Source organism: Peromyscus californicus, unplaced genomic scaffold (genome assembly GCF_007827085.1).
Source record: "Peromyscus californicus insignis strain IS unplaced genomic scaffold, ASM782708v3 Scaffold_6__1_contigs__length_162567912, whole genome shotgun sequence".
Lineage (NCBI taxonomy): Eukaryota > Metazoa > Chordata > Mammalia > Rodentia > Cricetidae > Peromyscus > Peromyscus californicus.
This window is the reverse complement of record NW_026294584.1, coordinates 60,136,259-60,276,936: the sequence shown is the minus strand read 5'-3', so window position 1 is coordinate 60,276,936 and position 140,678 is coordinate 60,136,259. Positions and strand designations below refer to the sequence as shown.

The following is a 140,678-nucleotide window of genomic DNA, read 5'->3' as shown; positions in this document are numbered from 1 at the left end:
GGTGCCCACCGGAGGGAGTGTGGGAGGAAACACATCACCCATAGTGGAGACAAAGAGATTCTGAAATGATGGAGAAATGCAGAGAAACGCTCAGACAGAACGTGGGAGCAAAGCTCTCTCCAGAGAAAAGCCAGAGAGGGCTGGAGAGGCCGAATCTGGTGTCTGTGCAGCCACAGGCGGAGGCCTGTTAGCTGGAATGAGATTGGCCCAGCAGACTGAGGGGACACTGTGCTTTTGTGCTTAGGGACTCCTGGGATCAGGCACATGGGACCAGAGAGCGCTTGGTTCTATCAAATAGCGTTGCAGTCAGAGCATCTTCGGTGGAAGGGAAGCTGCTTAAAGAGAAGGGCTCAGAAACGGGTAAGATAACTTTGTGGAGTTGGTCCTCTCCATCTACCTTTACAGGGGCAGGAGAGCAAGCTCAAGTTGCCAAGATAGCACTGAAGTCTTCTTTCTGGGCTCCCCAGAAGCTGTTCTTCAAAATCCAGATGCTATCTCTAAGAAGGAATAGCAGATTTTACTATAGTGGACAAAGGCACCCACCATGTCCCTAGACACCCACCAGTCTCCCAAAGCACACACCTGTATGTTCAATTCCTTGTAGACAGAAGCCTTACTTTGTCTCCCTGAAGTCCCCTGTTCCCTGGACTCTGCCTGGCGTTGTGATTGGGTGTTGCCTGTTTGCAGGAATGAGAACATGGATTTGGAAATCAGAACTGAGAGTCCTCTGAGACACGTGGGGGGAAGGAAGATGGCAAGAGACAAGGAAAGCGCCTATGGTAAGAGCCCTTCTCTCAAGGTGTCCTGGCTGGTGTGAGAGCCCAGGGTAAGAAGTGGGTGGAGCTTCCTCGGGTCTGGAAGCCCCTGGGATGAAACAGCAGGACCTGGGTCCTGCATTTGGCTGTGTCTCTGTCCCTGCCCTGCTGAGAGAAGCTCAGAGCTTTGACCAGCCTGTCACTGGTTCCTAAGCATGAAGGAGGATGCTAAACCTACTCTGGTCTCCACAAAGATGATGGGAAATCCAGCAGTAGAGTGAGCCTCACTCACCAGGTCTCCAGAACGGGGGACTAACTGGTATTTAGTATTTGGGGATCAGGGAGATGACTGGGTAAAGGCACACACAGCCAAACCTGATGAGCTGATTTCAACTCCTTAGCCCACATGATGGGAGGAGGGAACTGCCTCCTGAAACTTGACCTTTAGCCTCCAGAGGACACAGTAGTATGACCTCCTCATAAATAAAATGTAATAAAATATTATCTAAAAGGGGGGCATTCTCTTTAGGGAGCCAGCTTCAGACAAGAGAGGAGGAAGAGGGACGAGGGTGAACTCTCTTCTCTCACTCTCTAACAACCCAGTTGAAAGCCCCACATTATCTCTGCTTTTGCAGAAGAGTTATGTCCTAGACTGAGCACTCCCTGCCCTTACACAAGGAGCACCTGGTGGGCAGTGATTCAACCCGTGTCTGGGACTGAGGGGCTCCCATGTGCTCAATGGCCAGCATGTGAGGGGAACATTAGGGTCAGATCAGCATCAGGTCGGCCTGTGTGTGCAGGACCAGAGACCCTGGTGGACCCAGGAGTTATGATGAGCACCTTCTGAAATGCAGCGGGAGCACCTGCAGGTGCACAGAGAATCCAAATGCAGAGAGGAAAGATGGGGAGGAGCCTGAGCTCTGAGAGCCCAAAGCAGATGGGAGCACCAGGCTTCCAAGGGGAGCAGGCACTGTGGGTCCTTCCCTTTTGTGCTGAAGGCTAGAACACAGGTGAGTCCCAGGGGAAAGCCATGACTCTGACTCAATGCTGTCATATCTGGTCCTCAGGCTCAGAGGAGGATTCACGGGTCCCACGGATGCCCCTACTGAGGCTCATCCTGGTAGGCAGCACCGGGACCCAGGACTAGCAAGAGTGCCACAGGTAACAGCATCCTGGGCCAGAAGTGCTTCCTTTCCAAGCTGGGGGCTGTGCCTGTCACCAAAGCCTGCTCCTGGGCCAGCAGGAAGTGGGCCGGCTGGCAGGTAGAGGTGGTGGACACCCCAGATGTCTTCAGCTCTGAGGTCTCTCAGACCGACCCCACGTGCATGGAGACAGCCCACTGCTTCCTACTGTCCTTGCCTGGGCCGCAGGCGCTGCTGCTGGTCACCCAGCTGGGTCGCTTCACCACTCAGAACAGTCAGGCACTGGCCGGGGTGAAGAGGGTGTTCGGGGAGCAGGAGCAAGGAGGACCTGGCTGGAGAATTTGCAGGATTACGTGTGCTTCATGGACAACCACAGTGCAGGAGCTGGTGGTGGAATGCCGGAGGGAGTCGGGGGTCGGGTGGGGAAGCGCGTTGCCCTCAACAACCTTGCCAAGTGAGGCACAAGCTGAGCAGCTGTTGGGCCCGGTGAGGAATCACGAGGAAGCGCACAACTCCAATGAGATACATGAGCTGGTGCAGGCCCTGCAGGACGCTGACCCCCAGGACCAACTTGCCAAGGTGGTGGAGATGGGGCCAGCACGCAGGCAGAAGGTCCTGCACACTAGGCTGCTAGCTGGGCTGTGGGTGTGGCAGAAAACCCATAAACTCTCTAAAACTCTAAACCGCTAGGGGCCTCCCTGCTGATCTAAGCTGTACTGTAAGGAAGACTGTTGGGGTCCAGTCTCCAGTAGTCTTTCCCCAGTGTGGAACCAAAATAAGACCAAAATGCTTTCACCTTAAAACTAAGGCCTCAGATTTCTCCTTTTAGGTACAGGCCATGAGTTACTGACACCAGTCAGTCCAGATTCCGGAAACCAGGAAGTGTAAAAGTACAGAGTCACAAGGTAGTCAGTCACGAGGTAATGACTGCCGGACTATGGAATGTTCCAACCCTGGTTTCCAGGGTGACTGACCACAGAAATGTCCCCACCTGAGGGCAGCCAATGAGAAATGGTGGCAGGCAACCACCCCTTTAGAAGTAAGATTAAGCCATGTTTTCTAGAAAGTCCCTAGAAGCGAGCCAATCGGAATTGTACTCGTTCTAGCACCCCTAAATGATGCAACCTTGTGGGTTTTGCCTTTAAAAACTGAGCTTGCAGAGAGGCGGGCACTTCCTCCAGCCTCCACTGCATTGGATCTGTTGGATGAAGTCCCTGCCTAGGCTTGTATTGCTTTTGGATATCCCGAATTAAACCTTGCTTTTGCATTCCAGCACGCTCGTCTTCGGTGGTCTCTCCGGTGGTTGCGATCTGGGCACAACACCCAGGGTTCCAGAACATATGCTACCAACGGGAGAATTAATCTGAGGGAAACAAATCTAAGTACACCAAGCTCTTTAGTTCATACACTTTATTCTTCTAAGACAAAATCTATCTACACAGCTTCAATTCTGTTCTCATAGTCAGCTCCTCTCTGTCCTTTCTCCTTCTGTCCTCTCATTATCCTAAGTCCTTCCCATCTTTGTTCCCCCATCTTCGCTCTCCCACTCACTTCATTCTTCCCAGACAAAATCCCTCGTGAACTGGTGTGTAAACACTTACAGGCAGTAAGTCTTTGACAATGCAAATGGAGGTTTTCAGGGTCCTCGGAAGAGCAGCCATAGTCAGCTTCATTTGCAACCCAAAAGGGGAGTGAATCAAGGAGGTGGGGTCAGTTAAGGGCTGGAATCGGTTAATAAATCAGAAAGGGAATTTATGTGTTCAAACTATATTCTTAGAAGTGGTTAGGTGAAACGTTACTATTCTGCGAGTCACTAAAATAAAGCTGCCCTTTTTTCCTAAGTGACCGTTTTCTGGCAGGGCGGGGGAAGAGTACTCAGTAGGTAGGTAACCTGTGTCACAGCATGAAGTACCTGATGTGAAAAAGCCCTTTTGTTCTGAGTAAATTGAGTGCAAGTCTAGAGGTGCCACTTGGGCTGTGAAAGAAAAGGGGGTCTGAGCTTAATTTGCACAAGAAATAAAGCTATGTACCTAATGTCCACCTAGCCTAGGCAGTGTCTCCTTACAGATATTTACCTTAATTCAGGAGACTAGCAGGTGGTATGGAATGTTATTCTGTCTTCCATTTGTCTTTGGATGTATGAGAGGTATCTCAGATAAAATGCTTTTGTCCAGATCTGGCCCTGGCCTTGGATGCTAGCTAAAGGAGATAATTACAGAAGGCTGACATTTGATTCTAATGCTAGAAACAAAAAACAAAAACCTGAAAGAAGGAAGCTTTGCCTGTGTGACTGTTATCCAAATACCTTAATATACAGGAAAAAACTATGCCCAAAGAATGAGCAATCCACACTGTTTAGAAGTTCTTAGGAAAAAGAATCAATTGGGTAACTACACCAGCACACATGAAATTCATAGCAGGAAGCAGCTGATATATTCCAAAGCCAAATATCACCAGGACTCCTTGAGACTTGGCGTATCCTCTGAAAGTGCCCTTGGCTTCTTCCAGGTATTAGCTTTGTCATAGTCAGCTGAATTCCTACTTCCTGAGGACAGTATCACTGCCCCACTGGATGGGTCAGTCCTACCTGACAGATTATAAACTAACTTTGACCCGTCCACTGATGATCAATTAGTGTCTATTTTGCATCTCAGGACCTCGGACTCTCTTTTCCTCCCTCACCTCCCTAAAATCATACAACTGGAGCTCTCAGGCAGACCCACTTCCCTTCCAGGACTTCAGTTTACTGAAACATTCTGCCCTTTCCTCAGCTCTTCCCTCTTCTCTGCTGACCTCAGACTGCCCCTCCCTGTCAGGGAGTTGTCTTCCAGTCCCCCTAGTCCACACACACACTGCACCAAGAGCTAGAATGAGCACTGAATCTGTCATTCCCATAAATAAGTGCACTGGATTGTCTCATGATGTTTTTTTTTTTAAATGTTTATTTATCTTATGCTCACTGAACAAAGAGACACAGATGCTATCTGCAAAGACATGCAGAGAAGCACACATGCATGCATAGGCATTCCTGTGTCCACTATCAGAAGAGGACACACTGGAAGGGAAGGGTGCAGAGAGTGTTCTGATCAACAGTGCCCATCTTTCCAGGAGGGGGTTGTCTTCTCATCCTTGCCCATCACATCCTGGAGCACCTCTAGTGCTGACTGCTGGTGCAGGGCTAGTGTGGACAGTCTGAATTACTTGGAGAGCCTATCACAGCATGGAAGGCATGACAGGTGGCCTCAAACTCACAGCAATCCTCCTGCTTCAGCCTTCCCAGTACTGAGGTTAGATGTGTAGGCTAACACTTACAGCTTCTCCTTCATGTTTGAAGAAGAGTTTTGCCAGATAAAGAATTTGAGGTTGACATTTTTCCCCCAGTATTTTGTGCCAACTTACTGATTTCTGGTTGGTGATGAGGAAGTGGCAGCACTCTTGTTTAAGGTACCTTCTACATGACGGGCCGCTTCTTTCTTACTGTTTTCAAGATTCTCTTCGACGTCTTTTGAAAGCTTGATTATAATGTGCTCAGGTATGAGTTTCTCTAAGTTTATCCTATCTAAAGTTCATTAGTGTCTTTGATGTGCAGATGAACAGATTTTGTTTAATATGGTCACCATCTCTCCAGCTCCCTCTTCCTCCCCGTCTCCCCCTTCCGGGATTCCTATTGTATGTAAACTTCACAGGTCCCTGATGTGGCTGGTTTCTCTTAGTCCCTTTTTGCTGTCTGTTCCCAGAGTGTACCTCTCAATTGTCCACCTTCCAGTTCACTATTGCCTTTTCTGCTTGTTCAAATCTGCTATCAAGCCCTGCTGTGAACTTTTCATTTTATTATGCTTTTTGTCAACTCCGGAGCCACTGCTTGGTGTTTTAAACACAATGTGCATCTCTTTCCTGGTGCATTCTTTAAATGTTCTTTAACGGGGCATTACTTTAAACGTATCTTTACTTCTTTAGACATGTCCCTTTTGCTTATTCTGAAAGATTTTTAGCAGCTGACTTGAAAACCTTTTGTGGTAAGTCTTACATCTGAGCTTTCTCCGGACAGATTTATTGGAAGTTTTTTTTTTTTTTTTTCTGTATACAGGCTGTATTGGTTAACTTCTGTGACAACACCATGACCAAAGCACCTTGTAGAAGGAAGCATTTACCTGGACTTTTGGTTCCAGAGGGGTAAGAGTCTGTCATGGCCAGGAGGTATGGAAGCAGGGGTGCACAATGATGGAGCAGGAAGCTGGTGGCTAGCATATTGAATAGAAAGTTTTGCTTGCTTAATTTTTGTTGAAAATGGACTCTTTTAAATAATAGGGTGCGGTGATTCTGGAGGTCAGGTCCAGGCTGCCCATGCCAAGGTCTGTTTATGTTGCTGTTGTTTTTGTTTTTGTTGAGTTTTCAGATCTGATTCTGTAAAGTCTATGCCCTTTTGGCACATACACATGTCACTGAAGTCTGCTTGGGTAGTCCAGTGGTCAACTAATGATCAAACAAAATGGCTTAGATTCCTGGACTCAGTAACTCCCCCAGACTGGAGGAGTTCTTGGTGTGTGTTTTGGGACACACCTTCAACATTCACCAGGGGTGCCCAACTCTGCCTTGATTTTGTGTTCTGCCTGTGAAGAGCCTCAAGACCAAGCAGGAGTGAAATCTTGAAGCATGCCCTGGTCTGTCCTGAGCATTCCCCAGCCTCAGCCATGTACACACTGTCCATGTGTGCTCTCCTGGATTCCCAGGAATATGTCAAAGCTTTTCAAAGTCTCCACAGAGAACTCACGCCTCATTTTTCCTCTTAAATGTTCCCATATTTGTTATCCACTGCTCCATTCATCCGTGGTATTAAACAATCATTCTCAAGAATCATTCATAGGGAAAAGACTGTTGCCACCAAGCAAGCTGTTAGACCAAAGACAAGCCTTTCTGTCAGGGTCTTCCAGGAATCCAAAAATGTCAGTTCTCTAGGAATGGGGTTCTGAGGGAACGTCAACTTTATTTGGCCCCCCTTCAGAGGAAGCTAGGTGGTGGTTTTCATGGTGAGTATAGATTACATTATGGTGTTTATTTAAATTTTTTGTTTTAATTTGGTTTTTTTTGTTTTTTTTTTGTTTGTTTTGTTTTTTAAGGCTACAGAAGATTTTTGGATGTGGAAAGTGAGGCAAATTAACCACAAAACTTAATGTTGTTGCTGTGTTTCTTCAGTTGCCATTTTTACGCTCAGTCTATGGTTAGGACACAAAGTTCTCAGGTTTTGTTGTTTGTTTGTTTGTTTTTGAAGTAACGATTTTTGGAGTACTTTACTCTGCCGTTACCACAGACATCACTTCATGGCACACTGAAGTCTTATAGACAGAACCTGGCTTCAGTGAAGGTTGGGTAAAGCAAGTCTTGAAAGAGTTCAGTCTTAAGAACCAGCAGCCATGATCCAGACCAAAACATCATGATGACCATGACTTATGTAAAGACAAGAGGGAAGGATACAGTGAAGAGCTATAAAGTTGTTGTTGTTGTTGTTGTTAGTGGCTAAAAGAAAATGTCAAGTTTCACTGGAACTTAACAGATAATGACACCATTCCCAAATGGGGATCTATAGAAGAAGAGAACGTGTAGCCAGTGGAGTGACTAGGAGCGTCACAGGAAACTCATGGCCTGATGGGAACAGGCATTGTCAGAAGAAATAGTAAAGGTATATGGTGGATGCCCCAGTTCCTGGTAAACGGTTCCGTGTTAACTTCCTGGAGATAGAGTGACCAATACGAATGAGAGTGGTGACATTCTGAAGACATGGTGACCAACAGAGCTGAGAAGGTTGACATCCTGGAGACACAGTGACTGACAGGGTCGAGAGACAGGCTTGCTAATCAGCGCTGAGGAATGGGCAGTAGCTTCAAATGAGTCAGATAAATGCAAACAAGTCACGAACACCATACACCAGGTGACAGATTTCAGATGCCCATGCAGTCTACTCTCCAGGCAACCTCAGAAACCTGTCCAAGGGACAACAAGACCTTACTGGGGTCCTAGCCACAATATCAGGTGGGGTGAAGGCTGGGGAAAGTCATAGCTATTGTGAGCATAACCTCTTGCTAAATTTCAGGGTACTGTTGACTTAAGAAAGCACAAGCTAAATATGCTGCCGGAGACTGTTTGGGTGTGACACGTTTGCTCAGACTTGATTCTGTTCAGTCTAGCCCTTTCCTCTGCAGGAAACACAAGCTGTCAACACCATCTGTGAGGACGATGTAGGTGAAAAATAATAAACAGGAACTGTATGTGGCTGAGGGGAGAAATGTGTTGTGCTGATAATAGCTACATTTTTACATCCTGCCTTTGTTGAGCACATCCTTGACTACTGGCATACCGGTGAGGGAGTTTCTAAGATTGGGTTGATGTGAGAAGACCCACCCTAACTGTAGGTCACAACATTTCATGGGCTGGAGTTTCAGGTTGAATAAAAAGGGGAAAGTGATCTGAGCACCACTATGCATCATTCTTTGCTTACTAATCCTGGTCAAGATGTGACCAGTTTCCTCCTATTCCTGCCACAGTGCCTGCTCTGATAATAATGGACTGTTCTTTCAAACTATGAGCCAGAATAAATTCTCCTTTCCCTCCCTTCTCCCTTCTCTCCTTATGGTTATCACGTGTTTGATCACAGCGAAGGGTAGAGGAACTAATACAGTCCCATTGACAGATGAGCTATGGCTGCCACCTGGACACTGTGGCCTCCTTGTGTTCACAAATAAGCAGACACGAAGAAAAACCTCATCCTAGTGGCATCAACTGGCCCTGGACAGTGAGAGGAAGTCATGTAGCTGTGGTACAACAGGCACAGAGGAATATATGTGGCCCTCCATCCTGGGACCAACTGCCTCTGAGAATGGGCAAGGACAGCCACCTCAGCCTAGGAGGGCTATGGTCACCAGGGACCTTTCTAACCCCTCAGGAGTGGTGATTTTTGTCACACCAACAGGAAGTACCTGTTGAACAAAGGTGAAAGCAGGTGAGTGGCTTTGAGAAAAGGGAGCTGGGGCGGAGGGTGCCTGGAGCCAACTACAGTCTGAGACAGGTAGAATGCAGGGCCAAAGACTGCAGTTCAGCCTGGAAATCTTTTTTCAGTTTCCCTGGGAAAAGCCGAATCCTGAAAGAAGAGATTCCTAGACACATGTGGGCAGTGAATGTACATGGAGCATTCCAATAGCAATGGCCTCGAATGTTCTCCAAGAAGAAACCTGTTACTCAGCTCCAAGGCATACATCTAGCTGGCAGTCACCAAAGGCAATACTTTCAGGACCCACCTCAGCTTTTGCCATGAAGCCATGCTCTTCCCAGGAAGTTCCTGGTGTCAAGCTGAGCCCAGCAGAGACTCTAATGTGTCTCCAGAGCAGGACTCGTGACCGAGCGGTCTGCACTGTGGAGCTCCTTGTGAGCTGTCACAGACTCTGTCAGTTTCCTGCCCTTCTGTGTTCCCTTCAAGGGCACATGGATGGCACCATGGCCCAAAGCCTTCCCAGCCTATTCTACTCGCCATCATCTGTTCTATACAAGCATCCCCGTGTAAACCTCCAACTCTCCTGTCTCTTTCCACGTGCTTGTCAGAGCAACTGACAGCGCTATCATTGCTCCACTCAGAAATGGACCTAAAGAAATACTGCAGTGTATGTCAGAGCCTACAATTAGAATATGCCACATTGCTTATCCTGTGCATCCCTGACCATGTCCAGCTCCAAGTGTCACCTGCTCGACCTGAAGTAGCTAGCAGGGATGTGTGACTGCCCTTGAGCAGAAGGAAATCTCAGGGAAGAGGCACAACTATCATCCAGACCTCAATCCTCCTGTTCCTGGTTCTCGGCCATTCCCATTCATTTTTTCCTTGGTTTGGTAAAATGTCTAGGGCAGACAATCCCAGAGCTGGTAAAGGCCTGTCATACAAGTGACTGTCACTCATTTAAAAGACCCCCAGGCACCAGAGAAAACTCACCTTGGCCAAAGTACACAAACATTTCAGTGGCCTCTTTATGAAATTAGGCTCTTTACCTAAACAAGGAAATGCCATCAGGAGGAAAGCATAAAGTCATAATTCAATTCATCTTTATTATCTGATTCAACTCAATATATTTACACATACATTCTAGACGTTATCATGTTAAGACATATGTAGCATTCAATTATAGTGGAATCACTTCTCGGCCTTTTTGCTAAGATAAAATATAATATCAAAAAAACATATCAATTTCCAGACTTCATTATCCTACCAATAGGTTCATCTTGAAACTAACTAAACACACACACACACACACACACACACACACACACACACACACACACACACACACACACATATATATTCTCAAGGTACATATTAAAGTAGCCGATATTTAAAATGCCTGACCCTTAATACACCTTGCAGAAGGTTTCATATTGTTCATCTCACACGCTATCCACCTCAAGCAACTTCCAGTAGATCTTCACAGCCATGCACAGAACACCATGAATAAGTGGCACACACCAGTGAGGCTGGGCACAAAGACAGAATGAAGTTGGAATGCTGATGCTCACATCCACTTTCTGCCATGCCCAAGAATGCTGGGCTTGTCCCTGTGTGTGGATCCGTTCTCAGGGTTCTTGGGGCTCAGTGTTAACCTGAGCCTTGGTCATGGTGTCAGTCCTGACTCTGTTCAACCTACACTGCTGAAATGGTTTTGACCCTTCGTATCATCCTGATTTTCAAAACATTTCCCATATTCTCTACTGTATTCTCTTGGTCCTCTAATTCCCTACTGCCTGGCCTAACTTGACAATTTATTCATCTGAATACCTACATCCAACATGAGATGCGTTTATCCCTCAACCTTCAAAGTCATGAACTTTCTTTGAGGGGAACCACCCCTCCAGTCATGCCATCCCTCATCCCACCCACCTCTGTCTGATGGCATCCCTCATCCCACCCACCTCTGTCTGATGGCATCCCTCATCCCACCCACCTCTGTCTGATGGCATCCCTCATCCCACCCACCTCTGTCTGATGGCATCCCTGTGTCCCCAGACCTTTTAATTGCTCACTTGAGCTCATTATTTTAAAAAAGTCTAGAAATTTGTTGGCCTACTGTTTTAAACTGGTCCAAAACCACCCTTGAATATGAATGCTCACCATAGTTCTGTCTGAGATTATTGGCTATTGTTAACAGATCTTTCACCTGGGTCTCCCTGCCTTGACCAGTTTCTTTGTTATTAAAAGCACAAATTTGCCCCTTACACTTTTTAAGTATTCTTTTAAGGGCTTTGTTCTTTGTATTATTAGTATAGTCACGAATGTTCCCATCCCCTAGATCCTCCTTCCGTGTAAACAGCACAATCATAATTTTTTCCTTAAAAATGGCCTCCAGTTGCTCCACTGCTGCCTCATCTTCGTGGGTGAACCGACCCAGCTGGACTACCAGGACGAAAACCTTCATTCCTTCTTCACAGAGAGACAAACAGTATTTGACCTCCTCCTCTATCCTGGAAGGGTCCTTTTGAATCTCAGGCAACTGGCTAAATGATGGAGTGTCCACAACCACAATATCCTGCCAGTCCACTGTCCTCCTACCACTCTGGCTTCTACTGGTGACAGGCTGAGCTCCGAGTTGAGATAGGAAGGCAGGTCTCCCCAAGATCGTGTTCCCAGTTGCACTCTTTCCGGTCCCACTCCTTCCTACGAGGATGATGTTTAAGAGTTCTGTTGCAGAGGAAATGGGGAAGGACTCATGACAGTTGAATGATGCAGAACTCATCTTTCCAAGTTATTCACAGCACTAGTTTCATCGTTAAGCTCACCAGCCCTCACCCAGCAGGTCCACCCCACACATGAGAGGGACTTGGACAATGCTCTGCCCACTGCTCACCTATGAACACAGCATATCTCCTATCTCTGAGTCTACCCTGCTCCCTTCTCCAGGACCTCTTCTTAATCCCTGGTACCTATAAGAAACAGTGGCCTTATCTTTGCCTCTTATCTTTGCTGGGTCTAGTCCACATATTTCACTTCTATCTTCCGTTCCTACTGTGACTAAGTCTCCCTATTGCCAACTCCTAATAACCATAGCAAAATGTCTTTGCAGTATTTGAAAATCTAGTCTATACAATTGGATTTTCAGGAAAAACAATCACATATTCTATCAATGATTACCAGTTGTGTTGGTTATCTCATACTAAAATTCATTAAAAGCATGATGAAACTTACTATGTCTTTCAATGATGAGCCAAAGGAACTTCCTGGTTAAAATAAATGTCCAGCAACACTGTTCTTTAATGGTGTTGGTGATGGGAGAGAAGGTTCCTATAAATAGTATTTGCAGGTGCAGAGATCTCATTCTATTTACTCTTTCGGGTGCTCCTGGTACCTTTGCACTTTACCGTCTCTTCTCAGTGGTCCTCCATCATGAACTCCTTGTCAAGTCACCATGTCTACCTCAAACCAAAGAGGGAGGAAAGCCCACCTTGGTCTTCCTTCCAGGAACAACTGCTGAGCTACTCATGCTGAACCCAGTCTCATAGCTCTGTATCCAATCCCTGCTTCTGTACTTAGAAAAGACTCATTTGTCAAGCCTCTGAGATTTGATCCAACCTTCTTGCAGTTGGAAACCCTGTTGCCATCAAAACCACCCTCGTCTCCTCCTAAGAGGTATGCCTAGTCAGTCCTTTTTCTTTTCTTTTTAATTTTTTTGGTTTTTTTGAGACAAGGTTTCTCTAGTTTGGGTGCCTGTCCTGGATCTCACTCTGTAGACCAGGCTGGCCTCGAACTCACAGAGATCCTACTGGCTCTGCCTCCCGAGTGCTGGATTAAAGGCATGCACCACCGCCGCCCGGCCCCATTTCTTTTCTTGAGTTGGAATCACCCCATCTAGTGCCACATATTACCCATATGCCACAAGCATTCAGGCTCCCTGTCCTTGTCATGCCTTAGCTCCTACCCCTCTTGCTCTATTTGCTACTTTCACATTCCTAGTGCATGTATATAAGGGTGTTTGTGTGTGTTTAGATGCACATGTGTGTGCAGGTGTACATATGCATTATGGTATGCATGGAGAGGCCAGAGGACATCACAGCTGTCATTCCTCAGCCACAGTCTACCTTGGTTTTGGAGTCTCTCACTAGCCTGGAACTTGATTAGTAGGTAAGGACGGCTGGCCAGCAAATCTCAGAGATCCATCTGATGCAGTACCAGGAGTGCAGCATTCACCACCATGCCTGGCTTTTTTGACAAGGGTTCTGGGGATCAAACTCAGGTTTTCGTGCTTGTTAGGCGAGTGACTCATCTTCCAAGCCCTATTTACACTTTCTTAGTTTCCCATCTCCAAAGCAGTGAAGAATAAATAACCCAGAGAGAGTTCTGGGTTAAGAGAACAGAAAAGCAAGCCAGTGACCTGAAACTGTCATCACTGAGCTGAGTGTTGAGTCCCAGCAGCAGCAGACTGGGAGAGGTCTCTAGAGAGGTGGGATAGGGGTCGGGAAGGCATTAAAAACCAGCTATGAAAGTGGACATAAAAAACTCATAACTTGCCAGGCGGCGGTGGCACACACCTTTAATCCCAGCACTCGGGAGGCAGAGCCAGGTGGATCTCTGTGAGTTCTAGGCCAGCTTGATCTACAGTGCCAGATCCAGGACAGGCGCAAAGCTACATGGAGAAACCCTGTCTTGAAAAAAAAATCAACCCTCATAACTTTAGGATAATTTGAAGAAGAGACAAAAGTATGCACCTGCTAGTTGGTTTTGAGACAGGGTCTTATTTAAGCCAGACTGCCCTTGAACTCACCATTCAGCCCATGCGCTTGAACTTCTGGTCCTCCTGACTCTCCTTCCCAAGTGTTGGGACTACAGGCATAGACCATCATGGCTAGTTGATGACCTCCTAGGGATCAACCCTAGTGCATTCTGGGTAAGCACTGAGCTACACTCCCAGCCTGAACATTTTCTCATGCTCTCCACTGCCTTCAGAAGGCATTGGTTCTGGGTCATGCCTCACACCACAAGCTCCCGCTGCACAGCCATTTCCCCCACTCAGCCGTACCTTTCTCTCGGAAGATGCAGGGGCTGTTGCTGTTGTGCTGCACCATGCTCTCCACTTGGCCCAGGAGTTTGTCCACCTGCCTCTGCTCCTCCTCCCCGGTTGCCCGGTAGTTGAAAGCCGTGTATCTTTTTCCAAATTTCACGGTGAGATTGTGGAGATCACTATTTTTCTCTATAAATTCTTCTAGATCCTGACCCTCCAAATCTTCTTTTCTGGTAAAGAGAATAATTGTGAACTTGGTGAATTTTTCTCCAAAGATGCGTTTGACCTGGCTGAACATTTTGTCATCACTCTTTATCAAAGAGTTCAGTGGTGTCACCAGCAGGAGGGCATGGGGACCTGGAAAGGTGTGCTTCTTGATATCAGCTGCATCAGGACTCCATGATGAGATCTCTGGAGAATCAATGACCAGAACTTTCTTCCTGTTCCAGACCCTGCTGTGGCATGTAAAGTCCTTGGTGACCCCCTGATCGCTGAGTTGAGTCTTAAAGGGCCGCTTCCCCAGAATGCTGTTTCCTGCTGCACTTTTCCCAACACCACGCTTCCCCATGAGGAGGACTCTCAGTTCTGGCATCTCTACGTCCTGATCAGGTCCTGTAATATGAGGCTGTTTCTTCTCTGGACCTGTGAGACAAGAAAAATAAAAATAGATCCAGTGTCTCCTCCTGTAGTTGAATACAGACGTGACCTGTTCTAGAAAAGCCTCATTGAGCAGGACTCTAATCTCAGGCAGAACCAGCCACCCAGCTAGAAAGCACTGGAAGGAGGGATGGACAAGAAGGAATAGGGGAAACCCAAGATCACAGGAGAATTACTGTGCCAAACCGAGCTTCCACTGACCCTCATTCCTCTAAAGTAAGTATTATAGTATGAGGTCATGGACTAAGGCAAGGGCTGTGACAATCTGATTATAAAATGCCCCTTAGCCTTAAACTCACATAATAAAATACTCAGTTGTTGGTTCATTTTCTTTTAAATATCTATGAAATGCAGAGGCATGCTAAGTGGAAGAAGCCAGACACAAAACTGACGTTCCGTATGACTCCATTATCTGAAGTTCAGAACAGGACAAATTAATCTATGTTTATAGGAGTCCGGGGCGTGGCTATCTATGGGAGGAGGCTATGAGAACTGCTGTTATCCAGAGGAGAGTGTGGGGGCCCACAGAAACTGTCTAGTGAGGCCTTACTTAGGGTCAGAGAATCTGGGCTTGCCTTACCCAGCAGGGCTGCATAATGAGATGTTTTGACCACAGGCACATTGACCAGGTGTTTTGAAGGGTCTACACTTGGCTATACATTGTGCTTTGATTTTGCAAGAGGTCTTTGGCCTCTCCCCTTGGCATGGGGGGAAAAAGCCCCTTTGAATAAACCAAAGGGCGACTGAGTATTGACCTAGGGCCCTCCCAACGCTATCCCATATCTCTCTCTTTCTCCTTGTCATTATCTTTCTACCTAACATTTCCTCATTCCTCTCTCCTCCACCCAAGAACCCTTTGACAGGTCAGAACTGGACTCCAACAGACTCCCATAAGAGAGGATACTATTTTTGTACTAACTTTCTAATTAACACACAAAATAAATGCTTGACCATGTGTATTTATTGTTGCATTATTTACAATATAATAATTAGCCTAGAAACCATCAACAGTTAAATGAAGAAAACGTGATATGGGGTCTAGGGAGACAGCTCAGTTGCCAAACAACTTGCCTTGTAATAATGAGGATTCTAGTTCAAGGTCTAGAACCCATGAAAAAATTAAAAATCCCAGCATGGTGGTGCACACTTGGAATCCCAGCACTGTGGGACAGAGATAGGCAGATCCCTAGAGCACTTTGGCTGGGTAGTCTTGTCCATAGGGTGAGTGCCAGGCCAGGACTAGATCTTGTCTCAATAAAAAAGTGCATGGTGTCTAAAGTGATGCACAATGTTGTCCTCTGGCTTGCATATTTACACAATACACAAACATATTCACACACTTACCTACCTGCACATACCCATGTACACATATACAAACGAGAACACTCACAAATGTGACATATATGTATATATGTGTATATTTTATCAATTTAATATAATTTATCTATTTAATCTGTAAACTTCAGGTTTTTTTTGTAGCTGAATAATATTCCATTGTGTATATGTACCACATTTTCATTATCTTAATCTAATATATGTGTATGTGTGTGTGTGTGTGTGTGTGTGTGCATATGTGTGTGTGTATATATATGTATATATATAATATATTTGACTATAAAGAAGGATAAAATTATGTCTGGATAGGACTAGAAAACAAAATAATGAGTCCTTGCTATGTCCCTTTGGACGTTGTTCCCTTCTGACTCTCAGGGCACACAAGGGTAGAATGCCCCAGGCTGTTGAAAGGGTGAGAGAAGATTCCACCCAGGCAGTCTCTGCTAACTTGACAGGCATAAAGCAGCTACAGAGGGTTTATGGTGGAGGAAAACTTGAGTCAGACTTTGAATCTTACTCCCACGCACTTCCTCCTTGCCCTCACACTCTGCACATAGGAGCTCCTCACCTACTGTCCACACATGCTGCTTATTCGGGTTTCCATACAAACAGGACTGCTTCTCAAGAGCTCCCCCAGACTGCTCCCACAACCACACAAGCCAAGTGCCATGCGTTTGCCTTTACTTAAAGAGGATTGTAATCCTAGTCAGAACGGCTATCAAGAACACAAATGACATCAAACGCTGGTGTGGATAGGGGGGAAAGGGAATGAACCCTTATATATAGTTTGGGGGTAAAAAGTGGTATAGACACCTTGGAATTCAATCTGGAAATTCCTTAAAAAAAGAAAGAAAGAAATGAAACTCCCCTATGCTCCATCTAGTCCACTCCTGACATAAACCTGGTAGACTTTATACCATACTGCAGAGATCTCTGCTCATCTGTGATTATTGATGCTCCATTCACAATAGCTAAGCAATGGGCGAAGCTCAGCTACCGCTCAGCTATTGAACTGACGATGAAAATGTGGTACATATACACAATGGAATATTATTCAGCTACAAAGAAATCTGAAGTTTACAGAAGAATACGTAAAAATAATTATACTGAATGGTGTAACCCAGGGCCAGACAGACAGATGCCTCGTGTTCTCCTTTGTATGAGGATCCAACTTGAACTTCTTGTCCTGCTTGTTTGATGGGGAGTTCCTGTGGAAACAGGAACTGAGGAGGGGTATGAGGGCAGGTTTCCTTGTGGAGGCAGGGGTGGTAGAACATAGGTAGACGGAAGTAGATAAGAGTAGAGGAGTTTAAGAAGGAAGGGGTGTGCATACTGGGGGGGGGGGGTACAAGGAGGATCAGCCAACAACAAAGGGTCTATGAAAAAACCCTTACAGAAACCCATTGTCTTGTCAACTTTCTCCCCAAGAAAACAAAGCGAACAAAGTATACCATTCCATTTATTTCCTTTCCAATGAGGGCTCCTTCAATACAGAGAGCCCACATAGTGCAGTGGATAGAAGCGGGTGCTGGGAAAGCAGACAGCGGCCTGCTATCAGTCCCAGGGCAGTGCCAGCACGCCAAGACCATGACCACATGCAGCATGTCAACAGTTCCAAAATATCCCTCTATTGACTGCAAGGACAGCTGTGGCCTCTCTCTGACCTCACCATCCTGAGGATTAAAACAATCCTAAAGTTTCTCGCTGTACCCATTGCTCACTAATACCCGGTCCAAAGCATGCCTGACTTCCTCAGAACCATCGAGTGCAAGCCATGTGCCACTGAAAGTTCTCTCCCGCCCCCGGGATGTGGTGTCTTCACTGTGTTAGATCATCCACCGTCACATATATGTTCCTGAGGGTTTGTACTAATGGGCATTCACTGAATTTTTAATCCCAAGGCCTGTAAAATCAGTACGTTGATAAGACACCTTCATTCCATGGTTCTTATGAAAAAGAATGCCTTCCATGGCCACTAGTATGCCTGCCAAGATATTATAAACTGTACATATTCTCTACATATAATTTTATAGACTTTGAGGACTGAAGTACATGTATATTATTTCCTAGCCCACAATGTTAGCTTCAATTATTATTATTACTAAACTTCATAACTGACTTTTTTTTTGTAGTACTTCATGAGGAAAGGATGTTGTCTGTGAGATTCACTGTGAAATTTTTCAGTTCTTACACAGGGCTGACCCAGAAATAAGCCAAAAATGCATCTGTGACTTCATAAGCCTTGTGTGCCCTCACTATAGACATTCTATTTATTATTGTGTGCTGACCTGTGCTGCTGCATAGGACACACAAGTAACGGAAGTACGTACAAAGATGCTAGGAGCTAGCGTCATCCATGGGGAGTGTTTCCTGGTCTCCAATCAGGAATGCTACACCCATGATCAGGAAGAAGAAACAGAGTTGGGGGAAAGCCATGGAAAGCAAGGCTGGCTCCATCCATACAGAGGAGGCTGGGGACACCACAGTGTCTAGCACCTTGACTGCTACTGTGCTGAGTCACACACATCCTCTGGGAAACGGTATGGACACCCACATATACTGGGTCTCTATGTACCTTTTGTTTCTGATTTATTAGTTTTCCACTTTCCTTCGACTGGGCAGTGCATTCGAAGAATGTAGACATGAGTCTAAGTGTTGAAGTGATCTACTTACCACACAGATTGTCTCCTTCCTCATATGGAGCTCGACTCCCACAGCCCTAGAGAATAAAGGGGGAAATGACATACACATGGCCAAAGAAGATCATTCTCTGCACAATAGCAATCGGAGATACAACTGGAGACAGAATATCTGCTGATTAGGAAGTGGTCACAGTAAGGTCACGGTCCTGGATTTCCTCTGTGCACCTGTTCAGTTTTCAAACTCACTGATAGTGTTGAACAGGTTCCCAGGGATGGAGACATTTCCAGTACCCTTGCTGCTCCCCAGGATGGTGATGGAGCCTCTGACATGAAGTTAAATTGATAATATTTCACCAGGTGTGGAAAAATCAAACACATAATTAACATGAAAACAATCCGTTCAGTCTTGGGCTATTCTTAGAAACTTCCTGAGCTCCATTCTAACCTTATTTCTTAAAGCTCACGTCAACCAGAAGAGCCTGCCTCTGCTTCCTTACCTGTTCTCACCAACATCTTTAATGCATTTGATATTCTCTCTCTCTCTCTTCCCTCTCTCTCCCTCCCTCCTTCTTTCCCTCCCTATCTCTCATCTATCTCTTTCTCATTGCTTTATTGTAAATATGCTATGCATGATCTAAAAATTAGTGATCTTCCGACCCCTAGGAAAAGTGACAGCCGTCAGCGCTTACATAACCGTCTGTATTTCTCTGTCTTTATACAAACATGCACAAGTATCCACACACATAGGAGAGACTCACAGAGCTTCCTGTTCGGCACTCTGCTTGGTATCATAAACTTCACACCTGCACAAGTTAATAAAGAGGGAGCCACCTGACACCCTTTAGTTGGTCCAACCTACCCTATACTATGAACACACGTAAATGATGTAGCCATCTTCTCAGTGGTGGGCCTTTGGGTTATCTCTGGTTTTGCTATTTCAAAGGATGCTGAGGTAAGAATCTTTATATATCCTTCCCTTTGGATTGCTGAAATCCCTAATATTTTAAAAGATTTATTTACCATTTTGTTTTACATGTGTCAGTGTTTTGCCTACATGTATGTATGTATGCAAACCACATGTGTACCGTGACTGTGGAAGTCAGAAGAAGTGGTAGGTCTGGAACTGGAGATGGTTGTAAGCACCTGTGTGGATGTTAGGAACTGAACTCAGGTTCTCCGCAAGAGCAGCAAATGCTCTTTTTTTTTTTTACCCCTCCCCCCCAGCAATGCTCTTAACCACTGAGCCATCTCTCCAGCCCCCTGAAATCCTTAATATTCATAATTCCTCTAATCCTCATACATCTCAATAATAAGAGCTAATAAATACTGAACATGTATTTATTAACAACCTTTTAAGCATCTCATTTATCTCCACAGCAAATCCCAGGGGCATCTTATGACATCTGTTTTATGACAGATTAACAGGTGTTCTCTATCCTCATGGGCTCTGTAGGGATGTAGTTATTGTAAATATATCTACAGGAACCCCTTGAGCTGGTAGTGACTGATGCAAGGGGCATTATGAGGGCGGAGAAGTTGAGGATCCAAGCAGGGATGAGAGAGTCAGGAGGCCAAGGAGACAGAGGAAATGAGTTGACACTGAGTGGGTGCAGCCACGGAGCAGAGCTGGGGCAGGGTGGGGGGCAAAGGCAGTGCCAGTGCAGAGGGCAATACAGGTGCACAGTGCCAGAGTGGACATGAGCATAACTGGAGAGCAGAGGGAAGCAGTGAGACCAGCCATAGGAAGCAGGACATGGCAAGCCACCGAGGTGAGTCAGGAACTATGATTCATCTTAAGATCAGGGAGAAGGCCGGGCGGTGGTGGTGCACGCCTGTAATCCCAGCACTCGGGAGGCAGAGCCAGGCGGACCTCTGTGAGTTCAAGGCCAGCGTGGTCTATAGAGCTAGTCCAGGACAGGCTCCAAAGCTACAGAGAAACCCTGTCTCGAAAAACAACAACAACAACAACAAAAAAGATCAGTGGGAAGCTGCTGAGCATTTAAAGCAAGATTTTCTTGTGGGAAGCTCATTCTGAGCCCCTTCTCTGCTGGCATCCCTGTACCATGTTTCACTCAGGGAACAGACAGACCGTCCTAACACAAGGTACACGTCAGGGTAGGAGACAAGATGCCATGAGCCCCACTTCCTCATCTGTAGAACACCTTTACGTGGAGTTCACACAAATACTTGGTGATGTGTAAGTCTGGCATTTAGTAGGTGCTCAGTGAATGCTGACTTCTCTCTTGCTCCCATCCTGCTAAGGCTCATTAGTCATCAGTTGGGTGGCATCTCCATCAGTTGGGTGGCATCTCTCTGAGCAGATCGTTCCAGGGCTCACCTGCTGCTTGACCCTTGCCTGCAGAATCTTCTGTACTGATATTCACCTGCTCACCCCATTGGTGAGGACCTGGAGTCAATGCATACATTACTCAGTTGGGTAACAGCTCTTCACAGAAAGTCTTCATTTCTGTAACCACCTTGGTTGCAAATCCACTTTCCCCTCCGTGTTAAAGACTTAAATGTGATTAACAGTTGGTGATTGTATGTGACATGGAGTGGAAGATAAGGCCCCTCAGTGAATGAAGTGAAAATTGTTGCTAGGTTAAAATGGTACAGAGAAGAAAGACTGCAGCCCTGGACCAGACAATGGTGGCAGAGACAGAAGTTGGTGGATTCCAGAAGCGCTGATGTCACGAGACCTTTGGTAATTCCTTGGACATCAGAGAGCAATTGTTTCAGAGCTAAGACTCTGTGGGAAGCAACACAACCATTGGCTGAGGAAGGAGATTTAAGGGGTGGTGACAAGTTTAAACAGGTCAAAGATGAGTTAGTGTGAAAGTCCTACAGAGTTGGAACCAAGCTGTGCTAAGACTGCTGCTTTGGGAACCGAGGACCACAGATGGTCCTCCAGGTCGTAAAAGTGAGGGGTCTCCTTGGATGAATGTGAGGAAATGGAGAAGGGTCCAGTGAGATCTGAGAACACCGACCTCAGAAGCCAGAGACTGGAAGAAGACTCCGATGTCTTTGGAACAGCCAGAGAGAGAGGTGGGAAAAAACAAGACTAGGTGTTTTGTTGTTTGGTTTTTGAGAGGTCAGAAGAAAGACTATGCAGAGTCCAGTGTGTTCAATAACATGGGGGGAGGTGGGCACATGACACAAGGGTTTTGTTTCCCATTAACTTTCCAGTTAAGTCCAAAGTCCCTAGACTGACACTCAAGCAGTTTGATGTCTCCACCTATTACTCTTAGAGCAGTTCTCAACCTTCCTGGTGCTGCGACCCTTTAACACAGTTCCTCATGTTGTGGTGACCCCGACCATAAAATTATTTTCATCACTACTTCATAACTGTAATTTGGCTGCTGTTAAGGATTGTAATGTAATATCAATACGTGACCCCTGTGAAAGGGCCGTTCAACCCACAAACGTGGCCCACAGGTTGAGAAACGCTGGCCTAGAGCATATAAACACATCTCCCTAAACAAAGCATGTCTGTAAAACATAAGATAGTCCATTAACTTAGGGCTATGTTCCTCCTACCAGTCAGTCCTACCTGGACTCCATTGTCTTCCACTTTCAAGGGCACAAGATGGCCCGGGCTTTCCACCATCAACTGCTTAATCATATCGAGGAGCCGGAACACCTGCTGTTCCCGCTGCTCCTTGGCTGCCTTGTTGTTGAAAGCACAGTATCGCCCTCCAATGTTTTCAAGCAATGCCTTAAGAGAGCTCTTGCTTACGATGTAGTCCTTCAGCGAGTCTTCACCCAGCTCATCTTCCCGGGTGAAGACCACGATCATGTGACGGTAGGCGTTGGGGCCAAACACACCCTGAATGCCCTCAATGGTGTCCCTGTCCTCCTCTGTATAGTGGCCAATGGGAGTGACCAGGAGCAGCACTTGGAGTCCATCAGCCGCCAGCAGCTCCAAGCACTGCTTCAGGCTTCGCTGCCTGACCTCCTCACAGGCCAGGGAGGAGAAAAGATCCGGGGTGTCGATGACAATGACCCGCTGCTCCCCTTTCAGGGACACACTCTCACTCTGGCACTGGGTGGTGACCACGTGATCACTGAACTTGGACTCGAACACGGCCTTACCCAGAATGGTGTTTGCTGTGGCGCTTTTGCCTGCGCCGTGTTTCCCTAACATCAGGAGCCGCAGTGTGGATGTTCCCTGGCTCCGCGTGAAGTTATCCTCCTGGTCCCGGCTGGTGCTGTTGAGACAAGGGCAGCACATCAGTGCTCCTCCCAGCAAATGGAGAGGGACGGCAGGAAAACGGTCCTCCTGTTCCCTGCGAATTTAAACTACTAGGTTGGGAGGCAGCTCAGCTGTAAGGTCGCTTCGCTAGGGTGAGGCCTCGGAGCCCAATGGAAGCCCGTGCTTGTAGTCACGTGATTGGGAGACGCAGAGACCCTGAGCTCGCTCCCGGGCTAGCCTAGCCTAAGGTTGGGACTGAACCAAGGGCTTCATGCCTCCTAGGCAAGCACTCTGCACACTAAGCCTCATCTCTGGCCCTTGTGGTCCTCATTATAAAGTGTGATATTTATTCTAGAGGACTCAGTGAACTCTGAAAATGTTAAGGAGGAACATGAAATCCCCATGAGCTCTTCTCCGAAGTGGCCATTGCTCAACGTGTGCTTCCTTCATATAATTCCACCATGACTTGTCTCCACAGAGGAGTTCTTATTCACTAATAATAACATGTTTCTCAAACGCATCTCGAAAATGAAGAAAAACATGAACAAAAAAAGTTAAAGGCAATCAGTGAAGAATCACCTATGTTTGTGGTGTTTTTACTGTGTATGTATTGGCATCTGCAGTTTCGCCACACCCACAGATACATACGCGCTCCTCGGGAGTCAATTCCTCTCTGATGACCATGAGCCCCCTTCAGTCTGAGGCTAGGAGTTCCCTGAGAGTGGCTCCAGATACCAACGCTAAAGAAGCAGCGGTCAGAGAGCTGGGGAGATGGCTCAGTGGTTAAGAGCCCTGACTGCTCCTCCAGAGGACCCGGGTTCAATTCTCAGCACCCACATGGCAGCTCACACCCATCTGTGACTCCAGGTCCAGAGGATCTGACATCTTCACACCAAAAACTTTTCTTAGAAAAAGAAGTGATGGTCAAATATCTCACTTTAGAATACAGCTGTGGAGGCACAGTGTACATCTCTGCTGTGAGGCTGCAGGTGTCTGACTCCCCATGAGAGCTGCTGCCTAGGCTAATCTCAGAGAAGCTGTTTGATGGGGCTTCTGGAGTCTCTGAGGCCAAACCTGGAGCGTGGCCTGGAGGCAGCATATGAGTAAAGACTGTTCTAGAACCTTTAGGTTTAATGTTGTCTGTCCTGTTTGGTTTTAGACTACCTGAGTCTATTATCTACTCTGACCTATGTCTCCCTTTTGAGATAGGAAAACTCTCGCTGGGCCGCCTCACTGATGTACATTGGAAGCATTTGTTTCGAGTTCCCAGGCTCACAGCTGGAGGAGAATTTGCCTCAGGATAAGCCCTGTCTGGAGTTTCATCCTTATCTGCCTTCAGTAAGACTGGTGGACTTTGAATTTTTGAGTTAAAGCTGGGCCAGCATGTTAAGATTTGGGGAGTTATGGAAATGAAATGAGTACACTCTGTATGTGACTCAAACACAAACTGGAGGTCTGGGGATAGAGTTTTAGGATTTGAATGCATCCGCCAAAGTCGGACACTTCATCCAACATTCAGCAGTGTTGGGAGATGAACCTAGGAAGAGAAGATAGGACATGAGAGTTCTGTACTCACACGCAGCTCAATACCATTCTGGTGGGAGTGTCTTAGGATATGAGGAGAGTGCATCATTATAAAAGTGAGTTTGTAGGGTGAGAGGGATGGCTCAGTGATTAAGAGCACTTGCTGCTCTTGCAGAGGACCTGGGTTCAGTTCCCAGCACCCATATGGTGGCTCACAACCATCTGCAACTCAGTTCTCGAGGATCTGATTCCCCCTTTTGGCCTCTGCAGGCACTGCAATATGAGGTGCACACACATGCATTCAGGCAGAGCACCCCTACACATTTTTTCAAAAGTAAATAAACCATTTTAAGTGAATTTGCACCCCTCCTGCTGCCTCATATGCACTCCCCTGTAGCTGGATAATTTCTCTCCAGCTCCTGCCGACCCCCACCAGTCCCGGAGCCCACTTATAAAATAAACACACAGACTCTTACATTATTTAAACTGCTCGGCCATTAGCTCAGGCCTACCATTGTCTAGCTCTTACTCTTATACTAAGCCCATTTCTGTTAATCTATATGTTGCCACATGTTCCGTGGCTTTACCTGTTGCCTCTACATGATGCTCCCTGAACGGCAGCTGGTGTCTCCTCTCCTCTGCCTTCCTCTCCTCTTCTCTTTCCTCTCTGTTAGTCCTGCCTATACTTCCTGTCTGGCTACTGGCCAATCAGTGTTTTATTTATACAGAGTGATATCCACAGCACTCCCCCTACCCTTCTCTTTTTCATCATAGTATAACATAATATGAAGGCCTTTGCCAGGCATGGACCCCCTGATCTTGGATTTCCCAGCCTCAGATATCTGATGACACCAGTAAATAATGCACTATCAGCAGGCCATCAGGTAGATGGACAACGAGCACTCCATCCTTGTGGAGGTGTAACTTATGTGATCAGAAGGATGGTCTGCTTTCATGAAGCAGTAGCCCCAATGCCCCTAATACAACTACACCGCCTTCTCTCTCAAGGCCAGAATCTGTGACCTCATGTGGCATCCCCTGCAATCAGTGGACAGAGCAAAGGGAGACTTGGGCTTTGACAGACGATTCTGTACAACATGTCGGCACCAGCAGCAGAGGACAGCTCCAGCACTGTGTCCCAGGCTTGGCATCTCTTGAGGACAGTGTTGGAAGGCTATTCCCTCCATGGGCAGAGCTTTGAGCAGTGCACCTTATTCATTTCACTAGCAGAAGAAATGGTCAGATGTGCAACTATTACCAACATGTGGGCTCCAGCCACCAGTGTGGCTGGGTGCTGTGGATTTGGAAACAGCATGGCTGGGAAATCAGTGCTAAGCTGGTCTGGAAGAAGTGTCTGGAAGGCTCTGAAGGGAAGAAAACCAGGAGAACTTCTGACCTCAGCAAAGGAAGATCTTGGCCATCAAGTTGATAGGATGACCCACTCTGTTGTGCCCGTCAGCCTCTTCCCCCAGTCACCCAATCATCAGCCAATGGGCTAGGCACAAAGTGGCCACAGTTTTATACATGGGCCTGGTAATGTGGAAGCACTGTGGGGCGTTTACCCACCACCCCCACAGTTCCCCAGAGTTTTCTTGAGTGCGAGCAGCAGGAAATATTAGATAGAAGGATTTATAGAATCTTGCAGAGATAAACAGATAGAAAATAAAGGATAGCCTCGAGAGGGCCTGGAACCTATTCCAATGGGCCCCGACTGTCTCTGCCCCAGGGTTTTTATAGAGACACCAAGGGGTGGCGCAAAAGACCACCTCCCCCAGCACAGCCAAGTGCAGACCATCCCAGACACCTGCACTCAGATCCGTGGTCCTAATCATCCTCTATGCGGACCTGCTGGGTAAAGCCACGAGGAACCCAAGAACGGGCTCCCAAAAAGCACACAGTGCCATATATCTCCATAGCCACGATTCATGGTTCAGGACTCCACAGGTCAAGTGAGAACAGCACCACTCAGCATCAGCAAAACATTTGCTCCAGTCCCCAAAACCTTCCACTCTGGTGGCACAGAGGTCTTGGTTACAGAGAGCAGAATGTATCCACCAGGACACAACCATCACCCTGAACCAGCAGTTAAGAGTGAACATAAGTCCTCTCAGTCTTCCCAGGATGTAGCCGGAGGGAACCATGGGCTCAGCCATTGAGAGGAGCTTCTGTGATACAGGAAATCATCGCACATCAAAGGGCAAGTGGCCACGGAGACAGGAGGTCAGAGAGGCCCCCAGAGCCCAGTAGATTCTGCATCTGCTTCTCCAGGAGACCCACAGTCCCAGTAGCTCGTGCTGACCTCCTCCTGGGGGACCAACTCCTGGGACGCCCCCTACCAGTCTCTTGAACCCCCCAGTCTGCCCTCTTCTTCCCCCTTGGCAGGAAGACAGACCTCTGGCAGGAAGTTGCCCCACAAACTTTCTTAGGAAGTATACGCTACACCCCGTCTGGATTTGGTTGGGAAAAAATATCCCAGTGCTCTTGAAATCAAACGTGACACAGGGCAGGCTGGCTGCCTTCCATGGGCCAAACATTCCCCCAAAAGTTTAATCACACACACACACACACACACACACACACACACACGAAACATACCTTGGTCCTTCCCCCTGTCCTATCGATGTCTCACAGCTTGTGCGCTCCACCTGGCTTCCTCCAGCTGCTCCTCTGTGAGATGAAGTGGCCATCTGTAGCCTCAGGCCAGTGGACGTGAATCGTAAAGAAGGCAGGAGCCACACAAGGAGATTCGAGGATTCACCAGGTCACTAGGACCCCGGTCTCCCTGGTAGGAGGATTTCCTGATTTTCTGGGAAGAAAGAAGTTTCTAGAAGCATGTATTACATCAGGAGAGTCTAAGAGGGAGCCCAGAAACCCTTCGCAGGATAAACACGGAAGCTTAGGGAGGGGCCATATGAGCACACAGGCACAGCTTTTCTGGAGATGCCCTCGGGGGCCACCGTGTGGCAGAAGGCTGTGGGAGCTGCAGACAGAAGATGTAACAGAAAGGCCAGCTTGGGTCTTGTCATGGTGAACTTCTGATGAGAACGTGACCCAAATCTAGAGTCATCTGGGAGGAAGAAACCTCAACTAAATGATTGCTCCTACCAGACTGGCCTGTGGCCATGTGAGAGGCAGTTTCTTAATTGCTAATTGATACCAGAGGGCCAATTTCACAGTGGCCTGTGCCATTCCTAGGGAGGCTGGCCTGGGCTTTGTAAGAAAGGTACCTGAGCAAGCCAGAGGAAGCAGAAAGCAGCCTTCCCTCATGGTCTCTACGTTAGTTCCTGCTTCCAGGTTCCTGCCTTGAGCTCCTGCCCTGCCTTCTCTCTGATGAATTAGAGCGTGTAAACTGCAACCAACCTTTTCCGTCTCAAGTCGCTTTTGGTCATGGTGTTCATCACAGTGATGGCTAACTAGAGAGCTCTATTCTCTGCAAATACCAAACTCAGAAGTTTTGAGCAAAGCCGATTTGGGGGTAAATCCCAGCAGGTTTTCCTCCTGGCTCATCCTTACCACCACCTCACTCAGCATGGACTGCTCCAAAGATGGAGGTAAAACCATAAAGAAATCATTTACTTTCTCCCAGAATTCAGTGCTCCCTCGTAGATAAGTAGAAGCTTTTCCCCAGCTAGCAAAACACAGAAATGTTCGTGTTTTTAAGTGACTCACAGAGCTCACTGTGTCCCCGCAATCCCAGCAACCCAATCTGGTCTATACTGCCTAAGCAAGAGCCACACTGAGCAGGACACAGTGTCCTTGTTAGAAATCTAAAGTAAACTGCGCTTGTGCTATAATCCTCTTGGAGGACTGGGGGACGGGGAACGTACAGGATATACCTTGGTGAGGAAAACCACCCACCCACTCCCCTCACCTCCTTAATAAAGAAGGCACACCCTAAGAACAGTCCCCCACCTCCCCTGGGCACCAGGTCAATGCATAGGAAACCATCTCATCAAACGGATGAGGTGAAAACTTTAGACAGCGTGTGCAGGTGCCTGCGAGGGAGGGGCTAAAGGCTAGAGAGCTCAGGCTGCTCCAGAGCAGAGAAAGCCATAGACTGAGGGGGAGCGGGGATCGTGAGTGAACTAGCAAGCTTTGGGGGAGTGCTTAAAGTGAAAATAAAGCTTCACATAACTCCTTCGTGATCTAGCAGGGTGACGATTTGCCAAATTGGCCTTTGCGCGCGGAATGATCTTTCAGCAAGAGTTGATCCACATTGTTTCTGGTTTGGCGCTAAGGAAGGATGGGAGTCTCCTGCCCTCTAGTGGCCGTGTATAATGACACATGGAGCAAATGTGGACCTGCAAGATCCCTGGGGACTCTCCTAGCTCTCAGTAGGGACAAGATGAAGAGGGACTGTAAACTGACAGAAATTGAATAAGGAGAAAGACATGGTCATGCAAGGAGGATTCTACCATGACAAGGAACTGTGTGAGACCAGAGTCAAAGATTAGCAAGGAACCTGGGCACAGTGGCACACACTTTGAATCTCAGCACTTGGAAGGCAGAAGCAGGTGGATCTCTGTGAGGTCCAGGCAGGCAAGGCAAGAGCTACATAATGAGACCCTGTCTCCAAAACCAAACAAACAAACAAAACCACAAACAAACAAAAAAGAAGAAGAAGGATTTCCCAGGAGCCCACAGTCTCAGGACAGGGAAGCCACCAAGCCTGCCACAACGAAACTGCACATAGGATGTGGGGCACAGGGGTGCGTTTGGTGAGCCCTGAGAGCAAGGAAGAATATGTGTTATACATCCCGTGAGGTGTTAAGCAAATCCATGAGAGTTTGTTAAAGGGTATCAATGATTTATTAAGATATAAAATGGGGAGAAATACACTCACGGGTACAGAACAAATCCCACAACAGTGAGGTACAAAATAACCTCTACTCTGGTGCTCGTGGTGATTGTTGGAACAGCCAGGGGGTGATGGCAAATGTCTGGCTGGGGCAGCTCTCTGGTGAGATTCAAGGGCATCTGAGCTGTAATTCCAGGCCACCATTGCACATTAGGGTATGAGCTAAGAAGTTCCCATCTGCTCCTTGTGGAAAACCCCACTTCCCTTCTGCAGGTGACAGACACTAGCCAAGGCTATACTTGGTGGGACTGTAAGCAAGAGGGAGGAGGCTAGCCCACTGTAATCTGGAAAGGTAAGGCGCTACCTTTCCCTCTGTAAGGTCTCTTGCATTTCCGGCATACTGTGAAGATTCCCTTTTCCTTCCCCTCCTGGCCTGGACTCACTTCTTCTTTTCAGAAGGGGCAGGAGCAGAGCATGTGGTTCTGATGTCTGCCCTGGCAGTCTCCTTCCCACCAGGCTCTCATGTGCAAGGGGCCTGCCAGAAGTCAGGCTTCCCTTCTCCAGAATGGTGAGCCCTCCTTCCTCTCACACCGGATTTGCGGCCAGTTTGTGTTCATAAGTATCCCTTCCAGGTCAGTTTGGCCTGACCAACCGTAGGATGGGTTTAACTGCAGGCTGAGACCAGTTGCGTCTCCACAGGAAGGAGCGCTTTCTTTCCTTGGGGACACCCAGGGAAAAGAGGCACAACTTGAGTTAATGTGGTACAGCTGGCTCTTTTTTGCCTCCAAGGGCTAGCCTTCAGGGTAAACGCGGGCCTCTGGTAGAACCCACAACACAACCTGTGTTCTTTTATTGCCTGTGACTCATGCCTGGTCTATGTTTGACCTCCAGACCCTGACCTTAAAATCCCATCAAGCTTCTTCCCTATCATATAAGTCAGCCCCATTTCTAGATTTCTGCCTAGTTGTTTCTTACTAACCAGTGCACTTCTTCAACCTAAGTGTAAATAACCAGCTCTATTTTGAACTCTTTACCTTCACTCAACCGGTCTCAATACTTAGGTTAAGCTCTGTGTTGTCGAGGTACAAACTTTCTGTCTTGATTCTACTGAGCATGCACTCCTATTGAATGTAGTCTGTCGCGTCCGCCTCGACCAGCAAGGAAGACGCAATACCAGGCTCTTCTCCAAGCAGTTTATTCAGGAACCTTGAACAATCTTCTGACCCCGGGGAAAGCCATCTTCTTCTTCTCTACCTCCAATCTCTCTCTCTCTCTCTCTCTCTCTCTCTCTCTCTCTCTCTCTCTCTCTCTCTCTCTCTCTCTCTCACTCTCACTCTGATCTCCTATCTCCTCCGATCTTCTATCTCCCCCTTCTCTCCTCCGATCTTCCTCCTGGGGAAAGCCAGTCCACGCCCTTTATAGCCACTGGGCAATCAACCCCGTAGTGCCATGTGGACAATGCCAATCGGGTCAGACATACGCAAGCAAGCCAGATTAGGTCCAGGTGTGCGGAAGCAAGCCAGATCCTAGCTTTAGCCGAATAAGGAGTTGTTTATCCCAGAGAACACCTGCCATCGGGAAGGCAGAAGCCAGACGCCGCGCCATCTTTGAGGCACGGCCGTGCACGGCTCTCTACAGTAGTCAACTTGTGTGTCCTTTGAGTTTCTTCTTAGAATGTTCAACAATGTTCACCCCATGTACTTGCTGATGTGTCATTTTGTGTGCAGGTGCAGTGGCTAGCCTGTATCTATGACCTGGGTTTTAATTATCTATGTACTTAGTATGGGGGACACACACATGAATATGAAGGTCAGAAGGCAGCTTGCAGGATTTGGTTCTCTCCTGCCATGAGAGTCCTGGGACTTGAAGTCAAGTCACCAAGGTTGGCAACAAATGCCTTTACCCGATGAGCCATCTTATCAGCCATAATTGGATATGCTTGTTATCAGTGTGTATGTCCTGTATGTCACAGTAAAGTATGTGTTAAGTGGTACAATTACATGATAAAGTTTTTCCACCCTCAAAACGAATTTATTTAAAGAGGCCTGCAAATGCACAAGAGTACAGCGTGATTCTCAGACAAGCTGAGCTGCCTAGAAGAGGCCCCGATGAGCCAAGCCAACTGGAAGAGGCTCCAGACACCTGAAGACAGTTGTTTTGGTCTGAAAACATACTGAAAGACAATCCCCAACCTGTCAGGCTCCCTGCGGGCTGAGCAGTGAGCTCCAGGTCCCCAGCTTTCATGAGCTGTCACCCATGCTGGGGTGGGCTTTGGTGGTACAGCTGGCTTTGAGTCACTTCTGCCCCTGTAAGTACCCCTCATCCAGATGTCTATAAACAACCCAATAAAACTCACTGGTCCATGAAGCTGGATTTTAATGGTGTTCTTACCTTGGTCAGTTAGTCAGTTCCCTATATGGGATGAGTAGACTCCCAGGAATAGCGTCCCATAGCAGACAGTATTACACAATGCTTCCTATTAGAGTCTCTGTTCACTCTCTGAAAAGTGAAATAATATTTTAACCTATGGGATCCTGACTTCTCACAGGACTGGTCTCTTGTTTTTATTCTTGTCATAAATAATAATTGGTACATGGGTAAAGAATCTTCTGGAATGGAATTCAAAGAGATACTGTATTGTTTTCCAATTCTCCTATAATGTGATTGTTCATTTAATCCCCAATAGAATCTGGTGAAATACCAAAATAAAATGACAGATCAAGTTATTATCCTCAAACAAAGGGTATAATAATTTAGCTACAGAGGATTAACCTCTTCTAGAATTATAGCTAGCCACTCCATATGAGATCATAGCTATGGAATCAAACAGCCAGAGGAAAAACTAGAATTAAAGAATATATTATTTAATTTTCTGTTGGTGTGACAAAATACCCTGAGAAAAGGCAACACAGGAAAGAGGGGGTCATTTGGCTTAAAACTGCAGAGAGGATATATGGTAGCTTTGATGAGAATGACTGCTATTTGCTCGTGTTTGAATACTTGATTCAAACAGTTGGTGGAACTGTTTGGGAAGGGGTTGACGGTACGACCTATTTAGAGGAGATATGTGACTGAGGGTGGGCCCTGAGGTTTCAAAAGACACATGCCATTCCCACCGTGTTCTCTGACTCATGCTCACTCAAGATGTGAGCGCTCAGCTGTCCCTGCTGACATGCCTTCACTGGGCCATCGTGGACACTAATCCTCTGGAACCACAAGCTCAATTAAACACGTTCTTTTATAAGTTGCCTTGGTCATTGTGTTCTGTCACAGCAATAGAAAAGTAACTAATACAGGATATCATCATGGGACAAGGCCATAAAACCTCAAGTTCACTCCCACCTCTGAGGTGTACTTCCTTCATCAAGACTCCACCTACTAAAGGATCCATGATCTTCCCAAATAGCCCCAGCAACTGGAAACCAAGTGTTCAAATGCTGAGCATATGGCAGATGTTTCTCATTCAAACCACAACCTTCTGCCTCTGGCCCCCAGACTCATGGTCATCTCATGATGTAAAATGCATTTAGTCAACTTTGTCTCCATAGTCTTTAAGAGTACCAGTGCTGTTCAAAGGCCCAAAGTATCTTCTCAGACTAACCTCTTAAACTGTGACCCCCTCTATAAAATAAAAAAGCATAATTATATATTTCCAACATACAATATCACAGAGTACACATCCCAAAGAGGAGGAATGGGGAATGGTGAAGAAAGATTGGACCAAAGAAAGACTGAAACCCAGCAAGACAAGTGCCAAATCAGCTAGTATGTCTAGTATCTTGGGCTTGAGTTTCAAAGAGCTTAGGTGACCTCACCCATCCAGTGTTGCTGCCTGCCGCCGACAGCTATCTCTTATACTGGTTCCACCCTTATATATAGCGCTCCTTGGAAGATGCCCCCACATGTGGTGGTATTGTGTTCCCCAAAATATTGTGCCATCTAATAAACTTATCTGGGGTCAGAGAACAGAACAGCCACAATATTAAACATAGAGGTTAGGCAGTGATAGCACACGCCTTGAATTACAGCATTCCAGAGGCAGAGATCAGCCTGGATCTCTGTGAGTTCAAGGCCACACTGGAAACAGCCAAGCATGGTGACTCACGCCTTTAATCCCAGGAAGTAATGGCAGGAGGCAGAAAGGTATTTAAGGCGTGAAGATGAGGAACTATAGCCTGGTTAAGCTTTTAGGCTTTGAGCAACACAGTTCAGCTGAGACCCATTCGGATGAGGACTCAGAGGCTTCCAGTCTGAGGAAACAGGATCAGCTGAGGAACTGGCGAGGTGAGGTAGCTATGGCTTGTTCTGCTTCTCTGATCTTCTAGAATTCACCCCAATACCTGGCTCCAGGTTTGTTTCTATTAAAAAGACCATTTAAGATTCGTGCTACACCCACAGCTCTGGCATCTGCGACATCTTGGAGTCTTCAGGCTCCGCCTTCACAGCTTCACTCGCTGGCGCTCAGGGTTTTCTCTCAGGGACTGCAGTCCTGTCACGTGGTGCCTGGCCCAGTGACTCTCGAGAGCACAAAGGAAAAACCCACGACCCCTACGGTTTGGCATTTCTCATGATTCTAAAACTAGTGCCACACAGATGACACCACCATGCTTTCCTTACAGCTTAGGATGGAGTCTGCCCCCACCCCTACTCCCTGGACCTCAGCTGCAGCAGATTCTGTATGCTGAAGCTGGTGAACAATTTCCATGGGGGTTTGATCTGTAAGCTGGAGTCTTTTCTGAGCGGGGTCCTGCCCGGAGGCACATTTCTTACTCCTCCAGTGCAGGGCAGGAGGCCTCACTTAACGGCACCAGCCTCTCTTCAACTTACTCAATTCTTTTTCGGTACATGACCTACTCTAACTGTAACTTCTCCGAATTGCATTTTTTATTTTTATTTTTTTCTGTCCCACTTGTCCTTTTTCATTTAGACCTGTATAGAGTCATCAGTAGTAACTATGCCACGAATTCAGTGTTATGCTTTCCTGAAATTTCCTCCACCAGAGAAACTTGTCCACTACTTTCCAATTCAGCCTCATGCAAATTCTTGTGACATAAGTAAAGTGCAACCAGATCCTTTCCCAAAACAGCACCTGAATGGCCAATAGCCAATTCCTTAATAGAGTTGTTGTTGCCCTCTGAAGCCTCGTAGCCAGGTCTCCATTGTCCATGCTACTCTCAGTTCTTCTGTCTTATAATCACAAAGAGCAGTGGACCATTTGCCAACAGTATCCACTGTCTTTTATAGCCCAAAATTCCAAAACTTTCCACATCCCTCCAGAAAACATGGTCAAGTTCATTACAGTAACAACCCCACTCCTGGTAGCAATTTCTTCATGATTTACCTTTCTTCTGCCTGTGATAGAATATCCTGGCAAAAAGCTACTTGGAGGAGAAGGGATTATTTGGGTTTAAGGTTCCAGTGGGGCTACCACCTATCATTCTAGGGAAAACATGGCATCATGAGTGTGAAGCCAGCCTGGCAGTCAAGGAGCCAGCTGCTTGTATTTTGTTTTCAAAGAGGAAGACGAAAGAGAAAATGAAAAATGGGACCAGGCTATAAAACCTCAAAGCCTTCCCCAGTGATATAATCCCTCCAGTGACATTTACCTACTAAGGGTCTCATAATCCTTCCAAATAGCACCACCAATTGAGGACCAAGTATTCAAACATGTGAGCCTATGGGGGATATTTCTCACTCAAACCACAACAGAGAATAATAAATTATTTCAAGTCCTGGCAGCAAATAAAATGTTTCACAAAGAACAATGGCTGTAGAAGTCACAAGGGAAAAACAGTCTAGTCAAGGAGCATGATGGTGCATACAGAGGGTTGTTTGGGTCAGTAAGCATGCTCACTGCCCTGTCCACTACCTTCACTTCATTATGCAAGATTGTGTTCTAGATGGTTTTAACTTCAAGTATAATAATCCTATTTGATGTCACATGTAATAGTTATATTCAGAAGACAGAAAAAATCAGATCCAGATCATGATGGCTAATAGATTTTATAGGATCCAGAAGTTTCTTCTTTAATGGCTTTAGGAGCTATACCTCTCTCCTGAGGATTTCTGTCCTGCCTACTACTCAGCCTCCTGAATAGGAGATCCTAAGACTGCGTCTTCTTTGCAGTGGAGAACAATAAATAATATTTTATTAAATAACGTATGGGCCTCCCTTGCATAACATGTGATGCTTAGCTATCATAGTTAGCTTCAGCAGTCAACTTGGCACAAACCTCAAGTAGCCTGAGAAGAAAAAAAAAACAAACCTCAACTGAAGACTTATCTCCACCAGACTGGTCTGTAGGGATGTCTGTGGGACGTTTTCTTAACTTTCAATTGATGTAGAAAGGCCCAGACCACTGTGGGTGATACACCCCCAAAACTGTATAAAAAGCTAGCTGAGCAAGCCAAAGGAAGCAAGCCTCCACGTGCTCCTCCACGTCTCTGTTTTAGCTCCTGCCTCTAGGTTCCTGATTTAGTTCACTAGTCAAAAGTTGCTTCAGCTCTCTTCATGGCCTCTCCTATATGGTTGGAATGTCCAGGTGAAAGTGAACGTCTCCTTTCCACTTAGCTGTCAGAAACCCACTGAAATGGATGATGAATACAAGCTTTGTACTTTCTGTGAGAAGCAAATAGCCACAGAAGTAGCTGTTAACATTGTGGGCAAAGAATGGAAGGGTTATATGGTCCAAATAAGGGGTGGGAATAATAAGCAAGGCTTTCCATGAAGCAGGGCATCTTGACCCATGGCGGCAGAGTGTACCTACTGTTGAGTAAGGGGCCAAGGAGAGCAGGAAAGAGGAAGTGCAAGTCTGTTTGGCAATGCATTGTGGACACCAATCTAAATGCTCTCAACTTGGTTATTGCAAGCAATAATAATAATGAGAGAGGGGGGTATTCCTGAACTGACAGATACTTCTCATATTTTCCAGTAAACATAGAAACATGGACTTACCCTTCAATCAGGTCAGCCATGACAGTCATCTGGATCGATGATTTAGAAAGACTATTTTATAATCATCCACTTATAAATAAGAATGGGGCCAGGCGGTGGTGGCGCACGCCTTTAATCCCAGCACTCGGGAGGCAGAGCCAGGCGGATCTCTGTGAGTTCGAGGCCAGCCTGGGCTACCAAGTGAGTTCCAGGAAAGGCGCAAAGCTACACAGAGAAACCCTGTCTCGAAAAACCAAAAAAAAAAAAAAAAAAAAAAAAGAATGGGACCCTTTTCTCCTATCCCCTACCCCTAGTCATCTTGATCTTTTAGACCAAAGAAAATGTTCTAAAATCAGAACTTCAAATCAACCAACACTTCCTCTCTGTAGGTATTTCAGGACTATTAGAGGGAAGTTTTTTTCCCCCCAAAGGGAAAAGAGGGTCATACAAACATGTTAGTTTATAACGGAGATTTTCTAACATGGGACGGGATCAAAGAGAATCTAATGAGCCCCCAGTTACCTGTCACTTGCCTCCCAAACTATCAAAACATCATCAGTGCTGCCCCCAGCCTCACCCACACCCACGTGATTCCAAAGTATCTCCCGTTTCACCCAGCATGCATTCTGAATTACAGCATAAGAACAACAGAATTATAGCTGAGAAAAGTTAATAATCCCATAGCATAAAAAAGTCCAGAGTGTGTCCAAATTTCTCCAATAACTTCTCTACTTTCAATGCTTCCTACACATGAAAGTGGCCCACTACAATTTGCCTGCTTGTTATTGGGTCCCCCTGATTCTCCTGCAGGCTCTCACATTCCTGCAGGCAGCTGAGGCAGCCAGGGGAGTTGATGCATCACCCCATCTCAAAGTCACCTAAGTATTTAAAGTGTTCCTTTGGGCTTTGGTTGTTTCTGTAGTTGGAATGTTTGTTTGTTTGTTTGTTTGTTTGTTTGTTTTGAGATACTGAGACTTGAACCTGGTGCCTCATATACGCTGGGCAAGTGCTCTCCCTCTGAGCTATATCCTTTGCTCCTAAATATTTGGGGCTTTTATGATTAACATTAGTGACTGGTTTTTCTGTTGTTCAATTCCCAGAGTCATTATTTCCTTCTTTTTTCTTAAATCCTTTGAAAGTAGAAAAGAAACTAAGTTCTAACTGTAGCCGCTTGTCTCCACCATACTCACCATCAACTTCCACTTCCTCTCTTAGGGGACAATGCATTTAGGTTGACCTCGAGCTTCTGGTCCTTCTGTGTCCTTCTCTCAAGTGTTGAGATTACAGGGGTGGGGATAGAGCCTAGGGTTTTGCACACACTGGGCAAATTCGACCAACTGAGCTATGTATTTTGATGATTCCTGTGGGGCGTTTACCCACCAACCCCACAGTTTCCCAGAGTTTTCTTGAGTGCGAGCAGCAGGAAATATTAGATAGAAGGATTTATTGCGGAGAATATCACGGAGATAAACAGATAGAAAATAAAGGATAGCCTCGAGAGGGCCTGGAACCTATTCCAACAGGCCCCAACTGTCTCGGCCCCAGGGTTTTTATAGAGACGCCAAGGGGTGGAGCAAAAGACCTCCTCCCCCAGCACAGCCAAGTGCAGACCATCCCAGACACCTGCACTCAGATCCGTGGTCCTAATCATCCTCTATGCGGACCTGCTGGGTAAAGCCACGAGGACCCCGAGAACGGGCTCCCACAGGTCCCCCTTTCTTAATATATAAAAAACAACTATTAATGGCTTACAGTAATCTCCAAGCTGTTATACCTCCCAGTATGGGAGTAGAGGATGATAAAGATGGCATTTCTCTTTTGAATTAGGTCCAAGGTGACTACAGCAGTTTTAGCTGCCTCGAGCCCTTTCTAAGCCAAAAACTCTTAAGGTGACTACAAACTTAAAGAATCCCTTATCTTCATTATTACCATTAACAGGTTAACATAAATATTGCTATACATAGTCACAATTCTCTCAATCTTACACCACAAAGCAAACTCTTAACAGAACCATTTGAATTAGCATATATGGTGCTAAATATAGTTAACAATTTTCTCCGTCTTACAACTTTAACTCAGTCATTTGAATTTTCTTGCTAACAGAACATAGGAAAAACTTCAATGTATTCACATCAAACTTAAATATTTCCTTAACTCCACAAAACCAGGGTGCATTAATATCAATAGGGTAAATATAATTTCTGCAAACATAATTCAACCTCATAACTCCTCCTTTTCTTTATAATTTTTTTTTTTTTTTTTTGGTTTCTCGAGACAGGGTTTCTCTGTGTAGCTTTGTGCCTTTTCCTGGAACTCACTTGGTAGCCCAGGCTGGCCTCGAACTCACAGAGATCCGCCTGGCTCTGCCTCCCGAGTGCTGGGATTAAAGACGTGTGCCACCACCGCCCGGCTCTTTATAATTTTTTAAGCAAAATCTCAAACCTAGTTAGAAGAACCCAAACTCATACAATTCCTACAAACCCATATTGAAAAGCAATCTTCTCAATCTAACCATTAACACTTTGAAAACTTAGCAAAACATCCAAAAGCAGTTTCTTAATAAAACTCTTTCCACTTTAAAAGTAGTCTCTTAGTATACCCCATTTGCATTTCTTACTAACAAAAACATGACATTAATCCACTCAAACAACTTTTGAAATTAGACTAAGGAATATTAACTCTCCCCCTTTTCTTTATAATTTAAGCAAAATCTCAAGCCTAATTAGAAAACCCAAACTTTTCCATTTAAACAGTTCCATTTGTAACACAAAACCAGTTCTGTAAGTAATTTCATTTTTACATAAACAGTTCCACAAAACAATTCATGAATCACCAGTTAATAAAGCATATATGCATACACAAAACTGCATCTTGAATCTAGGTAGAAATAAATTTCTTCATTTAAACAGTTCCATTTTTAACCCAGTTACAGCAAACAGTTCCTAGGTCATGAAGCTTCCATAGGAAACTTTTTCTTCCCCAAAAGCTCAGAGAGCTCTTTTACTACCCGAAAAGCCCAAAGAAAGATTTTTTTCCCACTTTGCGTTTATAGCCCCCAAAGTTAGAAAATTGGAGAGTTTTTCTGTCTAGTTGCCTTACTTATTTTTTCCTACACAATCTTACACTTCTAAGTTTTTCCTATACTATATTACTACCCTATGCCTTATACTTATTTTTCACAGATAGAAATTGAGAAAGGGATAGAAGATAGAAAATTTTGACAGAAGAGAATTTCGCTGCAGCATCGGACATCCTTCCAGTCTGCTTTCCTTTTCTCTCGAGGATAAAACCCCTGCCTCTCAATATATATAAAAAATATATATTTTCCATAACACCGGCATGCCTTTCCACTGGCAGGGCTGACTCAGCACTTTCGCCAAAAACTCTGTAATAAAACTATTATTTTCCTTTATCTTTAGTCCCTATTACTTTGTCTTTAGTCCCTGTTCATTTGTCCTTAGTCCCCCCTTTTTTTAGTCCCCCTTTTTTTTCTCTAGTCCCTTTTTTTCTTTAGTCCCTGTTCATGGCGCCATTCTGTGGGGCGTTTACCCAACCACCCCCACAGTTCCCCAGAGTTTTCTTGAGTGTGAGCAGCAGGAAATATTAGATAGAAGGATTTATTGCGGAGAATATCATGGAGATAAACAGATAGAAAATAAAGGATAGCCTCGAGAGGGCCTGGAACCTATTCCAACAGGCCCCAACTGTCTCTGCCCCAGGGTTTTTATAGAGACGCCAAGGGGTGGAGCAAAAGACCTCCCCCACCAGCACAGCCAAGTGCAGACCATCTCAGACACCTGCACTCAGGCCCGTGGTCTAATCATCCTCTATGCGGACCTGCTGGGTAAAGCCACGAGGAACCCGAGAACGGGCTCCCACAGATTCCCTTCTCTAGGGCACACAAAGAACCTTATGATTCTACATATTAACTCATTCAGCAAATAGGCACCCTCTAACTTATTGACTCCTTCTTACCAATATAAGCTGGTCCCTCAGGACTCCAAGGCAACCTTTTTTCTCCAAGGTCTATTCTCAAAATATGCACTAGAGGGAACTATGCTCTTTAAATACCGGCTTCCATGTACTATTCAACCAGTGAGATTTCTGTATCCTTCTTAGCCCACTCAATGAAGAATCCCAGACAACCTGACCTTTAAATGGGAAACAAAGGGTTGGGGTGTAGCTCGGTGGTTGAAAGACTTCTTGTCTAGCATGTGTGAGGCACTGGGTCAATCCACAGCACTGAAAAACAAAAGTTAAATAAATTTCATCATGTGGATGCAAGGCATCGCTCCCAAATAGGTCTGTTTTCCAAAATCCACGATAGAGACAGCCTACAGATTTGGGGGTCCTATAAAATTATGAAAGCTAAAGACTGTTTCCACTCCAAAATATTGAAAGAAAACAGCAAGAATAAAATTAATGTCTTTAATTACATGTTTATAGTACAACCAATTTAACCAATTGTTAAAATAGTGTCTCAAAAAAATTCAATATGCTTGAAAACTTAATAGTTCTGATTTTCTCATTCTGTCAAGCTCCTCAGCCAGCCTAAATAAAAATGGCCAAGAAAGCAGAGTCAAACAACATATATCTCCTTGGCACCTAAAGTGTGCTGGATGCCGCTGTGGGCAGTGGAGGTCTGGTCCCAGACTTTTGGAGCCCACACTTCAGAGGAGTTGATGGACAGGCACACAGCAAGCAAATAGGCAAGTGCTATAGTCTGGTCCAAAGGGCATGTGTAGGAGGCTTGGTCCCCAGCTCCCCAGCTGACGGCGTTAGTGGTAGGTGGCAAGTACGAGAAAGAAGGCTTCCAGTCTCTGAGGGGACAGTGAGACCTCAGTCCCTTCTTCATCCTCTCTATTTTGCCCCTGTTCATGAGGTGAGCAATTTTCAGTTGCCAGCATCGCTCCCAACCATCTGTAATGAGATCTGGCGCCCTCTTCTGGCATGTAGGCAGAACACTGTATACATAATAAATCTTTGAAAAAAAAAATATTCTCCTCACCACAGGCCCAAAGCAAAATAGCCAAACGGCCATGAACCAGAACCTCCCAACTGTGGCCAAATATCCCTCTTCTCTTTGCAAGCTGATTTCCTCAAGCACTTTGTTGTAATAACAGGAAGCTGACCCACATGGAGGACGTTAGTGGAGAATGCTAAAGGGGAAATCATAGTGGGCAATACAAAGAGAATAGATGTGTGATGATTTTGATAGTGTCTTAAGTCAAAGCCTTCTGAGACGGTGGCAGCTGCCCTGGAACACAAGTGACAAGAAAGAATTCTGGGATGTGAGAACAAAATATTTCAGAATAACCACGCAGAGGGAAAAGACAGGAGGTGCTTTCGATGATGGAGTATGAGTTTTTAAACCATAACGAAGGGCAGGGAAAATATGCAAATAGCCCCTGACTTTGGTAGTTCTGGGCTTAAGTTTTCAACATTACTGGGGCACAGTGATCGATATAAATCCAATAGCAACTTCAAAGTCTGAGTTTGAAGCTTTTCTGGAGTGAGGTACACATGGTGGATTCTCTGTCATGATGGGCAGCAGCATCAAGCCACAGCCCCAGTCAGTCCTGCTGCTCCACAGGGACCATAGCTTAGGTGTGTTAAACACGTTAGACCTGCACCAGGGCAGAGCCGCACTGCATGGAGGAGAAGGGGCTTTTGTGTTGTACCAAGAGGCTAGGGAACAGATAAAAGCAGACAACAGAGGTAGCCAGGAAAGACTGCTCCAGTTTTTGTTGGTCTGTTTTTCATTCTTTTAAGGAAGCCAGAGGACAACCTCCGATGTTGTTCCTCAAGAACACTCACTGCCCTTTTTGGAGACAAGATCTCATTGGCCTGGAGCTAGCTGCTGGGCTAGGCCGGCTCAGCAGGGAGCCCTGGGGACTGTCAGGCCTGGTATTTTTACACTGTCTCTAGCGAGCAAACTGAAGCCCTTTAATGACTGAGGTGTCTCCCCAGCCCTCCTGCAGTCTTCTGAGGTTGAGTCATGGGAGTGAGATGGCACCTTGGACATGGCCTACCTGTAAATATATTTCTGGATTGAATTTGCTAATATTTTATTGGAGAGTTTGTAATTACAGTCCTAAGTGAGCTTGGCCTGGTTTTCCCCCAGGAGTCTCATTGCCTGACTTTGGAAGTGTTTGCCACACTGGCTGGACTGTACAGGAAGGGTTATCTTAATGAGGCTGTAGGAATACAGATCTTATCTTATTTTTCTATTAAAAATTCAAGTATTCTGGGCAATTATGATTCAGCATATATTTAGACTAGGTCCATCACAGGAATTCCTACAATTTTCTAGAAAAATGTCTATTTCATGAAAATGTAAACTTGTTTGATGCTTTGTTCATGGACATCTATGGAAACATCATTATCTCCATAGTCGTGCTTGGTTTTCTTCCTGACACTGTGTGAGTGCCCTCCCTCCTCTCTCCCTCCCCACCCCATCAGAGGTTTTCTGTTTTGTCTTTTCTTTTTTTTTTAATTAAGAAAAATTTTCATTCATTTTACACATCAATCAGAGATGCCCCTCTTCCCTCCTCCTGCCCACAGCCTCCCCCTCCCAACACACCCCCTCTGCCACCCACAAGAAGGCAAGGCCTCCCATGCGGAGGGATATCCAGTAGAGGCAAGTCCAAGCCCTTCCCCCTGCCTCAAGGCTGTAAGAGGTGTCCCATCATAGGTAGTAGGCTCCAAAAAGCTCACTCATGTACCAGGGATGGATTCTGGTTGTATCACCAGGGCCCCCCCCCCCAAGCAAATCAAGCTACACAATTGTCTCACCATGCAAAGGGTCTAGTCCAGTCCCATGCAGGCTCCACAGCCATTGATCTAACTTTCACGAGTTCCCTCTGGTTTGGTTTGGTCATCCCTGCATGTTTCCCCATCATGATCCTGATACACTTGCTCATAGAATCCCTCTTCTCTCTCTTTGACTGGACTCCTGGAGCTGTGTCTGTGACTGGCTGTGGATCTCTGCATCTGCTTCCATTAGTCATTGGAGAAAAGTTCTGTGATGACAGTTTGGGTATTTACCAGTCTGATCTCTGGGGCAAGCCAGTTCAGTTCAGGCACCCTCTTCACTATTGCTAGTAGTCCAGGCTGGGGTCATCCTTGGGAATTCCTGGCAACTTCCCTAGCGGTTTCTCTCTATCCCCCATGATATCTCCCTCTATCATGGTATCTCTTTCATTGCTATCCCCCTCCCTCCCTATTCCAGCTCAACCATCCCATTCCCTTATGTTCTCATCCCCTATCCCCTACCCTCCATTGCCCACCCCTCATCCCCAGTTTACTCATGGATATCTCACCTATTTCCCCTTCCCAGAGTGGTCCATGCATCCTTCTTTGGGTCTTCCCTGTTAGCTTCTCTGGAGTTGTGGGTTGTTGCCTGATTACCTTTTGCTTTATATCTAGTAACCACTTATGAGTGGGTACATACCATGTTTGTCCTTTTGAGTCTGGGTTACCTTACTCAGGATGATTTTTTCTAGTTCCATCCATTTGACTGCAAATTTCATGATGTCATTGTTTTTCTCTAATGAGTAATACTCCATTGTGTATATGTACCACATTTTATTTACCCATTCTTCAGTTGAGGGGCATCTAGGTTGTCTCCAGGTTCTGGCTATTACAAATAATGCTGCTATGAACATAGTTGAGCATGTATCCTTGTGGTATGACTGAGAATTCCTTGGATGCCCAAGAGTGGTATAGCTGGGTCTTGAGGTAGATTGATTCCCAATTTTCTGAGAAACCGCCATACTGATTTCCAAAGTGACTGTACCAGTTTACACTCCCACCAACAGTGGAGGAGTGTTCCCCTTGCTCCACATCCTCTCCAACATAAGCTGTCTGCAGTGCTTTTGATCTTAGCCATTCTGACAGGTGTAAGATGGTATCTCAGAGTCATTTTGATTTGCATTTCCCTGATAATTAAGGATGGTGAACAATTCCTTAAATGTCTTTCGGCCATTTGAAATTCTTCCTTTGAGAATTCTCTGTTTAGCTCTATAGCCCATTTTTTAATTGGATTGTTTGTTATTTTGATGTCTAGTTTCTTGAGTTCTTTACATATTTTGGACATCAGCCCTCTGTCAGATGTGGGGTTGGTGAAAATCTTTTCCCATTCTGTAGGCTGTTGTTTTGTCTTATTTACTGTGTCCTTTGCCTTACAGAAGATTCTCAGTTTCAGGAGGTCCCATTTATTAATTGTTGTTCTCAGTGTCTGTGCTACTGGTGTTATATTTAGGAAGTGGTCTCCTGTGCCACTGTGTTCAAGACTATTACTTACTTTCTCTTCTACCAGGTTCATTGTAAATGGTTTTATATTGAGGTCTTTGATCCACTTGGACTTGAGTTTTGTGCATGGAGATAAATATGGATCTATTTGCAATCTTCTACATGTTGACATCCAGGTATGTCAGCACCATTTGTTGAAGATGTTTCCTTTTTTTCCATTGTACAGTTTTGGCTTCTTTGTCAAAAATAAGGTGTTCATAAGTGTGTGGGTTGATGTCAGGGTCTTCAATTTGATTTCATTGGTCCACATGTCAGTTTTTATGCCAATACCAAGCTGTTTTTATTACTATAGCTCTATAGTAGAGCTTGATGTCAGGGATGGTGATGCCTCCAGAGGTGGCTTTGTTGTATAGGATTCTTTTAGCTATCCTGGGTTTTTCGTTTTTCCAAATGAAATTGAGTATTGTTCTTTCCAGGTCTGTGAAGAATTGTGTTGGGATTTTGATGGGGATTGCATTGAATCTGTAGATTGCTTTTGGTAAGACTGCCATTTTTACTCTGTTAATCCTTCCTATCTATGAGCATGGGAGATCTTTCCATTTTCTGATATCTTCTTCTATTGGCGAAATTATTAAGGCCACTCCATGTAGTTTAAAGGGAGGTTTATTTAGTGGCATAACTTACAAATGAAGGGATAGTTAGGTCACAGTGTCTGGGAAAGATGTAGCGCAGTCCAGCGGTGTTCTCTGGAGAACTCTGCTTGGTCTACCTCCAGTATCCAGGGTCCGGGAACCAAGAGCAATGGTGCATCCGGATCTTGGGTCTTCAGGGTCCTCTCTTGGCCCCGCCTTGTAGGCGTGACAGTTAGTGAAGCCTCAATGGGGGTTGGAACTTCCAGATCAAGGTTGGAATGGCTACCCACTACATTCTTCAATTTCTTTCTTCAGAGACTTGAAGTTCTTATCATACAGGTCTTTCACATGCTTAGTTAGAGTTACCTGAAGGTATTTTACATTATTTGTGGCTATTGTAAAGGGTGATGTCTCTCTGATTTCTTTCTCAGCCCGCTTATCATTTATATATAGGAGGGCTACTAGTATTTTTGAGTTAATCTTGTGTCCTGCCACATTATTGAAGGTGTTTATCAGCTGTAGGAGTTCCCTGGTAAATTTTTTGGGGTCATTTATGTATACTATCATATCATCTGCAAATAGTGAAAGTTTGACTTCTTCCTTTCCAATTTATATCCCCTTGATCTCCTTTTTCTGTCTTATTGCTCTAGCTAGAACTTCAAGTACTATATTGAATAAATATGGGGAGATCGGACAGCCTTGTCTTGTTCCTGATTTTAGTGGATTCGCTTTGAGTTTCTCTCCATTTAATTTGATGTTGGCTGTTAGCTTGCTGTAACTTGCCTTTCTTATGTTTAGGTATGTTCCCTGTGTTCCTGATCTCCCCAAGACCTTTATCATGAAGGAGTGTCGGATTTTGTCAAAAGCCTTTTCAGTATCTAATGAAATGATCATGTGGGGGTTTTTTTCAGCTTGTTTCTATGGTGTATTACATTGATAGACTTTTATATGTTGACCATCTTTGCATCTCTGGGATGAAGCCTACTTGATCATGGTGGATAATGTTTTTGGTGTGTTCTTGGAGTTGGTTTGCCAATATTTTATTGAGTATTTTGCATCAGTGTTCATGAGGGAGATTGGTCTATAATTCTCTTTCTTTGTTGCATCTTTATGTGGTTTGGGATTCAGAGTAACTGTAGCCTCATAAAGGGAGTTTGGTAACATCCCTTCTGTTTCTGTTGTGTGAAACAATTTGAAGAGTATTGGTATTAACTCTTTGGATATTTGGTAGAATTCTGTGTTGAAACCATCTGGTCTTGGGATTTTTTGGTTGGGAGACTTTTAATGACTGTTTCTATTTCCTTAGGGGTTATTGGTCTATTTAAATTGTTTACCTGGTCTTGATTTAACTTTGGTATGTGGTACCTATCCAGAAAATTGTCCATTTCTTTTAGATTTTCCAATTTTGTGGAGTACAGGTTTCTAAAGTATGACCTGGTAATTCTCTGGATTTCCTCATTGTCCATTGTTATATCTCCCTTTTCATTTCTGATCTTGTTAATTTGGATGCTCTCTCTCTGCCTTTTGGTTAGTCTGGATAAGGGCTTGTCTATCTTGTTAATTTTCTCAAAGAACCAACTTTTTGTTTCATTGATTCTTTGTATTTGTTCTCTTTGTTTCTATTTTATTGATTTCAGCTCTCAATTTGATTATTTCCTGGTGTCTATTCCTCCTGGGTGACTTTGCTTCTTCTTGTTCTAGAGCTTTCAGGTATGCTGTTAAGACACTAGTGTGAGATTTCTCCAACTTCTTTATGTGGGCATTTAGTGCTATGAATTTTCCTCTTAGCACTGCTTTCATTGTGTCCCATAAGTTTGGGTATGTAGTACATTCATTTTCACTGAACTCTAGGAAGTCTTTAATTTCTTTCTTTATTTCTTCCTTTACCCATTGGTGATTCAGTTGAGCATTATTCAGTTTCCATGAGATTGTAGGCTTTCTGTAATTTTTTTTGTTGTTGAAATCTAACTTTAAGCTATGGTGGTCCGATAGAATACAGGAGGTTATTCCAATTTTTTTTTAATCTGTTGAGATTTGCTTTGTGACTGAGTATGTGGTTGATTTTAGAGAAAGTTCCATGGGAAGCTGAGAGGAAGGTATATTCTTTTTTGTTAGGGTGGAATGTTCTGTGGATATCAATTAAGTCCATTTGAGTCATAACGTCAGTTAGGTCCCTTATTTCTCTACTAAGTTTTGAGCTCTCCAGTGGTGAGAGTGGGGTATTGAAGTTTCCCACTATTAATGTGTGGGGTTTGATGTGTGATTTAAGCTTTAGTAATGTTTCTTTTGCATATGTGGGTGCCTTTGTATTTGGAGCATAAATGTTCAGAATTGAAACAATCTTGGTGGATCTTTTCTGTGATTAACATGTAATGTCCTCGATCTCTCTTGATTAATTTTAGTTTGAAGTCTATTTTGTTAGATATTAGGATAGCTACACCAGCTTGCTTCTTAAGACCATTTGGTTGGAAAGACTTTTCCCAGCCTTTTACTTTGAGATAGTGTCTGTCTTTGAAGTTGAGGTGTGTTTCTTGTATGCAGCAGAAAGATGGGTCCTGCTTTCATATCCATTCTGTTAGCCTGTGTCTTTTTATAGGTGAATTAAGTCCATTGACATTAATGACAAGTGATTGGTTTTGGTGGTAGTGTGTGTGTATTTCTCTTCTTTGGGACTTACTGCTGTGGGGTTATCTATTGCCTGTGTTTTTGTGAATGTATCTGACTTCCTTAGGTTGGAATTTTCCTTCTAGTGCTTTCTGTAGGGCTAGATTTGTGGATAGGTATTATTTAAATCTGGTTTTGTCTTGGAATGTCTTGTTAACTCCGTCTATGGTGATTGAAAGCTATGCTGGGTATATTAGTCTAGGCTGGCATCCATGGTCTCTTAGTGTCTGCATTACATCTGTCCAGGACCTTCTGGCTTTCAAAGACTCCATTGAGAAGTCAGGTGTTATTCTGATGGGTCTGCCTTTATAAATCACTTGGCCTTTTTCCTTTGCTGCTCTTAATATTCTTTCTTTATTCTGTATGTTTAATGGTTTTAATTATTATGTGGCAAGGGAACTTTTGGGGGAGGGGTCTAGTCTATTTAGTGTTCTATAAGCTCCATGTATCTTCATAGATATTTCCTTCTTTAAGTTGGGAAAGTTTCTTCCATGATTTTGTTGAATATATTTTCTGTGCCTTTGAGTTGGTATTCTTCTCCTTCTTCTATCCCTATTATTCTTAGGTTTGGCCTTTTCATGGTGTCCCAGATTTCCTGGACATTTTGTGTTATGACTTTTTTGGCTTTGGTGTTTTCTTTGACTATGAATCTATTTGCTCTTTGTATCCTCTACACTAGAGATTCTCTCTTCCATCTCTTGTATTCTGTTGGTTATGCTTGCATCTGTGTTTCCTGTTCGTTTATCAGATTTTCTATTTTCAGCATTTCCTCTGTTTGTATCTTCTTCATTATTTCTATTTCAATTTTCAGATCTTGAACTGTTTCCTTCACATGTTTAATTGCTTTTTCACGGTTTTCTTGGCTTTCTTTAAGGGATTTATTGATTTCTTCCGATTTTTTGTTTGTCTTTTCCTCAATTTCTTTAAGGGAATTTTTTATTTTTTCTTTAAAGGCCTCTAGTATCTTCATGAAGCTGTTTTTAAGGTCACTTTCTTCTGCTTCTTCTACATTGTGATGTTCAGGTCTTGCTGTTGTGGGAGGGCTAGGTTCTGGTGATGCCATGTTGCTCTTTATGTTGTTGTATTTTTGCACTGACATCTGCCCATCTCTTCCTCTAATAGGTACAAGAGGTGCCTATGTCTGAGTGAGCTGCTATTGGTCCACTCAACTCTTGTTGAGTCTGTGTCTCAGAGGGTCCCTCTGGGTCCAATCTTAGCTCTTGGTCTAATTGGAGCTGGCGGATTCTGTGTCTCAGGGAGCTGCTCTTGGTCTTATCAGGGCTCTTGGTCCAGTCAGAGCTGGTGGATTCTGTGTCTCAGGAGGCCTCTCTTGGTCCAGTGAGAGCTGGCAGATTCTGTGTCTCAGGAAGCCACTCTTGGCCCAATGAGAGCTGGCAGATATCTTGTCTCAGGAAGTTACTCTTGGTCCAATGGTTGCTGGAAGATTCCTTTTCTCAGGAAGTTACTGGGGTCACAGGTAGATGGGTATTGGGATAGGGCATGGGTCTTGTAGATGGCAGAGACCAATGGGGGGGTTTGGTGAGGGAACCTGGCCATGGGAGTTTCCCTGCTGGCCAGCAACTGGGGGCAGAGTTGGGTGAGGGTTCCTGGGGACTGGCTGTGTCCCAGGGCCTGGGTCCTAGAGGCAGGACTCTCTGGGTGGGAGAGGAGTCACTCACCTCTTGGTCCAATGAGAGCTGGTGGATTCCTTGTCTCAGGAAGTTACTGGGGTCACCAGCAGATGGGTATTGGGGTAGGGTGTGGATCTTGTAGATTGCAGGGTTTGATAGGGGGTTTTGGTTGGGGAGCTTGGTTGCAGGAGTTTTCCCTGCTGGTCAGCAACTGGGGCACAGTTGGGTGGGAGTTCTCCTGTTTAGTCTTTTCAAAGAAGTCATTTTGATTGTTTTTATTCTCTTTGATATTATTTTATTCTGTAACCCATCCATTTTTTATTTTTATTGCAACTTTTCTGCTTTTGTAAGCATACCTTGACATTTTACCTTTTTTATTTTCAGTGCTGGGAATCAAACCAGGGCAAACATTAGCATTCTGCCTCTGAGCTACACCGTCTGCCCACGTTTGCTAACTTAAATTGGATTTGCTTTGTTGTTTGTTGTTATCCTTGTGTTGAAGCAAGGTCTAGGTACTAGCCCAGGCTGACCGGGAACTTTCCATCCTCTGCCATCCCCAGCCTCCAGGAGTTCTGCAATACAGGTATCTGTCACCATGCCTGGCCTTAAAGCTGAGCTTTTCGCTTTTAGATCCCCACATTTTCTCTTTTTCTCATGAATGTATTTACAGCAATGTTTTCCTGTAATTACTGTTTCAGTTCTGCCCCACAAGTTTTTAAATGTAATGTTCTCAGAGTTACATGTTCACAAATATTTATTCCATTGCAATTCTTTACTTTGACCTGAATTCTTCCATATATTTTAAAATCTTTTAATATATATGGAAGCTTTTGTTTGCAATGGATGAGAGATCATGACAATTTGAAACTGCCTGAGATTTACACTTTAGGACTCTGTCACCTGACACAGCCAGAGGACCAGGGCTCAGGGCAACACAGATGGTGTGGGAAGCAAGGAGTCTAGTCGAGAGACATCCAATGAGGACAGTGACAGGCACACCAGCATCCGCCTGGGACATCCACAAGAAAGACGTCAGGAACAGTAGAGCAGAGCATTGGAAAGAAGGCTCCCACCACCACCACAGGTCTGTGATGGAAACCCACAACGAAAGGCAAGCGAAGGTGATAAGCACACAGACCTATTTCATGTCAGCTTTATGTGGTGCCGGAGCTGACAGAAATAAACTCCCAGAGGCAGGGAAACCTGGCTGAGCTGTCCATTCAGACAGCTGTGCTAGAATGTGACTGGAGAACCAAGGATTGTTCTTATTCAACAGTAACACAAAGTCAGCAAGACCAGTTGGATCCAGTTCCTCCCAGTCTCTACGGCTTTCCATAACCCTCACATAGAGAGACTCCTCTGGAATGAAGGCTCTGGCCTACTTTAGAGGTCAGAGATTCTTCTGTGGCCTCTTCAAGGGAGTAGACAGGGGGATGGTGAAAGTGACCATTTGATGACTGCCTGCCATTTTTCCATGTTCAAATGCCATAATGGGGGGTAACATGTCCCGGACCCCAGCAAAGCTAAGAGCTGTGGTATAAAGGAGAAAAGCAAGCCTGAGCCACGGAGCTGCAGTTACCAAGGGGAGCACGTGATAGGAGCTGCAGGAAGCCATGGTCAGAGTATCCCCCTGACAGCATAAACTACAGTTCTCTTGTGATCAAAACATGATGTAGCTTCTCACAGTCCTGGGACTCATGTAGCCTGCCCCCCACCCCAACCCCCGCCCATGGCCCACACCACACCTGTGGAAAGTTATATAGGTCTGCTGACACTGTCACTTCTGCCCATCAGCCATTCCTCCCTCAACTCTCAGGACACACAGTGTACCTCCCTGCCACCCACCCCAGGAGCCTTCCTTGCCAAGACTTCAGCAAAGGTTCTCTTGAATCCACAAGATAGTCATGGGGGACCCTGTCGGTCCCCTAGCATTTATCCAGGTGCCAGATGAGGACCAATTCAGGCCCTCATAAGGAAAATTCCAGCTCCTTCCTACACCAGAGCTCCCCACTCCAGGCTGTACTCAATTCATAGTGGTTATTATAAAGTGGAATGGCAATCTCATGGTCAGAAGCAGCTGTGAGGTGCCACTGAGTCCAAGAGCAGCAGCGGGTATTCACTTATGGCATTCCAGAAACAAAGTCTGCTCCAAGGTGACTCTCCTGGAATGCTGCTAGAAACTGCATGACCGAGGATTTTGTGCCTAAAGAAAAAGAGACACCACACTGCAGTTCATCAGGCATCTGCTGCAGGGCGGAGATGATGGCTGCTGTGCTGGGGAGTAGCAGCTGAGAAGCATCTCAGAGACCACAGACCGTCTTGGGACCCCTGCTGCCTGCTCCTGGAGACCCAGCTGCACAGTTGGACAGGAGGAACGCCTCACAGTCCCAAAGGCTTTGGACACAGCCTGTCATCAGCCCATGTGGGTCTGTACCCTCAGGCCAGCAGTCCAGGGCACACCCTGGAGAAACTCCCACAGTTGGCTCCTCTGCCCAGCTCTGGTCAGAGAGCAGAAGGAGAGGTTCAAATTGGTTAAAGACCTCGTTCAAAGCCACACAGTCAGATGGGACCCCAGCCCGTACCTCTAAACTCTGCTCTCAGCTCTTGTTCCCAGTTAAAAGGAACTGTGCCTCCACTGGGGGGCTACCCAGCCAGCATTTGGGTCCCTTTGCCCATTGTCATCTACCACCCATGAACCCAGTGACAGTTCTTTACTGAAGAAGACCCTCAGGTAACCAGTACCGCGCAGAACTGTCTTGTGTGGGCAAGAGCTTGGCTCTTACTCTTCAAAGACCTTGTCCCATTCAGTGGGGCATCCAGGAAGCAGGGCCTGAAACAGGGACTTTCATTTGGTGGGATGAGAATTCTTGGGAAGGTTCCAGAGAACGAGAGTGACTGCAAACAGCACAGGGCAGAGCCAGGATGCCCCAACTGGGTCTCCTCGGGAGACCCCTCCTGTTCAGCTCTCCCCAAAACTCTGAGCATCAGCTGCATCAAAGCTCCTCGCCTCCCATTCTCAGCTTCCAGTTCAACTAGGGCAGGGGTGAGGCGACGCCCAGGCTGGGCGGCTGTAAGCCCTGGTGTCTATATTAATTCTCACTTCTCAGACCGAATACCTGACAAGAAGCAGTCTAAAGGAGGAAGGGTTTGTTCCAGCTTATAGTTCAAAGGAGTCATTCCCTCATGGCAGGGGCGGAGTGGTAGCAGTGGGAAGGAGCATGGGGGGGTGGGGGCAGAAGCAGGAGGCAGCTGGTCACGTGGCATCTGCAGTCAAGAGGCAGAGAGTTGAATGCTGATGCTCAGCTCACCTTCTTCTTTTGATCCAGCCGGTGGAATAATACCACCCACCATTAAAGTGAGTCTTTTCATCTTAATTAACCTAATCTAGATAATTTTTCACAGGCGTGGCCAGAGGCGTCTCCTGGGTGTGCCTAGGTCCTATCAAGATGACAGTATTAACTATCACAATGGCCAACAATCAGCAAAGCTATAAAAGGGACAAGGGACACCAAGAGCACACACAGAGACATTCTTTCACTTGGGGTGGGGCTCTTGGTGTGTCTGAACACAGCAGCTGAGGCAGGATGTATAGACAAGGGGTGGAGCCTGCTCCAGGAAAGATGCGACATTTTTGGTCCAAGACTTGTTATTTCTTAGCCTTTCGCTCTCTGCTGTGTCCTGTATCCCCACCCATTCCCGTTAAGTTGGGCTGTGCAAGCCAGGTGGGGATGGGCCCTGCTGATATGGCCAGTCCCCAGGACCAGAAAGAGGTAACAAACAGTACTGGCAGATAGACCCCCTGAAGGTACCCTCGCTCGCCTCTACATCCCGCAAGCTTGCCCAAGAGGAAAAAAGCCATCTCCATCTCCTCTTCCCCACCCCAAGGGAAGAGGGCCAATGGAATACCCGAGCCAGAAGGTCCTCCTCAGAGGGTGCACAGTTCCCCAGTGTGGATGACATCTTTTTAAAATGAAGCTTCCAAGCCGAATCTGGGGTTGGACCCATGGCTTCACATAACAAGCTCCCAGGAGACAGTAATGCCCAGAGAGCACACACCCATGGGTGCAAACACACAGGAACACACACACACACACACACACACACACACACACACACACACACACACACATACACACACACACATCCCTGGGTGCAAACACACAGGAACACACACACACACACACACACACACACACACACACACACACACACACACACACACACTGCTCGGTCCCTGGGATTTACCCACCATCCACTCAGCTCCGGTTTTCTTCCCCTGTTCTCACCCTGTGAGTGACAGGTAGGACTCGGAAGGGTTGTGATCCAGCCATTCCTAAAGTCCTCCCCAGGCCATAGCTCAGGCTGAGCCAGGCCTCCAACCTTGTCTGAAGCTCACAGTGAGGTACTTGGCCAAGAGAGGCGGGGCCACAGCCGCTGCTTCTGCCTGGGATTGGGGGCAGAGTAAGAAAGGGGTGGGCCCTGCTGTCGCCTTCAGTTTGGGCAATGTGAAGGGAACACAACCCTGACTACTCTACCCCATCCCCTCACCCTAGAGCCAGGCTTCACAGGCACTGGCCCGGAGTGACTTCCCACTCATGACCCTCCTTGGCTAGTGACAGAATCTAGAGTACTCCTCAGCCATGGTTGGGTCCGGACCCTACACACTTGCACTAGAGAAAATGAGGTCTGTGACAGGCTCCACCTTAGGACAGGGACATGCTTTGAATTTGCATCCGTTCTGTCTGACTTGTTTGTTCTCACCCCAGCTCTATGAAGTCAGAGAGCTGACTGTTAGGACTACAACCAGAAGAGATGTGACTGGCCCGATGCCCACCCTGGAGTCCAGTCTCCTGACTCAAATCTTCTTGGTGGCCCAGTGCTTGGGAGCCAGCGGGAATCACCTCAAAGCTTCTGAGCAGGTGTTGTTCCACTGTGGGCTGAGGGTGACTCAGACTCCAATAGTAGTCACTACCTGGACAAGGAGGTCTGTGCTAACTGCTGTAGCTGGTGATCTGCTTCCTGTAGTCTTTGGTTACTATTCCACTTTGAACACAAGTCCATGTTACCTTGGAGGAAATTCCCCCACAAGCGATGGGGGCTAAGATACAGGTTGGAGTAGAAGCCACTACCCCACCTGGCTATGTCCCCCAAAGACTGCTCCACATACCAACTGTTGTAGAGAACATTTATTTGAGTCGGCTCCAACAGATGTCAGGGACTTCCAGGAATACCCAACCTGGACATCCACTCAGGTGCACTCCTGTGTAGCCATAGTGTGTGTTGGGGGGTATCCCTTCTGCTTCTACCACCCCCAAAATGCAAAGACCTGAGGCCTCAAGCATCCATTATTGATCCAAGGAGCCAGCCCACAACCCAACCCAATGCATCTGTAGTTAACTCTCGTGCACTCTCCCCTTGCACAGCTCCCACACCACCCCCAACCTCCAACATTTATTCCATCAGCCAGTTGACAAGCGTTTTCCTGAGAGTTAGGAGCCCAGCCCTGTGCTAGACCCACTTGGGGTTGAAGAAGAAATGACAGCCCCTTGCCCTCAGGGAGCTCACAGTCTAGTTGGGGACTTGAGGTGCACATGTGCGCACACACACAGCACGTATACGTATACACAGACACAGAAGCAGCGTGCACAAGACTACACAGTATGTAGTACTCAAGGGAGACACCGTGTGTTAACGTGAGTACTGTCCAGAGGGAGCATGGCGGTGGGGTGCTGGGAGGCTCAGCCCTGGTGAAGAAGGAGGGTTTTGGGGGTGGGGAAAAGAACATTTCGGGGCAGTACAGGGGAAGTCAGGGTACAGTTACAGCAGGGAAGAGACGAGCTGGGCAGTTAGCTGAGGGGCACGGTGAGGGCTCCTCTAGACTAGCCAAGGAAAAGAGCTGCATGGGAGCTCCTGGGGTCTGGGGAATGCTCCCCCTTCTCAGATTGCTTTAGTACTCAGTGACCCCAGAATAAGGCATAGGGGTTCAGTAAGAACCTGTAACCCAAACTGCATAGGGGATACAGGCAGTAAGACCCCAGGTTAGGAATCCACAGGTTCCTACCAAGCCCTAGCAGAAAAGGGAGGCCTCCCCTTTCCTCATTCTAGGGAAAAAGAGAAATATCCACAGCCTCCTGACTGACCTGCTCACATTTGAAGACAGGAGTCCTTGACCAACAGTAGCCCAAGACCCACACCCCCTACTTGTACACCTGCTTGCTTAGGGGACACACACAACTCCTCCACTGACTTCTCCCTCTGCCTAGACCCATGGGCACATGCCCATGCAGGGTTCTGGTGCCTTTCTACCCACACCTTCCCAGGTGAGAATCTTGGCCAACCAAGAGGCCTGATTGGTTGCGTGGGGCTAAAGGAAACAGGATTCCTTCTCCCTGGGGCAGACACAGAGAAAATGTTCCGCTATCCCTTCAGCAGTCCAGCCTCCCCTTGAGACTCCACAGTGAAATCAGAGTCAAGGCCAAGCAGGGGGCTTCATTGTAAAATCCCACATCCTGTCAGACACAAAAAGGGGAAAAGGGACCAAGCCCAGGGATCCTTGGGCAATGCTGAGGTAGGGAGACTGGGTCCTACAAATCAGGTGTATTGTTAGACTGGGGAGAAGGGATGGATGGACTAAAAGGGGCTCAGCCTCAGAATTCTTTATTCCCAACAAGAGGCAACCAGGAGGAGAGAGAGACACTTGGATGGAGTAAGAAAGGGATGGCAGATGAAACCCCCAGGGCTGAGGTCTTTAGTCTGGAGTCCCAAGGCTCCTGAAACTGCTTGGTATTTTGAAAGCTACATGAGTATGTGACTTCTAGAAGGTCCACAGCCTCCATCAGAATTTAAAGGGCCACATGTCCCCAAAGTCCTAGCAGGAACCTTTCTAGTTCAGAGAGGGCGCAGAAGCACTCAGGTGCTGCTCACGTCTCGAGGGAAGCTTTGCCTCTCCAGCCAGGACTGCCATCAACTTGCTGCGATAATGCAGACCAGTCGCTTCTTGTCTGCCCTTCAACCCAGTGGTGGGCAGGGCTGGAAGAGCGAGGTCAGCTCTCCACACAGGTGCTGTCTGTTTCCACATGTGAGTGGAGATCTAGGGGCAGGAAGCCAAAAGGAGGCTTGCCCAGCTGTAACTCAAGTCAGACCTGGGGAGTTCTCCCACCAAAGGCATGGACCCAGCCTCTAATTCCCAGCTCTACCAACACAGGGCACCTCCAGAGGTAGGTCTTCTGAGGAGACACATCCTCATGCCAGGATGCCAGGACCCCATGGGACTCCATTCTTAGTGTCCATGCCCAGCTATGTCCTGCATGTCCTGGGCCACAAGGTCCTGTCTGCTTTGTATCTGTTCACAGAAAGAGAGGTCATGGTCAGTACATTGTAGTAACAAAGGCCCTGCCTACACACCCATCTGGACTGCATGGACACATTCACAGGACCCACTCTGAATCTATCTGGGACTTCACGACAACCCTCTTGCCACCATCCCCCAAACAAATACTGCCAAGATTATTAACCTGTTTACACATGGGCTATTTGGGGTCTGAGTACTTGAGTGACTGACTAGCTCCTGCTACCCCAGGACCTTGTTGACTTTCTACCACCAAATACATTGTGAACCACCAAGCATCTCAGGCTGAGGCTGGTGATTCCAGAGGAGCCACACAGCAATGAGGTAGAACAGAGAGCAAAGGGAATGGACAGGTCTCCAGTACTGAGTGTAGGCCTAGCAGGAAGCAGGGCTCAGGGAATAGAGGCCCTCTCTGAGCCCCCAGCACCCCAGCATGTCCCCAGCACCTGTCAAACCCACCGACGCCCTGCCCACATGCCCAAGTTCTCTCACTGCCTTTTCAACAACTCAGTAACAAAGGTGAAAGATCTTCAGGTCCAAAATCCAAAACAAAGCCCATCCTTGACCCACTGTAGCACTAATTATTAACTGTGATTCGGAACAGGCTTGGGAAAACCTTGGAATTTCCTTGTTTGTCAAATGGCAGAAAAGGCCAGAGCCTCAGAGTGACAACTTGTAAACAGGGGTCCCGGAAGCAAGCCCTGCTTATCATTCCTTTTTTTTTTTTTTTTTTTTTTTTTTTTTGAGACAGGGTTTCTCTGTGTAGTTTTGGTGCCTGTCCTGGATCTTGCTCTGTAGCCCAGGCTGGCCTCGAACTCACAGAGATCCACCTGCCTCTGCCTCCTGAGTGCTGGGATCAAAGGTGTGCGCCACCACCGCCAGGCGGCGCCACTTCTCCTTCTCACCAGGTGACCTTGCTCAGTCCTCTGGCTGAGGCCTCCACGCTCTTCCCCTGAATGACCCTTGTCTCTCCCATCTGAGCCCCCGGGGCCTCTGCTCTGTGCTCCCGGGGCCTCTGCTCTCATTCTAAACCACAGGTCTGAGCTCACCGCACTCATTACAATGTCTAGTGTCCCTCCCCCCTGAACACAAAGTCCTTTGTGGAACAAATCTTAGCCCTTGCCATCTGGAAGTCACCCTTCTGCACACCTGCCCTTCCTACAGCAATTCTCTGTCTCTAGGACGCAGTGCAAGGCCTTCGACCCCCCTCAGGTGAAGCCAGTCGTTTTCCTGACCCAGGGACGTCCTCCCTACTGTAGGTCACATGTCTGTGCAGACACCCTGACGCCTGGTCCCAGGCATGAGTGTGGGCTTCCAAGTGCCTGGGCCTGGGGTCCTTCCAAGAGTGGAGCAGAGCACAACCCAGAGCTACTGAGCAAAATTCTCTGGACAAATGACTTCCCCCTCTGCGAACAGCCAAGCCTCGCAACACCCCAGGGAAAAAGAAAAGTCTCTCATCTTCGTCCCCAACTTACAGATATGCAAACTGAGACATGGAGTGAAATGGCTTCTCAAGGCCACCAGACAGTGGGTGCAGGCTTTGGGGACTGAGCTTGGGCCCAGGGGCCGTGGAAAGCGCGGCCCTCTCTAAGTCGCTTTCAAGTCTGACGTGCTGAGAATGAAGATCAGGTAAGCAACAGTCATGGAGACCAACACAGGCCCGCCCACCCACTTCTGACCTAGAAAGCCAACACTGTACACCCCCCACCCCCACTCCCACCACCTCCACACCCCAGGGGACTCTGGCCAACGCTATGGGGCTCACCTGCTCTAGGCCACAGGAGATTGAGGAGGCAAACTAACGCAGAACCCATAGCAGATGCATGCAGCCAGCCAAAGGGTCCAGGGGGAGGAAGGAAAGGGGGTGGCTCAAGCCCTTCCAACACCCCAAGCTGGCCCTGCCCCTCTCCCATGAGCCCATCCAGAGAGGGGGCAACTCAGCACCCCTGGATGTGGCTCCTGGATCGGAGGCAGCTGATGGTGGCAGGCCTCCCACGGGTCATAGCACACGTCCTAAATGGGCTGCCTGGCCCTCAGGCCCATGGCCATGGCTGCGCTGGTGGGTCTTGAGCGAGCCCTCACGCGCGAAGCTCTTGCCGCAGCGTGGGCAGAAGTAGGGTCGCCGCTCCCCGAAGACACCGGGACGACGCGGGTGTGGCGTGGGCATGCGCGCGTGTGTGCGCTGGTGGTTGAGCAGGAAGCGCGGCTCGCGGAAGCAGCGGCCGCACTGCGTGCACTGGTGCGGCTTCTCGCCGCTGTGGATGCGCTGGTGCGTGAGCAGGTTCTGCTTGAGGCTGAAGCAGCGGCCGCACTCGGCGCAAGGGAAGGGCCGCTCGCCGGTGTGTGTGCGCTGGTGCACCTCCAGGTTGTGTTTGACGCTGAAGGCCTTGCCGCACTCGGGACACACGAAGGCGGCGGTGCGACCCGCCCCTACGTGCGCCTTCTGGTGCCGCACCAGGCTGGGCTGCTGGGAGAAGGTCTGGCCGCACAGTGGGCAGCGGTGGGGCTGTTCCTCTGCCGGGTGGTGGATAACCAGGCCTTGGTCGTCCCCCAGACCCTCCTCCCCGTCCCCCGTAGGAGACCCTTCCCTGGAGGACACCAGCTCTGTCATGGGCACTTCCAGATGCAGTCACCAGCCCCTAGAGAAGCAGAAGCAGAGAGAGGGATCAAGGAAGACCCCACGGATCAGCCATTCTCCAGCCTTTTGAATCACTCACTTCCAACAAACCCCAGCGTTTGCCCATCTACAGCTTTGTTTCATTTCCTCACAGCCCGTCGTCCTGGGCTTTTCTCAAGACCAATTACCTCCTAGAAGACTTCCCTGGCCTCTCCAGCATCCCCTTGCAGTCTGCTGCCCAACCCTGTGCCCTTCATCATCACCTTGGGATAGGGTGGCCATGCTACCTCTAACTCCAACCCAGCACCTCAAGAACAGAGAGCTACCTTCTGTTAAAAGACACACCGAGCCCTGTGCCTGCAACACACAACGCATGGGCTAAATACTGTCGGGCAATTCCCAGGAGCAGCTTCTCCATTCAGATACCCAAGGACAGAAGGCGACCTGAAACCTGCAGGAAGGAAGGTCACCAGTGGCTTAAAGCAGGAAGCAAAATAAACCCCCATAAACCTGAAAGTGACCTCCCCGGGTTAAACATTAAAGGTAGCCCGTCTGTCTAACAAGATGAATCCTACACTTGAAAAGTTGCAGGTCACTGAACCAAAGCAAGAGCTCCCAAGGAGCCAGGTCTGGTCCAAAGGCTGAGCACCAACCACACTCACTCAACAAACATGCCCAGCACTGGGCTCCCTGCAGGCCTGCTTTAAAGATTGTCTTCCCAGGCCACTCAACTATCATTCTGAAATAGTTTCCCACCGCCCTCACAACATCCTTGAATAAGGGGCAGAGCAGCCCTGCTGAACCCAGGTTTGTAAATGGAATCATGGAGGCTGTGTGCAACCAACATACTTGTCCAAGGTCACGCAGCAAGGTGAGCCAGGCCTAGGCCCTAAGTCTCCTGACTCACTGTTAAAAACATTTGGATATATGAGCTGCTCAGCAGCAAAACACCCCTTCACACACATACGCAGGCATGCACACAGGCACGAACACACGCACGCACGCACACGCATGCACACCTACCAACACCTCAGCCACCACAAACCCATCCTTTCTCAAAGGGCCACTGCTCCTATAGCGCACGGTGTCTTGCCTCCACTCCCATGCCATGTAGGGCACTGGGACCCACTTCACTCACCCCCTCCATCCGAGAAGCTTGTTCAGGGTTTCCCTCAAACCTCCCTGAAGGTCTTCACACTTCTAGCCTCAGTCAATCTACCTGCAGGGTGGGGTCTGAGAGACACCCTCTGTCTTCCCCTACCTCCAAGCCTGGGTGGAACTGGCACTCACCCTGGAGAAAGGGACTAGGACCCATTGTCATGCCTCCACCCACAATCCCTCCCCAGATAGCTGCGCTGGCATTTGCAAAGATAGACCATTAGAGTCTCCTTGGCCAGCATGAGCCTGGTCGCTGGGCAACCTCCCCTCTTTCTCTACTAGACCTCTGACCAGGCCCAGAGGGTCCAGGGCCATGGTTTTGCCTCCCTCCCCCGAGTTCCTCCATCAGGTGCCACACTCACAGCCCAACCTGCTCCCCGTCTGCAGTCTGCAGCAGCTTTTCCCTCTGTCTGGGCAGCCCAAGGAAAACACAGTTAAGTCTCCCGCAGCGCTGCGCCCCTTCTTCCCCGCCCCCATACAGCCGAAAAGCCTCCCGCAGTCAAACCGCTGCATTAATCTCAAGAGCTCACCCCACCCGGCACGACTCCCTCTCACAGCCCTGCTAATTCCAGGGGTCCGAGCGACCCTGGAGAAATGTGATAAGCTGTGTATCAACCCCACCCCTAGGAAGAGACACAGGCTACCACCCAGCTGCCGCAGCCCACCCTGCCGGGCTGCCAGCCCCAGCTCCTGGAGGAACGCATGCAATCCACCCACCCCCGTGCCCGCAGCGCCCCCCACGGGACCGCGAGACCCCGAGTAAACAAGTAATTAAGTCTTGGCACAGACACTCCCAGAAAGGGCTGCATGGCTCCGGGCAAATACGGTAGCAGGCCCGCAGTGACCCGCCCCCAAGGGTCCCGCACTGGCCTCGATAAATACGGTAATCTCCCTCCCAGTCTGGGGCCCTGGCCAGAGACTCACGTGGCGCCGCCTCTGGAGCCTTCGTCTCTGCTGCAGCGCCGCAGTCGCCAGCGTTGCCGCAGCCGCACAGCAGCCCCGTGAGGCTGGGAGGTCTAACTCACCAACAACCTGGCTGGCGGGGTGGGGGGGAAAGGGAGGCCACAACGCTGCGCCTGCCCGGGGAAGAAGAGAGTCCAGATTCTGGGGCCCGCTTTGCCGAGAGGAGGGGTCACCCTAGTGGCCCAACACCCGCGCCCCCAGCCAGCCCCCCTTCCGGAGGAGCGCGATCTTGATCTTCATCGTTCCTAGGCAGAAGCAGCCTAGCCAGGCGCCTGACCTGCCCCAGCTCCTGAGAAGCAGGCTGAGTCTCTGGGAGCAGCAAGACATTCCCAAGGGGCGAGAAGGGAGAAATGCCCGGTGGGTGTGGGTGTGGGCAGTGCTGAAAAGTCTCTGCTGAGTCTATTGTGATCAAGCCAGAGTTGTCTCCCCAAAGCGCAGCTTCTAACCCCCAGAGAAGTCAGGCGTGGTGCACGCCTTTAATCCCAGCACTAGAGACAAGTGGATCTCTGGAATTCGAGGCCAGCTTTGTCTACATACTGAGTTCCATACCAGCCAGTGCTATATAGTGAGGCTCTGTCTCAAATGAATGAATGAATGAATGAATGAATGAATGAATGCACCCAGAGAAGCAGCAGGTTTGAGGGGCAGCACTAAATTGCAGTTTCCCACTGTCCTTTAATAATACAGCTTGCCTGTCCATAACCTTGGCTTTCTATACCACTGTTACTCATGTATTATCTCATGGGAACTTCCAATAACAATTGGCATCTATGAAATGGGATAATAAGTTATTATTAGTATTTATAGATAGGAAGAGATTTAAAACAAAACACAAGGTAGCTTCCTCCAGCACCCACAACTTTTAAAGTAACAAAGATCACACAGGAAAGGGCCTTAGAGTTCACAATTGATGAGGAAACAAGCCTGTGGGGAGAGTGATTTCAAGGTTATAGTCACCAGAGAAATAACTGATAGACTTTCTCTGTGGCCCCTCGGTAGTTGCCAGAGAAAGCGGGCTTCCCAGAAGCAAGTAGAGCTTATTCTAGCAGCTTCTAGGACTGGCAGTTAAGTAGGAAAACGGTGCATCATGGGCGTTGGGAAACTTGGATACTGTGAGGGTCCTCCCTGCTTCATCTCTACAAGTGTCCAGTGCGTTTGCAGAATTCCTCCAGAGGACTGAGGATCTAAAAACACCCTCTTGTTTGGGACGCGAGAACTGCAAGTCACGCCTACCTCTCAGTTTACTTAGGACCAGTGCGTCAGGCAGGCCCAGCTTGACTCATTCTGGATGACCCACCTCACCACAACCAGCCCCACTCCCCATTCCTGTGGTCAGTGAGGCAGGCTAAGCAGTGACATTGCCATCTGACATGAGGGAAAGGGGGTTGGTAACTTGACTTGTCCACCAGGTCATGTTCTACACTGATGGCAGGTCCAGACCTTCTGTCAGCCAGAGGTCCCTTGTCACAACTATTGGCTTCTCTAAGGATAGCTCAGCGCTGGCAACTTCGGTTCTTCTCTTTCTTTGTAAAGTGGGTCAGAGACTATCAAAGAGGTGACATCAAATCAAAGACAAGGTCACACTTGTCCTAGTGGTTTACAATGTGGGGTGCTCAGCAGCATTGCAGAGAAGAAGGGGGTACGTGGGAGCCAGTCCATGAGAAAGGAAACCAGACCCCAAGCGTTCCTATCCTGTCCTCTGCCAGGTAAGTGAGTGCAAGCCTGCAGTGGCCCTGTAGCCAAGTTGCAAAAGGCTGCATCAGCTGGGTGGGGCTGGATCCTGGACCCCTTCTTGTCTTCTGTGAGGAGCAGGCTGAAGACTAAGACAGATAACCCGAGGTACATGAAGAGCAGCTGGTCTCGGGCAAACAAAGAAACAAACCAAGTTCGACAGCCAAGAGTTTCATCTCTTCAGCAGGCCACAGGAGAAAGGGGGACACTCAGGGAAGACCAAGGGGAGCTGTCAACTGAGTTTCATCTCTTCAGCAGGCCACAGGAGAAAGGGGGACACTCAGGGAAGCCCAAGGTTTTCCAAAGCAAATACAATACTATATGGCAGGACAGTGCCATGCTCTCAGTGGCATTTTCTAGGTAAGCTGTGTAAGTACAGAGGAAGAAAACACGGCTGTGGGCAGGAATGGGGGGCAGGGGTGCCATTTAAAACCCTAGGAAGGGAATGACAGGGACGAAGGCTGAACTCCGGCCGAGTCACTACTGTCTCTTCCCATTTCATATACTTTCTGTCCCCAGATATCAGGCCATGGTCTCTCTCTCACCCAAAGGCCTGGTGCTGATTTCAATTTGGAATTTGACACACTTGTGTCGTCCCCATCAGGTTGTGAATTTCCAAGAGCAGGGACTGTGTTTTTAGCATTTGTGTTCCCGCAAGAGTCCAGCATTTGTGAGTCTTTTTCAATGTCTATTCAGTGAATAATGCATGTCTACATGGTACATCTCACGTCTCCATGGGCAGCCATAGGGACAAGGTGAAAATGAGGAAAACGACTGATCTGGCTACATGTTAGAGGGGTGTGAGGGGCTGCAGAGGCCTGAATGTAGACGGAGGGCTCTAGTTGTGAGGTGTCATCTGTTCCAAAGTTCTTTCTTCACAATTAAAATCCAAGACAGGGCCAAAAACATCGGTTCAGCCAAACAAACACATGGCAGATCTGCTGAATGTGAGGAACTGGTTCATTCCGGCCATTCTACCATTTAGATACAATGTGCCCCTCCCTTCCAGAGCTCAAAGATTAATCCACTGATGGATTCACACAATGACAGCGATGGCAGTATTGGGAGGATTTTGCAATGTTGGAGATGGCGCCTAGTTGGAGGAAGTAGGCTCTTCCTTGGGTGGGAGGGGGTGCCCAGAAATGACCCGCCCCCCCGTCTCTGTGCTTCCTGGCTGCCTTTCGGTGAGCAGCCCTCCTTTGCCAGACACTGCCACATGATATTCTGTCTCACCTCAGGCCTAAAGAGATGGAGCCAGCAAAGCATGGACTGAAACCCAGCCACGCACACCCTTAGGACAGGACTGCATGGACTGACACCCAGCCACCCACACCCTTAGGACAGGACTGCATGGACTGACACCCAGCCACGCACACCCTTAGGACAGGACTGCAGCCTTTGGTGTCCTCAGGTACTTTCACAGCAACAGAAAAACTGAGGAACACAGTTCCTCATAGAAACTGAGCTCAACAGGGAAAATTCTTTCCTTCTTTCTCCACAGTGCACATACTCTTCCAGTAGCCACACACGGAGCTTATTAGAATTATAATAAAGGCAACCTCCTAGTGAGTGCTTTCCTTGTTCTTCGCCCACCAAGGCCCAAAGCTTCAGCCCCACAGCTGTAACTCCATCCTTGATTAACAACAGCAAAACCCCATCGTTTTTCTAGATTTGAGCCGTGGGTAAGGAAGAGTGGAGAAAGGGTGGGAGAAGGCAAGGCTTCTAGCTTTTTGCCTATAGAATCATCATTACTAGGGTACATTATTGCCCCATGTAGCTGTTATATAAAATTCAAGTTAAAATTCAGCAATCGGTATACATGTGTGGATGTTTGTTTTTTGTTTTTGAGAAGGGTCTCCTGTAGCCCAAGCTAGCCTCAAACTTTCCATGTAGACAAGGATGACCTTGAGCTTCTGATCCTCAAGATCCTCCTGCCTCCACCTCCCAAGTGCAGAGATTAACAGCTGTGTCCATGGTGGCTAATTCTATGGGGTTCTGGGGACAGAACCCAGGGCTTTGTGCATGGTAGGGAAGCACTGACATCTAATCGATGAGCTACATCCCCAGCCTCCAGGCTTAAGTGTTTAGAGCCACATGTGGCCAGTGACTATGATATTGGACGACACACATTTCATCACTGCAGAAAGTGCTGTAGCACAGAGATCACCTAGGACACTTCCCCAAACCTGGAGACGCAGAAGATTCCATCCCTTCCCCAAAGGGACAACCTAAGACTCTACTAATTTCCCTCTCTTCACTGTCCTTGTCTCATCCGGGATGATGGTGACATACTATTTTTGGCTCCAATACTCCTCCTACCAAAAGGTCAAAGATATTTATGAAATTCAGACTACGTTAGCATGTTTCAGAGGTACCCTTCACTCTGTCAGCTTTTCCACCCCCGCCCCAGCAAGGATCTGTTCTCTCTCCAGGTTAGTGCACCTGCTGGACAGCTGCTTCCCATGGCAGATTGACCCATGAACCTGGGCAGTGTACTCCAAACCCCCCCAAGGAGCCTGACCCCTTTGCTGTCGAACTTGGTTTGTTTGTTTGTTTGCCTAAAGCCAGCTGCTCTTCATGTACCTCGGGTTATCTGTCTTAGTCTTCAGCCTGCTCCTCACAGAAGACAAGAAGGGGTCCAGGATCCAGCCCCACCCAGCTGATGCAGCCTTTTGCAACTTGGCTACAGGGCCACTGCAGGCTTGCACTCACTTACCTGGCAGAGGACAGGATAGGAACGCTTGGGGTCTGGTTTCCTTTCTCATGGACTGGCTCCCACGTACCCCCTTCTTCTCTGCAATGCTGCTGAGCACCCCACATTGTAAACCACTAGGACAAGTGTGACCTTGTCTTTGATTTGATGTCACCTCTTTGATAGTCTCTGACCCACTTTACAAAGAAAGAGAAGAACCGAAGTTGCCAGCGCTGAGCTATCCTTAGAGAAGCCAATAGTTGTGACAAGGGACCTCTGGCTGACAGAAGGTCTGGACCTGCCATCAGTGTAGAACATGACCTGGTGGACAAGTTGAGTTACCAACCCCCCTTTCCCTCATGTCAAATGGCAATGTCACTGCTTAGCCTGCATCACTGACAACATGGGATTAGATGAGATCATGAATAAGAAAGTCTTATGAACAGGGCCAGGGCTGAAAACCATCTGTTCAAGAGTGGAGCATACAGGTTGTGACAGTGTACAGCATATTAAAATGATTCCCCAGGAAGTCCTTCAGCAAGGGCAGAGGCCATGTTCTGCTCATCTAGCACAAGGCCTAGTACACAGATCCATTAAGGAGCCAATGCTTTGCAGTCCCAATCTGGTTGATATGCATATAAATCAGTAATTTAGCCTTCTGGGAGATTTGACCCTGTCTGCCCTAGGACCCTGTGAGAGACTCGTCACCCAGGAAAAGAGAACAGTCATTCTTAACTTGCAACTTGCACAAGCAAGAGCTACAATTAGGCCTCATTAACCCTGAGTCCTACTCACACTCCACTGTGATTTGAAATTAATCACAGGCCATTTGTGGAAAAGAATCCGTTCTGTTGAAGGACCGAGCCTATCTAATCTCTTCAGTGTCTGCCACTTGATTCTATAGGGAGCCGGTATTTCTGCAGGACCTACCCTGAAAGCAATGGTGCTCTAGCCCCAAATGGTGGTACTCTAGGATGCCTTTCAGTAGTAGGTGAGCTTTCCAGGCCAGATCCAGGATTTGCTAGATGACAAAGAAGAAGCATGGAATAATGCAGGACCCTGAATACCTCCTGGGAAGGGATAGGAAAGAACAGGACATCACAGGGTGGCAGGAGAAGCTATTCCCAGTGTGGGTTGGAGGGGGTGGTGGGAAAACTCTGCAGGCTTGGCTTCCTGTTGGTCCTCAGAGCTGATCAGCACACCTCAGCCAGTGCAGAACTTCACCCAGTTTAGGGTCAAATAACTTGACCAAGAAAGAGCAGGCCAGGCTGAACACTAAGCTGCCTTGCCAACGTGCTCCTTGGAGAGGCGCAACAGCTGCAGGGGGCTTGTTTGGCCTTTAGCCTTCCGTGGCCTTCTGTAACAACTGAAGCATCTCCAAAAAAAGAGGTTAAATTCTGCTGGGCAGCAGTGGGGCACGCCTTTAATCCCAGCATTCGGGAGGCAGAGCCAGGCGGATCTCTGTGAGTTCAAGGCCAGCCTGGGCTACAGAGCAAGATCCAGGACAGGCACCAAAACTACACAGAGAAACCCTGTCTCGAAAAACCAAAAACAAACAAACAAAAGGTTAAACTCTTTTACCTAGAGTGGCTTCGACCAGAGGCCAGGCTGAACTCAACACTGCTTGGCATCCTCAGGAAGATAGAGGCCCCAGGAGGCCAGCAAGTGCAGTTCCCTTCTCCGGAACTTCACTGGCCCACCTTCCTCCTGCCTCCAGCCATGGAACTCATCTTTGGGGAAGAACACATCCAAGGCTAAAGCCTGAGCTGGAGCCCTGGCTTCTGTCAACACCAGGACATCAGCTCCCCTGCTTTACGGGGGAGGAGAGGTGACCTCAGAGGGATGAGGAGGGGACAGAGAATCAGTATGTGGGAAGACACATGGAACTGACCTGAAGGACAGCAGAAGACAGAAAACTACCCTCCAGCCTGGGCAGCAGGTTGGAGCAGGACACATATGAAAGGCAACCCTCACAAACACCCTCGGAATCCGAGGGAGCACACATAGCTGGTCTCCAGTAAGGATGATTCAGAAAGGACAGCGACACCACGTGGAATATTCAGTCCTTCATTTTTTCTCCAACACCAGTATGGGTACGGACCCAAGTCAGCCATAGAAACCCACACACTTGGAACAGATGGCCCACTCTCACATACAGCCACTTTCCCGAGCAGCCAAGCTATAGCTGAAACCATGTGACTGTACCCCAACCCTTAGTCATCATACACATCATCAGTTCTATGGCAAGGTCTGCCTTACCTAGCACCACGACAGTTGGAGAGAGACCATCAAATCATCCAACACGGCACAGGTGGCACTGTCCTTGGTGCTGGGGAAATAATTACCCCCTCCTAGCCAAAACCTTTGCTCTATTGCTGGGATCCTGGAGCCTGTGACCATCTTCCCATGCGGATGACCCCGCTAACCATCGTGTAGCCTATGTCACAGGACAGTGCTACCACTGATCAGTTCCAGGCCATTTCACACAAGGAGGCTTTCCTAGGGACCCCAAGAGCCCTTCACAAGGTGCCTATGGCTGAGGGCCAATTCTGAATGGTGTACTAAGGAACACATTCCCATCACAGACACTCAGAGCTTTGATCTCACCTCCCCGACTAGGCACTTTTCAGGCTTCTGGAACACCATCCTCAGGCCTCCGAACCTTGAGGAACCTTTCAACAGACTCTAACTTGGGGAGCATCAAGAGTCAGCATTCCTGGCCCTCCTGTTCCCCAAATAACATCCTGTAGGCACACATTCTACCACCCACCACCATTAGCTGCACGGGGGGCACACACTACGGCTCTTCTTCCTCCTCTGGGCGAGGGTGTGGTGCCTGAGCTCCACGATGCACACGCTGGTGCTTCAGCAGATGCTGCTTTTGACGGAACCCACGGCCACAGGCAGTGCACAGGTAGGGTCTCTCACCGGTGTGGTTGCGCCGGTGTCGTGTGAGGTTGGGCTTTTGGCTGAAACAGCGGCCGCAGTCTGGGCACGCATAGGGTCGCTCGCCAGTGTGGATGCGCTGGTGGATGGTGAGCGCTGACCACCATGAGAAGCTCTTGCCACACTCGTTACAGATGAACTGGCGCTGCTCACTGGGTGCAGCCAGGGTCTCGCACCCCTGACCACACAGCACTTCTTTGACACCCTGGGTACCGTGGGGCTTCACAGCCACACTCCGGGCAATCTCAGCTTGTGGCTCTGAACCAGGCACACCACCCTGGACTGCAGACCGCGAACGCAGCAGCTCTGCCGTGGCATGTACTCGCTGGTGGGCCCGCAGTGCCGCACGGCTGGGGTAGTTCTGTCCACAGCTGGTGCACCTTGCAGACTGGGCACCAGGCAGGTGTGTGCGCAAGTGCTTGAGCAGGTGCTGCTTTTGGCGGAAGCTGCGGCCACAGTGCGAGCATGGGTGCGGCCGCTCACCTGTGTGGTTGCGCAGGTGCCTTGTCAGGTTGGGCTTCTGGCTGAAGCGGCGGCCGCATTCAGGGCATGCGTAGGGCCGCTCGCCTGTATGGATGCGCTGATGGATATTCAGGGATGACCACCACGTGAAGCTCTTACCGCACTCATTACAGATGAACTGGCGCTGCTCACTGGGACCTAAGCGGCCATGGGCTGCTGTCCGTACCCCATGCTGGCCCCACCAGCCCTGGCAGAGCCCCAGCCAGACCCACTCGGGGCGCCCGCGTGGGGATCCAGGGCGCAGGCGGCAGGCCCGGCGGCGCACAGCAGCATACCGGAGCATCTCCTGCAAGCTGACACGGGCACCCAGGCGGTCCCGGGCATGCGCTCGCTGATGGATGCGGAGGCCCACTTGGTGCCGGAAGCAGCGCTCGCATTCTGGACACGCGTGGGTGGCGGGTCGAGAGTGCGTCTTCTGGTGCTTGAGCAGGTGTTGCTTCTGACTGAAGCGTCTTGTGCACTCTGGGCAGCAGAAGGGCCTCTCGCCAGTGTGGTGGCGCTGATGGCGCTCTAGGTTAGGCTTCTGGCTGAAGCTCTTGCCACACTTGCTGCAGAGGTAAGGCTTCTCGCCCGTGTGTGTGCGCTGGTGGATCTTCAGGGATGACCACCAGCTGAACCTTTTCCCACAATCCACACACACGAAGTGACCCCCACCCGCAGAAAGTGCGGGGCTCAGCGGGCCTGGGGCTGTCCCCGGGACTCGAGTAGCCAGCCGTGCATCCTGCTCAGGAGGTGGGACCCACCATGCACCTCCAACCTCCTCCTGTGATCCCAGAGCCCAGGGCCGCCCCACGGTCTGGCACGGTGGGAGGACGCCCTGCTGCTGAAATATGTTTTCCTTGTCCTTCTCCGGAAGCGCGGCCTGAGACACCACAGTCTGCAGCAGCCGCTCTGGCTTCTCCTGCTTGATCCCTGCCAGCCCATCTCCTACGGAGGCAAAGGGAGAAGTCAGAAGACATCACTGTGGGATGCAGAGAGCGTAGAGAGGAAGAGGTGCGGGGAAGCGTGGGGACGGCTGAGAGAGTGAAGGCAAAACCATTTTCAATGGAGGGAAGAACATGGATAAGAAAGAATGAGGGCAGGGAAGACTTGAAGGACCTAGACCGGCAGGCAGAAGGTGAAGAGTGGAGAAAGCCCACAGAAGAGTAAAATCAAGTACGCGGCTGGCTTGCCAAGACCATGGGGTCCCTCGTGCTTGAGCTGTCCTGCCTTCCCTACCCAAGGTCCAGCGGATGCAGAGATGTTAAAGAACCCAGGCAGTGACGCTTCCTGAGCCAGGGAGAAAGACAATGGCCAATGTTCAAAATTACCATTGTTTTTTAAAAGTGACTCTGTGTGTATACATGTGTGTGCACATGTGTGTGTTTGTGTGGATAGGCAGATGCAAGGTCGATATGTGGAGGTCCAAGGACAACTTCCATTTTCATGTAGGTTTTGGGAGTTGAACTTGGGCTGTCAGGCTTGCCCTGTAAGAGCATCCCCTGCCCTGTAAGAGCATCCCCTGACCTGTAAGAGCATCCCCTGCCCTGTAAGAGCATCCCCTGACCTGTAAGAGCATCCCCTGCCCTGTAAGAGCACCCCCTGCCCTGTAAGAGCATCCCCTGCCCTGTTAGAGCATCCCCTGCCCTGTAAGAGCATCCCCTGCCCTGTAAGAGCATCTCCTGCCCTGTAAGAGCATCTCCTGCCCTGTAAGAGCATCTCCTGCCCTGTAAGAGCATCTCCTGCCCTGTTAGAGCATCCCCTGCCCTGTAAGAGCATCCCCTGACCTGTAAGAGCATCCCCTGCCCTGTTAGAGCATCCCCTGACCTGTAAGAGCATCCCATGCCCTGTAAGAGCATCCCCTGCCCTGTAATATCGTCTGCTGAGCCATCTCACCAAACTAAAACTTGCTGTTCTTTTTCTAGCATGGACACCGGGAGCTTTCTAGGCATGCCCAGTCCCTCAGTGGTTAGGGCTACCACACCCTGAGTCACTGACCCTTTGTCTCCACTGGCAGGGCTATGGAGCAGGAACACCCCACTGGAAGGACCTCCACCTTTCTCTCACAAAACTATGAATGAGGAGGTAGGCCCCAAAGGCTCAGCATGGGAAAAGGTATTCCATGCCCTTTTAGTGAAGGTAATCCATTAGAGCAGTGGTTCTCAACCTTCCTAATGCTGCCACCCTTTAAACAGTTCCTCATGTTTTGATGACCCCCAACCATAAAATTATTTTATTGTTACTTCACACCTGTAATTTTGCTACTGTTATGAATCTTAATGTAAATATCTGATATGCAACCCCTGTGAAAGCGTCATTCACCCCCAAAGGGATCACAACTCAGGGGTTGAGAACCACTGCACTAAAGCTCAGGGAAGCAGCGACCAGCCCACAGCTTACACCCAGGCTCCCGGTGGTAAGAAGCCATAGCGAAGACTGCTTTAGAAAGGGCAGAGTATAGATGCGATTCACTTATGTAAACATCAAATCTGGTAAAAAAAAAAAAAAAAACTACTGTGAGTTAGATCATGGCCCATCACAGAGGAACAGGCTCTGAGGTCCTATCTGTGTTCTTCTTTGATGCAGGTCCTGGTTACAAAGGTGGGCTGCTTTGTAAGAATTTATGAGCTTGTAACGTGTGCACCTTCCTTTGTGTGCTATGCTTCAGTAAGAAGCTCACACCTGATAAAAAGAGGCAGTACGAAGCAGTCATGAGCCAAGAAGATCTGCAAACAACAGATTTCAGCATCAGCAAAGCAACACATTCAAGAAGTAGAAAAAAAGATTAATAAAGTTAAAAATAAAGTCTCGAAAAGTACAAAAGGATTCCAACAATACTAAAATATCATGAATAGCCTTTATATCACTAAATCCATAAATATAAAGTAAATAATATTACAAGAAAATATAAATTAAAATGAATTCAAGAGCAGGTTAAAAGGACTGGAGAGATGGCTCAGTGGTTAAGAGCACTGGTTGCTCTTCCAGAGGACCAGGGTTCAGTTCCCAGTGCCCACAAGGCGGCTCATAAACCTCCTGTAATGGCGCCCCCTTCTGGCCTCCATGGGTAATGCATGCATGTGGTGCACAGACACATGCAGGCAAAATATGCATACACATAAAAATAAAAATGGCCTAGCATAGCAGTGTACTCCTTTAATCCCAACACTTGGGAGGCAGAAGGAGGCAGAGCTCTGTGAGTTTGAGGCTAGCCTCGCCTACATAGTAAGTTCCAGGACAACCAGAGCTACATAAGCTCCCTAAAGAGACCATTTAAAAAATAAATAAATAAATAATTTAAAAATAAAAACACATTTTAAAATGATTTTAAATCAGAGCAGGTTTAAAACTGATTATATATATGCTTATAAGAGATTAATGTGAAAGCTAAATTCTAGCCCAAATTGGGTTATAAACAACACAGCTGTATCAACATACTCTATAAAAAATTCAAAGGAAGTATGAGAGATGGCTCAGTATTGAAGAGCATGTCCTGCTCTGACTTCGGCTTCAGTACCCAGGTGGGGTGACTCACAACCAGCCGTAACTCTAGCTCTCGGGATCTGACATTCTCTTCTGGAGTTTGGGAACATGTACAGCATACACTCACGACACACACTCAGCATCAAAAATAAAAATGTCTTTTAATTGATAAGAAAGGCTTATTCCCAGCTCTGGAACTAGTCAGTAACTAGGAGGGAAGAGGGAAGGGGGAGAGGAGAGAATGAGGGGCAGGGAGCATCTACAAGACAAGCATCCAAGAATGGGAACAGGCAGGAAATGGCAGATTCACTGCTCCTCAAACACAAACATTTGCAAAGCAAGTTCAGCAGAATTAGAAATGGTACAGCCTTGCCGGGACTTTTCCCCAGAAAAGGTAAAGATGGCTTGATATAACTCTAGATATCATCTTTTGTTTTGTTTTTTTGTTTTTCAAAACAGGGTTTCTCCGTGTAGCTTTGGAGCATGTCCTGGATCTCACTCTGTAGCCCAGGCTGGCCTCGAACTCACAGAGATCTGCCTGGCTCTGCCTCCCGAGTGCTGGGATTAAAGGCATGCGCCACCACTGCCCAGCTCGATATTATCTTATTAAAAGTGAAATATCAGCTGGGGTTGTAGAGTGCTTACCTAGCAGCACAAGGCCTGTAATTGATTCTCCAGCATATTTAAAAAAAAAAAAAAAAGTCTACCTTACAGTATTTTCAACAGATGCAGAAAAAGTCACGTGAAAAAATTTCAGTCATTATTTCGGGAGGAGGGAAGGCATTAGCAAACTAGGGATATAAGGAAATTCAAGATGACAAAAGGTGTATACTAACACTACAGCAAGCTTTCTAGTCAGCAGCAAAGGACAGAAGACAGTATTCAGAACACAGTAAGGACACGTATTCTCACTGATACTATTTAACCCTGAGGAATCAGCCAAAGATAGAAGAGAAAAACACAAAGATACTTGAAAGAGGAAAAAAATCCTCTCATGTGCTTATGACTATTAATTTAGGTGTACCGCAGAACCCACTAACAAATGGAGATACTATGGTTCAGCAAGACTGTCAGGCACAAAAGCATACAAAATCAATCACTTTTAAAAACGGACAACAGTCATTTATAATTGTGAGTGCCTTAAAAAGCATAGAAAATGTTTGTAAAGAAAACCACTAAACTTTACTGAAGAGACAAAGGTCTTAGTGCCAACTGTCCTTCTTTGGTAGTTTGAAAGAATGGCCTCCAAAGGGGGTCATAGAGTTGAAATCTTGGTCCCCAGTTAGTAGAAGGAAGTGTGATCTTGCTGGAGGAGATGTGCCACTGGGGGCAGGCTTTGAGGTTTCCAAAGCCTGGAGCCATTCCAGTGTGCTCTCCTCTCTGTCTGTCTGTCTGTCTGATGGTTGTGGGTCATGATGTGCACCCTCAGTTGGTCCCTCGCCCCACCATTAAGGACTCTAACCCTCTGAAACCATAAGCCAAATTAAATGATTTTTTTACAGGTTGCCCTGGTCATGGTGTTTCATCACAGAAATAGAAGAGTAACTGAGACATTTTCTTTCAGGGGAAATACAATAGGTTCCTGGTGCACAGCATTAATAAAAATCAGTTCGAAATTAATTTTGGTCTTCTCTGTGCTTGGTCACGAGAACTCATTTTAGTAAGCCATGCTTAAGAAGGCGGGCAGTGCCTTCAATTCTATATTGGCAGGAACTGAATATTCAAGTGTAATGAGTTAAATTGATTATAGAACTCTCCCCTGACCTGCGCTGAAATCCGGGCAAAGGAAGTATTTGGTGCCAAGTATCTAATCTGGCAGTGAGTCTGAGGTTTATTCAACGAGAAGAGATCACTGTCCCTGATTGACATGGTGTCTACTGAAATAACCCAGAGGACCCCGTGTTTAATGCCTTATCTAGTTAAGCTTAGATGACATCCAACCAGAAAGATGACCCTGGACAGAGCTCTTCTCCAGCTGCCTGCTTCAGAGTATAGAGGAATCTGGACCCAGCACAGACCCCTGCCGGGCCTACCACTGAGGAAGGGAGTGTGCTTGAACTTCAACCTGCCCCAAGGCACGCAAGTGTGATGAAAGTCTCGGGCCTCCAGGTACTGCTCCCCATTCTTAAAACAGAATGCCAGGCAGGAAATGTTTCCACTCCAGGAAGCATTGGCCTGGGAAATCCCCAGACTGCCTGCTGCCTGTCAGCACAGCAGCCTGCAGAATGATGAGGACCCTGAACTCTGCGTGACCCTGGGATCTCTAGTAGTCTGGCTTGATGGTCAGTGAACAACAGCTTCTCTTAGCCAACCGCCCTACCCAGAGAGCTCACTCCCCAAGTCTGACTGGCAAGGCGTCGTCAAGTCCCAGTCCCAGCACTGAAAACAACACCCTGCTTTTTACCGGCCTGCTGTGTCCCTACAGGCCTGGCTTGGCCTTTTTTATGCTCCCAACATTACTATCTTTGTTTTATTCTTTGGATGACCTTCAAAGTCCTGGTCCCCACACTGAAATTCTACATTCTAGAAGATACTAGTTGAGGGAGGCAACTTACATTTGGCTCCAAGGAGGGTAAGGGTTTGGGAGGGGGAGGCTGACTTCTCTTACCTGAGCCATTGGCAACGAGGATGCTCTCCATCCCTGCAGACCTCCCCCTGCATCAGTGCTGCTGAGGTCTCAGCCCTGCCCCCTGGGGGAAGATGGAAGAAAAGAGAAAGAATGGTCTGTGGCACAGTCAAAACCCATTTTCCCAGCCAGTGCTCTCCCGTCTCACAGCCCATGCTTTTTTTCAGAGTTCTATCGGCTCCCTCAGGTGAAATGTGCAGATGGGAAGGGAAGCGGGCACAATTCTCACGGACAAAGAGGAAACTGGGCCTGAGAGAGGCCTTGATGTGCCCAGAGACACAGGGATGGCTACACAGCTGAATGTGTGCAAATTCCATAACTCCCACACCAAAGCCTCAGAGTCCATACCCTCAGCATGAATAGAGGGCATATGAAGGGCATGGCACCCGAGAGCCAGGTACCCCAGGTAAGGTTAGATATGGGGGAACCTGTTCAAGAAGACACCTGGAGGGGCTGGGGATGTGACTGTGGCAGAGTGCTTGCCTAGCATGTGCAAGGCCTGGAATTCCATCCCAACACTATCACCAAAACTAAAACAACACCAGGAAGGCAGACCATCTCCCACATTCCCTACGTCAGTGGAAAACTCTTCCAATATCCTAGAACAAACTCCTCCATGACATCTCACAGCTGCTGTCGCCGCCGCCTCCTCCACCACCACCACCACCACCACCATCACCACCATCATCACCATCACCACCATCATCACCACCACCATCACCACCACTACCACCACCACCACCACCACCATCACCACCATCATCACCACCATCACCACCACCACCACCATCATCACCACCACCATCACCACCACCACCATCATCACCACCACCATCACCACTACCACCACCACCATCATCACCACCACCATCACCACCACCACCATCATCACCATCACCACCATCACCACCACCACCATCACCACCACCATCACCACCACCACCACCACCATCATCACCACCACCACCATCATCACCACCATCACCACCATCACCACCACCATCATCACCACCACCATCATCACCACCACCACCATCATCACCACCATCACCACCACCACTACCATCATCACCACCACCACCACCACCACCACCACCACCACCATCATCACCATCACCACCATCACCACCACCATCATCACCACCACCACCACCACCACCACCACCATCACCACCACCACCACCATCACCACCATCACCACCACCACCACCACCACCATCATCACCACCACCATCACCACCACCATCACCACCACCACCACCACCGAGAACACGCAGGCTGACCACTCCCTAGTTCACGATCTAGCATTCCTCAATCTTATTTTACAATCATCTTTTGAACATCTCCAACTGCTCCCCTTTATGGCCGGGGTACGGCCTGAGACCGGCCACACAGCTGCTTGGATGGCCCAGGCTTTGACGCCCTCTGCTCTGTTCATCCCCACAATCCCTGCCCACCTCACTCTTCCTTCCTTCTGCTTACGCATCACCTTACCAGAGCGGCTGGCTTGCCCCGGGACCCCTCACTGTTCTTTTCCATCCCCGAAGTTTAGGAGAGTGTGAGGCACTGTCCTGTGTAGGCCAGGCTGGCCTTGCTTGTCATGTACTCAAGGATGACCTTCAGTTTACAGCCTCCAACTCCCATCTCCCTAGTGCCACCGTTACAGACCTGTGCCACCAGGCCTGGCTTTCGATGCGGTCTAGGGATGGATAGAACTCAAGGCTCCCAGCATGCTCTGCATCCACTCTACCAACTGAGCTACATTCCCCAGCTCACCTCCAACGTGTTTTACCACCTGACAGGCTCTGTGTATTCCCAAACATGCTGCCTGGCTTTGAGCTGTGGCTCACAGGTGGGCTGGTGCTATCCACCACATTGGTGTGACTGTCTCTCTTAAGGTTGGGGTCCAGCTTCACCCAACAATTCCCCCTTAGCACAACCAGGACTTTGTGGCTGGCTGCCCTATAGAAATTCAAAGCTGGTTTCACCCAGCCCCAGACAGGGACTTCTTGGTGCTGTGGGATGGTCTGTATGTCAAATGTGTTGCTGATTGGTCAATGAATAAATCACTGATTGGCAGTGGCCAGGCAGGAAGTATAGGCGGGACTAACAGAGAGAAAAATTGAGAGAACAGGAAGCTGGAGGAGGAGACACTGCCAGCCGCCATCAGGACAAGGAAGATGTAAAGTACCGGTAAGCCACAAGCCACGTGGCAAGGTATAGATTAATAGAAATGGATTAATTTAAGCTGTAAGAACAGTTAACAAGAAGCCTGCCACGGCCATACAGTTTGTAACCAATATAAGTCTCTGTGTTTACTTGGTCGGGTTTGAGCGGCTTGGGACTGGCGGGTGAGAGAGATTTGCCCTGACTGTGGGCCAGGCAGGAAAACTCTAGCAACATCTTGGTACCTTTGTTTGCTTTGTTATCTGCACTAGAGAACCAACTCTGGGCCCTAGAGACCAGCCCTCAGTATGACGTCCCTCAGGCCACCTTCCTGAGTTTGTCCTGGGGGTGCTTCCCCAGACTAGAAATCAGAGCCCTGACTAGAAATGCAAACCCCAGATGCAAGGCAGGGAGGAAATATTTCCTTTTCTTCGAGCATCTTCTTTAGAAATTTCTAGTTGCTAAGCTCTGGCTCTGTCCTCTCTAAACAAATGTAAATCTTTTCAAAACTAAATAAGCCTCTAAATAAACTTGACAACCCACTGACTTCTTCAAGCGTCGGGAGCCATCCACTGGAGATAAAGCAGGCAGGAAGCCAGAGGCCTCTCTCCTCAAGAGACTTGGATGCCTCCCTCCAGCAGGCCAGCACCTGGGCAGCAAACTTTTTTTTTCTGTCATAAAAATACGATGTTGACCTTCTGCTCTCTCCTCCCCACCACCTCCCTGCTCATGTCTTTCACAGGTCTGGTCACTCTCTTCTGCCCGAGTGCCCCTGGGCCCCACCCCCACCCCCACCCCGCTCCTAATAAAGCTCTGATACTGAGGAAAAAAATATGATGCTTATTTTTAATTTGGATAAAGGCAATTACCTAACAGATAGTCACCCCAACGACCAGGTGGACTCATAATGAGCTGCATGTGACATGTGACATCCTCCTGCCTGACGACCTGCCATGGTTTTTGTGAGAACATGATTGTGCAGTGGGAGGCATCTTCCCAGGCTACATCTGGTGCTTGAGTTCCACTGTCTGGCCAAGTTACCATTCGTACTAATATTTATCCATTGGGGGGAAAAAGGAACTTTCTTTCTCCTTTACCCCGTGGGAACTCTTCTATGGAGGCAGCAGGTTTTGTTTGCAGTTCCGTTTCCGCATGGGGGTCTGGGAAGCACTCTCACTGCATTTTCTCGTAGGCACTGGAACCCACTGGTGCCAGAGAGGAGGGAGCGGCAGGAAGCTGAAGGCCAGCCCTACCTGAGGGACATCTGGGGACTGGAGCTCCCTCTTGCCCACCACCCACTACCTCCAGGTCCCTCTATTTATGTATGTGAGTTTCTGCATCCCACACCTTGGAGACCACCTCAAGAGGACTAGAGGACCATAAACGGAGGTCACCTGGCCAGACTGAGAGAGTGCGGGCCTGGAATGCAGAACAGAGCTAGAGGGTCAGGATTCAGCCTACACCACACCAGAGAGACCCTAAACCACCCAGTCAGAGCACCCCTAAACCACCCAGTCAGAGCACCCCTAAACTGCCCAGTCAGAACACCCCTAAACTACCCAGTCAGAGCACCCCTAAACTGCCCAGTCAGAACACCCCTAAACTGCCCAGTCAGAGCACCCCTAAACTGCCCAGTCAGAGCACCCCTAAACTACCCAGTCAGAGCACCCCTAAACTGCCCAGTCAGAACACCCCTAAACTACCCAGTCAGAGCACCCCTAAACTGCCCAGTCAGAGCACCCCTAATCCGCCCAGTCAGAGAACCCCTAAACTACCCAGTTAGAGCACCCCTAAACCACCCAGTCAGAGCACCCCTAAACTACCCAGCCAGAGCACCACTTCACCCACTCTGGCTTCTAAGAACTGTTTCAAAAGTGGAACCGGAAGGGTTTTGGTTCCTGGTGACCCAGCCTGAGCACCACCAGGCCACACCAGGCCAGAAGGGCAACTCTGCTGGGGTCTCAGCAGGAACAGACATGGGAAAAGAAGGAAGGAGACCCACACAGGCCCAAAGGGATGAGGAGAGAGAATAGGGGATAGAGAAAAGACAGAGATACGTGGCGGCAGGCCATGTCTTTTGAGACCTACTTCCTGTATGCTCAGGTGTTACATGTCTGCAGAACACAGGCTAGGCAAGGCAAGCCCAGGGTAGGCCATACACGGACACTCAAGTCCTCCATGCGTCCATGCCACACCCTCCAGTGTGTCTCTCACTCCACCTATCACTCTGCTGTGCCATTTACATCATCCCTCCCCATAACCCACCTGACACACCAGTCAGCTGACAGGAGAGACACCCAGGAAGCAAGTGAGCAGCGGGCTTTCCACCTGAACACCCTAGCAAGACATCGGAGCTAAGGGGCAGGTGCACCCCCCCACTACTTCCTATACAGCCTCGCGAGACAGGAAGACAGGCTGGCCTATCACGGGGGGCCTGAACCTCAGTCTTGACCCTCCCTTCTTTCCATCACCACGAGAACTACGAGGACAGGACATACACAAGATAAGGCCTCTGACCACGGTTTGGCTGTGAAGTCCCCTGATGGGAAGTCCCCAGCCATCAGCTGCTCTGCCATCTGCAGAGACACCAAGAGAGGACTGTGGTCTGCAGCAGGCGGTGAGGGCTGGGACACGGGGGATAACAAAGGACTTGGGTGTCAGCACAGACCGAAGTGCACGGGGTGAAGATGAGGAAATGAGGTGAGGTCCAGTGACAGAGACAAGCAACTCAGGGGCCTGTCCAGGTCTCCCCACTCACCCCTCCCACAATGCAGGCCCCTCCCGGGAATGGAAGTGAGAAGTGGACGGTACTTCGTATCTCATCATCAGTAGAGCAGGTCTTCCGATGACAAAAGCCCGGCCACTGGCTTTTCTCAGCCCAGGGGTCCCACGAGGTCCCAATCCTGTTGAGCTCTCATCTACACCAAGGACACTTTACCTTCCCGGGAGACCCAGGCAGGAGACAGCCCGCCTCAGGGCCCTCCCCACCTGGCCACTGTCCTCTCCCCCACTTTCCTTTCTAGCAAACACATCTTTCCCAGCCCTCACTGACCCCGCCTGTCCTCAGGGCACCCACCAGTGACATCATCCTTCTGCCTGCCTTCCCTGCTTGCCAGCCTCCCCAGGGAATTGCCAGAAAGCGGGGACAGCATCTGCAGAGGGACAGGTGAGGGTAACATCTGTACCTCTGTGCCAAGGAGGTTCTTAGCTCTCCCCTGGAGAAAAGGATGTGCATCACCCAAGCCCACAGGGATCTGAGGATGGGGTCACGGGCTTCCTTGACAGTGACCTGGGGAAAGAGAGAAGAGCTATCAACACGAACAAGGAGATGTCACCAGCTGCTAAAAACTGACAAGTATCAAGCACTCATCAAGCAAAGCCCACACTGTCCTTTAGCTAAGGAAATCCTACCTGGGGTCATGTAAATGGTGGCATCAGGATAGATGGGGGTTAGATGGAGCACTCTCCAAAACCATGTAGCCTCCAAGAGAAGGTATGAGACTTACCTGGAAGGCACCAGCAGCAAAGACAACCCTAAACTCGCAGTCCCTCATTTTCAGGAGTTTGCCTTCTATGCCCAGATGTGGTTATTTAAATTCAGAGGAGCTGGAAAGATGGTTCCTAGGTTAAGAGCACTAGCTGCACTTCCAGAGGACCAGGGTTCAATTTCCAGCACCCACATGGCAGCTCACACTGCCTGTAACTTTAGTTCCAGGGGATCTGACACCCTCACACAGATATACAGGCAGGCGAAACACCAATGCCCATAAAATAAAAATACACAAACCATTAACAGATACAACAACAAGCATCCTTAAATTCAAATAAATTAACTTAAAATTCAGTTTCTCAAGCATGCTGGTCACATGCAAGTGCTCAAAGGCCACACGTGCTTGTCCCACTGTGACTGACAGCCAAGGCCACTGCTGTCTTCCTGGGGGGTGAGATCTAGGAGGGCAGAGCCTTGCCCTGCTGGAGCCCTGACACAAAAGGGCCCACACACACTGAACTGGGTAGTTAAGGTGAAGACTTAAAGCAGACACTCCTTGTCACCACCAACACATTTACTCTGCCTAGGAATGGATTTCAGTCAAACAAGACCAACGGCCAACAGGAAGCTAAGAAACACAGCCAAGTGCACACACGAGCAATACCCCCTATCCACACCAGCTGAGCAAACACAAGTTCAAAGATACAGAACGGATACCTGCCACACTGCACAGTAACCCCTTCACCCACAGTGTGCTTTCCAGAGCCAGTTAGCCACGGCCAACCTCACCTGGTAGAATAGAAAAGACCTTTTGAGAGACCCAAGACCCAAGAATGACATTTATTATAGCACACTGTCATAACCGTTATAGTGTAACATTTATTGATCTTACCCTCTCTCTGTGTCTAGTGTGTAAAGTAGACTATCAGATGTATGTGCGGGAAAAGACTGAGTGCAGTCCAGTATTAGCTGCAGTTTCAAACGCGCACTGGGAGCCGGGCAACACTGCAGCGTGTCCCCCAGACATGTGGAGGACTGGAGGACCGGACTTGTAAACACAGGAAAGTGTCCTAAAGCAGGCATGGGGGCTGGAGAGGTGACTGGGTAGTTAAGTGCACTTGACGCTCTTGCAGAGGATGGGGTTCTGTTCCCAGCACCCACATGATGACTGACATCGGTGTGTAACTCCAGTTCCAGGAGATCTGACTCCCGCTCTGGTCTGCCTGCATGTATGTGGTGCATAGAGATACACACAGGCAAAGCACCCGGACACATAAAGCAAAACTAAGTCTTTTTAAAAAGATGCATTTCCAGCATCATACAGGCATGCCGATGTGAGGCACATCAACACGAATCACTACATGGTCCACTTGTGACAACAGAAACGAAAGCAATCATGATAAAGTCTTCTCAAATTGAATGTAGTGGGACCTTCATGTAATCCAAGCTTTCAGTAAACAGGAACCCCAGGAGTTCAAGACCAGCCTAAGCTACATTTCAGGTTCCACACTAGCCTGGGTTACATAAAACCCTATCTTTAAAAAAATTTTTTAAAAAGTCTTTGAATACCCAGAGCCATATTAACATACGTTCATTCCAAGAAACAGAACTTAGGGAGGGAGGAAGCCCTGAATTGCTTTATGGGACATGTGACTAGACTGTGCCCAGCAGTCCGTGCAGTGTGAGCTCCTCCCGGGCCTAGCCCGCATGGAAGCAGCAGATCCTTTCCCCTCTACCCACTTTGGGTGAGCTCAGTTACCCCAAGTCTAAATCATCAGCCCAAGTTTCTCCCTTGAGCCCACACCAAAGGCTGGCAAAGTTCTTCCAGGCGTCCACGTCACACCTAGAACGGGAATCAGGAACCCACCCCGGGCCATCTGTCACCAATTCTGAGTTCAGTTCTCAATGTTTCTCACCTAAATGACTTTTAAAAGTCAGTGAGAGCACTTAGTGCATCAGGTCTCAACCTGTGGGTCGCCTAAGACCATGAGAAAACACAGATACTTATAGTCCAATTCTAACAGTAGCAAAATCACAGTTATGAAGTAGTAACTTCAAAACAGTTTATGGTTGGGGTCACCACATGAGGAACTGTATTAAAGGGTTGCATCCTTAAGAAGGGTGAGAACCACTGGCTTACTGGGTAAAAGTGCTTGACATGTAAACTTGTTGACCTAAGTTTGATACCCAGAACCCATGTGATCCACGTGGTAGAGTGTGAGCGCCAACTCCCAAAACACTCTCTCTCTCTCTCTCTCTCTCTCTCTCTCTCTCTCTCTCTCTCTCTCTCTCTCCCCCTCCCTCCCTCCCTCCCTCCCTCCCTCCCTCCCTCCCTCCCTCTCCCTCCCTCCCTCCCACACACACAAAATAAATAAAATCTGAAAGTTTTACTGATTTTCTAGGTCCCTCCAATCCATCTGCCACCCAAAACCCAAATAAGTTTCTAAAACTGCAATTTGGACATTTTTCTCCCTTAACATACTTCAAGGGCTCCCAGACACTTGGAGATTTAACCAAAACATCTTGGCAAGGTCATTCAAAAAAGTCTCTGGTTACCTTTCCCCATTGCCCCATGTATGTTATCACCCAATACCCAGATTTCTTGTCTCCTCACCCACCTGCAACCTCTGACCTGTCTTGCAGTGACCTTGCCCATACCCCTTTCCGGCCCAAATCAGGGGTCACTTTGCCAGAGACAGACACCTTTTGGAGACACAAGCTAATGTTTCTGTGTTATCCAAACAAGTACTCAGGGTAACTGTCATCATCAGAGTTTTCTGTTATCACCGAAGATCAAACACATCCTAATATCCAGGCCCAGCCTTGTAGACCATTACAAAACACGGTTATGAGGGCTCACTTAAATAAATGTCAGTTCGTCAGCCACAACTGATTGGTAGAAGCACAGAATCATGGAACCTTGGAACTGACAGGACACAAATGCTATGGAATGTTTTCATGCAATTGCTTAACACAGGTAAAAAACAAAACCGAACAAACAAAAAGGCGGGGCCTGGATTGTCACTTGCCTCCAACCTCAGGTGACCACACCCAGCCTCCGCTGCAGCTGGAGACCATTCCGGACTCTAGGTCGCCGGACACCACACCCACTGGAGCTGCTGCAATCCTTTTACTTGAATAGTCCCGGGAACCCCCTCCCCCGAACACGCTCACACAGCTGTAACTTCTGTGTGTTTTTCTCTCGCCTCCATCCTCATCCCAGGTCACGGAATCGCTCACTTAGGGATCACCTACTGAGTCTTTCTGTAACCAACACTGGGGTTCCTGTCTCCAGAAGCGCGTCTACGCGGGGGTGGGGGTGGGGTGGACAGACAGAGAACTCGGAACAACCAGAGGGGCCGCGCGTAGACTCCCCGCTCCCCAACGGTCCTACCCCTTGACCTCGCTGCCCTGGCCTGCCGCCCTCCCAGCCAGCCTCAGGTCTCTCCCCGCTGCGCTAGGCAGGGTGCTGGTGGTGCAGAAAGTTGGGGCCTGGAGCTGAGGTGCGCGCGGGACTCGGAGCACCTCAAGGCCCCGGACCCATCATCCTTCCTCTACAGCCCGGGACAGCAGAGCAGCACCGGAGCAGCGACCGGGCGCTGGTCCATCCCTGCACCGGCCCTCCTGCCCGGAATGCACAAGGACTAGGGATGGGGGTGGGGGGCTGGGAAATAAATACCTTTGACTTTGTAGCTAAGGTTAACGGGAACTGCTACCCAAGGGGCGACTTGGGTACCGGGCTCCCGGCCACGGCCAGTCCCGGGGCAGGCGGGGCGGGCAGGCGTCCGTGATTGGCTGGCCGCCCTGAATAGCCCTGTCTGCGGATTGGCTGTGCGGCTCAGATGACACTCCCGGCCCTATCGGAGCAGCCCGCGGGGCGGCCCCTTTGTTCTCCGGAGCCAATAGCCAGGGTCTGACCTCGCCCGCGGACGAGCATCCCTGAGCGGTGAATCTGTGCGCTGAGCCCTGCTGGGATGAGAACGGTGGTCTCCAGCGGCGTCCTGTGCTGGGCGACATTACGTCGTTCTCCCCTGTCCACCAGGTGCCTTGGATCTGCCCGCCTTTGCGTGCTCTGCCTCCCGCACAAGCGCGTGTTGACATCTGAACTCCTAACATAGGTGCGGGGTCTGGCAATAGCTAGTATTCTCGAGGTGCTACTGGGGTCCGTGCTGGGAAGCCGTCGCGGACCACCACTGTTAGGAGCCCTCTCGAGAGTATGTCCATTTTAGTGTGGCCTTTTTCTTTATTCCCTGAAAGCTGTGTTCAGGTGACACTGCCCACGCCCGCCTGTTAAACATTGCAGCTCTCTTGTACCTCATGAGTATGCAATGAGCCATCTTCAGCACCTCAGCAGACCACAGTCATGATAAATGATGTTTGGTGCTGTCTGGGAGTGGCCTTGGAAATCGTTGCATTCGAGAGCTTTTTCCGGCTGAGGAAACAGGTCTGAAGAGGTTACTTCACCGCAACAGGTTTCACTGCAGTCTAGGGTTCAGTTGAGTGAAATATCTTCAAGCTGCTAACCCGGTCCAGACCGCCAAGGAAGGTGACTGTTTCCAAACACCTCCAGGGAAGTGTTTTCATCTCCAACCACTTCCATCCATCTGAAAGAATTCCTCCCACTCCTGCCTTTAGTTGGGTCAAAGTTGGGTAAATTCTCTCACTCCAGGCTTAGGAACCACGGTAGGGTCAACTGGAGAGAAACTGCATTTTCTCTCCAGAGCTACTTTGAAGGTGCATTTGGAACCAAGATGGCTGACTTGCTACGACCCCTACCATGGAACCAATCTGCAGCTGATCAATCCGGGCTTGCTCTAAGCCCAGCTGCTGTCCAGCTCTCAAGCATAATGGGAACGGGTGGAATCTCTACCCATTTTCCCCTAACTTCACGTGCAGTAATTACGAAAGAGACTTTTCTGTTTCTGGACCTTGACGTATTTGTCTGTGAAACAGATGAATAATGTTCCACCTGCTTGTATATCTTTCTGGATTTTCATTCCTCTCTGAGCAGCATTCTAGTTCCAAATCTTCCACCAGCTACTGTGGCCCTGGAACAGCAAGCAATGCCACTCTAGAGTGGCAGACTGTCTCCGCTGTGTGTGACACTCCAGGACCAAGGCTGTTGAAAGATTGAAGCACATCTGGGAGTATTTCCCACCAAGTCAAAACAGGGCAGCTGAAAATGCACAAAAAAGAAATGGCTGGGAGAAAATCCTTTGAGCTTCAGGTATGAAGAGAAAGAGGGGCCAAGAAGGATATATAAAGCACATAAAGAGAGGTTACATGTGGTGGTGCTTGCTTGGAACCCCAGTGCTTGGGAGGTAAAGTCCAGAGGATCAGTAGTTCAAGGCCAGCCTGCCTTACATAGTGAGTTCAAGGCCAGCCTGGAGCTATGTTATATCCTGTCTCAAAACAAAACTACATATGTGTTGATACACATACATATATACACACACAAGGAGAGTCTGCATTATAAAGTGTGTGTATGTGTATGGGGAATGCATGTGAAGGCCAGAGGATCACAGCAGGTACCTCAGGCACGTGCTGTCTTCTCAAGACAGGGTCTCTAATTGGCCTGGAACTTCATCAAGTAGCCTAGGCTGAGGTGACCAGCAAGATTGCACTACCTGTGGGATTACAACTGCGAGCCACCATACTCAGCTTTTCACATGGCCCCTGGGAGCCAAACTCCGGTCGGTCCTCAGGCTTGAAAGGAATATGTTCTACAAACCGAGCCATCTCCCCAGCCTCAATATTATGTAACCAAAAGCAGCACACAAATTTACTCTTTTTGATATGTAGTGGAACCCAAGAGTGAGAGGGGAGCTGGGGAGCTGGCTGACTAAGAGCACTTGCTGCTCTTGGAGAAGACTTGGGTTGGTTCCTAGAGCTCACACAGTGGCTCACAACTGTCTCATAACTCCAGTTCTAGAAGGTCTAATCCCCTCTTCTGGTCTAGCCTCCACACACATGTACACAGACATACATGAAGGCGAATACATACACATATACATCTCTAAGAGAAAAGGGGGCAGGAGCAGACAGATGAGTCTCAGTCAGCCTCTAGTAATCAGCATTACAGGATCATGCGCAAGTGTTTGCATGAACTTAAAGGGAGAAGAGAATCCAGAGCAGCCCATCAGCAGGATCTGGTAGAACTTCTTAGCAAAGTGCATTCCCCAAAGGTTAGTTATTTTTATGCACCACTCTGTAGGGACTGATGCAGCTCACAGGCAGAGGGCCTATGGATACCCAACAAGAGCAGCACTCAGCTGTGTGTGAAACTATCCATGATGGGCCTGCAGCAAACCTTCCAGGGAGCCCCTTTCCCCCTTAGGGAACCTGCTGACTTTGAGCTGACCCCAGAGAAGGCCGAGCTCACGTGTGGATCTGTAATCAGTGTAGGGGTGTTAGCTGAAAGCTATCTTTGCTGCTCAGAACACCCCTTTTCCCAGAGACTCCTTTTTTCATGACAACAACCTGACAAAGCTGCAGATGTGACCGCAGTATGCAAGGTTCACCGTCCTTCCAAGGAAGCTCTCAGTGAGGTGACATGAAGGTTGGCAGTCATGGGTCCATCATTCCGAGACCTTGATTCCAAAGTAAGCATGTTTGTTCTCCGGTGCTTCTGCACACACCTGAATGTGCTCAAGCTCAGGAATGTCTAGCTCTGCCTCCAGCAAGGACCGGGAGGAGAGTATAAGGCACTCAGCTGCTGGCAAAGCCCCCAGAGCCTGACCTCTTCTCTGGAAACAGAGTGATGCTCCTTCCCCTGTCACCACAGCTCCCACAGAAAGGAACACAGCCAGCCACTGTTCTAAAACCAAATCTTTATTCTCTAGTTTGAAAAGGAGGGTAAATGGTTTTTCTTTTTCAGTCCAGAGAACAAAATAAGACCCAGTAGGCAGAAATCATAGGAAAGCAGAATCCAATCATTATCAGTAAGGATTTCTAACAATTAGAATCACCCTACAATAGAACCAGTGCCTCTGGAGGTAAGAGTACCCCAGCACCGAGGTGCACGGGTGGAGGCTGGCATCCACACCCTGGAAACCTTAAAAGGAAATCTACCCAGGACCTTCCCTGCAGTCAAACGCCCAGCATCAGAGGGCTAGGCTTTCCCAGAACTCCTGAAGCTCTGGAAAGAGTTGGGGAGACCCAGGGGTTTAAATGAAACCACCAGGGAAGCCCTCTACTCGGGGAGGAAGGGCAGATAAAGCCAGGCAGGTGAAGGAGTAAATAAATGTCCTGGGAGGATAACCTGCAAGTGGATGGAATTGCTAACCGAGGATGGGCCTCGACACATCTGGGTACCTATGCAGGAGGCACTGCAGAAGGGTACTGGTTAAAAAAAAGAAAAAGGAAAAAGAAACAGCTCAGCTTCACCTCTCCTGCTGCCTGACAAGGCCAGCAGCAGGCTCACCAAGGTGTATCCAGCTGGCCCACTTCCCTGCCCCAGGATTCATTTACTAATGACTATACCACACCTACTTCCAAAAAATGACCTGAAGTAACTCATAGTAAAGACTGGGACATTAAGGCGTTAACACCAGAGGGTGGAGTGGCCCCCTTCCCACTGGTGGCTCCTCTAGCCGAGGATTCAAAGGGTAGATGGAGCTGCTATTGCTACTTTTCCAGGGTACAGGGCAGTCTGAGTTGACCTTACAAAAACCAGTTGGGGGCCTGCTAGCTCAAAGCCAGGTCCCTGCATTCTAAAATGGGTTCCCTGACCACCTGGGGAAACTCCAAATCTGAACAGAGCCCAGATCACTCCGCCTCTTCTATGCCCCTGGGATGCCCTCCAACCGTGTCAGTGTAGGCACCCCACAGGGGCCCTCTGCTGCGCTGTTGCCAAGGACATCCAGGCCTGTTTCCCTCGGCCTATGGCCCCTCTTAGGCATCGTGCTGCTTCTGGTGCATCAAGAGTCGATCCTCGTCGTCAAAGGTCTGACCGCAGATGGCACAGCAGAAGGCACCATCCCGGATGTGGCTTTTCCGGTGTGTGATAAGGTTGGACTTCTGGCTGAAGCTGCGGTCACAGTCGGGGCAGGCGTAGGGCCGCTCGCCCGTGTGGATGCGCCGGTGCGACACCAGGTTGGACTTCTGACTGAAGGCTTTGCCACAGTCTGGACACACGTAGGGCTTCTCGCCGGTGTGGATGCGCCGGTGTGCTGCTAGGTAGGGCTTGTGGCGGAAAGCCTTGCCACAGTCGGGGCACACGAAGGGCCTCTCCGGTGCGTGGTCGCGCCGGTGGGCTGCCAGGTGGCTGCCCTGTGAGAAGCGGCGCCCACACTCCTCGCAGGCGAAAGGCCGCTCACCCGAGTGCACTCGCGAGTGAGCAACCAAGTGCGTCTTCTTGCCGAAGTTCTTGCCGCACTCGGGGCAGGTGAAGGGCCGCTCGCCTGTGTGCTGTCGCTGGTGCAGCCTCAGGAAGCGCTCGAGACGGAAGCTGCGGCCACAGTCGGCGCAGCTGTGCAAGGGCACTGATGCCTCTGCCGGGGTCCGCGGGGACCCCAGGGGAGCCCCAAGTGTGGGCTGCATCATGAGCTCCGTTGCAATCTGGGGACTCCCGGTGCCCAGGGCGGCCTGCGCTGAGACCTCTGAGCGCTTGTGGATTTTGCTGTGCGACAACAGGTTGGGTTTGTGGCGGAAGCGGCGGCCACACTCGGTGCACGGGTAGGGCTTCTCGCCGGTGTGTATGCGCCGGTGCGAAGTTAGGTAGGGCTTGTTGGTGAAGCGTTTCCCGCACTCTGGGCACTGGTGTGGTCGCTCGCCAGTGTGCACACGGCGGTGGGCGATCAGGTTGGGCTTGTGACGGAAGCGCTTGCCGCAGCAGGCACACTGGAAGGGGCGGTCCACAGCATCTCCGCCCGGCCTGGGGGCAGCCACTGCAGGGCGACCTCGGGGCCGGGGACCTAGGGCCTTGGCGGCTGCCTCCTCCAGGGCCTCAGTGACGTGCACCCGCTTGTGAACAACCAGCTGGTCCCACTGGGCAAAGCTCCGACCACAGTTGCCACATATGAAGGGCCTAGCCTCAGGGACAGGGGGATGGCACCTCTGCAGGTGGGCTCGAAGCTGCTTTTGTCGCCAGAAGCGCCTGTCACATTCGGGACAAGTGATGGGCCGCTTTGCAGCTGAGTGAGCCCGGAGGTGCAGTACCAGGGCTACCCAGCCTTGGAAGCTATGCCCACAGAGGTGGCAGGTGAAACCCAGATCAGGGGTGGCAGAGGCATGAACCTGAAGGTGCAGCGCTAAGAAGGGGGCGTGGCGGAAGCGCTGGTTGCACTCGTGGCAGGGCAGCGGCAGCCTGGCCTGGCACCGCCGAGTGTGGAGCCACAGGGCCACCCAGCCCGGGAAGCGCCTCCGACAGTGGGCACAGCGATGGGCCTTGCCTGGTGCTTGGCCTCCTGGCTGAGCTACTGACTTGCCCTGGTGCCTCGTCCCTCTTTCGGGCTGGGGGGACTCCTGGGAGGGCCCAGAAAGGAGCCTGGGCGGGACTGGGCCCATGGCCATGGTGCCCCTGCAGCGCCGTTCCAGCATGGGTTCTTCTTCTGTGGAGGGTGGAAAGGCACAGTCACTGCCCGAACTGAGCCCGGTTTCTCCCTCCCACCCCAAAGAAGAAGGCTGCCCTCTAGGACCTGCTAGCACCATTCTATTCTATATGCTGGTCTTGAGTTTCTAAATAACATTTCAACGATCTTTATATCTTTACTGCCCTGGAAACTTCCAGAAGGGAGATATGCTGTCACCCTTGGGATTCTCACAGGGTATTACCCTAGTGTCAGGAGGACTTACAGAAAATACTCTAGCATCTCCCTACTGTGCCTGACCTACTGCAAACACGCCTGCTGCCTTTCCCGTGGCAACCCCTTTCTTCTACCACATGAGAGCTCTCCACTTGACACATGAAGCGAGTGTGGGGCTTCAATGGTGGCAGTACTTGCCTGAGGTGACACTGGAAACCACTAGCAGACCAAAGCTGGGGGCAGGTCTTATGAACCCCCAGGCCAGTATGTCTTCCTCTTAACACTGAGGTGTGCAAAGATCTTAAAAACCATCTGGCTAAAGCCTTGAGGACGGTACTTTCAGCCTCCCCAACCTCAGCTCTAAGCCTGGAGGGAAGTGGGAACCGCCTTTCTTTAGGAGGGGAGCGAGGTGCCTCTCCCAGCACAGACTAATGCCAGGCCACCACCTGTCCAGACTGCCCACATTCTGCCTACCAGCCCTTGTCACCCACACCCAAGTGCTTACGATTGGAACATTGGGGAAGGAAAGTGCTTTCCCATCCAAGGAGCACCCACAGTCTGCTGTGGGGAGGGAGGGGACAATCCCTGGTTCAGCATCTCTCAGGGGTGTGAGGGATTGTTGGGGTAAGGAAGGGGAGGGAAGAAGAGACTGTGATCTCTGTTTCCCTTGCCTGGTGCTGCCCAAACCTAGCCAAGGACTGTCCCATATTCAGCTATACCACAGCAGGGGAGCCCAGATTCCCGAGAGTCTCCTACACAGAGTAAGTTCTCGGGTGGCAGTGAGACTCCCCCAGGGACCTTTCACGTCTGCTCAGGAGCTCTGTCCAGGCACAACCTCCCGAACTCCTTTACAACCAGCTCTCCTCTGGGGGACTACCCACAAGACTCACCCCTGCCCCCACTGGCTGAACCCAGGACTCCTTCCTTCCCCAGTAAGCTTCTGTCCTGCTGCTAAGGGAGACCCGAACACTGGAGCATGGGTTTGTTGGAGGACACAGGAAAGGCCAGACTCTACCCTGGAGAGTGCAGAGCTGGGGATGAGGCGTTTTCCAACTCCTTGTGGGGATGTTCCTGGGGAAACTTCTGCCGCAGCGTCTGCTTCGGCCCACACTCTGGTAGCCCCCGGATGTCAGAGAAAACTGTAGCAATAAAGACATCCCTATCCCCATGGCAGAGCTCAGACCTCTAACTGCAGAGAGGTCAGCCTTACCTGGGGAAGGGAGAGAAAACCTATGTGAGGCTCCGCGCTCGGCCAGGCAGCTTTGTGTCCTCACCCAGTCCCTCCCCCATTCAAAGCCACAGACTTCTGCCTTGAGTTCCACACCCCAGCTTGGCAGAATGACCTAACGGCCACTGGACGAAAGCATGAATATGGCCCTTCACCAGGAAGCACAGTGCGGCCTTTGGGGGCCACCTCCTAGCCTGGCAGGGTCACAGAAAAATTCTTGATCTGTGGCAAAGATCTTTCTCTGTGGCCAAAGGCCGACCTAAGCAGTAACTCAGGAATCCCTGCTGGCTCCCCTTCCCCCACTCTCCTCGCAACTGAAATTCCAGGCCTGTTTCCCGAGGGTCTGCGCAGGGCGCGCCAGTGTGCCCAGGACTCGGCCGGGATCGCCTTCGGCAGCTAGGACAGCCCCGGGTGGCCGCAGGCCCACACCCCCCTTTTGTATTGGTGAGTGTCCTCTGCCCACGTTCGCTGGCACGCCGGACCGGCTCCTACGAGGGAGCGGGCCATCTTGGGTCGCACGCACCGCGCAGCCCGCGGAGCCTGTGCGCAGGTGCGCTCGCCCCGCGCCGCAGCACTCCGCGTCGTCCCCCCCTTCCCGCGAACCCCCCAGCCGCACACACTCACGGTCACGCGCCCCGCAGGTGGAGCTGCCCCCGCGCGCCCGCGGTGGCCCCTGCGCCCCTGCTCGGGCCATACCTCTCCCGCGTGCCCTGCGGGGACGCGGCGCCCATCCATGAAGCCCCCGGCCGGCCTCTGCGGCCCGCTCCCCGCCCCGCCGCCGCGACAGCGGCAGGTTCGAGTTCACAACTGCCAGGCCCGTCCCCAACCTCCCCCCTCCGGGTTCCCAGCGCCACGTGACTACAGGAGCTGCGGAGGGTCAGTCTCGGCTAGGCGGCCGCGGCCTGGGGGCGGGGCGGGCCAGGTCACCCACGCTTCTCTCCCGCCTGGGCGCACGGCCGGGGAGGGTCCGGCTCCGTTACCATGGCAGCCACCAGCTCGAGTTGTGGCCACCGGCCGGAACTCCAGTTTCTCACCCCTCTGTCCCAGCGAAGGACGCTCGCCCCTGGGCCACCTCGTGGCCAGGCTGTGGTCACTGCGTCGGGCCCACCTGCACTGCCTTTTTAAAGACTCAGGCCGAGAGAACTGGACAGGGCACCACCGACGGTTCCCCTGGCGTCGAGCCCGGGGCTTTGCCCAGGCCGCTCCAGCTTGGGGCTGCTGCGGGGCAGCCGCTCACCAGGGCCACAGATCCCATGGCAACCCAGTGCATCCCGCACGCACCCGGACGGAGAATGAATGGCCCGCGACTGTGAACTCTGCAAGGCCCTCTATTCCCACAACTAAGATCCGGAGTCGCCCGCTCTCTAGAGCCGCAGGCCGGGCCCAGGTGGCTGTTGGCACAAGTGGGTCATTTACCCTTGGAAACGCGCAGCAGCCAGTGTGGCGTCTGCGGGGGCAGGTGCAAGCCTGTGGTGATGACTCACCCACTAGCAGGTGGCCTTGGCTTTCCAAAGGAACCCCATCTTGGAGCTTCCAGACCAGTGCAATTTCGTGTCCTTTCATGCTTTCAACAAAGACAAGTTTTGAATTGTACAATTATTTTAAAAACACTTTTAAAATCTCTCCCATACGTAGGAAATAGAGGGCCATCTAGCCCTTTCATATATTAGCCTCCTTAGAGTCAATTACATTCGGTGTTTTGACATACTCTGATACTCTGAATAGCATTTTATCTTGGGGTTGCCTGAGGTAATCCCTTGCAACTGTATATGCTGGCTCGTCACTTAAGATATTGTAAATTTTCTCCCATTTCATTATCTTTTATATTTTTTCATATATTTTAATGGCTGCATGAATATACAAATAGATTACAAATTGCTATATCCTTATAGATTAATGTTTTATTGTACATGCCCAGTATCAGACTTTTGGAGGTGGAAACAGATGGTCAAAGACGAGGTATATATTTTTAAATGATCATCCAAAACTTATTAGTTATCCCTGAGAAATGACCATTTTCCCATTTCCTTGACAACATGGGCTATTTTCCCAAAGTTAGTTAAAATGGCTTTGTTTTGGTTTTTGTTTCTTGGATTGCTGGTTTGCTGAACTGTTTCTTTTACATGAGTTTGATTTTTTGTTTTTAACCAGTTTATACTATGACTTTTGAGAATTTGTCCTTTGTCCAGTTTCAAGGTTGGGAAGTTGGTTTTGTTGTTTGGGGTTCATGCTTGAAGGTGTTAATCTGTCGTATATGTGGAAAATGTTTTCCCTTGGACTGTTCTTTTTTTGGGGATGTGGGAAGCAAGGTCTTTCTATATAGCCCACACTGGCCTCAAACCCAAACCTGGGGTTACAGTCATGTCTACCACACTCAGAAACTTTAATTTTTGAAGTGAGAAAATTTTGGTTTTATGTGCTGAAACTTGCTCATCCTTTTCTTTCTGGTGTTTGCCTTTACATATGTGTTTAGAACGTTACCTCCTCCATCCCCAGTTACTCTTTGTTTACAGTTTCATTGCAGAAAGTGAGTTTTAACACTTCAGTTTCAGCATTCCCTACAGCGAGTCTGTCGTGTTTTAATTTGATTTTCAAAACTTGTCTAGAATCACTCCTCTGTCTTTCCACATGAACTTTAGAACTTGTCAATATTTTGAACCCTGTTTGTGTTGGGAGAGAACAGAGATGTGTGCACTCATGGAATAGATGCACTGTTGGGGTCACACTTTGCCTCTCACTGTGGAGTCGCTGATATGTGGGCTGCACGCAGATCTTTCACTCTTCCTGTAAAGTGCACCCCAGATTGTAGAGCTTCCCTTTCAGCAAGCATGGATGGAGCATCCATGGAGCATATGTCCAGCACAGTGATTGCAAAAGAATATGCAGTAAGACCCCCCAGTTCCACCTGCATGTTTTATAGGAATGTGTAAACCCTCAGGGGGACTTAATTTTGTGTCTGGTGTGGTGATAAACCCCTCTCACTGCTGGGCAGCAATGGTGCACACCTTTAATCCCAGCACTCTGAAGACAGAGGCAGGCAGACAGAACTCTGTGAGTTCTAGGCCAGCCCGATCTATCTAGTGAGTTCCAAGACCAGGGATACACAGAGAAACCCTGTCTCTAAAAACAAAACAAAAACCCTCTCCTACATATCTCATTTCATCCCCTCAACAGCCCTATGAAACAGACTCTCTGGTCCTCACTTTACAGATGACACAGCTGGGCCTTGGAGATGTTAGAGGGCTAACTGGGGGCCAGACTGTTGCATGGTGGGTGATGGGAACAGGGGCAGCACTACCTAGCCTCACCCTTACCCACTGCAGTTGTGTACAGAGGTGGGGGGGCAGGGAAGAGGGAGCTTGGGGGGCTGGGGAGCACCACATGCTGGGCCCAGCAGAGTAAGTGTGAAATGTAAAATGCTTGTGGTTAATGAGTGTGGAGATCTGATGCCTCGAGATCACTAGAGTTGATTACTGCATTTTTGCAAGAGCCCCTCAAGCAGATTTCTTACACTCCAAGAGACCCCTTCGTCACATCTGTGATCGGCCCCTCTCCTTTCTTAAACAAGGCCCTATATTAGTTCTCAACCTGTGGATCTCAACTCCTTTGAGGGTCACATAGCAGATATCCTACATATCAGATATTTACATTATGACTCATACCAGTAGCAAAATTAAAGTTATGAAGTAGCAATGAAATAATTCCAGCCTTGACTCTGCAAGGGAAAATAAATGTCAGGGACTTGGGCAAAGATTCCTGAGCCTTTGTACTGGTCAGAAATGTAAAGCCTTAGAATTGGGGGCTTCAGCCTGTACCATGTCAGAGGTAGGAAGACACGGTCCCTCAACCAGCCAAATGGCCAAGTGATCTAGCCTAATGTAGAATGTTCCAGCTTTTGACATGTTTACTGGAGCAGTATAGAGCCAGACTGGGCCAAGGGCCCCCTGGAGGGCCCTGGGAGATTCCTTTTCTCTTCCTGAAGAGCCTGCTCTTTGTTTTCAGTTACATGGTTAAAATGCACGAGCAGCTGGAGGATGAAACCATGTTTCTAGAGACCCTGTCTTCTGAAGAGACCCACATACTGCTTAGGAGCAGCCCCAAGACTGCCCCGGCAGTACTAGTCCGTACATCTCACAACTATTTAATCAGTGTGAAAAATCTTCTGTCGTGCAGGCACTGAGTCTCTTCATGACCCAGCAGAAGTGGTCCATGCTGGTTTTTCAGAATGAGAAAGGATGGCAAGAGGCTTTTAACTGTGTGTATCATTGGAAATACCTCTCGGGTTAGTTAACACAACATTTTAAAGTCCTTGTTAATGATTTCTGAATGACTGGCTGTTGAAAAGCTGGAGATGGAGAAATGGGAGAGGAGAAGGGAGAATTCACCTCGGTGGATTTCCTGTAACTATTCCATAGTAACTGCTGCCTCTAACAGTATGCCTGAGGCAGATTACAAGACTCCCAGAGCTGTTCCAGGAGAGCATGCAGAAGGCACATCCCACACAGACCTGGATAAAGGACAAGCCACTGGGTGTAACATCCTACACAACCCTGCCTCCTTGGCTCTCCCAGCTGCTGAACAAGAGAAAACAGTGGGAGAGACCCACTGAATAGGTCACTTTCAAATACAAAGCGTTGCTTGGCAGAGGAGGATTAAGGAGTAGATGCAGAAAGGCCCTCTGTCCTGCTTGACCTCCAAGCAGGAGAAGCATTTACAAGACAGAAGACGCCCACCACCAGGGAGAGCAAAGGCACTGAGGACAGCTTGAGGCCCTGAGAGGCCTGGAGATAGCAGCAAATTAAACCATCAACAAGCTTTACTAGCTGCCCTTTACAAGGTGCCACCCCTAGAGGCTCAAAGTCCTTTCCCTGGCCTTGTCCGTTTGTGCTGAGGGTATGACTCGTGGTAGCATGATTGTCGAGGGGGTCCTGGGTTAGGTCTCCAACACAGTGGAAAACTAGTGATAAAAAAAAATTAAAATTCACTGTTGTTTATTGAAGATACTGAATGGGCTGGAATTCAAAGCTACCTTGTTGAGAACTACTCATCCCTGGGTGTCTCCCACCTGTATGTAAAATAGGAAAAAAATAAAAATAAATAAAAGCTATCTGATTTCCCCTGGTTCATCCAGCTTTTGTTACAGGAGTCTGACCCAACTAAGAATCTGTTGAGGCTGGGGAAAGGAATTCCTCCACAGAAGCCCTGACAGACCGCAGCCCATCAGGTGTGGGTGAAGATGGTTTATCCCTCTAGAGGATGCATTGACCTGACCGCCAGGTCCAATTCCTACATGGAGAGCCGTGGTGGGAGGGAGATTCGGAAGCCTTGTGATGGGAGGCTTTAAGGGCGACTGGGGTGTTAAGAGAAAGGCTGAGGCCTTTCTTACAGGACAGGGCTGGTTCTCATGAAAGCAGGTTGAGAAAGGATGCCTGTCTCCTTTGCTCTTCCATACACGCCTGCACTTCCTCTTGAAGCCCACTGCACTATGAAATACTATAAGGCCCTCACCAGAAGTGATGTCTTGAACTTCCCATCCTCCAGGATGGCAAGCCAAAATCAACCTCTCTCCTTATAAGCTTCTCTATCTCAGGTATCTCATTACAATAGAAACCAGACGGAGAGGCTAGGAATGGTGGCACTCAAGAGTCTGAGGCAGGAGGATCTTCGATTTGAAGTCAGCTTGGGTTGCAAAGACTCTGTCCAAAAAAGAAAAAACAAAAAACAAAAAAAAAAAAACAAGAAAGGCTGAGGATGGAGCTCAGTGGCAGGGTGCTTTCTGAGCACACACAGGCCCTAAGTTCCATCCCCAGCACCAACAAACAAGGAACAAAAACATCCGAAGTCGGCCCCTGCCATGCCTAGGGTGAGCATCTTGGGTGAAAAGGGTCTTGATGGCCTCTGTGGAAAAGAAGAGAGTGCTTCAGCTATGGAGTTCTAAAAATAGCTGTAGCTGCATAAAGACATGAATACTGCATAGGAAGGACAGGGCTCCGAGAGGCCCTCCAGCCTTGGGAGGAGATTGGGTGTCAGCTCTGCTACAGGAGGCACTTTCTATTGCATACCCAGTTCCCAGAGTCTGTTTTGCTAAAAGAAGCAGAATACCATTGGTAGGAAGGAAGCCAGCAGGTACCTCAAGTTTCCTGCAGAGGAAGAGAGTCTGTGTGGGCGCCTCGAAGCCATGAGGATCTGCTGCCCACCCCGAAGCAGAAGTCTGACTCTCCAGCTTCCAGCCCCACCCCTTAGTCAGTCTGACACTTTTAAAGGTGAATCAGGCCAGATTGCACCCCTGCCTGGGAGCAGCAAATGGCTCCCTTGCCTGTGTGTGTGTGTGTGTGTGTGTGTGTGTGTGTGTGTGTGTGTGTGTGTGTGTGTGTATTTGTGTGTGTGTGTGTCGTGTTGTGTTTCTGATGGCAGATGAGGTTCCACATCACCTAAACTGGCCACAAATTCATTATGGAGCCAAGGATGGCCTTGAACTTCTGATCCTTCTGCCTTACCTCCTAATGATAGGATTTCAGGTATATGCTACCACACCCAGTTTATAGGGTGCTGGGGATTGACCCCAGGACTTTGTGAATACTTACCAAGCACTCTACCAACTGAACCTCATTCTCATTCCTCCCTTGCGATTTTTAATAGCATCCAAATCAATGCCACAGCATGAACTGACTGCACCCGCCACTTTCAGGCATCATGAATACCTGCTGGACTCAGTCCTGGCCAGTCACAAATTGCTTCCAAACGGGCCTTTGGAGCTACTGTCCTATCTGCCCAGATGATGCTCTGTGGTTCCTCTCAGACTCCATCTTGCCTGAGTTCAAATTTTGATTTACCTCTCCCATCCTCACACCACATTTCCCAGAGCTGTTGTAACAAAATATCACCAGCTTGCAGGCTTACCAACTCCACTTACCCTTTCGAAAGTCCAAAACTTCAAAGAGATGAAATCAAGGTGTCTGATGGGCCAGCCGTCTTCCTCCAGGGAGAACCTGTTTCTCAACCTTGTCCCGTCTGGAGCTGTAACCTCGCGTCCTTGGCTCATAGCCCCTTCCACCATCTGCAAAGCGTAGTGTCCAGCCTCGGTGTCACTTTGCTGTGTGGAACTTCCCTGAATCAATGTGTAAAGGCACAGGTGAGTGTGCCCAGATAGATAATCCAGGATCACTGCACCAGCAAATATAAGCTGAAAATCAGAAACACTATTTTGATTCTTTCTGGGGAAAAAAGGAAAAGACTCCCTATCCCAGGTTCCCTCTTGGTGAAGGCATTCACCCCAAAAAACTTGTAATTGAGAACTTCTGTCTATTTGAGGCCTGTTTAATTCTTTCTGAAAGCTACAGTACCTTTTTCCAAGTTCACTGTCTAACACCAGGACAGGAGTCACCTCATGGAATTGTAATCATCAAAGGAAGTTGAACCGATCATCCAGGCTCCAGGTGGTGGGGAACTTCTAAAGTTTCCAAATGGCAGGCCTACTACCAGTCATAAAGATAGGCGGCGAATGCCTGTAATCTCAGCACTAAGGAAATAGAGACAGGAGGATCAGAAGTTCAAGGCCACCCTTGACTACATAGTGAATTCCAGACTTGTCTCAAAACAAAGATACACACACAGTTCCCTTTGGATGTAGACAACAGAAATGAAGGTGGCTTTCTCTAAACACAAGGTGAAATTTAGGGTGAACCACCACCGACAGATGGTGTGATCAAGTCCTCTGGCCTGGGGACCACTTCCAGCTGTGGGACAGTGGGTACCGTCCCCTGTGCTGTGCTGCTAGAACAGCTCTCTTGAGAGTGAGTCATTGTTTGTTTGGTGTTGGTTTGGATTTGCTTTGGTTTTGAGGCAGGGCCTTGCTGTGTGGTCTAGGCTGACTTGGACTTTGTAAACCTCCACCCTGGGCTCCACCACTCCTGGGATTACAGGCCAGCACTGCCATGCCCAGCTCAGATCTGGGACCTTAGAAAAAACAGAGATTTACTGCTTACAGTTCTGGAAGTTGAGAAGTCGAAGCCCAAGGGCTCAGAGCTGATGAGAATCTTCATGATGGACAGTGGAAGAGCGAACATGCCGTAACAAAGGCACATGAGAGGGAGAAAGGAAGCAAGCCAGGCCCTCACAGCCTCTTCTCAGGAACCCACTCCCATGAGGACGAACCCACGCATTCAGTAACAGCGGCAATCTGTTCTCTCAGTCTGCCCAATCACCTTCTAAAGGTCCCACCTCTAACACTGTGCATTGTCAACTAAGTTTCTGGTATGTACTTTAGGGTGTAGGAGGCGCTCCTCTCTCACTGTGGACCCAACAGTGGGGTGTAGGAGGCGCTCCTCTCTCACTGTAATGGACACCCGACAGTGGGGTGTAGGAGGTACTGTCCTCTTACTGTGATGGACATCGGACAATGGGATGTAGGAGGTACTATCCTCTCTCACTGTGATGGACACCCGACAGTGGGGTGTAGGAGGCGCTCCTCTCTCACTGTGATGGACACCTGACAAATGCTCCTTGGGAGTTTATCTTGCCTCATGGTTTAAGGAAACGGTCCATCCTGGCGGGCAGCAGAGCTAGCTGTGGCAGCAGGAACCTGAGGCAGCTGACCATGTTGCCTCTGTAGTCAGGAAGCAGAGAGATTATTGCTGGTGCTCAACTTGCTTCTCCTTTTATCCAGTCTAAGACCCTTGTCCATGATGCTGCTCACATTCAGGGTGCGTTTTCCTCAGCTAAACATCTCTGGAGACTCTCTTAGAGGCATGCCCAGAGCTGTGTCTTCTAGGCAGTTCCAAGTCCTGTCAAGGTGACAGTGAAGATGAACCTTCACAGTGGCGGTATGCAGCAGTATGCAGCAGCGTGCAGCAGTATGCAGCAGCGTGCAGCAGTGTGCAGTAGTATGCAGCGGTGTGCAGCAGCAGTATGCAGCAGTGTGCAGCGGTGTGCAGCAGTGTGCAGTAGTATGCAGCGGTGTGCAGCAGCAGCATGCAGCAGCGTGCAGCAGCACTGTAGCAGGTGCATCTCCCAGGCCGTGTAAAAAGGTGTTTTTTTCATGTCCGCACTCTCAGCAGATCACATGTGTTGTGACTCTCACTCTGGTTCACATTAAAAATTGAAGCTGTTTTCTTTCTCTTCTGTCTTTATCCTGAAGTTATCTAGGTTATCATGTTTTGTTTTTAATTATTTTCACCAATCTAATCTCTTCACTTCAAAACTATTTTAATATTTGTTTTGTTTTTTATCTCTCTCTCTCTCTCTGTGTGTGTGTGTGTGTGTGTGTGTGTGTGTGTGAGAGAGAGAGAGAGAGAGAGAGAGAGAGAGAGAGAGAGAGAGAGAGAGAGAGAGAGAGGCGCAAGCGCGCGCACACATAAGCATTCAGGCGCCTGACGAGACCAGAAGAGGGCAGACGTGAGGAGTTGCCCAATGTGGATGCTGGGAACTGAACTCAGGTCCTCTTCAACCCCCTCACGCCACAATTCATACTTTGCATCTGCAAAGTGATTTTTGTCATGTAAGGGAACACTCCCAGATTGAGGGGATTAGAGACAGCTCACCTTTGCGGGCTGTTATCTGGCTCATCATACCATTCCCATGCCCTCTAGCCCAGTGCTCAGTTTTATTGTTCTTCATAGCACCTGTTGAAGTAGTCAGACGTTTACATGGCTCTTGTCTTGCTCCCCACCACAAAATAATCCCAGGAAGACAGGTATTTGCCTTATTGTTTTTACCAGTGTACAGCCAGCATCTTGGAAGGTGTCTGGCCCGAGGTGCCTAGTGCTGTGGACAAAGGAATGCGTCAACGTCGGCTCCATCACATGGCTGAGCCAATCTAATGGAACCACACAGACGTGTCCAAGCTTCTCCCTTGGCTGCCCATGTTAAGCAGGACATGGAAGCCTGCGAGCATGAGCAGTGAGGAAAAAGGACCACCTCTTCATGGAGAAAGATTCAGTCAGTACCCGGGAGCAGCTGCCAACCAGAAACAGAAATCTTCAGTCTGTAGCTCACCCAGACGGACTCTGCAGCAGGGCTTTAACTGGATGCATGACTCTCTGGGGAGCCCTTATTCCGAAGAGGACTTGACATGACCAGGGACACACTTGGTGGAATCTTGTATAATATTAGAGGGACCAGCCTTAATATTATACATCCCAGGGGCTCAGGAGAGAGAACTACTAACGGTGAGGACTATTTTCAGGAAATAGAATCTCAGCACACCGAGCTCTATAGTCCACTTGCTTTAATTCCTCTGGCATAACATCCACATACACACAGCTTCAGTTCTGTTCTCGTGCCTAGCTCCTTTCTTGCCTGATTTCTCTCTGTTTATCTACTGTTCCCTCTTAAGTTCTATCTTAATTCTCTTGTCTTAATTCTGCCTCATCTAGGTCCTTTTCACCTTGTTCTTACCCAGCTAGGGCTTTCCCATCTGACTCTTCCTCATCTTCCATCTCATTCCTCTAGTACTCTCTTCTAGCCCTTCAATCTAGTTCTTACCCATCTCAGTTTGTTCCTCTCAAGTTCTTACCCATCTAGTTCTTCCATTCTCTTTTCTCTTCTTCATCCTCCACGTGCCCTGGAAGTCCTCGTCTACATACACTTACAAGCAGTATTCCCTTAGCAGTGCAAAGCCAGGCTTCCAGGGTCAAACGGAGGGGTGATAAGAATCACATAGGGAAGCAATAACCGTTAATTATCATTTGCAACCCCAAAGGGAAGTGACCAATGGGGAAATGAATTAACTAAAGGCTAAATTCAGGTAATATCTAAGAAGAGGGAATCTTATGTGCTCAACTATAGTCTTAAACGTGATTAGTAGAAAATGTTAAGAATCTATACATTGCTAAGGTCAATGGGAGAAAATAAAACTGTCTTCTTTTTTCCTGTGGCTCCTATCTGTCCAAGCTATCTGCCGTTTTTTCTGCAGGGTGGGGGAAAGTGTGCTCGGTCGCTAGGCAACCTGTACAGCTAGATGCCTCTGGTGATAGTTAAAGGGAGATCTGGAACTAGAGGTAAGGTTTGGGAAAGGAGGAAGTAAAGCTTAATTGGCACATCCACCAGGCCTTCTCAAACAGGTAGCCTGGATGCTTAAGTCTGTTCTTAGAGAGTATGGAGGTATCTCTGATAAGGTACTTTTCTCCATCTGGGGACGGACCTGGCCGGATGCTGCCAATGGTGATAATTACAGGGAGGCTTGAACTGGGGTTCTTGCTGAGCATAGCTGTCAGCGCAGAAGGTTATCTAAATTTTCCTAGAAGTGGTTAGGTAAGGAGTTAGAGGTCTATAAAGTTGTAAGGCTGTAAGAAAGGAGGGACCGAGCAAAATTGTGTAAAGCTATTACTTATTACTGAACATCCACCTGACCTAGGCGGTGTCTCCTTGTGGAATTTATCTTAAGTCAGGAGACTTGCATGTGGACTGTTATTACTGCTAGTCCTTGAAAGTGGCCAAGGGAGATATCTGATTCCAGAGGAAGCCTTTCCTGAGGCAGTTCTCCAAATGTCTGGAATGTGTATGTCCAGAGAGTGATCAGTCCACACTGTTAGCCCTTCTTAGGGAAAAGTCAACTGGCAAAACTATGAAGGCACACATGATTTTCATAATAGAATACAGCTGATATATAACAAGCCAAGTAACACCAAAAACTCCTTGGGATTTGGCTTCCTCTGGAGGAATTCCCTGATTTATCCAGGTAGTGACTTTGCCATAACCAGCTGAGTTCTTATGATATATTCCTGCGGCCTGCAGCAGTGGAAGAAGGTACTCTACAATTGCTTTCATACCTTTTTGTGACAGTCTTGGGTGTTGTCAGGAAAACGTCATAGTCATCATGTGCTTCAGTAGAGAGAAAGTGCTTAGCTTGGTTGAAAAGCCCTTGCTAGCCTTTCAAGGTCAGACCCTGTCTATTTTTGCAATATCACACCCCTGTTAACACCTAACTGGGGTTCAGCAATACCTTCAATTTAATTCAGAAAATAGATTTAGAAGCCAGTGTGTATCTACTTGCCCTTGCTTTAATGTCTCTTAAAAGCCAGGTCTGGCCTGGAATCGCACAGAAATTCTATCCCGTCACTGCGGAGGCTTTGTGGTTCAGCAGAACAGATGCATCATGGGTATTTTGTTTTCTGTGGCGGCAGGTGCTGTTGTTTGCACGTGCCATCTGTACTTGCTTCCCAAATAACCAAAACCTTCAGCTGTGGCTCCTGCCTGCCCAAACTCCCTTTCAGTAGAACCACTCAGATGACTTGAAGGAATTATTAGCGTCAGTGTGGTGGTTTAAATGACGGTCCCCCATAGGCCTAAGTATTTGAACACTTGGTCTCTAGTTGGTGGCATTGTTTGGGGAGGTTATGGGAAAGTGCAGCTTCGCTGAAGGAAGTATGCCTCTCGAGGCAAGATTTGAGAGTTTATAGCCTTGCCTCACTTCCAATTCACTCTCTCTACTTCGTGTTTCTGGATTAACATGTGAGCTTTCAGCTCCCTGGTAGGGCCACCTGCTACCATGCCCCCCCTCCCCGCCACCGTTATGGACTCTCACTTACCCAAATAAACTCATCCTTCCATACGACCTGGTGAGTTACCACAGCAACAGAAAGGAGACTAATACAGTCGCCTCGACCTCAGTCTGTACCCTCTGGTATGCTGCCAAGGCCAAATCTGCATACATCTTCAGCTATCCCAGAAATCTCAGGTGTCACAGCAGCAGTCTGCCTTGGCTTTCTTTCTTTCTTTTTTTTTGGTTTTTTTGAGACAGGGTTTCTCTGTAGCTTTGGTACCTGTCCTGGACCTCGCTCTGTAGACCAGGCTAGCTTCGAACTCACAGAGATCCGCCTGCCTCTGCCTCCCAAGTGCTGGGATTAAAGGCGTGCACCGCCACCGCCCGGCCTCTGCCTTGGCTTTCTTAGGACACCAGAAAACACATCTCAGCACCAGTTAAGAAAGCTTTTTTTTGTTTTGTTTTGATGTTATTTGAAATTAGAAAATACTGCAACAACATGATGTATTTAAAAACTACATAATAACATCCCATTATCATGTCAACCTGACACCGTACTAGAATTTTAATATATCACATTTATAGTTTATGAATGGTATGTTGTATCGTAATATGTAGTATATTTAATAACATAATAAAATATTTTAAAGGTTTTTCTTGAAAAATAAAAGGCCAGCCCAGCTAGCCTACTTGGTGAGCTCTGGGCCGGTGAGAGACTCTGCCTCAAAAACAAGGTGTGTAGCTTCTGAAGAACAACACCCAAATTTCTCCTCTGGCTTCCACACACATGCACACAGGTACATGTGTACCACTCCCCCGTGCGTGCACATATACACACTGACAAAAATAAATTACCATGCTGGACGGCAGTTCTAAGCAAACACATGTGAGATAGAAAACCAATACCACAGGGGGCCGGAGAGATGGCTCAGCGGTTAAGAGCACTGACTGCTCTTCCAGAGGACCCAGGTTCAATTCCCAGCACCTACATGGCACCTCACAGCTACCTGCACCTCCAGTTCCAGGGGACCTGACACCCATGGCAGAACACCAATGCACATTAAAAAGAAAAGAAAACCAATACCATAAACTGACATGAGTTTGGGTCAGAGTGGAGTTGGAAGGTATTCTTAGGGTTAAGTCACAACCAATGAAGGCTGGCAATTTTGGAAGAAATTCTACAGCCCTATGATTTGAAAACCTTTAGACCAACTGGATCAGGCCCTCTGGATAAGTGCTGGCTGTTTGAAACCTGGGGCTTATACAGATACACTTGGCTCAGCCTTAGACGAGGGGACTGGATCTGCCTGGACTGAATCTACCAAATTGAACTCAATCCTCAGTAGAGTCTTTGCCCTGGAGGAGATGGGAATGGGGTGGGCTGGGGGGAAGGTGGGGGGGGGGGAGAAAACAAGGGAATCCGTGGCTGATATGTAAAATTAAATTAAATTATAAAATAAAATAAAAAAACCTTTAGAATGTCCCAGTTGAAGAATAATAGGCACTGTTCCTGCTCAGCTGCTCCATCTAGTGGTAGGTCTTTGAGTGCATTTTATGGTCTCTGAATTGGGTATCTTCAATATCCAGATTAGCATTCTGACTACTTTGACTTTTAAAAGAATTTCTCACTCATGAAGCGAGCATGAAATATTTATTTTATAATGATGCAAGTTTTTTTGTTAGTTGTTAAACTTTCCTAAAAGAGTAACTACATTTTTAATACTGTTATATATACATATATTGCATTGTCGAAATGAACCCACTTACATTAAAATTTTATTTCTCATTGAGGAAGGCGCATAGGGTAGAAAAACTGGCGCATGAGAGCTATGAGAATAGCATATGGAATGAGCCTATTGGCAGAGAGAAAGACTAAAAAGACCTCAGGACTAGGGACCACCTGTGTGAGACAGAGCATAGGTCAAGTCCACATACGCAAATGCAGGAGCAGACCAGCACTATGGAAGACATATGTACAGGGTGCTTTCCCCACCTCCAGAGGACATTCGGGGGTATTGTACTACTGGGGATACCCTGCCTCACACCCCTGAAGGCTAAATGAAGTCATTCTTGGATTTTAGACCAGTTTGAATTCACTTGGAAAGGGCAACCGTAGATCTTGGTACTTTCCCGTTTGCTGTCACAGGCCCACTATCTGTCGTGAAGCCGTGGCCCATGGCCAGCTTTCTATCTTGCCCACTGACTGCCTTGGTTGTAAAACAGGATTCCTACAAGGTTCCCATGATCTTGCTCAGTCATTCCAGAAAAGAACGTTTGCAGAGATAACCCATCTCCCAAGACAATGTCTTGCTGGAAGCAGGCAATTTCAGGAAAGACAGACTGTAGAATTACACGCAGCCCCCATGGCCACAGCCACTTCCCGATTCTCAAGCCCTTCACAGGGTCCCAGTCAGCTTTTTTCCTTGGCAGACCCTCAGCTTCCTGCAGGAGAGAGGCTACCCCTCATTGCGTGCTAACAAAGACAGTCTCGTCCGTTGAAGGTCGGACTCTACCTCTTTTCTGCCTTCTGTCTCTTTACACCGCCGAAAAATCTAACACTTGGTGTCAAAACCTGGGAAGGGTATCGAAGGTTCACCAGCAACACGAACCCTCCACATGGGTCTCCCTCGCTCTCATCTGGTTATCCCAGGGCCCCACTCATCTCCCTCAGGCAGCCTTTCTTTCACTCTCTGTCTCCACCCTTCTCTCTTTCCTCTGTCTTGCTCTGACTTAGTCTGACCTCCAGGGGGAAGGCTAATTCTCCATTCCATCAGACCAGGAATCCAACACAGCAAAATGTCAGGACAAGGTAACTCATGGGGCCTAACTCAGAGGGGCTCCAGTTAGGTCTCAGGGGCTCCAGGAGTCCCACTCTGTCTCTTCTTGAGACTCTGTTGGTCGAAGGTTCCCGGAGCTTTCCACAGGCTGTGAGAATTGCTTGGATGAGAGTTCTGAGAACTCTCCACTGGCCACACAGTCTCTCAGCTCCTGGAAACATACAAGAATGGGAATGTCCCTCCTACATTTCAGATCTGTTTGGTCAATTTGAAACCTGAGGGACATCTCCAGGTGGCCTGATTTGACCCATTTTTACCTTAGTTTTGCACCCAGCATGGGTTCCAAATTGTCTGCACCGAAAGATACCTCCTTAGCCTGTCTGTAGGCCAATCTAAAAGAGCTCCATTTGGGAGAACTCAGACCAGCCACACTTGTTCAGCTCTTGGTCCAAAACTTTCCTCAATGTGTATTGGACAATGGCCACTGCTAGCCTGAATTTGGAACTTACAAATTTCAGTATCTAAATTGATTTAGATATCTTCATAAAATGAAATTGAGACTAGTCCAAGCTGCCCCCCCCCCATACACACTTTTAACTCCCAGCTCATCTTAACCCTTTCAGCCCTGCCACTCAGCTCCACATCCAGAACCAACATGCCTGCCATTTCTGCTGGGTCTCCAAGCCTGTTTCTCTCAGCTGAGATAGGATACTCTTTCTGCTCTTGAGAATCCTTTGCCTCGTGTCTGTTATCTGCTTTTGTTTCTACCCCACCGAAGTCTGGGTGCTCTTGCTTGTAATTTTATAGTGTTCTGTTTGATGGTCTCTAGGTTACAGATATTGATATTATTGGCAATTTGACATCTTCATAAGAGAACAAATATTGGTTAAGTTTTCCGGGTTGTCTGCTTCCATCTGCGGGTGAAACGGGAACAGACTGGTTTTGGATGGAAAAGACGCTCTGTCTAAAAAGTCTCTTAATAATAACTTCAGCATTGCCTGCTTAAAATAATCACAGCTGGGACTTAAGACAGGCAAGGTCATCAGACCTCCACCTGAGTAGTGGGTCACTCCTCCCAGCTGTGTGCAATTAGACCCTAATTAGATGAGACTTCAAGGATTTCTGGGTGTACAGGCTAAAAAAATGGGGAGGTCGCCCACCTGTGCAGCAAAGAGAAAACGGTTATATACACTGGGTAAAGGCCCCAAATGTTGCCTAACACCTCCCCTTAGAAAAGTTTCTTACAACAAACGGTAAATTTATTTGTTACTGTTATGTCTCATGGTACTTAAATTTTTTTTTTATTCTGGAGAAACACATAAAAAGTAAAATGGCTAAATGTAATTTTCTGAATACTTCCCCCTCTTCTTGGTTTTGTTACAAAAATGTTCCACCATTCAAGGTGATGGATCTCTCTGAAGCTCTTGCTGAAATGTAAACTTTATCTCAGGCTCTGTAAGACCATTGGGGGTGTGGTTTAAAAAGCTGTAAAATTTCAAGTAAAGAAAAGTTAGTTTAAAACTTGTAACAAAAAGGCTCAGTGTCAGGGGCCATGTGAGAGGAGCAGCAGCAGCTTTGGAACTCGTGAATACGGCTTGGCAGTCACCATAAACACTCTGAGTGAGCCTGGGAGAGGCCGAGCCCTGAGGACTCTGTGTCCTGAGGACCCCATGCTGTTCCTGAGCACAGGTCTGACTGTTGCCCTCAAGGCCACTATGTCCCTCGTAATGTATGAGTTGTATGACAACTCTCAGGAGGCTTCTAGCTCCTCACCGGGCAGTGTTACTGGTATTTATAATGATAGTGACTGACTTTTCCAAGCATTGATGCTGGAGCAGATTAATGAGTCAACCACCACCCTTAGGAAGAATTTAGACATGTAGAATTGTTAGTAAAGTTAGGTTACAGTGGTTTTGTTAATGGCTTTGAGGTAGAAAATCTTGGGGAACGATTTAAAGTTTAGAAAGGCACACTTTTAATGGTTGGGCGAGGGAATTGTTGAGGTCAAGAAGTAAGAGCAGGAGCTGGAGAGATGGCTCAAAGGTTAAGCGCACTGGCTGCTCTTCCAGAAGTCCGGAGCTCAATTCCCAGCAACCACATGGGGGCTCACAACCATCTATAATGCGATCTGGTGCCCTCTTCTGGCATGCAGGCAGAACACTGCATACATAATAAATAAATAAATCTTTAAAAAAAAAAATCCACTAAAAAGAAGAGCAAAGGCTGCCTGGTTATTACTAGCAAACGTGCCTTTCTTGCTATAATGGGTTGGTGACCAAAGGCGATGATTAATTTCTTGTACCCATTTTTGCCTTCAGCTTTCTGATATGATTTAATTAAAAACTGTTAATGAGTGGATATGCACCCTGAGAATTTAAGCAGCAATTACTGGTTGATTTTAATATATAAAAGCTTAGATTTGCGCCGGGCGGTGGTGGCGCACGCCTTTAATCCCAGCACTCGGGAGGCAGAGCCAGGCGGATCTCTGTGAGTTCGAGGCCAGCCTGGTCTACAGCGCAAGATCCAGGAAAGGCGCAAAGCTACACAGAGAAACCCTGTCTCGAAAAACCAAAAAAAAAAAAAAAAAAAAAAAAAGCTTAGATTTGCGATTCTTTTAAAATTTTTTATAAGATTACATTTTGAGATAAATAATAAAGTGATTGATCTTTTCTTTGTAACTGCAAAATGCAGTCTTCCAGTAAAAGAACTGACTGAGAAAAATGCCTTGCTTGCTTAAACTTTGTTAATCTATTAACAAGTTGCTTAGGCATGAATGTATGTGGATCCTTGGGATAATTTGGTTTTCACCTATAATACATAAAATGTTTAATCATGTAAGGGTAGTGGGAACATGCCGTTTTTCACTTGTATTCGTTGTAATCATTCACTTAAAAATAGATTGCAACCACATTCTAATTTTTATATTGCTTGAAAGATTTTGCTGGGGTATATAAGCTGTAAAGAAAAAAATAAAGAAATAAAGAAAATTAAAAAATAAAGAAAGTTGGAAGGAAAACATCAGAAAAGAGACAAATGGGATACATCAGGAAAGAAGGAAAAAAATCAAGAGAGAGACCTTGACACGCTGAAGGGGTGTGTGTGTGTGTATTCCCCTTTTTCGAAGGCTCCAGAGAAGTAAGTTTTACTTCCTTAGATAAAAAAAGTCAATTAATTGTATGATCAATCGCTGACTCCACATCTCCTCTTCAGTTCCTGAGCTGCTGGGAGCTGGTTCTCAGCAGCAGCTGCTCAAACTTTATTAAATAGAAACAAAATTATGAAATCCTAATCTTGTAAGAGTTACTATTTTAGCCAGGCAGTGGTGGCACACGCCTTTAATCCCAGCACTCGGGAGTCAGGCCCAGGTGAGTTCAAGGCCAGCCTGGTCTACAGAATGAATTTCAGGACAGCCAGAGCTACACAGAGAAATACTGTCTCAAAACACAAACAAACAACAAAAAAAGGTTACTATTTTATTAAAAACTGCTGAAGATAATTAAGACACAAAAAGTTAATTATCGCTGGGTGGTGGCCCACGCCTTTAATCCCAGCACTCCGGAGGCAGAGCTAGGTGGATCTCTGTGAGTTCAAGGCCAGCCTGGTCTACAGAGCGAGATCCAGGACAGGCACCAAAACTACACAGAGAAACCCTGTCTCGAAAAACCCAAATAAATAAATAAATAGATAGATAGATAGAAAATAAATAAATAAATAAATAGAAGCCTCCTTCTGCTTATGGCTTCTGGTTCCCTCCAACTTTGGCTCCTCCCTCGGGTCCCTTCCCCCAGTGCTCTGTGGCTCCTTGCTGCTTCTGCTAGCTCACTGCGGGCAGCATTCCTGGCAGTGGGACTTGTCACTGTCACCTGAATGGACTTACACCCACTTCCTCTCACCAGCTCACTGTCTCCCACCCCTATTTCTCCCCCCACTCCATCCACCTTTTTGGGAAATCACTCAGTTTTGCTCTATAACCAAACCATCTATTTACAGCTCTTTCTAATTATTTTTCCAAAGTTTCCTCAGGAATGCATCACGGCAACTGTATGATCCTTCGAAGCCGATCAACTTAAAATGCTCCTCCTGCTAAGTGACCAGAGGACCCCTCTTCAATGGACCCTAAACTATCTCCTCCTGAAGATGACCCTCCTCAGCAGGAAGTAGCTAAAAAAGGATCAACACCCCTATCCCCCCATTTTTATACCTTTTATGAGTTTAGACTAATAGAATGTCTTGGTGGTGAAACAGGATTCCTACAACATTAAAGATGATCTTGCTCAGTCATCCCAGAAAGAATGTTTACAGAGATAATGTTTACAGAGAGTCATACAATTCAGGAAAGACAGACTGCAGAACTGCACGTAGCTCCCATGGCTGCAACAATCTCCCCACTCTCAAGCCCTTCACCCTGTCCTATAAAGGGCTGCACCAGCTTTTCCCCAAGGCAGATCACCTCTGCAGGAGAAAAGCTCCCCTTCACCCTATGTGCTAACACACATAGTCCTGTCTGTCGGTCAGACGCCTGTCTCTTTTCTGCCTCCTGTCCCTTTGAGCTGTCTCAGAAATCTAACACACACCCTATAACCTATGACATAATGCTAACCTCTGAGCATTTTACAGGTTTAGGAAACACTTGATAAAGAAGGAGGCCATGTGGGGCTGGGACAGAACGGCTCAAGAAGCTTTTGAACAGGCTAAGATTCCCGTAGGATGGGCTAAACGGCTGTGTCCCTTTCACACTGTTCTCAACCTGTGGGTCGAAATCCTTTGGGGATCCCATAACAGATATCCTGCATATCAGATATTTACATTACAATTCATCACAGTAGCAAAATTGAAGTTATGAAGTAGCAACTAAATAATGCTGTGGTTGGTGGTTGGGGGGTCACCACAGCATGAGGAACTGTATTAATGGCGCAGCATTAGGGAGGATGAGAACCACTGTGTTAGAAGTCACTAGAAGCTCAGTGGGCTACAGCTGGATGCAATAGCAAAAGCAAGCTGAGTGAATGATTCCAATAGGGTTTGGGTCTCAGTCCTGAAAAGGGGCAGCCACTCCATACACAGCGCTGGCTGCATAGAAAGCATTTCAGAGAAGCCACAGCCACCAACTCCAGTTCAGCAGCCACGGAGCCCCAAGATGACTCACCAGCCCCAGAATCCTTGGACTTGTTCCAATAATCCGTTCAACCATGGTGGGTTACAAAGGAGTCCTAGGTGTGCAGAGATATGATTTACCTTTTCCCAACCCTGATGCTCTATTCACAGGGGATGTCCGGTCTCCATTTTTCCTTCACCTCAGCCCTCATGTTTGTCCTGGCCAGATTACACTCTTCTCTCATGCAGACAATTGCAATTGACTCCTATAAAGACACCTTCTCCTCCACTCTACTCAATACACAACCACCCCAATGGCACTGTGTGTATGCACATGCACTTGTGTGTGTGTGTGCATATGCACGTGTGTGTGTGCACATGCACACACGTGTGCCAGCACCTATGTGTAACTTTTTAAAGCTTTTAGAATCACTGTTGAAGTTTAATAGACAAATTATCCACAGGCTGAGAAAGTTTTAAAAATAAGGTACAGTTTCCTTCCCTCACAGGCAACCACTACTATAAGTTTCTTTTCTTTCGAGAAAGATCCCATGTATCTCTATGGACAGTAGACATGTATGATTCATTCTTAGTTTTAACTCTCATGATTGATAACTCTTCCTGATTATCTACCATCCACGGAACCCTCTCTCCAGGGCCAAAAATGTAATGTTTTAAATGTATGTTATATTGAGTTGAGATTTTTAAAAATCAGTGACTTGACATGGACAGGTAATTTCCAAACCGGTCGCCTTTGCATCGAGTCGAATCACTTCTGGCTAGAACAGAGACCACAGGCAGAGAAGCACAAGAACCACTAAAGGGAATTTGTATGGCCGTTACCTACAGTCACAAGAGCTGTTCCATCACCCACTCCCACCACCCTGCTCCCAGCCCCCCTCTCTCATCCTAGGATTGGTGTCCCTTCTCATGCCCCCTCCACATGCAGGACGCATCTGCCATTTTTCTCAGTTCAAGTCCCATACTGGAAGTCTCTGGTCCCCAGTCCCCAGGGCAACCCCCAGCATGGGGCCTTAGGCTGAAAAACACTTGTCACATGTGTGCCTATTGACCCTGGATCAGAAAGCTCTTGGGAACCATAGTTGCCATCGGTGGTGGTTAGTTTTAGTTGTCAATGTGACAGACTCTACAGTCACCCGGGAAGAGTCTCAGTGGGGATTGTATGTATCAGGTGGGCCTGTGGGCATGGCTGAGGGATTGTCTTGATTATGAATTGATGTGAGACGACACAGCCTGAAAGTGGGCATCAGCTGGGTTTAGGATGGATTACACATGAATGAGTAGAGAGAGCTGCTGAGCAGTGGGTATGCATACATCCATCCCTTTTGTGTTCTTGACTATGGCTGGGACTAGCCGCTTGAGTCCCTACCTGACTACCCCACAATGATGGACTAAGCCCTCTCTCCCTCAAAGTTGCTTTTCTCAAGGTATTTTTTCACAGCAACAGAAGCAGAACTGGACCACCATCTCTTATCTCTGCTCACTGATAGCTGCGGACTGAAATGCCAGGGAGGGGTTCTTGGGGCTGAAGATCTTGCTGGGACCCTCGGAGCACATGGTAAAGAATCCCTTAGCTCAATATGAAGAATCTGGCAGGGTGTGAACAGTGCATGGAGAGAACTTTATGCCCAGTTCTACCAGCCAGCCACTTTCCCTACATTTCCCATTCCCTGCTCAACAACTCAAGGAAAGGGATTAAGACCCCACCTTTCTGCCACACTGGGAAGCCTGTGTGAGAGCCTGTTTCAGGGGCCTGCCTTTGTTAGGACTCAGAACTGTAACAGTCTTGGGAAGAGAGAAGACTGCAGTGCCAGTCTTCTGAGAGAAGAATCTCACGTTGAAATAATGAAAGGGCTGGAACCTGGTGCCAGCCAGGAGGAACTTCTCTCTCAGAGAGATTCCAATACCACACTGGCAACTTGTCAACCATCTTACAAGTGTGACTAGAGGAGGCATTGATGGCTCAGTGACGAGTGGGACCTGAGTGGGACTACAACATCTGACCGAGACTGCTAAATATGCACACCCCTTGCAGTCCATTTAAAACTGAATCTCAGGGGCTGGAGAGATGCTCAGTGGTTAAACATATTGGATACTCTTCCAGAGACCAAGGTTTGGTTCCCAGCATCCACATGGTGGCCAATCTTTTGTAACTCTAGTTCTAGGTGATCTGATGCCCTTCTCTGGACTCTGTGGACGATAGGCATGTACATGTAGTATAGAGACATACACACAAGCAAAACATTCATACACAAAAATTACAAAATACTTTTAAAAATTTAATCCAAACTTTATGTCCATGCCTGGAAGACAGACTCTGAGGTCACTGAAGCTCTTTGTCATCTTCCCAATATGGCCACATTAATAAATCTTTTTCTGTGTTCACTATTATTTGTCTGTGTAATTGGGGACTGACAGCAGAGCCCAGCTTATCGGTCCTGTCAGGGACCACACTTGGGCCCTAAGGTCTCAGATAACAAATCTTAGGAAACGATGGAGACTGTTAATGATACACTGTCCCAGGCTTTTCCCATTTGCTCAAGGTACCCAGAAGCTAAGCCAGTATCTGGACACCTGTCTCTCCTCCCCCTATGAGTTTCAGCAGCCATTCTGTCCTACCTGGAGGCCCCTAAGACCCCTACAGCCAGTCTGACACCTTCAGTCGTTTCACTTAGGACGGGACCTCAGGAATGGCCAGGAAAAGCAGCATGTGGAGCCACCAAGGATGGCAGCCCTGCAGGAGCGCCCTCCCTTCTCAGGGTGCATTCCTGGAAAGAGCTGACTGACAGGAAAGTCTCAGCTAGGGATTTCCATCACCCTGGAAAGAAAGGGCAGCCCTGAGTAACTGCGACTGTAAAAGAAAGTTCTTCAGAGAGCACATCCTTCAGCCCTCAGGGGAATGGTCCACCTGGCCAGCAGAGACCTGGAAAGGCTTCAGATCCTCAGACAGGAAGCAGTAACATAAGATATCTGCACAAGTTCAAGTCTTTGGCCGTCTAGCTGGAGACATGAGTCAGGGTCAGGGAACAGGTGCCAATCCGGGGGCAGGGGGCACTAGGTAGGTAGAAACACATCCAGCCTCGCACGTCTACACGTGCAGATCCAGGAGGTAGGGGTGGTGGATCTGAGGAGTGGAGCTGGAGGCAGGACCGCAGGAGGGAGGGTCTGCTTGGAGCCTCTGCAAGGAAGAGACTAACACCAGCCCAAGTTAGGCCGATGTGAGTGAGAGACACCAGTAAGGAGGTGACAGGAGAGAGACGGACGCCTGGAAGGCAGATGAAGGCAGCTAGCCAGTGACACGGGAGTTCTCTCACTGGACCAAAAGATGAGCCGAAGCAACAAACCTGCTACCTTGGTACTGAAGGAGCCTCAGTTTCCCCATCTGTGGCTTTCTAGTGGAAGATCACCTGTTCAAACCAGGTTCTTCCAAAAGTCATTCCCTCAAGTGACCCCAGTCACAGGCTGAAAGATGACAGAGACAGAGGCTGGAGAAGAAGAGGCAATGGGGGTAAGATCTGTCTGATACTAGAGAACCCAGAGCCAGGTTGGGGCAGGGGTGGAGGGACACCCACCCCGGGGACAGTTGTCTTGATGGCAGCTGCAGCCCTGGTGCAGGGAGGGTTAAGCATTTTGCAGTTCCCATCTGCCCTGGGCTGGCATGGCCTCCCACATTTACGTCTTCTGAAAAATATTCAGCCTGTAGCCTGTCTCATTTGGTGCTCCAGGCCCTCCCCCTCCCCCTCCCTCGGCCCAAGCCAAGAGGAAGGTCAGGGGACTTTGGGAAACGGGAAACTCCAAAACTCCGGAATCTGGAAGAAGGGTCAGTGGGGAAAGGCGGGGCTGTGGGGACCAAAAGAGAGAAAAGGGAGATGAGAGGGAACAGCTTCCAGGAAGCTGCTCCAGGGACCACACAGGGAAAGGCTTTGCTGGAGCAATAAACCCGGTATTTTTCAAGGTACCAGAGAGGGGCTGGGATTTGGAGGATGAAGGGAAGACCCAGAGGGAAGAGAAAATGGCTCAGAAAGAGGCCATAGTGGCCTTAGCCAGCCAGACTACTTCCTGGGGCTATTGGCAGGGAACTCTAAAACTTTGCTGGCACTAGGAAACAAGGCCTTGCAGAGTGGGAAGGGCTAGTTGGATTCCCAGTGGAGATTCAGAAAGGGCCACTTCTCCGGGCCCCAGGAATAGGTCAGGGGAGAAGGTGACCCCCACCCCCACCCCAGCTCTAAGAGCTGAAGACCATACACCATCTTTGCAGGACCAGAAGGCCTGCGGTGACGCCATGAAGCGCCTGCTGATCTCCCTGGCCTTATGGCTGGGCGTGGTGGGCATAGATGGGACGGAGCTGGAGCTCAGCGAGACACAGCGCAGGGGCTTACAGGTGGCCCTGGAGGAGTTCCACAAACACCCACCCGTGCAGTGGGCCTTCCAAGAGGTCGGGGTGGACAGCGCTGACGACATGGTTAGTGCTGTGACTGCGTAGGGGACGGAGGGCTGCAGCCCTGGAGACAAGGGAACTCCCAGAAAGTTTCCTGGGAGAGGCCACCAGGCAGCCATCCTCCCAGGCTGTGCCAACTCTAAGTTACGGTGTTTGGGGGAGGAGAGGAATTACCTGCTGGCCTTCTTGTCTGTCTGTCTGTCTGTCTGTAGCTCTTCTCAGCCGGCACCTTTGTGAAGTTGGAATTTAAGCTCCAGCAGACCAGCTGCCTCAAGAAGGACTGGAAAAAACCCGAGTGCAAAATCAAACCAAACGGGGTGAGTGAAGGGCTCTTTTGATGGGAACAGCTGCCTGGGTATGAACTGGAGCCCAGAGAAGCCCTATGCTCATCACTGGGGGCTGTCTGCGAGGAAGAGGGAAATTTCTCCCTCAGAGTGGGACCACCGATTAGCTCCTCCTAAAGAGCTTCTCTATGGAGCTTATCCTGTGCCTCGACCAGACTATGGCCGATTCGCTGCAGGGTTTCACAGTAATCAGCCTCCCTAAGGGGGCACTGCTGCTATGGCGTGACCTCTGGGCTGAAGGTACAGCATTTTGGGTTAAGGTCCTTACTCTCTAACTAACAGCTTTGTGGGTCACTGAAGGTCTTGGTTCCCTCCATCAGGTAAGGGAAGGGACTGGATTATACTGGTGATTTACAAGATCCTGGTTCCAGGACCTTTTGTCCAAATTAAATCTTAGGGGGGAATGTAAATATTAGGACAAGGTGGTAAGGGCCCTTGCTGTGCTAGCATGAGGACCTAAGTTTGAATCCCCAGCACCTATATGAAAACAGCTGGGCGTGGTCACACATGCCCAGAACTCCTGCACAGCAGTGTGCAGAGGGTACTCAAGGCTGGCTGGCTGCCAGGCTAATTCCGGGTTCAGTGAGAGATTTTGTCTCAAGGGAATGAAAAAGAGTGACATAGCAGGACACCCAGACGTCCTTGTCTGACACAGAGAGCGCGTGCGCACGCACACACACACACACCCCAGAGAGAAACAGAGACAGACACCATCTGGGGAGGATTCTTGCCTTTATACATGTTTGCACATTCACACAGGGACTTGTGAATACACCCATGCAGAATACGGCGTATGAGCAGTAGACATACGCATGCTCACACAAGAATGATTCCTACACAAGTCCTGTAGTCTGCAGGCAAGGCAGGGTAGTATACACTTGAAATTCCAGCATTGGGGAGGTCAAAGCAGGTGAACCACAAGTTCTAGATCAGTCTGGGCTGCTTCTTAAGACCATGCCCAAAGAAGAGAACTTCTAAAGATCTCCTACCCCAGGGTGGACTGCATGTCCAGCTGGCTTGCCTCTCCCCTTACCCCTTGGGTTAGTTATATTTCTGTTGCTGTGATAAAACACAATGACCCAAACCAACCAGTAGGAAAGCTTTATTTCGCCTCACAGTTCCAGAGGGATTAAAGTGCATCGTGGCAGGGAGATGTGTCTACCAGCAGGCCCCGCATCCAGAGCAAGAATCCGAGAGCTCACATCCTCAAAAGCAAGCAGGAAGCAGAAAGAGGATTGGGAGTGGTGTAAGGCTTTAAACTCTCAAAGCCTACCCCAGTGACACATTTCCCCATCAAAGTCAAACCTATCCGTCCCGAAACAGCCACCAATCAGAGACCAAGTGTTCGAATATCTGAACCTATCGGGCACATTCTCACCCAAACCACTATCTCCCTCCACTCTAGAGAATGCCAAGGCCAGTCCCCACCTGACCCTCATGGTGTCCTCACTCCTTTTCCCTTCTCTCATACTCTCCACCAGAGAAAGCGGAAATGCCTGGCCTGCATCAAATTGGACCCCAAGGGTAAAGTTCTGGGCCGGATGGTCCACTGTCCAATACTGAGGCAAGGGCCTGAGGTAAGAAGGAACAGAGGTGAGGGAGGGGGCGGGAGCAGCCCACACCTAGGTCTGTGGGATAAGTACCGGAAGATGGAAGGAGAGTGGGGCGGGGTTGGCTGAGACACTTCCCAGGGCTGCGGTGGTGCCTCTCCTCCTGGGCACTGCTGCAGCAGACACTGGTCCCGGCAGGAGCCTCAGGAGCCTCAGGAGGCCCAGTGCACTAGGGTAGCCCAGGCTGGTGAGGACCCCCGCAGCTACTTCTTCCCTGGACAGTTTGCCTTCTCCAAGTCCCTGCAGCCCAAGTAAGCCCTGCACAGGTAGGTTACTGGAGGGAGAGAGCCCTGGCATGAAAACTGGACTGAGGGAGGCAGAGAAGAGGGGTGCGAAACTTGGCTGAAAGCTAAGATGAGACCAAAACAATCTCGCTCACACTCAATCTGGTTTTCCCTTCTTCTCTAGAACTCCATCTCCCTGTGCAGCTGTGGCAGCACCCAGTGGAAGCACACCGGCTCCCAAAGATGAAATATTCCAAGCTAATAAAATCGCTGAGTCTGTTCACTTCCAACCTTGTGTTGTTGCTCTTCCTGCAGCTCAACCTGCACATATAAGAAAAGCTCAAAGGTTGGGTGTATAAGTGAGTCCCCACACTTCCTGCCTAGTTCAGGAAGGAGCACACAGGGTGAGTGTAGAATCTCCTACAGGACCAAAACAGAGGCATGGAAGCCTGTACTTTTGCTGAGGAAGAGACAAGAAATGATACAAATGAGCAGAGAACTATTTAATAAGAGTTAGCAGGTGGCAAGTAATCTTACCCAGAAAGCCTCAGGCTTGGCACTTGGGAGAGCCCGGGCTCAGCATGCCCTTGGGCCTGGCTGCAGCATTTGCCAGATAGTGAGGGGAATCTCCTATACCTGCTAGAGGCCACCCGGAAAGCATGTCCCTGCTCGCGTGGAAGGAGGGAAGGAAGTGTCCTTGGGGAGATGCAGGAGTTAGGATGCTCTCAAGAAAGGGATAAATGAACAACCTACTTTGCAGGGTCAGTGACCAGAGAAAACCAGAGAGGCAAGGGCATGGGGTAGGAAAGAGATGTAGGCAACATCACTACGATGAGAATACCTGGGCTGTGAGGCACATTCAGAAGACAAAGGAAGAGGTGGTTTCTGCCGGGCTCAGAGCCTGCTGGGCCTGGGCCAAGCAGTCACCGGCCTGGCGGTCCAGGTCAAGGCATTCCTGCAGTGTGTCCTGGAACTGCCTGCAGGCCTCTTCCAAAATGGAGCTGTTCTGCATGGGCCAGGATTCCCAGTAGTCAGGATCCACCCATGGCTGGGCCTCTATTGCTCTGGGGCCTGGGCTGGAGCTGGGGCGCAAGGAACTGTCCAGGTCTCGGCATAACTGGTACAGCTCACTGCCCTGCCCACTCACACGTTCCCCATCTATGACTTTGAGACCAGGCAGCAGCTCTCGAACCACAGCCCAGTAGGAGGGACTGGCACACAGCGGGTTGCTGAGCCGGGCCAAAGGGTCCCGGAGCCTCAGGTGCTCCAAGGCCTGCAGCCCAGCCAGACACTGCAGCTGGCTAGGAGTAGCCAGCAGGTTACCAGCAACATTGAGGCTCTGCAGGTTGTCACAGGCTGCCAGTGGCTCCAGCCCTGTGAGCCGATTATTGGAGACATTGAGCACAGCCAGCTGGCGCAGGGATGCCAGTGGGCCCAGGTGGGTAAGTGCGTTGCCCGATAGGTCAAGCCACTCAAGGTTCAGGCACTCCCCCAAACAGCCCAGGTCCAGCAGCCCCAAACCCCGAAGTTTCAGCAACAGGATGGAATCAAGGGCAAACTCTCCAGAGCGGGACTTCAGCAGCTGGGGTGTGATGCTCAGCACCTCGGTCTCTCCTGGCTTCTCTCCAGGAGGCTCCATGATACGGACGATTCAGATGGCCTGGCCCTGGCAGTGCTTAGAGTCACAGGGATGTGGTGTCTCTGGGGATCAGCCAGCTGCTCTCCCTCATCTCTGCTGGGGCCCTAAGAGAGAGAGAGAGAGAGAGTCAGGCCAGCCTCTCCTGAGCATCTGTGTCCTGTGCTACAGGGAACAGCAGGATGCCATGCAGAGTATGAAATCCTTGTGCTCACAGAAACCAGAAAATGTTAAACACTGAGAGAGAGAGAGAGAGAGAGAGAGAGAGAGAGAGAGAGAGAGAGAGAGAGAGAGAGAGACCTGTTTTGTGCTCAGAGGGCTGGGAATGGAAGTGATTAACAGCCTAGGCGACCTCTGTGTTATCTGTATGACCAAGATCACACCAGATCCTCCCTTGGGACCTTAAGATGACGCATGTATTCTATCTACAGAACCCATCTTTAGGGAAGAGGTGACACATACTTTGAAAGGAGTTTCAATGTAATTATGCCCTAAACTTTATTGTGCAAATGAGATTGTTACACCAGAAAACTTTTTTCCAAATTATACTGTACTCAAAAATGCCTAAAGTAAACTGCCTGGTGCTGGACTCCAGAGGTTTGAACCAACACCGGCTACTGAATCATGCTAAACTGCACTTTCTTCTGCCTCACATGCATACTTTCTGGCCATGGTGTTTGCAGAGGCCCCCACAATGGCAGACCCACCAGCCTTGATTCTTGGAGCGAATGGCCAAGAGCCAGGCAAGGCCTGAGGCCATCTAAGCAACAGGGCAGGACACAGCCCCAGCCTGGGGAAGAGGCTCTGGCTCACTCCAGTGGTCACATCCATACTATATGAAGCTTAGGACCCATATCGCCAGTTTGGCTCGAATCTGGACTTCAAACAAAAATATTGATACTTGACTTTTCTAGTAACTATTATGATATACCTTTATTAACCCTAAGAAGTTCCTTTTGGAAAAGTTAAATTTTTTTACTGACTGGCAGGTTTATTGATATTTTTGAGACAGGGTCTCCTGTAACCCAAGCTGGCTTTGAATTCTTAGTCCCCTGCTCTCCTCCAGGCCACCCCACCCCTGAGAACTAGGATTACAGGCTTATATCACCACTCCTGGCTTAGATTTATTTTTAAATAGACAACAGGTAATTACCACCTTCCAGGCATGCAGACCCAATGAGAATGTGCTGTAACTTCTTTCATTCACTCAAAAATGTTAGTTGCATCCTCCCAACATTATCACTAAAATTAAAATGATACCCAGAGTATGCAGACCAACTTATACCTCTGGCCAGAGCTCTAAGGCCTGAGAGGTAGGTAGGCATTTAGTCCTAGGCACAGAGGAAATTCAAGTCAAGAGAGATAGAGCAGGGTGCGGTGAGCTGGCTTCACACTGTTGCTCCAACTCCAGGCAACCACTATCCCATGCCCCGAGCTCCCCAACCAGTGCCTCTGCTTCCACATCACTTCTCAGGTCAGCATGCAGGCAGCGATCACCGTGTGCTGGACAGCACAGTGCAGCTGAAGGTACGGCATCACAGCCCAAAAGGGCAGGCTGGGGGAGGTGAAGAAGTCCAGGAAGCCATTTTGGAGCAAGGAGCAGGAGTGCTTAATACAGTTCTGAAATGTGGGGGAGGGCAAGCGTGTCATCGGTGGCTGTGGGACAGTGAGCCCGTGTGTGTGTGTGTGTGTGTGTGTGTGTGTGTGTGTGTGTGTGTGTGTGTGTGTGTGATCACTGTGAGGAGGAGTCTGCCTGTGGGGGAGGGACAATGTTGATGCTGCCCAGAGGACAAAGTTCACTCGGATAGAAAAACGAAAGCAGGCTTCATTCCAAATACCATGCCCAAACTGCAGACTCTGGCCGGCCACACTCAGGAGTCTGAGCTAGATGGGTAGTTACACCTACAAAGAACATTAGGACACTGCCAGTGCCAGTGCCGCTCAGAGCCTGTGGGTGGAAGGCTCTGGGGACTCCCAAGACTAAGTTCGCATGAGCAACACCACTTAGTGTCCTCTCCTCCAAGGAAAGCAGGCTCGGAGCACCATCCATCAGTGATGGCTACTCATTGGCACTGTCTTTAAGAGCTCCTCACCAACGATCTGACGAGGCTAGGCATGGATCTCGCACACCCTCTCAACAGTACATCTGAGGAGGGTATTCTTGTCTTCATGTTAGTCATTCCTGTCAGCTCACTAGCCTGTAACACTCCAGTCCTCTGGGCCCTGGACTCTCTGAAGAGCTTGGAGGAGACAAAGAGTGTGAGACTGGGCTACATGGCAGTTCTGTGATGCTGTATGCCCAGGACCGTGCATGCAGCTACCTAGGGCTATATATGCCATCCTGCTGTCCCTGACTGCTGTGGGGGAAGGCAGGGTCAAAGCCAGGAGAAAGCTGCTCAGCTGTCCCCAGTACCAACTGTGTCAGTGTCTCCTGTCCCCTCCAGGGGTGGGACATCTGCGTATCAGGTAACGCACCACCGCAGGGCCAGCAGCACTGGCAGACAAGCCCTCCTGCTGCACCCACTGTCCCTGTCACCCCCTCACCTGGGATGCCCACAGCTGGACCCCTTTCCCACTCAGGCCCTTGCTTACTGACCAGCCAGGACTAAGATGTGCGAGCACCCCTGAGGTTTACATTGCCTGACAGCAGTCTGAAGCCCAACACAGGAGACGCAGCTGGTATTAAGTCAATGAAACAAACAAAACCTCTCGATGTCTGGAATGGGCTTGGTCTGGGGAATGTGGGGCATAAGCAACCTCTGAGTTCCTTCCTTTCTGATTAGACATTTCAAGCCGGGGGCTCCTAAAGGCTTGGCCCAGGCCCTGACTTCTTCCTCATGCCAGGACACAAGAGCTTTTTCATATACACTTTTTTCCCCCGAGACAGGGTTTCTCTGTGTAACAGCCCCTGGCTGTCCTGGAACTCACTTTGTAGATCAGGGTGGCCTGGAACTCACAGAGATCTGCCTGCCCCTGCCTCCTGAGTGCTGAGATTAAAGGTGTGCGCCACCACCGCCCAAACTTTCATATACTTCTTAAGGTGCCAGGTGGACTGTGGTGGTTTGAATGGAAATGGCCCCCACAGGCTTATGGGGAGCAGCACTATTAGGAGGTGTGGCCTTGTTGGGGGGATTGTGTCACTGAGGGTGGGCTTTGAGGTTTGAGATGCCAAAGCCAGGCCCAGTGTCCCTCTCTCTCTTCCTGCTGCCTATGGGTCCAGATGTAGGACTCTCAGCTCCTTTTCCAGCGCCACGTCTGCCTGCACGCCACTACGCTTCCCATCACGATGATAATGGACTAGACCTCTGAACCTGTAAGCCAGCCCCAATTAAATGCTTTCCACTGTAAGAGTTGTCGTGGTCATGGTGTCTCTTCAGCAACAGTAACCATGACTAAGACAGGGACCATGAGGATGTCAGCTTGCCCTGTCTCCGCATCTTCCCTAGAATGGTTTACCTCCAACCTGTCATGACTAGTCACTTGGGAAAGCTGAAGGAAGGGCTGGACAGTCAGGTTAGAGGAGGCCTGGCCAACAGTGAGCAGCCAAGGCTTGTCTTCTTCACTGCCTTCTCCCCTGCCTCTCTCCATTCCCACACCTCTGCCTGGACACCTTCTTCTCAGGTGGACAGGCACAAGTTTGCAGCCATGGGTTCTGGAGCCTCCTTTTGGCTAACTCTACCCATATGGCCAGCACTTCACCTGGGAAGTAGTGATTTCTCTAAAGAACATGTTTTTCTCTTCCCAATGTAGGCAGCTGGGTCAAGGGAACCTTCTCCCTGCTTCTCCAGGAAAACTTGGTCAGCTACGGGACCAATGTGCCACTTGGTAGGGAGCAAGGGCTTCTTCTTCGTAAGGACAAGTCTTTTTCATGCTTTTTTCCAGGAGCAAGAGGTCCTGATTTTCCCCCTTGTATTCACAAGGTCATCTTTATGCCCAGGAAATCCATTTACCCTGTCTTTGACAGGTCCTCCCTCAGCCCAGCTAAGTCTAAGGGGAGGTCTTGGTAGCTCTGGTGTTGAAGTCAGGCCTGGGATAAGCTAGGGTGGCAGCTGGGTTCTTGGGTCTGGTCACAGGAGAGTTGGTGCTCACAGCAGGGTCTTCCTGTCCCAATGATCCTGGGAGTGTCATCTCTAGGGTGACTTATCTTTTCCCATTTCAATATGCTTGGAAACTTGGGAGAATGAGAAGATGAGCCCAGGCAGCAAGGCAATATGAAAATAATGCCTCTCAGTCACCCTCTGTAATTCTGGGGACTTCAAGGCCAGAGGCCAGACAAGAAAGAGAACCAAAGAGCATGAGGCAGTGAAATACACAAACGACAGTGAGAAGCAACCTCAGGACACAACTCCTCGGCGAAGTGTGGTTCTATTCTTCCAGCTGGGTCTCATGGTCCCCTGCACACTGGGCCTGTGTTCATTATTTTTGCCAACTAACTGTTCTTTTTCCTTCAGTGTCTGAGGCCAGAGGCACTTGATCTTTTTGTTTTGTGGACAAAGCATGCAAAGGTCCTGTGGTCATTCACTAACTAACAGAGCCATGCTGATGGAGACTAACCTCAGGAGTGAGGAGTGTTTCTGGGGCTGCAGAACTCCAGATCTCTGGATCCTGAGCACCTGGGCTGCTCTTGGTACCAAGAGACCAGAGACAATGTGCTACGTGACTCACCACCTGTTAAATTAGCAGCTAGCCTGCAGAGTCCTAGGCTAGAGGCTTTGCTCATGTCCTCTGCAGTTCCTTCTCTGGAGGTCAGCTGTGAAAAGTCACAGGACAGTGATGCTCTCCAGGAGCTGGACCGGAGGTATCTGTGGTGATATTTTGTTTGTGCTCTAATCAATTAAGCTTGCCTGGAGATCAGAGTATGGAGCTAGCCACTAGAGGCCGGGCAGTGGTGGCACACACCTTTAATCCCAGCACTTGGGATCTCATGCCTTTGTTCCTAGTACTTGGGAAGCACACGCCTTTAATCCCAGCATTTGGGAGGAGGAAACAGGAAGTGATATTGGTTGGGCAGAGAGAAGTGATAAGGTGGGGTGGAGCTGGCCCCCCTTTCAGACTCAGGATTCCTAGAGGTAAGAAGTCTTTCTAGTGGCTGGTTGCTTTGCTTCTCTGATCTTTCAGCTTTCACCCTGATATTTGACTCTGGATTTTTATTATTAAGACCAATTAAAATTTGCACTACAGGTATCCTTTCTCATGTTCCTTTCTGTGTCACACATCCCCAGAGGGCTGCTTATTCCTTTACTTCCCACACCTGTCAATCCTACTTCTCTATGGCTCTTGCCCAGGCCTGCAGTGACCACCTTGGCACCAACTTAATGGGCTTTTCTGCAACACCCACCAGGAGTGCCTGCCTGCTTCCACCCTTTGGAATGTCCTTCGTCTTCCATCACAGACTACCACATTTTTTGTACTTCCTGCCATTTCTGACCCCTCAGTTCCTTATCTGGTCTCCTCTCCTCTAAGCTGCCTCCATGGGCCTATTGCTGGACAGTCTCCAGGATGCTCTACTCATCACCCACCATCAGACCTGGGTTCACAACTCTCTCTTCAGTGCCAGTCACTCTTTCTGCATCAACTCCATCTTGGTACAGGGATAACCAGCCTCCCAGATGCTCAAGTCTAACACCTGGGTGTGGTCTTCAACTCCACCTCCCTTGATCATTTCCCTGGACATTAGGTCAAGAAGTCAGGAGACACAGGATGAAAGAAAAAGACAGAAAAGAATCTAGTGACCCAGGATATGTTAGCCCGGAAGAGAAAAGACTCAGAGGAAGACAACATAGTGTGAGCACCCAGCAACTGGTGAGCTGCACCTCTTCATGGAAGAAGATGATATTGCACAGGAAGATGATATTGCACAGGAAGATTAAAATCCAAAGCCTGCACACTGACACAGAGTGCTATGGATGATTGATTGATAAATGAAACACTGATTGGTCAGTAGCCAGGCAGGAAGTATAGGTGCGACTAGCAGAGAGAATTGAGAGAACAGGAAGGCAAAGAGGAGGAGACGCCAGCCTGCCATCCAGGGAGCATCATGTAAAGGCAGCAGGTAAAGCCACGGAACACGTGGCGACATATAGATTAACAGAAATGGGCTGAGTATAAGAGTAAGAGCTAGACAATGGTAGGCCTTAGCTAATGGCTGAGCAGTTTAAATAATATAAGCGTCTGTATGTTTATTTTATAAGTGGGCTACGGGACTGCAGGGGCTTGGCAGGACCCAGACAGAAAAACTCTAGCTACTCGGAGGAGTGTCAAACACTGCAGATGACTGGAGATGGCAGGGCAGTTTCTAAGAGGCAACAGATAAGTCAATTGAGATAGCTCTGACACACTCCTGGGAGAAGGCTCAGAGGATTAAGAGTCAATGGCTTTGAGCCTGTCTCATAGAACTCAACCAGCCACCACAATGAATGAAGGTCCATGAGAGGTGACACTTGTAGAAGTGGGCAGAACTATGAGTGAGTGCGAAAGACCGTCCTTAGCCCAGAACTATTCTGAAATGCCAGAAGTGAGGAAATTTACCTCAGATCTTACTTTATGACCAAAGAACCTGAGTCCGAGCCTCCAAAAACTGTCACTGAAGATAGCACAAGGCATTAAAACTAGGCAACAGTACCAACAGTAGTCTAGAAAAGGGAAAAAAATCTGCCTATCAGAGCTGCAGCACAGAGCTCATCACAAAACCTCCATCCATAGACCTAGGAGCCACTGGGGCACAAACCCTGGTCTCCTAATTCCTGGTCCTGGGTAGGTGCTCTTGGATCCACTCACTTGTTTAGCAAAATATGCATGAAATACCATGTTTACCAAAATATGCATGACCCTCAAGACACACATATGGGCAGCGGGAATGGTAGCACATGCCTGTAACTGTAGCTCTTAAGGATTAAAGCTCCTGATCCAATCATCCAAAGTTGACAACTTTACAAGACAGAACCCTGCTGTTTGAGTGAGAGACTCCATACAGTATCTTTAGTCTGAAGCACCTCCTGGGAAGCCTCCTTGCCTCAGTGCTTCGCTTCACTCTTTCATGCTTGAAATCACAACATGCCTGTAACTGGAACGCTTGGGAGGCAGAGGCAGAAGGAGCTCAGTTATAGGTTAGCCTGGACTAAGCATTTTTTTTTAAAGTAGTGGAAGGGGGAGATGGTACACCTCAGTTGTAGAGTGCTTCCCTGGTATATGCAACACCCTGGGTTCAATCTCCAGCACCAAAAAAATAAGTACAAGAGTGACTGTCTGGTTGACAAGCTCAAGAAAACTTAGAAATGATGACCTGGAGATATTAACAGCAAACCTCTCACTCATCTAGCATGTACAGGGCCTTGGGTTCAATCATCAGCAACACCAAAAAAAAAAAAAAAAAAGAAAAAACTTACACACCTCACCCGGAAGAGTGAGGACCACTGAAAAGCCATTCAGGGGTAGATTATCCAGGGCTGGGAAGCAGAGGAGATGGGACAAAGAGACTCCATGGAAATCCTATTTACTCACAAAGGTCTGTCCAGACTAACTGAGCTTGAGGTTCTTTTTGAACAAATCCTCAGGCATACTTTTACAGAAGATGAGAAGCCCCAGGAGTGGAGGGTGGCTGCCTGGATAAGGCTGACAATATGGGGGACGAAGGATGAACAGACACCAACGGTGACTGAAACACAAAGCGAGAAACAGAAGAAAACTTTAAAAAGCAATTCTAGGGAACCAAGGAGAGAGAATTTTCAGAAAGATAGCCTCGGTAACTGATGATGGAGCCTGGGCACTGCAGTAAGAAGTGTGGCAGAGGCCGTTTTAGAGGGGGACCTACTCCAGGACCTCCTCAGACACCGAAGTCTTTATATCAAAGGACACTGTACAGAACCCACACATCCTCCTCTACACTTTAAACCATCTCTGTATCACCAGTGAAGTTGAGAAGTTGTATTGCTCTGGACTCAGAACAAGAAAAAAGTCTGTGTATGTTTGGTATACTTGTTTCTAGTTTGTTGTTGTTGTTTCTGAACAAGTTTAGTCCCGATGGTTACAGAACTTATGGATGAAAAACCTTTGGCAGGTCCTCTGGAGTGCTGAGTATACTCAGAATGCTGGACGGGCAGTGGGAGGGGAAGGGCTTGGCAGTGTTTCTCTAGTGGAGAACAGGTGCCTGGGAAAATGGAAGTCAAATATACTGGAAAGAGGTGAAATCAAAGGTGAGTCACTTGGGAAAGGTTTGGGGTGCATGGAAACAGCAAGGACTCTTATTTCTGACAGACAAGGAAGCAGAATGGGTCTGCAGGCAGGCAATTCAATGAAGGGATGGCGGATGGGGAACTGAAACAGTGTATTGTCCAAAGCCTATCAATTCCTCAGGGAAGCCACATAATTGTAAAACCTGCAACCTACAGATGAACAATCTTCTGGCATGTTCACCTGGACTAGGAGATGCCTCTGCTCATACCAGGTGTTGTCTGGTTAGATTATGACGTTCTCTTTATTATTCTGCCAATCGTTCCCAGGAGCATGCTCAGAAGGGACCTTGCCTCCTAATTCTACCTCGTTGCACCCCACCAGCCGTGTTCAGCTCAACTCACCCTGGGCATTCCACAGTTCCACTGCATACAAACTTGCCAGCCTCCTCTCTCCCATCTTTCTACTAAAAGAAGGGTGTGCTATGGTCTCTCACCCCAACCGAGGTTTTGACCATTTGCTGAGAGATGTTTTAAATAACACTCAACCATCCTTTGAGCTCACACTAGCAAAAAAACATGGAATAGTTTCCTGCTGGAAGACTACACTTCCCAGCTTCCCTAGTGGGCTACCGAAAGTCATTTCCACCCATTTCTGCCCCTCCTAAGAGGCTGCATCCCATGTTCCTCTGTAGGCATTTTTACTATCTGCATATGTGGGTGACAAAATGCTCCCTCGCCGTGAATAAACGTGGCCCCGAAAAGTCAGACCAAGCCTTTCTTCCCGCTTTGCTCTCTCTCTACAGCTGCTCTTTTTAAATAATCTATGACACTAGCAGAACCCTTGTTGCTATGTACACCCAGATGCTGTGATCGTGGGCTAGGGCGACCACGGCTGCACCCACCTCACGGGACCGTCACCGGTTAAGGCGGTTCTGTCTGTCATTACTCAGAGCAGTTCCGGGCGTTGAGGGAGTGACCACTCATAGCTGGCGGTTCCGGAAGGATCGGGCCTCCCGGGGCACACAGAGCGCGGCGCTACTGCACTTCCGGCGCAGGCCCAGCCTACTCCGGAACCCGCGAGTGGCCGGAAGGGGCGGGGCCCCGTCGTGCGGAGACCGGGCTGCGTCCGAGGGAAGGGCTGCGTCTGGCTGGGTGTACGGGTTACGCAGATAGTGGGCCAGAGAAAATTCCAGTTCTCTGGTTTGGAGGCCGCGGGCAGTGGTGCGGGGGGATTTTGTTTCTGTTAATAAGTTTGGTCATTAGTTCATTTAGCGGTGCGGCGTTGGGGAGGGCATTGATAGGTCCTTAACGGATACGTGTTCGGTGACGTTCTGTGTGCCCGACCGCAGGCCGGTGGTGACCTAGATTTTCTACTCCGTTAAATGGTGCCCGGTGCGTGCTCCCCAACCCGCCCGTGGTGGTGCGGTCATGCTCACCGCTTTGCACTGCAGACAAAAGGCGCCGCAATGACGACAAGAAGGACCCCCTCTTGGAAACCTTACCCATACTTTCAGAAAAACTACCTCAGAGTGTTTCCTGAGACAAAGGTGCACTGCCTGGTGATGCTCCCAGAGGCCTTGCACCCAGCCAGGGACGTTACCAGCGCAAACTGCCACCTTTGCAAATGACATTGTCCAAGGGATAAAGAAGTCACCCTGACTGGACGCAGGGGAGAATCTTTCCCTTTGGAATTGGAGATTTCTTGGAGATTTCTACATTGGTCCGGGAGCTAGGATTTTCCATCTCCTGATGCTCCCCCCCTGCCCTCAGACAAAGCAATTCCAGGTCACCCCTCGAGCCTGGGCTGGCAAAGTATAGACATTTTTGTTTTGATCCCATTTGAACCTCTCCGCGTGATGGACCAGCCTAAATCAATTTTAAGATTAGAAGCCATCTTGTTACGAGGTCAAAATAAGTTCGCTCTTGTTTTCTGTAAAACTTAAGTGTAACCATGTCTTGACCTATTTTCTAGAGATGTTCCACCAAGTTCCTATGTAACTCAAATCCTTGGAAACCCCCTAGCCTTGCAGTTTGGAGGCTATAGAAAAACCTCATTTTTCCTGTGTCCAGTGTTACTCTCTCAAATTCCGCTTTAGGGAGATAGCCCTGTCTGACAGAAATAAAGCTTGCATAATTCGACCAGAAAATTTGGGTTGTTGGTCTTTATAGTCTTGTACAGTGGGATTAACTCATGCTTCAGAAATGGGAGTGCTTATTTCTCCATTATACATCACATGGCATGTTAGAGTAAGAAATGTTAAGGGTGCTAAGGAAAAACTGTCCAAAATACCTCTTAAGCTGGGCGGTGGTGGTACGCCTTTAATCCCAGCACTCGGGAGGTAGAGACAGGAGGATCTCTGTGAGTTCAAGGCCAGCTTGGGCTACAGAGCAGGTTCCAGAACAGGCAGGGTGGTTACACAGAGACACACTTGGTTACACAGAGAAATACCACCCCCACACACACACACATAAAACCCCTCTTATGACAGGAAGGAAAACTATTCAAGAAGAAACTACTGTTGAGAATAAAGATTTCGATGGTGAAGTACTTAGGCGTGAGGCCCTGGCTTCCAGCCTCGCACCACCATGACAGTTGGTGTTGCAGTAGGGGAGAGTGGGTGGCCACACTCGGCTCCTAACACAGCTAGGACAGTGGGAGAATTATAGCCCAGAAGCAGGAGTGGAGTCTGTGCCTAGAAAAAAACCAAGTGCAAAAACACGCTCTCAAACATACTTAGACATTCTTGTTTCCTGGCAACACCAGCCCATTCTCTCATGCTTAACTTTAAACATTTTGACATTTTGCTCTTGGGAGTTAAGTCTAGCCCTGCCCCCTAAACAAACTATTTTTGTTTGTGGTTTGTCCTTTTTCCATTTAGAAGCCCAGCTCTCCCACAGTCTCTGTCCCTGCTGGTTTGTTCTGGCCCCTTCTGTGTGGCATGCCTGATCTATTCCTGGTTTCTATGGTCTGTTCTTGCAGCTTTCTGTTCCGTTCTGTTCTCATTGGCTGTCCCCATAGAAATAGCTGTCGTACTTCTTTTTACAGCAAGTTCTAGACCTGAGAAATGCTTCAACTTCTCAAGTGTGCTCGTCAGCAGGTTTTGACAATACTCTCTGTATACAGTCAAGATATGGGCTATGCCATTTCCCAGCTAACCCCCTACCCTCCCTCCCACCCTAGCCCCGCAAGTAACTGGTAATCTCGTTACTAAGGACTAGGTTACATTTTTCTTTTCTTTTTTTTTTAAAGATTTATTTATTTATACACAGAAGAGGGCGCCAGATCTCATTACAGATGGTTGTGAACCACCATGTGGGTGCTGGGAATTGAACTCAAGACCTCTGGAAGAACAGTTGGTGCTCTTAACCTCTGAGCCATCTCTCCAGCCCTAGGTTACATTTTTCTAATCTCCCTCCCCACTTGGGTTTCTTTAATTTTTGTTTGTTTGTTTGTTTGTTTGTTTTGTTTTGTTTTGAGACAGAGTCTCACTGTGTAGCCCTGGCTGTCCTGGAATTCACGGAGCTCCACCTGCCTCTGCCTCCAGTGTGCTGAGATTAGAGGTGTGTACCGTTATGCTCAGCTTCTAGTCTCTTATGGAGCTGGAACGATATGGTATTGCTATGGCATAGATGCTTGTGCCTCCCTGAAACCCCCATCCTTATTTTGAAATTGTTACCATTATATGATGAGGCCTTTGGAAGGTGATTGTCAAAGTGGAACCTTTGAATGAGTTCAGTGCCCTAATTAAAGAGATCTGGTAACTTGTTCTTCATCATGTGAAAACATGTTAGAAGTCACTGTTTATGAAGGAGAAAACGGTCTCTCCTTGGATACCAAATCTGCTAGCTCTTTGGTCTTGGACTTTCTGGACTCTGAAACTGTGAGAAATAAACATCCTTTGTTTATAAGCCACGACCCCACAGTATTTTATAAAGCAGCTGTGCTGAATCGCTTTATGTCACCTTGACACTAGCTGAAGTCATCTGAGAGGAGGGAACTTCAAGTGAGAAAATGCCTCTGTAAGATCCAGCTGTAGAGCATTTTCTTATTGGTTACTGATGCGAGCCCACTGTGAGCGGTGCCACCCCTGGGCTGCTGTAAGGAAGCAGGCTGAACAAGCCAGTAAGCAGCAGCCCTCCATGGGCTCTGCCTCAGCTCCTGCCTCCAGGTTCCTGCCCTGTTTGAATTCCTGTCCTGACTTCCTTCACCGATGGACTATGGATGTGGAAGTGTAAGCCAGACAAACCCTTTCCTCCCTCACTTGCCCTTGGTCATGGTGTTTCATTATAGCAGTAGAAACCCAAACTAAGACAGCAGTCAAAATGGACCAAGAGAAGGGTGTTCTTGAAAGTGTGTCTGGCTTATGTTGCTCAGCCCAGTATACTTTTAGATTTATTTATGTGTATGAGTGTTTTTCCTATGTGTATGTATAGTACCACATTCCTACCTGGTGCTCATGAAGCTCAGAATAGGGCGCTGAACCCTCTGGATTACTTCCCAGTCTTCAAAGGGTCGCATCTGTTGCATCTTTTCTAAGGTGGCTTGTATTTCATTTAGTTTTATTTTTAGCACACGCATGAATCACTGTGTAGTCACTTGGACAGTATTTTGAAAGTGTGCCTCTTTCATGTAGGGTCGTCTGTGAGAGCGTTATTGCCGAGATCAGTGTCCCAGGCTTCAGGACATCTAACTGTCCCAGGGTGTTAAGTTTCCACACAGAGTTCATATTGGTGATACTCCGCTCTTGAGCTCCTGCCCCATCCTACTCTGTGTGACCACTTTGAACTCAGTGCCAGTCAGGTACCCAAGCTCTGCAGCTCCCCCTTACCAACTTGGCTTAGTGGCTCTGAACTAACGTTGAGGAGACTCTCCAAGCATCTTAACAAACCCCTAAACCTATGTCCTGTTTCTCAAGGGGACACATGAAAGGATTTCAGGAGCTAAGTGGCCCCAAGGCTGTTGCCAATGCTAATTTTTTATTTGTTTATTTTGAGACAGGCTGTTACTATTTTCCCTTGCTGGGCTCTCTGCAGACCAGTCCAGTCTGGAACTAACAGAGATCCACTTGCTTCTGCCTCCCCAGGGTTAGGATTAAAGGGTGGACCACCACCTCCAGCACAATGTTAATTTAAATTTAATCAGTCAAATAACCACTCACATTCTGCAGTTCAGTATGACTGCGTCTTGCCGTTCCAGGACTCTGCCTGGTGTTGGAGTTGCCTGAAGTTGCCTCCTTTACAAGGCCTTGCGTGCTGGTGATTGTCTATTTCAGTAAGCTCCATTTTCTTTTTCTTAATTGAAACTGAAGGTGAATACGCTCTGCTCGCAAACCTGTATTTGGGGGGATGACTGTATCCAGAAAGCCATCTGATTTAGCACTCAGACCTGGCGTGAGACACGTCTCATCTCCAGGAGGTACCAGGAGTAAAATCACCAGTGAATGGCGGCCCTCCCTTCTTCTAATTACAGGGTTCTTGAGTCATCGGCTGAACTCTCAGAAAAACTCCGGGGAGATTTCTCCACAGCCCTGCAGTATTGGAAGGTGAGTTTAGGTGTCCTTGACAGGTCCCAGGACAAATGGCTGCCTGTGGTGCCTAGTAGCAAACCAAAGCACCCAAGGGCTTTTATTCCCTCCCCCAGCTTCTGATTCCTGTAAAAACCTGTCTTCCGGCCATGCGCTTTTTGCTCTCCTGGTTCTTTTTGCCTGCTTGGCTCTCCCTTGGCTCCCCCCACCCTCTCCTCTCATGGCCCGGGTCAGTCTGCTGGCCATATTCAGTCTGTCGTTTTCTCTCCCTTGCAGATGCCTCTGCCTGTTCTCTCCCTCAGATCTGCTGTGGATATTGCTCTGTATGCTGCTTGGGTCTGAGCGGCTGCAGGAGCCCGGTGGATACAGGAAAACTCCAGCTACACATATCTACAATAAAAACCTTCTCCTCAACCGCACCTAGGAGCTGTCATGGCCTCATTTCATTCATCTTGTCATTCAAAAACAAATAATAATTGAGCCTTGTCTTCAAGTTGGGTCCAAACAGAAAGCGCCTTTGAGGACCAGTGCTGAACACCATATCCTTAGCTGGCAATACTCAATAAAGTTTGGCATGGAAGACCAAATATTCCAGAACAAATCCATATTCCCTTGTATGAGTTTCTTAACAGGCAGAATTAGAGTACTATCAGGTAGAAGTTAACCAGGCCAAATAAGTCCACATTTCAGCAGCTCCCTTAACGCTGGCTGAATTCTTTCTAAAGCCTTTTTCTTGAGGGAATGCTGTTTCTTCTGAGATACAATAATCGTCCTGCCCCTTAAAAGATTTTTAAATTTTATTTTATGTGTATGAGCGTGGGCCTGATACCCCCCAGAGGTCACAAGAGTGTGTCCAATGCGCTGGAACTGGAGTTGCAGACGGTAGTGAGCTGTCATCTGGGTGCTGAACCAGAGAACTTGTGTCCTCTGGAAGAGCAGCCTGTGCTCTTAACTGTTGAGCCGTCTCTCCAGCTCCATGGTCCTAGTTTGCTTTCTGCAGCTGTGACCAAAAGCAGTTTGGGGAGGGAAAGGTTTATTTCATCTTACAGTTTATCGTCCATCATGAAGGAAGTCAGGGCAGGAACCTGGAGGCATGAACTGATTCAGAGGCCATGGAGGTGAAAGGACCAAGCAGATGCCATAACAAGCTGCTCAGTCTTCTCTCAGAGATCAGGCCTCAATTTCAGTTTCCTGAGACTTGAGCAAAGCAGTTTCTGGGAGGGCTATGAACAAAAGACATAGTCCTTGAAGTAGCTCCCTTTCTGCACGTACTCTGACTGCTCAAAGTTCAGCCAGATGTTTACTCTCTGGGGCCCCTCACCAACTTAGAGTTATGTGCAGTACGTGCTTGGCCAGCCAGCCCCCATGGTGGCTCAAGGACAAAGCCTGGGACTTGTGCTGGACTGCCCCCAAAGTAATAAATTGTAACCACCAACCAGTAAATTCAAAGGTTACATACCCTCACCCAATTAAAAGAGAACAGAGATAAAAATAAACCAATCCGAGTTGTACCTGTGCAAAACTCCCCCAACCCCCCTGAAGGGCTTGTGGATTTTGCCTTTAAAAAGCTAGCCACACAAAGAAAAAGCAAGTTCCTCCTGGCCTCACGACTATGAGTGAGTGCTTTGGATCTAGCTTCCCTGCCCGCGGCTTGTAAACAAACAGAAATAAACCATGCTATTGCATTCTGAACCTAAGGTCTCTGGTGGAATCTTTGGGGTCACAATCTGGGCATAACAATAATATCTCCCTTTTAATTTAACTTTCACAGGTTGAACATTTAGTGTTTGACCCAGAGTACCACCCACGCAAATACTTTTACTTTCTTATACATCTTGGATCAGGGGTAGGGGTGGGGATTCTTGGACTGTGTCCTCTGGGTGAGGAGACAGCCCTTGTGACCTCAAGGCTTGTTCTTGCTGGATTTGTTACGTAAAGCTGCTGTTCTTTGGAGGTCATGTTATTTGAGCAATCAGGTTGCATAACAAATCTTGTTCTGATAATAAAACTCACCATGTTGGCAAATAGAAGGGATTGTTTTGTTCAATTAACTTTTTAAAGTTTTAGTTATATGTACGTGGGTCTATGCATGTGGGTGTTGCTAGAGTTTTCCTGCCTGGCCCACAGTCAGGACAAATCTCTCTCACCCGCCAGTCCCAAGCCGCTCAAACCCAATCAAGTAAACACAGAGACTTGTATTGATTACAAACTGTATGGCCGTGGCAGGCTTCTTGTTAACTGTTCTTACAGCTTAAATTAATCCATTTCTATTAATCTATACCTTGCCACGTGGCTTGTGGCTTACCGGTACTTTACATCTTCCTTGTCCTGATGGCGGCTGGCAGTGTCTCCCTCACCCAGCTTCCTGTTCTCTCAATTCTCCTCTCTGTTAGTCCCGCCTATACTTCCTGCCTGGCCACTGGCCAATCAGTGATTTATTTATTGACCAATCAGCAACACATTTGCCATACAGAACATCCCACAGCATGTGGGTGCTGTGCCCGCAGAGGCCAGAGACGTCAGATCCCCTGAAGCTGGAGTCCTGGGTGTCATGGGTGGTTGTAAGCCACCTGACCTAGGTGTTAGAGTTGAAAACTTGTGTCCTCTTGCATATGAAGAGCCATATGCTCTCTGAAGCACTGAGCCATAGCTCCCACTCCACAGAGACTGCTTTCTCTTCTTTTTAAAAAGTCATATTTGTATTAATTCTTTGAGAATTTCATATGATGTATTTTGCTCATATCCACCCCTTCTCCTCCAATTCCCAGATCCACCCTCACCTCTGAGGAAACTGAGGTTGGAAGAAAAGTTTTTAAAAGAATATTTTTAGATTTACTTATGTGTGTGATGGCTTTGCCTGCATAGATGTCTGTACACTGTATGCATACCTGGTGCCTGCAATGTCAGAAGAGAGTGTCAGACCTCCTGGAGCTAGAGTTACAGACAGTCATGAGCCATCATGTGGGTGCTGGGAATCGAACCCTGATCCTCTGGAAGAGCAACAAATACTCTTAACCACTAATCCTCCTCCCCTGCCCTAAGGGAAAGGGTTTGTTGTTTGGTTTTGGTTTTGGTGATTTGAGCGTTGTGAACAGAACTAACCAGTACTGTATCTAAGAGGAATGCCACAGTATGATTCTGACTGTCCGTTTCCCAGAGCTTCTGTGGGAAAGTTGTAATTGGTACTACAGGGTCAGGGAGTCCCTGGGCCTCTTCACTCACCGTCTGAACAAGGCCAGCTCCTCCCTCCGCTGTGCTCCTCTCCTTCCCTCGCACTCCTAGACCCTGCCTTTGGTTTCAGGCAGTGGCATCCATCCTTCTTGCAATGAGCACCGGTCTGCTCATGTCTGTGAGATCTGTTTTGTCTTTCTCACCTCACATTGTAGCCACGGGCACTGGGTACCTGTCCCATCCTTTTCTGTTTCTCTTGCATTCATTCCTATAGAATCTTGGAGTTGTTCCTTGCTCCAGATATCAGGGGTACTTGCCCCTACAGGAGTCATGTTTACCTCTTCTCATATTCTCTAGGGTTTCTGTATCAACACTTGTGGACCTTCATGAGCCCCTCCCCCATGCATGATAAATGTGGATAGGTACCGAGCTTGGTCAGGTCTTCAGCAGGTAACCCCAGGTGCTTTGATTTCGTGGACACATCAGCTATGTCATGTCTAGAAGTCAGTGTTCCACGTTGTTCCTACCCATCCTTCAGCTCTTCCACATTTCCTGTCCTCCACCCCCGTGCTGTTCCCTAAGCCTTAAAGGAGGTGGAGCCTTGCTGGAGGAAGTACATCACTGGAGGTGGGCTTGAAGATTTTATAGCCTGGTCCCACTTTCTGTTCTCTGTCTCTGTCTCTCCCTCCCTCCCTCCCTCCCTCCCTCCCTCCCTCCCTCTCTGCTTCCTGTGTGTAGATGACAAATGTGTGCTCTTTCTGTTCCTGCCTTCATGGCTTCCCCACCATGATGGACTCATCCTTCTGGAATTATAAGCCAAAATAAACTCTTTTTCTCCCCTAAGCTACTTTTGGTGTTGGTATTTTATCATAGCAACAGAAAAGTAATATATCCACACATTTAGAAATTAAAGATACCACAGACACAGAAATACAGACTATGAACAGGTTCTTAGATCACACTTTGGAAAGCACTTGAGCTGTTGGTATTTCCTGTGTCAGGTGCAATGGGCTGAGACCCTGGCAGAATCTAGTGTGGCACAGTGTAGGCGGAGTTTCTCTGTGTCTCAGCAGCGGCTCCCAAATAACCACTCAGAGACTTATTATTTATTATAAATGCTTGGCTGATACCTTAGGCTTGTCTCCAGCCAGTTCTTACAACTAAATTAACTCATTTCTATTAATCTATGTGCTGCCCTGAGGCTCATTTACCTCATCTATGAACTTCCCGTGTTGCTTCTTTTGCATTTGGCTCGAGACTCCTCTGATTCCACCCTCCTTCCCAGCATTCTCTCTGCTCTGAAAATCCTGTCTAGCCATCAGCCAATCAGCTTTTTATTAACAATGAGAGCAATTACATATTTATAGTGTACAAAGATTGTTCCACAGCATTTCCTCCTTTTTGTCTAATTAAAAGGAAGGTTTTAAGTTTAACATAGTAAAATTATATATCACAAAACAGTTATCAAGGAAGAATTACAGTTACAATCAATATCCAGTTCATTTGGATTTGGCAAAATTAGAGAAAATATTATCTTTATGAGTCTAAAGTTTTATACCTAATTTAACTCTTACCATAACTAAGGAAAACTTTAAGTCTAATTATTTAGTCTTTTTGTTTGTTTGTTTGTTTTTTCAAGACAGGGTTTCTCTGTGTAGCTTTGTGCCTTTCCTGGAACTCACTCTGTAGACCAGGCTGGCCTCGAACTCACAGAGATCCACCTGACTCTGCCTCCCGAGTGCTGGGATTAAAGGCATGCGCCACCACCGCCCGGCTAATTATTTAGTCTTTAACTCCATCAAAGACCCCAGAAGGATGCAATGTTACCCAATGACGGGGATATCTGGCTGCCTGGGCAGTCACCCAAAGTTCTTTTTTAACATTGGGGTATCCAACTTTGACCTACAGTTCTAGTATATCTGACAGACATTTTTGAGAAGCAGGGAATCTCGAAGGACTATTCTACCTTGTCTCGGCAAAGTTTGGCAGTCCCTTTATTTTGTGTCCTGCTGGTCCAGTTTGGACAGTATACTGTCAGCAAATGAGGAAGGGCAGGTTTTTTGTTTGTTTGTTTGTTTTCTAAATGGCAAGATTTTGTCATAAGGAAAACAAACTCCATATGGAGTTTCTTCGATGCCCATAATCTTCTCTGAAGCAGATTGGTGCTGCTAGGAACAGACATGTCTCATTGTCATGAAAAGCCTTAAATTATTGAACATATTAAATGCCATATTCTGTAGATCTTTGAAGTGTTTGAAGACCATCTATCTATCTAAATATATCTGTATATGACCTTGAAAACATACATAACATGACTATAAGTTTGACTATTATAGATGACTATTAATTTGTATTTCTTAATTATACATTACATTTTTTTTTTTTTTTGGTTTTTCGAGACAGGGTTTCTCTGTGTAGCTTTGCGCCTTTCCTGGAACTCACTTGGTAGCCCAGGCTGGCCTCGAACTCACAGAGATCCGCCTGGCTCTGCCTCCCGAGTGCTGGGATTAAAGGCGTGCGCCACCACCGCCCGGCTTATACATTACATTTTTAAATGAGCTGCATAAACACAATACCCCAAACAAGAGTAGAAACATACATACAGTATAAGAAAATTTCTTTAAATTTGTATTAATAAACCAAATTTCATATCAATGTAAAATATTTTGAGATTAATAGTTATTTTTGGATTAAAGTAGATTAAATAATCTACCCTTTAATCTCACCATATTCCACTTTTTTCCTTTAGAAAGAGATTTTTGAATTTAATTGTCTAGCTTTTTTTCTGACTATAACCAATAACAACTTGTAACTAACCCCCCCCCTTTAAATGTTGATAAATATCCATAATCCATCTTTTGGGAATGTGGGCATTGTTTTTTCTAGACTGCTTCCTGTTGTCTGGGGGCACTAGCATCTTTGAGGGAACTTTGAGAAAATCAGGATATTTGTTAAGTCTGGCTGCAGTGTTCTGTGAGGCTGGATCATCTTAGCCAGCAGCCTTGAAGCTGTTCTGGATGCAGAATTCTGAGGAGACTGTAACAGAGGCATTTTGAAAGGCTGGATCATCTGAGCCATGCATTTTCACTGGTGTCTGGTCCCCTTGTTCTGCAAATACATAAACTTTTAAAGGTAACTTCACAAGTATGGAATATGTGGTGTGTACAAGTCAGTTAAAGATGATTTTTGTTTTATGTTTGAGAAGGTAAAATATATGTTATGTGTTTTGTAGTTTTTATAGGCTTGTTTCTTTATGTCTGTAGCTGGGATTTCAGGGGGTCTTCCCTGATCAAATTTGATCCATATGTA

At 48.3% G+C, this 140,678-nt stretch overlaps 7 protein-coding genes and 1 pseudogene across 24 annotated transcripts in view; 2 read left to right on the top strand and 6 right to left on the bottom strand.

Annotated features, from left to right (window-relative positions):
- LOC128098891 (GTPase IMAP family member 1-like) overlaps positions 1-5,925 on the top strand; it is a 6,155-nt gene extending 230 nt beyond the window's left edge. The window contains 4 exon segments of the mRNA XM_052720400.1: positions 245-360; positions 688-779; positions 1,823-1,896; positions 1,898-5,925. Of these exon segments, the coding sequence (XP_052576360.1) occupies positions 698-779; positions 1,823-1,896; positions 1,898-2,587 (846 nt within the window). The 5' untranslated portion in view covers positions 245-360; positions 688-697 and the 3' untranslated portion in view covers positions 2,588-5,925.
- Positions 5,926-9,957: 4,032 nt separating this feature from the next.
- Positions 9,958-27,176, bottom strand: Gimap8 (GTPase, IMAP family member 8). Its single transcript, XM_052720928.1, has 5 exons — positions 26,866-27,176; positions 22,105-22,762; positions 18,586-18,631; positions 13,939-14,562; positions 9,958-11,606 (listed from the first exon to the last, which is right to left on the bottom strand). Exons 1-5 carry the CDS (start codon positions 26,955-26,957, stop codon positions 10,966-10,968), a joined length of 2,061 nt encoding a protein of 686 aa, XP_052576888.1. The 5' UTR covers positions 26,958-27,176; the 3' UTR covers positions 9,958-10,965.
- Positions 27,177-54,353: 27,177 nt separating this feature from the next.
- On the bottom strand, positions 54,354-68,479 carry LOC128099958 (zinc finger and SCAN domain-containing protein 2). Of its 9 annotated transcripts, none has more exons than XM_052721900.1 (4): positions 68,462-68,479; positions 58,296-59,169; positions 58,006-58,142; positions 54,354-56,524 (listed from the first exon to the last, which is right to left on the bottom strand). In XM_052721900.1, the coding sequence occupies exon 2, from the start codon at positions 59,139-59,141 to the stop codon at positions 58,530-58,532; it is 612 nt and encodes a 203-aa protein (XP_052577860.1). In that variant the 5' UTR covers positions 59,142-59,169; positions 68,462-68,479; the 3' UTR covers positions 54,354-56,524; positions 58,006-58,142; positions 58,296-58,529. The 9 variants fall into 9 exon arrangements, with proteins under 9 accessions (XP_052577860.1, XP_052577858.1, XP_052577856.1 ...); XM_052721898.1 differs by lacking the exon at positions 68,462-68,479 and adding an exon at positions 61,230-61,374; XM_052721896.1 differs by lacking the exon at positions 68,462-68,479 and adding an exon at positions 61,023-61,209 and having other exon boundaries at positions 58,296-59,598.
- Positions 59,056-84,695, bottom strand: Znf775 (zinc finger protein 775). Of its 4 annotated transcripts, XM_052721890.1 has the most exons (6): positions 84,583-84,695; positions 81,621-81,692; positions 80,599-80,702; positions 75,230-75,311; positions 68,462-70,086; positions 59,056-59,169 (listed from the first exon to the last, which is right to left on the bottom strand). In XM_052721890.1, the coding sequence occupies exons 4-5, from the start codon at positions 75,258-75,260 to the stop codon at positions 68,489-68,491; spliced, it is 1,629 nt and encodes a 542-aa protein (XP_052577850.1). In that variant the 5' UTR covers positions 75,261-75,311; positions 80,599-80,702; positions 81,621-81,692; positions 84,583-84,695; the 3' UTR covers positions 59,056-59,169; positions 68,462-68,488. The 4 variants fall into 4 exon arrangements, with proteins under 4 accessions (XP_052577850.1, XP_052577847.1, XP_052577848.1 ...); XM_052721887.1 differs by lacking the exon at positions 59,056-59,169 and having other exon boundaries at positions 67,745-70,086; XM_052721888.1 differs by lacking the exons at positions 59,056-59,169; positions 84,583-84,695 and adding an exon at positions 81,796-83,102.
- Positions 84,696-87,716: 3,021 nt separating this feature from the next.
- On the bottom strand, positions 87,717-93,265 carry Repin1 (replication initiator 1). Of its 5 annotated transcripts, none has more exons than XM_052721885.1 (3): positions 93,159-93,265; positions 91,665-91,859; positions 87,717-90,454 (listed from the first exon to the last, which is right to left on the bottom strand). In XM_052721885.1, the coding sequence occupies exons 2-3, from the start codon at positions 91,816-91,818 to the stop codon at positions 88,797-88,799; spliced, it is 1,812 nt and encodes a 603-aa protein (XP_052577845.1). In that variant the 5' UTR covers positions 91,819-91,859; positions 93,159-93,265; the 3' UTR covers positions 87,717-88,796. The 5 variants fall into 5 exon arrangements, with proteins under 5 accessions (XP_052577845.1, XP_052577844.1, XP_052577842.1 ...); XM_052721884.1 differs by lacking the exon at positions 93,159-93,265 and adding an exon at positions 92,912-93,151; XM_052721882.1 differs by lacking the exon at positions 93,159-93,265 and adding an exon at positions 92,574-92,902 and having other exon boundaries at positions 91,665-91,788.
- Positions 93,266-95,304: 2,039 nt separating this feature from the next.
- On the bottom strand, positions 95,305-99,943 carry LOC128099537 (uncharacterized; annotated as a pseudogene).
- A 14,671-nt stretch (positions 99,944-114,614) lies between these two features.
- Positions 114,615-119,156, top strand: Rarres2 (retinoic acid receptor responder 2). 3 transcript variants are annotated; one of them, XM_052721904.1, is made up of 6 exons: positions 116,080-116,205; positions 116,509-116,712; positions 116,901-117,005; positions 118,514-118,609; positions 118,781-118,908; positions 119,051-119,156. In XM_052721904.1, the coding sequence occupies exons 2-5, from the start codon at positions 116,533-116,535 to the stop codon at positions 118,895-118,897; spliced, it is 498 nt and encodes a 165-aa protein (XP_052577864.1). In that variant the 5' UTR covers positions 116,080-116,205; positions 116,509-116,532; the 3' UTR covers positions 118,898-118,908; positions 119,051-119,156. The 3 variants fall into 3 exon arrangements, with proteins under 3 accessions (XP_052577863.1, XP_052577864.1, XP_052577862.1); XM_052721903.1 differs by lacking the exon at positions 116,080-116,205 and adding an exon at positions 114,615-116,070 and having other exon boundaries at positions 118,781-119,156; XM_052721902.1 differs by having other exon boundaries at positions 118,781-119,156.
- Positions 119,157-119,354: 198 nt separating this feature from the next.
- On the bottom strand, positions 119,355-129,710 carry Lrrc61 (leucine rich repeat containing 61). Its single transcript, XM_052721891.1, has 2 exons — positions 129,576-129,710; positions 119,355-120,609 (listed from the first exon to the last, which is right to left on the bottom strand). The coding sequence occupies exon 2, from the start codon at positions 120,503-120,505 to the stop codon at positions 119,726-119,728; it is 780 nt and encodes a 259-aa protein (XP_052577851.1). The 5' UTR covers positions 120,506-120,609; positions 129,576-129,710; the 3' UTR covers positions 119,355-119,725.
- Between the last annotated feature and the right edge of the window lie 10,968 nt (positions 129,711-140,678).

Bases quoted from the DNA above. Each gene is read 5' to 3' on its own strand.
- Gimap8 (XM_052720928.1), bottom strand. From the start codon at position 26,957: ATGGCCACTTCATCTCACAGAGGAGCAGCTGGAGGAAGCCAGGTGGAG. The intron at 18,632-22,104 runs GTAGGACTGACT...TTTATTCTCTAG, and splicing joins TGGAAGACAATGGAGTCCAG to GGCTGTGGGAGTCGAGCTCC. The intron at 14,563-18,585 runs GTAAGTAGATCA...CTTGTCTCACAG, and splicing joins GGAAGGAGACAATCTGTGTG to GTCCAGAGAAGAAACAGCCT.
- LOC128099958 (XM_052721900.1), bottom strand. From the start codon at position 59,141: ATGACAGAGCTGGTGTCCTCCAGGGAAGGGTCTCCTACGGGGGACGGG.
- Znf775 (XM_052721890.1), bottom strand. From the start codon at position 75,260: ATGGAGAGCATCCTCGTTGCCAATGGCTCAG. The intron at 70,087-75,229 runs GTAAGAGAAGTC...TTGCCTCCGTAG, and splicing joins CCTCGTTGCCAATGGCTCAG to GAGATGGGCTGGCAGGGATC.
- Repin1 (XM_052721882.1), bottom strand. From the start codon at position 92,612: ATGGATGGGCGCCGCGTCCCCGCAGGGCACGCGGGAGAG. The intron at 91,789-92,573 runs GTATGGCCCGAG...TTATTGCTACAG, and splicing joins CCGCAGGGCACGCGGGAGAG to TTTTCTCTGACATCCGGGGG. The intron at 90,455-91,664 runs GTAGAGTCTGGC...CACCCTCCACAG, and splicing joins CCAGCTCTGCACTCTCCAGG to AAGAAGAACCCATGCTGGAA.
- Rarres2 (XM_052721903.1), top strand. From the start codon at position 116,533: ATGAAGCGCCTGCTGATCTCCCTGGCCTTATGGCTGGGCGTGGTGGGC. The intron at 116,713-116,900 runs GTTAGTGCTGTG...GTCTGTCTGTAG, and splicing joins TGGACAGCGCTGACGACATG to CTCTTCTCAGCCGGCACCTT. The intron at 118,610-118,780 runs GTAAGAAGGAAC...TGGTCCCGGCAG, and splicing joins TACTGAGGCAAGGGCCTGAG to GAGCCTCAGGAGCCTCAGGA.
- Lrrc61 (XM_052721891.1), bottom strand. From the start codon at position 120,505: ATGGAGCCTCCTGGAGAGAAGCCAGGAGAGACCGAGGTGCTGAGCATC.